We start from the raw sequence: 144,179 nt of genomic DNA, 5'->3' as shown, positions 1-144,179 counted from the left end.
TTGAACTGTCTAGTTTTTCCACCTCTTTTACCATGCCTTGACATAATTCTTGACTGACCATTGTTGCACAATATTATTTCTACATTTAAAAAGCTGAGAAGTTGGATCATAACCATTCAGAAATAGGTTGCATGCACCCCTGAGTAAATGTTTTGAGGAGATGGACCCAAACTAGATCCTTCAAGAGCCTGGTGGAGGACATTGCTTCCCCCTGGCTTTGTCTTGGATGTTGCAGCAACAATTACCTATACAGAGGAGATTGCTCTGCCTCACTGTTGTGTGAAGGACATCGCAGCTCATTTCGTTTACTCTAGAGGTTTCTCTCCCAAGAAACTGTGGTGACTTAATGGCCTCTTTCAGTCTAGAAACTTCTTGCATGAGTGTCCAGGACCCCCTTTTGATTTTCTTTTGTGTGACATTAGCATTTAAAAGGGAAAACACTGTCATAATGAAAAACACATTAATCACACAAATCCAAACTTTTTAGCCTAGTATGTGCTTCTCTGTTTTAGATATGGTTCTTGTTTTCACGGTTCTGGTTATTTGTCGGAACACTACACACTTGTTACGTACTTCTTCTAAATATGTACGGACGGTATAGTAAAAAAAAAGAAAATATCCTTGACACGAATCACATACAAACAATTATGTTAAGCATCTTAAAACCATGTGTAAATTTGTACATTCATGTAGCTTCTGTAATGACTGTGTAAACAAAATCAGTTGATTTCATGTGAAAGATTATGCTCATATTTTAATTTGCCTTAACATGTATAATGGAACAATGTGAGGTCATTAAGGATGCACAAACCTGAGACTCAATTTGCACATTTCTTTCATATTTGCAGGAGAAACTGGGTCTCGAGACATTTTCAGCAAAGTTCCCTAATTAATTCGCCTTTTCTGCAGAAAACCAATTGTTTGAATAACCAGTGTTGTTTATGCAGTGTCAGAGCCATTAAACAGGAAACTGGCTGAATAATAGAGTGATTTCACACTACCGGTTATTATTTACAAAAAAAAGTATGGAAAGATTACTTCTCACTGTGTGTATTTGATTAAAAAGAGGTGGACCGTCCATGTTTTGTTTTTATTGGTTGGGCTGAAAAAAGAAACAGATTCCATCTGTGTGTGTGTGTTTGTGTTTGTGTGTGTGTGTGTGTGTGTGTGTGTGTGTGTGTGTGTGTGTGTGTGTGTTAAATTGTTCCATAAACAGTAGATAAACAGCAGGACCACACAGTTAGAGCATGTTTAAGATTTAGAAACACTCCATTTAAATCTTCCATTTGTTCCCCTTTTTTGCAAATCTACCCATTACATATCTAAATCTCAATTATTTTCAGCCATGAACATGACATTCTGAAGCAAATGTATACATTTCTTTAAAAAGTTTTATACAAGTGCAGTTTAATGTAGTATTTTTTTATATAATGTAGCCAATTGTAGCTATTTATTACAGTTTTTTTTCTTTCCCTAAAATATCTTTTTGTATTGGTTTGTTTTTAGTGTTTCCATACACTAAATGTATGTAAATTATGTACATTTCTATACATAAACGCAATGGGTGTGACTTACATTTACATTTACATTTGTGGCATTTAGAAGACGCCCTTATCCAGAGCAACGTACAAAAGTGCTTTGAGTCTCTAGTAATGAATAAATCTACACTGGTACGCAAGATTACAAACTTAATATAAATATAACTCGAATTCTACAAACTTGGAAAGTGCTAATTTAGGTATTTCAGGAAGAGGTAGGTTTTCAGTCGTCGTTTGAAGATAGTCACGGACTCTGCTGTACGGACATCTAGGGGAAGTTCATTCCACCACCTCGGTGCCAGTACAGAGAAGAGCCTTGAAGTGTACTTACCTCTCATTCTGAGAGAAGGAGGTACCAATCGAGCAGTGCTGGAGGATCTCAGACAGCGTGGTGCAGTGCGAGATGTGATGAGGTCACTGAGGAAAGATGGTGCTGGTCCATTTTTGGCCTTGTGGGCAAGCATCAGTGTTTTGAATCTGATACGTGCAGCTACTGGAAGCCAGTGAAGGAAGCGCAGCAGTGGGGTGGTGTGGGAAAACTTGGGCTGATTGAACACAAGTCGTGCAGCTGCGTTTTGGATAATTTGCAGTGGACGAATAGCGTTCAGGGGAAGACCTGCCAGCAGAGAGTTGCAGTAGTCAAGTCTTGAAATGACAAGAGACTGAACTAGCATCTGGGCAGCCTGTATGGACAGAAATTGTCGAATCCTTCGGATGTTATAGAGAAGAAATCGACAAGAACGAGCAACATTAGCGACATGTGGGAAAAAAGACAGTTCATTGTCCATAGTTACCCCAAGGTTACGAGCAGTGGCTGAAGGGGAGAGCAGAGAGTCATGAAGTGTTATTTGGAGATCTTGACCTGGAGATGAATCACCTGGGATGATCAGCAGTTCTGTTTTGCTGGGGTTGAGTTTTAGTTGGTGAGCACTCATCCATAAAGATATGTCTGACAAGCATGCTGAGATCCGAGCGGAAGCTGTGGTGTCTGATGGAGGGAAAGAAAAGATGAGTTGAGCGTCATCTGCATAGCAGTGATAAGAAAACCCATGTGAGAATATGACTTCACCAATGGAGTGGGTATAGAGGGAGACTTAAAATAATATATGTTCAATCTTATTTGACAGAAAACCTCCAAAAAGATGAAATCTCCAATATAACTAGCAAAAATATTTGACCAGAGTCAACATAATTTAAGCTAGTTAAGATGTTTTGCTTTTCACCTATTAATGAGAAATAATAAACAAAATATTCCCGATTTATAATGTAATAATGTGTACAACTGCATGTACAGAGTTCCTCATAGTGTTTTCAAGTTCTTAATATTTGCACTGCTGTAAATGTCAAATTCCCCATCCGCAAGTGGTAAAGGTCAATATTTGTTTCTTTCCACTGAATCAATATCTCAAAGTTTTGATTAAATATAATCTTCGGTGCTGACAATAATAACAGTGGAAAGAAATCAGGTCTGAAGAATATAGACTAAGCAAACATTCTTGTTCTACAAACTCTCTCATTGTAGTGCAGTCACATCAAACTAATTTACCTTGCTGAAATCTAAAGAATAATAACATGTATGAAGGGAATAGGACAAGACAGTGTGGCATAGCCATGCGTACATTATGTGTAAAATACTTATCCAAAGCTATAGTTGTGGTTTCTGCTTTCCTAAACATTTTTTACAGATGTCAATCTGGATAAAGGCATCTGTCAAATGTCATGAAATGCAAAGGTAAAGAAAAAAGATCAAGCATTCAACATAAAAAGCCATAGCTGAAATATTATTAGGCTACATCTTTTGAAGTATGATGTTGGACAATAATAAAATGAAATTTCCCAAAGAGAATGTAGAGGGGATTTAATTAGTAAGATATGTGCTTTCAAATATATGATACATCTACTTTTACTTTTACTACTATTTACGAATAATAATAAAACTAATAAAAATAGACCAGGCTATGGCAGCACTGACCAACCTTAAGTTTTTTTCCATGAAGATAAAAGTCTATTACAAGCCCAGCTGGACATAGGTTTGTTTGATTTGGGATGGTAGACATTCCAAATTAGCATCACAGATGGGGACAGTCAAGGGCAGATGAGTCAAGAAATACTGAGCTGAGTTATATTCCAGTGAAACTTGCAATTTGCTAGTAAATTAAATGTGCTATTGTAGAATTGAAATTCAACAGTGCTGTGATATATGCACATATACTTCAAGCTTCAACACAAATCATGCATAAGACTAATTTTGTTGAAAAATGAGCGATAGTTCTAAAGTAAAATGTTTAAAAAGGTTAAAATAATAATGCTATTGAAAATTATAATAATAATCTAAGCAATGGTTTATTATGCTCTATGCATTTACTATCTTTTCCAAATGCTGGTCATGCTAATTCTCTTGTACGGATCACAGGGGTGGACTCTATTCAAACCAGTGCTCAACAAACTCAAGTTTTCCCAAATAAGATGAGTTGATGCTTTATTTTGTTGATTTCACAACAAGACCATCGAGACCTAATGCAACAACCAGCCAAAGAGATGACTTAATTGAGATGGCTGAGGTGGTTTAGGAACATCTGCTGAATGAATGTCGCCCAGGTACCATAACAGCTACTTTGGCAGCAACAATCAAGTGGACCAATATGTACAAAGAGCTGCGCCAAAGAAGACATGATCCAAGCAAATCAATGGAACTAAAAATAATTGACTCCATGTACCAAGGCTATTGCCTTGGATTGTAAAACATGGAAAAGATTCATTATTGACGTTTCAAATCCACAGCAGAGAATTGGGTGCAGAGAAAACCCTGCCGTGTCACCATTTAAGGGAGACTAGAGAAGAAAAAAGAGCATTTGCAGACTGTGCTACATCTAGCTTACTGAAATTACACTGAAGGTAACAACATATATACAGTGCAATTTAAAATTATTTATACCCCTTGAATATTTCCGCATTTTGTCACGTTATAATCACACACTTTAATGTATTTTATTGGGATTTTATGTGAGAGACCAACACAAAGTATCGCATAATTGTGAATTGGAAGGAAAATGACACATGGTGTTAAAGACTTTATGCAAATACAAATCTTAAAGTGTGGCGTGCATATGTATTCAGCCCCCTTTGATACCCCTAAATAAAATCCAGTGCAATCAACTGGCTTTAGTCTACCTGTGTGTACTTAAATCCCAGTATAATTTCAGCTGTTCTGTGAAGGCCTCAGAGGTTTGTTAGAAAATATTAGTGAGCAAACTGCATCATGAAGACTAAAGAACACACCAGACAGGTCAGGGATAAAGTTGTGGAGAGGTTTAAAGCAGAGTTAGGTTATAAAACTGCTAACTTACCAAGACATGGCCGTCCACAGGCCAGGCAAGGGGAGCATTGATTCAAGACCCAGCCAGAAGGCCCATGGTAACTCTGAAGTAGCTGCTCAAATCCACCGCTCAAGTGGGAGAGTCTGTCCACAGGACAACTATTGGTCGTGCACTCCATCAATCTGGCTATTATGGAAGAGGTGGCAAGAAGAAATCCATTGTTGACAAAAACAATAAAAAAAATCCCATTTAGATTAGATTAGATTCAACTTTATTGTCATTACACATGTACAAGTACAAGGCAACGAAATGCAGTTTAGGTCTAACCAGAGTGCAATAGCAGCAAGTGCAGGATATACAGTGTTTACATAAGTTACATGAATGTAATAAATTGGTATTATAGGAGTAATTTACAGATGTGTATGTACTATGAACATATTATACAGATTTCTATTACTATAAACTGAAATCTTGCAGTGTGCCACAAAAAATGTAGGGGACACAGCAAACATGTGGAAGAAGGTGTTGTGGTCAGATGATACCAAAATGTATCTTTTTGGCCTACATGCAAAACACTATGTGTGGCAAAAACCTAACACTGCACATCAGTCTAAACACACCAAAACACACACTGAAACATGGTGGTGGCAGCATCATGCTGTGGGGATGCTTTTCTTCAGCAGGGACAGGGAAGCTGGTCAGAGTAGATGGGAAGATGGATGGAGCTAAATACAGGGCAATCCTGGAAGAAAACCTATTAAAGGCTGCAAAAAAAATTAAGACTGAGGCAGAGGTTCACTTTCCAGCAGGACATTAACCCTAAACATACAGCCAGAGCTACAATGGAATGGATGAGATCAGAACATATTCATGTGTTAGAATAGCCCAGTCAAAGTCCAGACCTAAATTCTTTTGAGAATCTTTGGCAAGACTTAAAAACTGGAGCTCTTTGACAAAGAAGAATGGGCAAAAATTACAGTCTTTACATACCCAAAAAAGACTTGCAGCTGTAATTGCAGCTATATATATATATATATATATATATATATATATATATATATATATATATATATATATACAGTACAGACCAAAAGTACAGACCAAAAGTTTGGACACACCTTCTCAGTCAAAGAGTTTTCTTTATTTTCATGACTTTGAAAATTGTAGAGTCACACTGAAGCCATCAAAACTATGAATTAACACATGTGGAATTATATACATAACAAAAAAGTGTGAAACAACTGAAAATATGTCATATTGTAGGTTCTTCAAAGTAGCCACCTTTTGCTTAGATTACTGCTTTGCACACTCTTGGCATTCTCTTGATGCCTACTTTGAAGAACCTACAATATGACATATTTTCAGTTCACTTTTTTGTTATGTATATAATTCCACATGTGTTAATTCATAGTTTTGATGCCTTCAGTGTGAATTTACAATTTTCATAGGGCCATGTATTGCGAGATTTTGGGGAACAACCTCCTTCCCTCAGTTAGAGCTTTGAAGATGGGTCGAGGCTGGGTCTTATAACATGACAATGACCCAAAGCACACAGCCAGGATAACCAAGGAGTGGCTCTGTAAGAAGCATATCAAGGTTCTGGCATGGCCTAGCCAGTCTCCAGACCTAAACCCAATAGAGAATCTTTGGAGGGAGCTCAAACTCCAAGTTTCTCAGCGACAGGCCAGAAACCTGACTGATCTAGAGAAGATCTGTGTGGAGGAGTGGGCCAAAATCCCTCCTGCAGTGTGTGCAATCCTGGTGAAAAACTACAGGAAACGTTTGACCTCTGTAATTGCAAACAAAGGCTACTGTACCAAATATTAACATTGACTTTCTCAGGTGTTCAAATACTTATTTGCAACTGTATCATACAAATAAATAGTTAAAAAATCATACATTGTGTTTTTTTTTTTTTTTTAAGATTATGGTTTTTTTTTATTGGATAATATATATATATATATATATATATATATATATATATATATATATATATATATATATATATATATTCATATTCCGGAGGGGCATATCATTATGACATTATAACATTATGACACAGTGAAGTCTCTTCATCATAGCACCTTAGCACCTGTTAGTGGGTGGGATATATTAGGCAAGTGAACATTTATTCCTCAATGTTGATGTGTTAGAAGCAGAAAAATCAGTGGTCAGTATCTATCAAAAGTGGTCCAAGGAAGGAACAGTTGTGAACCAGCAACAGGGTCATGGGTGGCCAAGGCTCATTGATGTACATGGGGAGCGAAGGCTGGCCACAGACAAATTGCTGAAGATGTTAATGCTTTTAATGCTGGATAGTTCCCGATTGTTTTGGCAGCAAAAGGGGGACCAACACAATATTAGGCAGGAGGTCATAATTTTATGCCTATATGCCTTATATACAGTATAAAAACTCCTAGTTTTATTCTGAGTTTGGGATTTTGTATGGATGCACATTTCTGTGCTTGCTCTCCATTTGTCCTTGTGGGGATCTCTCCCAACAGCATGTGGCTATGACTGGCTAAAATGACATGACTGGCTAAAATGACCCTGATCAGCCTGTAGCCATTTGTTCATTTGTTTTGGTTGTTTGTCTGTCTCAGTTGTGTTCACACTTGGTCTTGTAATGACATTAAAACAAAAGCACAGAAAAGCTCACTCTCTCTCTCTCTCTCACACACACACACACACACACACACACACACACACACACACACACACACACACACACACACACACATTTGGGAGCTATGGCAGGTGGTGGGTGAGTGATTGATGGGAGACAAGTTCCCCTCAGGCTCCAGCTGTCACACATCTCTCGTTCTGATGATCATCCCAGCTTCAGCGCTTGTGTCCCCTTAGCTGCACCCCAGCCACACATGACACAGTGTGTGCTTGTCAGACAGCTAGAATAAATATTTATAACCAAAACATTCATGGGTTTTAGTACTTTAATTCATGTGATACGATAAAGCTTGGCATGCAGCTCATATAACATGCAGATATGAAATTGCAGGCTTACAGGCTAATATCATATCAATAATTTTAATATCAAAATCAATGAAACAATTACATTTATTTTGCAATTTACATTTGTTAAAATAAAAAACAAAAAACATGCAGAGGTTTATTTAGCAAGCCACATCTTTTCCTGAGAGTACTTAACAAGAGAGTATTATTTTGTCAATAAACTAAACTGGGCCAAGAGCTGCCTACTGTAACAGATAGAGACAATTTTACTGACCAGCTTTTCCTGCAGCGAATTGGAAAAACACTTATCATTTGCTCATAACTAATTTAGTCACCACTTGCTTGACTCAAAATCATATAATAACTTTAAATAATGGGATTCAACATTTTCATTTATTCTGTTATTGAAAACTCACAAGGAAGTCAATCGGACCTCAACTGTCAGGATCCTGAGGGTTGTGGTCAGAAAAGAGTACAAAAGGTATTCTCTTGTGGGTGGAATATATAATGCTAAAACAATGTATAGGTGGCTGGAGAGGTGATAAATCTTTTCGTTTATATGTGTAGGTAAAATAAAACCTATACTGGTATCTTAACAAAGAAAAACAAGCATGATAAAATTTCAGTAGAGACACAAAAACATCTGTGGATCTATCATTTTAGATCATTTTATACAAAGTGAATACAGCTTCATCTTTTTTCCTCTGGGTCTTTTATTTTAGTCTCAGTTTGTTTGTCTTCATAAACTTTGAATTAACTTTTTATTAAGTTGCTTATAGGCAAAGATGAGTTCTGCATCAAACGTTCCTGCGAGGTATTTTTGAATCAGTAACATAAATGATTGCTTCCATCGCTTTCCGCTTTGCGAGACTGCAATCAGTGGAAGGGAAATAAGCACTGTGGAAAATTCTCTAGCCCAGTATGATGTAGCCTCCTAGATGCCAGCTAGATGTTATCATAGCTGTTTTCCTCAGAGAGGACATATCTTTTTTAAAACAAAACTTCACTGGCTGACGCCCTTCTGGGGTGATGCTATTCAAAGGTTATATTACTGCATGCTGCATAATTCATTTTGCTTATCGGGTTATCTAATCCAGCAGTAGTTTCCGAAACGATGTCCTCGAATATCATCCATTTGCTGAGTTAGGAGACGAAACAGGAGCAAACACAAATTCACAAATTCCAGATTCAATGATGACCTCTATAGGGGTCCTACATGTCATCTCAATTACAAAAAGCTAGATGAGTGTTATGCTATCAATGAAAAAAAAGCTCTGGCCCCAAAACAGCGAGTTGTTGGAATAGGCGGTAATAAGAAGTCGATTCAGTCATAGAAAATAAGAACTAGCAAGTGGCTAGTATGCGACAATATTTATTTGTCAGTAAACATAGTAACTGAGTATTTAGCCCTTCTTGGTAGGTGATAGTAAAACATTGTGGAAAAACAACAACCATGATACAACACACGGAAGACAAAGAGTGCAGTGAAAGACGAGGCTATATGATTATGCTTATAAGTGCTATTTAACACTGCATGTGAATCGGTTGTAAATCATGTGTGATGACACCTTAGGGGGCAGTCGCTTTTTGGAAACATGTTCTCTGTTGAAAATCCTTACAATTATAATGTGTTATGTAACTTATGAATGTTAAAGCTTTTGTCCTAGTTAGCTTATGCAAATTAATTAGAAAACCATATAAGGCAAAGTATGTAAGTATGCGATCAAAATAATTAGATTTCATGTCAAATCAAATGTATATAAATGTATATACATTATGTATTTATACGGTATGCTGCTTTAGGATGATTGAATCAAATATATTATTCAATACCGTGGCAGGTGGTCAGGGCCAGCTAAGCCTTCTTTGCTGGCCTAAACACAATTAAAATCACTGACTTATGTTTTAATATATTTTTTCTTGATAAATAACTATGAAATTAATCCCAATAGTATATTCTCTTCATTTAATAGCTTTTTATCTTTTTTCTGTTGCGCTGCTTTGAGAGTGTATATTTATTTACTAGAAGGTATACAATAATGTCAGCATTTTTATGTCCTTTGATTGGGTGGTTAGAGAGTGCAATAGTCATAGCTCACAAACCGCACCTTTAGCAGACTGCACAAGTTAAAATATAATTGTGTAAAATATTCAAGTTAAAATGTATTCAAACCAATTACCTGCCTGTCTTTCCTCACCACATCCTTAAACCTCCTCCTTGGTCTTCCTCCATTCCTCCTTTATGGTGGCTCCATTCTCAGCATTCTCCTACTGTCTACCCGATGTCCCTCTTCTGAACATGTCCAAACCTTTTTAATCGCCCCTCTCTTACTTTGTCTCCAAAACGTCCTACATGCGCTGTCCCTCTAATAAATTTGTTTCTAATTCTGTCCATCCTCGTTACACACAATGAAAATCTCAACATCTTCAACGCTGCTACCTCTAGCTCCACCTCCTGTCTTTGACCATACAACATCGCAGGTCTCACCACAGTCCTATAAACTTTCCCTTTCACTCTTGCGAATACTCTTCAATCACAAATCCCTCCTGCCACTCTTCTCCACCCACTCCACCCTGCCTGCACTCTTTTTTTCACTTCTCTAACACACTCTCCATTACTTTGCACTGTTGACCCCAGGTACCTGAACTCCTCCACCTTCACCACCTCTTCTCCCTGCAACCACACCACTCCACTGCCCTCCCTCTCATTCACACACATGTACTCTGTCTTACTCCTCCTGACTTTTATTTCCCTTCTCTCCATCACATACCTCCATTCTCTTCTCAACCTGCTCCCCACTCTCACCACAAATCACAATATCATCTGCAAACATCACAGTCCATGACGAGACTCCTGTCTGACCTCGTCCAACAACCAGTCCATCACCAATGCATACAGAAAAGGGCACAGAGACACAGATCCTCGATGCAATCTCACCTCCACTTTGACCTATTCTGTCCTCAAACATGTCCTGCACCACCCTCACATACTTCTCTGCCACACCAGACTTCCTCATACAATACCAGCTCTCTTCACCTCCACTACACTCTTACTGTACTCTTCTTTCAGGATCACCGCTACACCATTTCTTTATCTGTCCACACCATGATAGAATAGTTTAAACCCACCTCCATTATTCCTGTTTTTACTCCCTTTCCACTTAATCTCTTGAACACACAACATATCTACCTTTCGCCTCTCCATAATATCAGCTACTTATTAAGAGTGGAATTGATTCAGGTATTACACCACTGAAGGCCTAGGTCTGAAATATATAACCTGCCATTAATACAATATCAAATACTGAAATACATGAACCAAGATAACATAAATCTATACATAACTATGTGGTTAATATGAAGAACAGCTTCACTGCACCTTGGCAATGGTTCAACAAAAGTTATTAGTTTGCACAAATTCACACAAATTTACACAAATTAGTTAAAGATGTTACCTTCACATGTAAAGAGGTAACAAAAGAGTAGTTAAATCTAATTAAATTCTATTTTAAATAGATTTTTATGAACCATATACACGTTTAAATTGTACACTTTGGAAAGAGTTTGAGAGTGCTGCCCAACAAACTTTCTTTCGGCTTCTCCCATCAGGGGTCGCCACAGCGGATCATCCGCATGTTTGATTTGGCACGTTTTTACGCTGGATGCCCTTCCTAACGCAACTGGCACTAAGAGTGGCTGGGGTTGGTTCCCTGACCGGGGATTGAACCCGGGCCGCAGCGGTGAAAGCGCTGCATCCTAACCACTAGACCACCAGGGGACCTAGAGTGCTCCCTAACACATCACTCAAAATCTCCCATAGGTGTTCAGCTCTGCTAAGATCTTATGACTTTGAAGGTCATTGCATGTGATTTGCATATTTTTTTATCCTCATCAAATTATTCAGTGTACATGATGCCTATCCTGGAAGATCCTAATAGAGTAGAAATTATACTACGAACACTTAGTTCTGATCCACTAATTTGATTGGTTGAGGAGCATTTCAATGGTACAGATATTCCTCTAACTGCAGAGGGACATTTGTCTGTGTATATCATACTGTTTATCTATGTTAACCACGTGCATCATCATCATTATCATCATCATCAGATATGGAAAACTGAGTAAGGCCTGAGCCTGCTGATTAATTATGATAACTTTGTATATTTTTGCAATTATTCTTCCTTCTAAGAGAAGTAAAGACAAACCATTACAGGTAAATGCCCACCACAGGATAACCAGTATTTCTATTCATTTGTTATCTACATTTCTATAAGTAAGTGATAAAATAAATCTTTTAATTGTTATTTGTACATTGTTTTTATCATGTTTATTTAAATTAATTAACAAATGAAAATGTTAACAAAAAAAAATGCCATAAACACATGTGCAATACATACATAACAACAAGCTTCATTCATTAAAATTTTATTACATTTTTGCAAACCAAAGCAACATTTTCACCAAATTTAAATGTTTAAAAAGTGCTGATTTTGGTTTGCACTCACTTATGTATGCATCACCCAATTATGAATGCTAAACCTGTATAATTTACCAGGCATAGCACAGCTGATTTATGATTCAGAAACATGATATGAAAATTATATGATGTTTTTTCATTCATTTTAATAAACACTGATTTTCTCATGTAAATACTCCTAGAATACATTTATAAATACATTCATAATTCAGTTTCAGACCTAATGTTTTTAAACACTTTTACTGAACCAAATTGTGTTTACTTATATAAAGAGTGTTTTTAAGAATGTTGCATTTTAATATTTCCAAATAATAGTTTAATCTTAGTATACTAAAACTTATGGTAGTATTCTATACTAGTACTAATTCCAAAAAAGTTTTGACGCTGTGTAAAATGCAGTCTTTACATATACAAATCCCAAATTCCAAATTCTAATTCTAATTCTATTTGTCACATTCATTACATTATTTGTTAAACATTCATACAGTAATACACAATGTAATACACATTAGTGTAATATAAATAAATGTAACACCATTACAATTTCTTACGCCATACAAAATAGATAATAAAAGCTACAGTAAATGTTTAAATGTTTAAATTCACTTGTTGCACATTTGCAAAGAGCATAAGGTATGAGTTATAATCAGATCTGCCCTCCACTCTCTGTGGTTCTTCTTCAGGGTCCTTGCGGCTGTCATGTCACACCCCTCAGCTCTTAATTAAATGCCTTTATTCACCACATTTCTCACACCAAGGCCTTGTGACAGTGAATGTCTCCCAAGGACACATCAGCCCAACCATGACAGGGCTGTGACCCCACCTTAGTTCCATACAGGCACTAATTAGGGCGCCTTCCCCTGGGTCATCGCCTTGGCACAGTAAGAGAGGGTGGTGATAGGAAATGCAGCCAGCTTTGCTGACCTTGCTCCCTGACAGCCAAAGGCGTTTTTAGACTGCTGTGTAATGCATTATCCAACACTGTTTCACACAATGTAAAAAATGTCTCGGTGCGTAACAATCCAATCCTGCCATGTGCACTTACAAAAAGACCCCCTGCAACATGTGGAACAGAAAAAAAAGCACTTCTGTTAGTATAGTTGTATTTGAGCTATCAAAGTTAACCATTATATGGGTATATAATTTTGATACTATTATTTTTTTTTAACTTATTTTAAGAAGAAGGAGGAGCATAGGGTGACATAAGAGTGGTGGAAGGTGCACACAGGTGGACTATATTATATGCAGGAGGTGTAACCTGGAAGAGATTGGAAACTGTAGGGTTTTGGGAATGTTGCGAAAGCCAAGGAAAAGGCATAAGAGGGTCTGTATGAGAAGTTGGACACTAAGGAAGGAGAAAAGGATTTGTACTAACTAGCCAGGCAGAGGGACTGAGCTGGGGAGGATGTGCTGCAAGTGATAGATGATAGATAGATAGATAGATAGATAGATAGATAGATAGATAGATAGATAGATAGATAGATAGATAGATAGATAGATAGATAGATAGATAGATAGATAGATAGATAGATAGATAGATAGACTATGTAGTATGTACATGTATTGTACAGAGGTTATATACAGTCTTTTGTTTGTGTTTGTTTTGTAGTGATTTAGCGTAGTGTAGAGTTCAGTAATGTGATGGTGGATGGAAAAAAGCTGTCCCTGAACCTGCTGGTTCTGGTGCGTAAGTTATAAAGGAACAATAAAGGATGGAGATGGAAATGTGTTAACTGGTGAGGAGAGGGTGTTAAGAAGATGGAGGGAGTATTTTGAGCAGCTGATGAATGAGGAAAATGAGAGAGAGAGAAGGTTGGATGATGCGGAGATGGTGAAGCAGGACGTGGGTAGGATTATTTAGGAGGAAGTGAGAGCTGCTATTAAGAGGATGAAGAGTGGAAAGTTGGTTGGAGCATACAGTGCCCTCCACAATTATTGGCACCCCTGTTTAAGATGTGGTCGTGGACTTCTAAAAATTCTCCTTTTTTTTAAAACAACATAGAACCCAAATGCAAAAAAAGAGAAAAATCCAACCTTTCATTTAAGTACATAACTTTGGTGGAAAAAAAAATCATACATTTAGAAAAAAAAAAACCTTGAAATCATGTGTCCCACAATTATTGGCACCCCTAACAATTCCTCTGAAAAATGTAATTGTTTTTTTTTTTTTTAATATATTTTTCTGTAGTTGCTAAGGTTGGTCAGGGTATCTAGGGACTTTTAATTAGTAATTCATGATTTCCTGTTTACCTGGGGTATAAATATGACGTGACACAGAGGCCTAATTCTCTTACCCATTTGTCAACATGGCAAAGACAAGAGAACACACCATTCAAGTAAGGCAGATGTGTGTCGACCTTCATAAGTCAGGCAATGGCTACAAGAAAATAGCCACTCGCCTTAACTTGCCGGTATCTACAGTCAGAGGAATCATTAAGAAGTTTAAAACAACTGGAACAGTGACAAACAAGGCTGGAAGAGGTCCCAAGTTTATCTTGCCACAACGCACAGTGAGGAGGATGGTAAGAGAAGTAAAAAAATTTCCCAAGCTCACCGTCACAGAATTGCATCAAAGAGTGGCATCTTGGGGTCACAGAGTCTCCAAAACAACCATCAGACGCTCTCTACATGCCAACAAGCTGTTTGGGAGGCATGCAAGGAAAAAGCCTTTTCTCACTAACACTCACAAACGTAAACGCCTGGAGTTTGCTAAGCGGTACTGGGACTTCAACTGGGATCGTGTGCTTTGGTCAGATGAGACTAAGATTGAGCTTTTTGGCAACAAACACTCTAAGTGGGTCTGGCGTAAAACAAAAGATGAGTATGCCGAAAAGCACCTCATGCCCACCGTGAAGTATGGTGGAGGATCTGTGATGCTGTGGGCCTGTTTCTCTTCAAAGGCCCTGGGAACCTTGTTAGGGTGCATGGCATTATGAACGCTTTGAAGTACCAGGATATTTTAAATAAAAACCTGATGGCCTCTGCCAGAAAGCTGAAGATGGGTCGTCATTGGGTCTTTCAGCAGGATAATGATCCAAAACATGTGGCAAAATCTACACAAAAGTGGTTCAGCAGTCACAAACTCAAGGTCCTCCCATGGCCATCTCAGTCCCCAGACCTCAACCCAATCGAAAACCTGTGGGGCGAGCTAAAGAGAAGAGTGCATAAGAGAGGACCCAGGACACTGGATGATCTAGAAAGATTGTGCAAAGAAGAATGGTCAAAAATCCCTCTCTCTGTGTTCTCCAATCTTGTGAAATGTTATAGGAGGAGATTAAGTGCTGTCTTGTTGGCAAAAGGAGGTTGTACAAAGTATTAACATCAGGGGTGCCAATAATTGTGGCACACATGATTTCAAGTTTTTTTTTTTCTTCTAAATGTGTGATTTTTTTACCACCAAAGTAATGTACTTAAATAAAAGGTTGGATTTTTCTCTTTTTTTGCATTTGCCAATAATTGTGGAGGGCACTGTATAATATACGAGTAGAAGCATGGAGATGTTTAGAAGAGATGGGAGTGGAGTTTTTAACCAGATTGTTTAACAAGATTCTGGAAGGTGAGAGAATGCCTGAGGAATAGAGAAGGAGTTTGCAGGTAACAAATTTTAAAAACAAGTGAGATGTGCAGACCTGCAGTAACTACAGTACAGGGGAATAAAGTTGATCAATTACACCATGAAGTTATGGGAAAGAGTAGTGGAAGCCAGGCTGAGGAAGAGGTGACCATCTGTGAGCAGCAGTATGGTTTTATGCCGAGGAAGAGTAACACAGATGCATTGTTTTCTTTGAGAATGTTGATGGAGAAGTATAGAGAAGATCAGAAGGAGTTGCATTGTGTGTTTGTGGATTTAACGAAAGCTTATGACAGGGTGCCAAGAGAGGAGTTGTGGTACTGTATGAGGAAGTCCGGTGTGTCTAAGAAGTATTTGAGGGTGGTGCAAGACATATGTTAGGACTGTATGACAGCAGTCACGTGTGCAGTAGGAATGACAGACTGGTTCAAGGTGGAGATGGGACTGCATCAAGAATCGGCTCTGAGCCCTTTCCTGTTTGCAGTGGTAATGGACAGGTTGACGGATAAGGTCAGACAGGAGTCTCCATGGACTATGATGTTTGCGGATGATCTTGTGATTTGTGGTGAGAGTAGGGAGCAGGTTCAGAAGAGCCCGGATAGGTGAATGAAAGTCAGTAGGAGTAAGACAGAGTACACATGTGTGTATGCATTGAAATGCAGGGAGAAGAAGTAGAGAATGTGGAGAAGTTTAAGTACAAAAGTAATGGAGAGTGTGTTAGAGAAGAGCCAAGGAGGAGGTTTATGGATGTGGTAAAGAAAAGACATGCAGGTAGTTGGTGTGAAAGAGGCAGATGTAGAAAACAGAGTGGTATGGAGATGAATGATCTGCTGTGGTGACCCCTAATGGGAGCAGCCAAAAGAAGATTTTTTTTTACACTGGTTTAATGTTTCAGTCTATAAAACATTTGTAGTTTGTTATAGTCTCGTCTCTCTTGCTATGATTAAACAAGGTAGTTAAATCTACATTGCCGGAAACTACAAAGCTGGAACATTAGATTGATGAAATCTGGAAGTAAATTTCATGTGTAGATTGTACTAAACACAAAAGACGAGCTTTAAAAGATCTCTATTTAGTACTGCATCTGTACAAAACAGTGTACAGACTTACATTTAGCATTTAGCCATTACATTTACATGGCATTTGGCAGATTTTTATACTTATTCCTAGCAATTTACAATTATTTAATTAATGAAACTAAGAAGTTGAGTGTTAAAAATCATGGTCAAGGGCCCAACAGTGGCAGCTTGGCACTTGCTACCACTTCCTCTATGCATCATCAACTTCAGTGTTCTATCATGATGCCTCTACAGAGCAGTGTGCAGTCTTCAATGATCTATAATGATGCCTTTACAGAGCAGTATATAGTCTTCAATGCTCTATAATGATGCCTCTACAGAGCAGTATACAGTCTTCAATGATCTATCATGATGCCTCTATAGAGCAGTGTACAGTCTTCAATGCTCTATCATGATGTCTCTGCAGAGTATTGAATAGTCTTTAATGCTCTATAATGATGCCTCTACAGAGCAGTGTACAGTCTTCAATGCTCTATCATGATGTCTTTACAGAGCAGTGTACTGTATAGCCTTCAATGTATATCATGACATTTCTGCAGAGCATGAAAGAAATGGTATTGTTCATTTTCCCTGCTTTGTGCAAGTTAAAAGAGAGACTACTAAAATGTCATGTTAGCAATGAGCCGCAGGCCATGCATTTCACTTCTCGGCCTTTAGTGGTGTCCTACCAACTCGAAATCTGATTGATTGAAGCAACAGTTTTAAGCAACATAAACTGTATGCTGCAAGCACTCGCACTGTTGAAGGCCTCAACATAGATTCCTTTGATGCTGATTGGATTGCAATATCAATGTAAACAGACACTACCAGCAACAACACACCAGAGAGAAAAGCTATGAAATGAAGAAAATCGACAATTAGGAATAACTAAATACAATTTCATGGCCAAAAATATATTAAAGCATAAGTCAGTGATTCTAGTTTAGACTAGCAGAGAAGACCCTGATGGCCTGCTACTGTTAGCAACTGTATATATGTATAGTAAATGTTCAAGAAGGGTGAAACATTTTTGCCGGTACATTTTTGAAAATATTTTATTGTCAGTGACCTTGGTGTGATAGTAATAGTAGAAATAGTAGTATACAGTGTATTCAAACATCTTGTGGCATTTCTTATGCAAATGCTTACTATTAAGCAAATATAATCCTTTATTGAACCTGTCAAGCATTTATTTGGTTAGAATATCAAAATAAATAAATATTCCAGAAACAGAGTAATAATGTTTCAGCTTAGAATGGCTGTCATTGTTCCAATTCATCCCAAAGGTGTTCAATAGGGTTGAGATCAGAGCTCTATAGCAGGCCACTCAAGATCTTTCATTCCAACCCTTGTAAACCATATCTTCATGGAGCTGGCTTTGTGCACAGGGGCATTGTCATGCTGGAACAGGTTTGTGTCTCCTAATTTTAAGTGGGAAAGTGGTAGTTTATTAGTTAAGGCATTGGACTATGGAATACAAAAGTTGTGAGTTCAAATCCCAGCGACACCAAGCTGCCAATTCCTGGGCCCCTGAGCAAGGCCCTTACTGCTCAGCTGTATGAATGAGATAAATGTAAGTTGCTCTGCATAAGGGAGTCTTGCTATAATACCATAAATATAAATGAAGGGAAAATCAGTGCTCTCTCATCCAAAGATGTTTAATGCAAGTGTGTGCTTTCATCTTTGTGGTAAGTTTGGAAAATAACTACTTTCATTTACAACACCTGAATGCTGAAAAAGTCTTATACTGTACCCTCTGCATGGTTTCATAAGATAAACCACTGCAATAATTCATATACAAATTCATATTCAAATTGTAATATAGAGCAGAAATGGGTTTAATGGCCTACACTAAAAACTGAAGTGGTTATGTTCGAGTGGGCTATGCACTCAAGCATTGTTCGCTATGAACAAGTTTGCAGCAGGTCAATGTGCAGGAATAAATTCTCCATGTACACTGACAGTGCTGCACCGTAATCACAGTAAAGCAGTAGCTATATTTAAATCCACAATGCACATTTAACTTTTCTGTTTTCTTCTTTTTTAGGTAAAAAAAGAATGATTTTTAAACTTATGTACAAGTTTGTTCTGCTTGTGTTCTGTACTAAAGGGCTGCTCTGTATAAGTGTTAAGTGGTAACTTTTATTAATACTCATGATGCTGTCTAATAGTTCATCTAGCATATATAGTGGATTTATTTGGGAAGCAGTATTCTTCTGATATACTGTATGCTAATGAATATTAAAGAATTCCATTTGAATGTCTAGTCACTCTTTCTGATCAAAACATATTAAACTAACAAGCTAATATTACAAACTAATGTAAATATAGTTTATTCATTTAGGAAACACATTTGTTTTGTTTTTTTATAGAAAGAGTGTTCTATGGCATACTGGTGGAGTTAACAAAAAAATAAAAAATAAATCAGGATCTCAACCACCTCTGATTTAAATCAGACAACATACAGGTATTATAAGCACAAGATACAAATTCAGGCAGCAGCATTGCATCACTGTCCTTATTCCAATCTTAAAACCTGTTAACAAAGAAATTGTGTTCAATTAAGATATTTTAAAATGTAAGTTTTGTAGAAAATTGCCATTACTAAGTACCAATCATTCTTAAATAAATGTTTTGCCAGATTAAATGTATTTTTATAAATACCACATTGCTTGCGGGTCCAGCTTTCTTAAAAAAAAATAAATAAAAATGTGCACAATGCATTGATGAATCATTAATCATAAAACATTAACATTATCCAACATTTGAATTCCACAGGACCCATGCTGTCCAACAGATAATTAATTTAGTTGAAATAGTACAGGCTAATCTTAGCCAGTGTCACATTATATATATATATATATATATATATATATATATATATATATATATATATATATATATATATATATATTTTTTTTTTTTTTTTTGTAATAAATGTAAGGCTTATCATAATTGCAATTTGTAGCAGCTTATACACAGTTTGTTATTTAGTCCTTGTAGCTCTAATGGAATTCAGAGCTCAAAGCAAATATTGATCTTGGGAGCTGGAGCGAGATGTACACCCACCCAGATTTATCCTCCAGGCACTCCTAGGGTTGAGGTTGCACAAGGCTTTTCAGACTCTTCAGACAAACACTTCAAGTTAAAATTTAGTTATATATATTTTTATATAAATATATATATAGGAGTATGAGAATGGAAACTCTCTGGCCTTTGTGCACTGTTTGAGAGATGAAGCACCCAGCTTGGTCATCTTAATATACTAAACAGCAAACACAGCACAACTTCTTCTGCAGGACTTCAGAGAGCATTGTGCGTTCCTGGCCCCCTCCCACCCTATGGGACCTTGTCTCTATGATTAGTCTCTTTGCAAGGAGCTATGGAGGAGGGTGGAGTGGATATGAAACGCTTTTTTGCTCATTCTGTGCATTAGAGCGGGTGGGTGAGGGTCACTGAAGAACCTAGACATATAGCCTCACTGCTTTACTTCCACTCAGCAGCCCACGCACTGAGTCAGAATCTAAATAAAACCAGCTAGAGTGTCTAAGGGAGGGGGGGAATCACTGCGTCACGACTCGAGCGGGTTCAAGTGGCCATTGTGGCTGCAAAGCCAAAAGTAAGTGAAAGAAATCAAGCAGATTTTCTCTACATCAAATATTGTCTTGCTAAATTTTTGTTCCCTCCTGTCTGCTACTTGAACTCATTTTGCTTTGTTGCTCAAGCATGTGCAAGCATGAGCTTAAGTTTTGAACATGCACTTCCAACTCCATGCCCTAAGCTTTAATATCTGCCGTACACATCTCTTGACATTTGTAGCTGTCAAGATAAGTGTTAATTACCATTTTCTGTCAGCCCCATGCTCCAGCCAGATGTGATTTAATTCAGCCCCTCCTGTATACAGCATCAGCAGCTAATCGAAGCTGTGAATCCCACTTTTTCTAATTCGGTTGTGTTAATTGAGGGAATATGGGCTTCCTGTAATAACAGGCTTGGAATCATGGGATTATAGCTTTATACAGACCTGAAAGGCCTTGTTTTCATGGCCCTAGATCCCACAGGGTTTGACACTTTTATTTTTGCATGTGTTCTTTCTAGAGCTGGGGTTTCATCACAGCTAAATGAAGTAATCATATAAAAAATATATTGCTTTTATTTCGCAAGTGCAGTAAGTGCAGATTTATCCAGGCCAGTTTTTGGTTTGTATGCACTTCATATTTTGCCCTGTTTCTCTCCCACCCACACCCACCTCTGTCTCTGTCTCTCTTTTTCCCTCTCTGTCACACACACACACACACACACACACACACACACACACACACACACATACTGTACACAATACTAATATTATTATTATTATTATTATTATTATTATTATTATTATTATTATTATTGTGTTTACAAAGCCTTCAGCTGACACCACTGATACTGAAAAAAATTCTGTAAACCCAACCTTAAACAGAGCCAATTAACAGAAGTATTATCATTTTTATTTTCTTCTAGCATTTAGCCTTTACAAATATATATTTATAAATAACACTCTGCTGCTTTTAATTCAGGAAGCTTCAGTTATGTAACTTTGACCCTGTAGCGGCAAAGAAAACCCACTAACAGAATTAATAGTTCAAATTAATTAGCAGAATTAATGCTTTCTTCCTAAACACAGCTTTCCTCTGCCCCTATGTCCTTAACCAACATGCTGAAAACACTGCATAATTTTGCTGTATAAATAAACTATTTGCTCATACAAAGGTTGAGCAAAGACAGATTAAAGTGTCCTTTTCTGAAAATGCAACACATCTCAGGTATATATATATGTAAAAAAAGACAAAACACAAAACAAATGAAAAGAATTATACATATATAAAATTACATATAGCCCAATCCCTATAGATAGAGATAGATAGATAGATAGATAGATAGATAGATAGATAGATAGATAGATAGATAGATAGATAGATAGATAGATAGATAGATAGATAGATAGATAGATAGATAGATAGATAGATAGATAGATAGATACTGACCATTTTAAACCAGGAACACCCCTCAAGAGCTGCAGTTTTTGAGATGTTATGACCCAGTCGTCTGGTCAAAATTGCTCAAATCTTTACGCTTGTCCATTTTTCCTGCTTCTAACACATCAACTTTGTGAACAAAATGTTCACTTGCTGCCTAATATTTCCCACCCAATAACAGGTGCCATGATGAAGAGATAATTTTTATTTTGTTTTACTGTGTTCTATATATGGATGAAATGACAATAAAAGTCACCTTTGATTTTCATTCAGCAGCCCACGCACTGAGTCAGAATCTAAATAAAACCAGCTAGAGTGTCTAAGGGAGGGGGGGAATCACTGCGTCACGACTCGAGCGGGTTCAAGTGGCCATTGTGGCTGCAAAGCCAAAAGTAAGTGAAAGAAATCAAGCAGATTTTCTCTACATCAAATATTGTCTTGCTAAATTTTTGTTCCCTCCTGTCTGCTACTTGAACTCATTTTGCTTTGTTGCTCAAGCATGTGCAAGCATGAGCTTAAGTTTTGAACATGCACTTCCAACTCCATGCCCTAAGCTTTAATATCTGCCGTACACATCTCTTGACATTTGTAGCTGTCAAGATAAGTGTTAATTACCATTTTCTGTCAGCCCCATGCTCCAGCCAGATGTGATTTAATTCAGCCCCTCCTGTATACAGCATCAGCAGCTAATCGAAGCTGTGAATCCCACTTTTTCTAATTCGGTTGTGTTAATTGAGGGAATATGGGCTTCCTGTAATAACAGGCTTGGAATCATGGGATTATAGCTTTATACAGACCTGAAAGGCCTTGTTTTCATGGCCCTAGATCCCACAGGGTTTGACACTTTTATTTTTGCATGTGTTCTTTCTAGAGCTGGGGTTTCATCACAGCTAAATGAAGTAATCATATAAAAAATATATTGCTTTTATTTCGCAAGTGCAGTAAGTGCAGATTTATCCAGGCCAGTTTTGGTTTGTATGCACTTCATATTTTGCCCTGTTTCTCTCCACCCACACCCACCTCTGTCTCTGTCTCTCTTTTTCCTCTCTGTCACACACACACACACACACACACACACACACACACACACACACACACATACTGTACACAATACTAATATTATTATTATTATTATTATTATTATTATTATTATTATTATTATTATTGTGTTTACAAAGCCTTCAGCTGACACCACTGATACTGAAAAAATTCTGTAAACCCAACCTTAAACAGAGCCAATTAACAGAAGTATTATCATTTTATTTTCTTCTAGCATTTAGCCTTTACAAATATATATTTATAAATAACACTCTGCTGCTTTTAATTCAGGAAGCTTCAGTTATGTAACTTTGACCCTGTAGCGGCAAAGAAAACCCACTAACAGAATTAATAGTTCAAATTAATTAGCAGAATTAATGCTTTCTTCCTAAACACAGCTTTCCTCTGCCCTATGTCCTTAACCAACATGCTGAAAACACTGCATAATTTTGCTGTATAAATAAACTATTTGCTCATACAAAGGTTGAGCAAAGACAGATTAAAGTGTCCTTTTCTGAAAATGCAACACATCTCAGGTATATATATATGTAAAAAAGACAAAACACAAAACAAATGAAAAGAATTATACATATATAAAATTACATATAGCCCAATCCCTATAGATAGATAGATAGATAGATAGATAGATAGATAGATAGATAGATAGATAGATAGATAGATAGATAGATAGATAGATAGATAGATAGATAGATAGATAGATAGATAGATAGATAGATAGATAGATAGATACTGACCATTTTAAACCAGGAACACCCCTCAAGAGCTGCAGTTTTTGAGATGTTATGACCCAGTCGTCTGGTCAAAATTGCTCAAATCTTTACGCTTGTCCATTTTTCCTGCTTCTAACACATCAACTTTGTGAACAAAATGTTCACTTGCTGCCTAATATTTCCCACCCAATAACAGGTGCCATGATGAAGAGATAATTTTTATTTTGTTTTACTGTGTTCTATATATGGATGAAATGACAATAAAAGTCACCTTTGATTTTTCATTCATGCAAAGAAATCTAAAGGCAATGACAATGAAAGACCAGGCATTGTTTCATTACATGGTGGGCAGTGATAGCAAGTGTAAATGTGCAGTTTTTGCATCCACTTCAGATTATTTACTGTTAATAAAAGACAGATTACTACCAGTAAAAACACTGAATGTCATGAAAAAGCAAGGCTGAGGCTGATTCCCATCCAGCCCTGACTGTAGATTCATTCAGTCATTTAAAGTCATCCATTAATAAGGGTGTCATGTCTGGTCATAACATGGAGTGAAACGCTGTCAGATTTTAACTTTATTTTGTCTAGCTTCATCCCATTTTGCTAAAAGATTTATTCAATAAAGGCCTCAGCAATGGCTGAGACGGTGTATTTGAAATGCAGTTCCTGTTGTAATGAACATGAACATAATTTCAATATATTCCCAAAAGTTTCATAATTATAGTATGTGGTTTTTGAGCATCGCATTCCGCATCGCATTTTAGTCTTAATTTGCTCTTATAATTCCCTTCACTCTTCTGGGAAGATTTTCATCTAGCTTTTGGAGTGTGTTTGTGGAGATTTGTGCTCATTCAGACACAAGGGTGTTAGTAAAGTCAGGTGTAGGTGAGGTGAGTAGGCCTGGAGTGCAGTCAGAATTCCAAATTCCCAAATTGTCGTATCTTTTAAGAGTCAGGGCTCATTAGCCAGAGATCTTCCACTCCAACAACAATTGTGTGCTTTTGTCCATATAGTGTAGATTATTCACACTGAAATATGTTTGCAGGAATAAATAAATAGAGCTTTCTTGGTTAGAAACACAAAACAAATCCGATGCCCACAATTTGCATTTTAGTGTGTCGTGTCATATACAAGCAATGTCAGTTATAATGCCTCACTGTTTTACTCTATGCCTTCCTATTTATTTTTATTCTTGTGCTACATATTTTATCACATATGCTTTAACATACTAGAATTCAGGCTGACACCTGCACTAAGAGGAATTCCTGAATACCTCACCCACCCTACACTTGGCGAGTAAAAGCTTCGAATGCTGAGGCTACATTTCTTTTCTCTCGCCAGACTGGCCGCTGTGCTGCTGTAGGCAATGCAGTTTATTGGTGGAACAGATGGCCTGATGAGATCATGGCATAGACAGTCTCCCAGCACCCAGCTCCATGTGTGTACAGCCTGAGGATACCCATGTGTCCGGCTTCTGCCTGCCTGTTTCCAAATATAAATTCTGTGAGTGCTCGCTTATACAAACACACACACATACATGAGTGATACATAAGATTGAGACATGATGGAGATGAATGTGTATAAACAAGAATCTTTCTCTTAGTCTATACTTCTACACTGCACAACAGCATATGTTTTTCTCTGTACTGTACAGTATATAACACAGAGGTTTGTTTGTATTTCATTCACTTTTTCTTTTTTTGTGCTTCTATTCTATTTGAGTTGCATTCTGTTAAACCCTGAACAAACTAAACAATCATACTGGCATTAACACGTTTCATTAAAAGATTTATTTCTTTTACACTGATGTCTCTATTTACATGGTGGTCAGAAGCCAGAATGTTTTTGTTCTTTCCAAATTGCAATGTTTAACGGTCAGAAAATAAATATGGGTGTTGTGCAGAATAAGAGTGATGTCATTTTTTTGTGCATAGACACACCTAACTGCAATATAAACTCAATACAGCTGTTTATAATAATGAATCCATTTTATCCAAGCTATGAGTTTTTATGTTGTTGCAGGAAAGAGCACTACTGCCATTTCAACCTGCATTTAGACGGATGTTCTGTAACCACTAGTTCAACGGTAAAAGACCTGGGTGTTATTTTAGACAGCGACTTGTCTTTCAAAAATCACATCAATCAGGTTACAAAAACAGCCTTCTTTCACCTTAGAAATATTTCTAAGCTAAGAAATATGTTGTCTATATCCGATGCAGAGAAGCTCGTCCATGCGTTTATGACCTCCAGAATAGACTACTGTAATGCGTTACTAGGTGGATGTCCTGCTTCATTAATAAACAAGCTTCAGTTAGTCAGAATGCAGCAGCCAGAGTTCTTACAAGGTCAAAAAATATGATCACATAACCCCGATCTTATCGTCCCTACATTGGCTTCCTGTTAAGTTTCGATAGACTACAAACTATTACTTCTCACTTATAAAGCACTAAATGGTTTGGCTCCGTGTATCTATCCAGTCTTTTAACACGCTACAATCCGCCACGCTCCTGAGATCTCAAAACTCTGGGCTTCTAGTAGTTCCTAGAATAGCAAAGTCCACTAAAGGTGGTAGAGCATTTTCACATTTAGCTCCTAAACTCTGGAATAGTCTTCCTGACGGTGTTCGGGGCTCAGACACACTCACCCAATTTAAGTGTAGATTAAAACGTATCTTTTAGCAAAGCCTACACATAACACACATCACATCATAACCTTGTGCTCCAGAACATCTGATCACATGCACATTATCAACTTGTGCTGTTAATATCATGAACAGCAGCTACGCTAATTCCTCTCCACTGCTTCTCTTTCTCTCCCCATCCCGAGGCATCCTGAGGTTGCTCCAGCTCAGTCACCTCCCACCTCGTGATGATTACGGACCTTTAAAGAAGTAGATGCCGAACTCACAAACATCCTGAACCATCTAGAGACGTACCAGTGCCATTTGGATCCCGCTACATGTGTGGAGTTTTGACATTGGACCTCCTGGAGTGTTTAAAGGCTCTGGCATGGAGAAGCTGATGCTGGATCTGTGGTGATCACAAATGCTGAGCTTATAAAACTCGGAGCTACTAACCATATAGACTGTTTAAGACTGCAGAAAGAACATTACTTATAATCTTATACTCCAGTAATCATGTTAGTTCTCACTCTCCAGTGTTCTGTATTGTTGAAAGATTTATGATCAAACTCTTGATGTCACCCAGATGAGGATGGGTTCCCCTTTTGAGTCTGGTTCCTCTCAAGGTTTCTTCCTCATAACATCTAAGGGAGTTTTTCCTTGCCACAGTCGCCACGGCTTGCTCATCAGGGACAAATGCACACCATTCACCATCACTGTTGATTTGTGTAAAGCTGCTTTGAGACAATGTCTGTTGTGAAAAGCGCTATACAAATAAACTTGACTTGACTTGACTTGACATAAAGCTCCAGGTTCCCTTAGGATTAAGCTCAGGTGTAAGGATTATGGCACCAGACTATGGTCCCCATCAGACAATGTATTTTTGTCTCATGATATCTGAATTACATTCCTGGCTAATAAGAACTTGCAATAAACTTCCATGAATATCCCATAGGCATAAATGTGAGTGTATAGTGACTTATGATACACCAGTTTCATATTCGATTTGTATTCCTACCCAGTATATTCCAACAATGAATAAATGGCATCTGTTCTGTCTCCTCATAGGCTAATCAAACATCATATCATTAAAACATTGAACCACAAGACTTTATGTACGTATCTTTAGAAACACCCCTATAAAAGCACCTACTAAAAAACATAAATACACAAGTTAGCATGCCAATAATTCTATTCTTAAAATAGTGATCAGAAATCTTTAATGAACCCTAATTGCTTCTTTTGTGAAAATCTGCTGCACAACACACATTCATTGATAATATATTACTTCTAACCAACCTCTTACAGACATGCCAAAAATATTCCTGTCGCAGCCACACACATATGATGTAAACAAATATCTTTTTTTTTACATTAAGGTGACAAATATAGGACACTAAGAATGTCTCAGCGCACCCGGCCATAACATACATACAAGCTGTTTGAACATTCTGTTCCATATTCACTGTTATGATAACCTTTAGTTATCTGGAAAGATTTTCTGCTAGATTTTGAAGCATGGCTGAGCAGATTTCTTCAGATTATCATTATTCCAATTCATTTCAGGCCACTCGAGGCCACTCAAGTTTTTCCTTTCAGTCTTGGCAAACCATGTCTTTATGGACCTCGCTTTGTGCACAAGGACACTCTAGACAATTGTGTGCTTCCAAGCTTGTGGCAACAGTTTGAGAAAGACCACATTTTTGTGAAATGACCAACTTACTGTTGGTTGTACAATTATTAATATTTTAAATATTCCTTTCATATTCCTTTCATGCTTTTCCACATATCGTTAGACCTGCACTTAATGGTATGTAAACCTCAACTGTGTTTTGATTTGTCTAAGTGAGCTAAACTCTCTTTTTTAAAGTTGATATTGCTCCTGGACTATACTAAACAAATATGTGTATTGCTGTAAAAAAAAAAAACAGTAAATCTCTGAAATCATGGATTTAGCAGACTTTTCAGGATACACAATTTAACATTTTTGTAGATCAGTACCCCAGGCAATATTTCTTATTAATGTAACCAGGGCGTTAAAACAATGGAGAAAAATTCAGGTAGTATTTTGTTGTTAATGAGTCAACACAGCTCTAAATGCATGGCGGAGGAGTCAGATTCAGCTAAACACTGTTTGATTGCCATTGCTAGTAGGATTGGTGAGCAAATTATCTCAGCATCTACTGAAGGATGAATAAAGTTTCTTTTCCAATGCTGGCTAGCGCTGCAAGAAAGTCTTGAAGCCTATGTTTATTAGACATGAAACTCCTGAACATGTTCTTGCAAGCAATGGTATATTGTGTTATTAAACTGATTCCGAATCTAAGACTAACCAGAGAGCTAAGAGAGAGAGAAAAAATAACTCAGAAAAAGAGATTAAACTAGTCATTGCAGAAAATAAAACTAAAATAATAAAAGACATCAACTCCCTAAAATTATTGCTGCACTTTATATGAAAGGTGGCATATTTTTACCATAACCTCCCTCAACGGCAAGAGCGCTGCTGCATTAGAAGGTGCAGATGCAGGGTGAACTTGTGGTGATGGCGGTATAGAGGACACAGAGGATACAAGAGAACCCGCTGATCCAGCACCCATGGATGAGCAGTGTGTGCTCGAGGGGCCTGACAACTCACTGGAGTTTAAAACACCAGTCACTAATGTGACACAGATGCACTTTTAGAGAAGCACGATGTTCAGTCAACAGTGAATATACTGATTCTGCAGATGACCTTAAGGAATGCAAAAAAAAAAAATCACACGATAGTGCTGTTGCTAAAGATGGCAACCTCAGGGGATATAATGGTTCTACACTGTTAAACAGCTAAATAACTTCCTATATATATAACAAAAACCAAAGCAGGCCAAACTGAGTTATACAAACTCAAGCTTTTTCAAATTAATTAGTTTTCATAGCAATGAAAAAGGTGACACTGAACGTGCTTGATCATCCCAAATACTTTTTTAGTGTGCCATCAAAGATAATTTGAAACATTGTGACTTTGTCTGTCTATCCCTCTTGCTCGTTCATTCTTCTTATTTTTTCCTCAGAAGAAGTCTGAGCTGCCACTCCTGACCTGTGCTCAGAAAGTGCTTCTTTGTGGACGGGTCTCTTAAATGCAATTGTTAATTAACCCTGCAGTTCTAACAGCTGGAGCATATTAACATATCAAATGAGAGCCCTCTGGGAAATAAAGTGAATACCAATTTAGTTCAGTGTTGATTACTAGGTCACTGTGGCCTGCCTTAATACATCAACAAGTTTCAAACAATTGCTGTTTTTCCCCTAGCAGGCATTTCATATTATGGAAATGTATTTCACTTCATTTGTTTCTTTTCATTTCTTCACGTTCCACATTAGCATGCCACAGTGAGTGCTGCTGCAGCGATTATGCTTTAACACACACCTTGATGTGAGACACATCAGAGTGTGATCTGTTTTTTCAACATTTTATTGTTTGAACTGTTGATTAAGTGAACAAATTCGGGCTGATTGAAAAGAGCAGATAATGAACACAGCGAAAGACGTGTGTGACATGCATCAAAGCTTCCCCCACAGTAATGCTTGTTATAGGTTTATGCATGAATTCTATAGGCAGCCTAATGAGCAAGGAAAATAGAGTGCTAAACCAAGACAAAGGTTAAAAAAAAAAAAAAAAAAAAAGGCTTCTTGAGTGTCTAAAAATAAAGGCAATTATTGCTGTGCAGAGTCAAGGACAGATACTCTATTACTATACTTTTAGAATTTTCTATTTATATGAACCCTGTTGAACAATCGTTCTAGAAATGTTCTACCATTTCAGTCACCTGTCAATTCCCACCAACCAGCTTGGTCCCGCCTACAAACCAAAGATGGTAAAGGCCAAGACATGTGAACCTAGCCAATCACATTTAAACTACTACTTACGCAGTCACAGAGATGATATCACAGAGTGGTGCTAAATGCTCTGAGAAAAGGACTATCTGCTCTTTTACATATCTGTAGAACTTGCAGATGCCCATGATTGGCTAGAGAGAGAAAGACTATGCCATCTCTCCCAATTAAAGAAAAATCTTGTGCCAAGCATTCACATTTTTCGGAATTCATACACAAGATCTAGACAATCAGGTAAATGCTTTTTCTTGTTCAAGCTCGGGGGCCACTACATCTGTTTAACTCTTCTGCAACCTTCCTGCCACTACACTTCTCTCAACCACTATCTATCAATTCACTCCTTTTCATTGCATCTTCATTTAAATGTTTCCATAAGGCCAGTATTTTCTTTTTTTATTCACATGCTAATATCTTGCCCTAGTTCAAGCTTAGTTTATTTTATTTTTCCTGGATATTTAGATGCATTAACGCAGATGTTCCAGGCCTTGATTGGTTTGCAACCTCGAAGACCAAGAGCATTTTGCTGGAAACTACCATATGCTTGCAAACCACAGAACATATGCCGGCATGTTATGAAGAAGAATATCAGCATCTGGGGTTATGAGTTTTCTGTGATAGCTTGCCGTTCCTTTCACAAAGTTGAGCCAGCCAACAATATTGGAGAAAAACACCTGTCCTGACAGTCTGTCTGGGGTTCCATTTGTCCCTCAGGAGAGAGAGGGGATTGACACCAGACATATATTGGAGTACTCATATTTATAAGGTTTGCAATGATAATTAACAATCATCTGGAAAGTTTATACAGCATATACAATATATACAATAATGGCTGTTCATGAAATTTAAATGTTAAAACATTCAGTTGCTTTGTATTACTATGAAAAAATGATTGAAACATAAAAACATACTGGGAAGACACTTTAGCTTTTAATTTTTACTCATGCTACATTTTACATGATTTGGAAACAGTGTAAATATAAAAGCTACATTTACGAAACTGCTAAATAATCAATTTAATTCAATTCAATTAATTTTTATTTGTATAGCGCTTTTTACAATTGACAATGTCTCAAAGCAGCTTTACACAGATAATGTTGTAAGAAGGAATCCACTTCAAACCATTTGTGATCAACAAGTTTGACATTTTGGATGCCAAAGTAGATGTCCCTTACATTCTGTGCATTTTTGCTTGCTAGCTCATTTGAACGCTAGTATATGATATGGTATCTGAATAGTTTTATATAGCTACAAAAAGGAAAAATATACAATAACACAATTAGATACAAACTTTCGACCATAGTGGAAAGACTGAGCCACTGAGACATGGGTTAAGACAAGATTCATTCATGAGGTTTCGCACATTATGATTTTTCACACACAGATCTAGGCCATGTGCAGGACAGATTTGACATAAATGCATGATAGGTGGTGTGGGAATGTGGCTATTTATTTCTATTCATCTACTTACCTCAGGGATTGAGAAGAGTTGCTAGTCAGGAGGCTATTTGCTACCTAGCTGCTGTTCACACACACACACACACACACACACACACACACACACACACACATTTACATGTAGAAAAGGTCATGGGATCCTTCAGCTTGTCAGAGATTGCAAATGGTTTAACGTCCGTATGCTGTATATTTGAGAGCGTGTTGCGCTCTCAAATATACATAATTTGTAGGTCAGTCAAAGGGCAGCAGATATTCTTCATTAAGTGACCTGTACGTGTACCTACTGAAACCAAATGTCCAGGTATTGAATGAACAAATTGTTCTTAAATTCATATCCAAACCTGCTTTTAGTGTAAGATTGTTTTTTTATTGAGTGTAATATGTGTTTTTCTTAGCCATAGACACAAAAAAAAGTTCTTGATCAGTGTCATTCACCTGTATCAGCTCGCTGTCAACACAGCCAGTTTACATTTAGTGACATCCAAAAAACTCTATAAAAAAATCTTACAGGAAGCCCAAAATAATAAATGGCACCTAATTCTTTTTTCTTTCATACGTACCCCATTTCATGTGTAAATGCTTTTTGCAAACAATTCATGAATACATTTATACAAATTCAATTTGAGGAACGAGGCCCAATATTTAGAGTTAATCATATCTAATAGTATTTAAGGCAGTTATAAGTACAAGCAGCCTATCTTCTTTCTAATTCAAACTAAATTCTGACATTAACATTCCTCTGCTGCAGTAAATCCTTTATAATAACCCAGGATTTTTTTTTATTATTAATTTTAAGTGATGCCAGCTCTTCTGATCTTAAGAGGATTATATGACTTGAAGTGAAGATGATTTTTGAATTTCAATTCTTACTCACTTTTTCCAATTAGCCTTTGCACTTAGAACATTTGGGATGAAACAAGGTGCTTATTATCTCCTTATCGCTGAGGATACACAACTTGGTGCCACTGTGAATGCTTTGATTTAGGCCAAGATGATCAGCCATTTTTTTCTGTATGCTTGGTTAAATTGAATTGGCTTATCTGGTTTATCAGGAATTCTCTAGGCCTTTGTTCAGCTTAGGAAAATAAATAAAAATATACATACATACATACATACATACATACATACATACATACAGTTGAAACCAGATATTTACATACACTTCATAAAAGAACACAAAAACTTTTTTTTCTTCACTGTCATACATTAAATCAGAGTAAAATTTTTCTGTTTTAAATCAATGAATATTAACATATTTTTGCATTTGTTAAATGTCAGAATCAAACAAGGAAGAATTTTTATGTATTTTTATTATCACTTTCATCAAAGTCAGAAGTATACATACACTAAGTTTATCGTGCCTTTAAACAAAAAAAAACCTCCAGATGATTCCATTCTTAGCTTAAGAAGCCTCTGATAGGTTAATTGATTCCATTTGAGTTAATTGGTGGCACACCTGTGGATGCATATAAAGGCACACCTCAAACACAGAGCCTCTTTCTTTGACATCATGGGAAAATCAAGAGAAATCCACCAAGACATCAGAAAAGAATTGTTGACCTCCACAAGTATGGCTCATCCTTAGGTGCAATTTCCAGATGCCTAAAGGTCCCACGTTCATCCGATCAGACAACAATATGCAAGTATAAAAAACATGGGAATGTACAACCATCATCCGCTCAAGAAGGAGACGGATTCTGAGTCCCAGAGAGGAACGTTTTTTGTTGCGAAATGTGCAAATCAACCCCAGGACAACAGCAAAATATCTTGTGAAGATGCTGGCTGAAACTGGTAAGACAGTGTCATTATCCACAGTAAAATGAATACTGTACAGCCATGAGTTGAAAGGTTACTCTGGGAGGAGAAAGCCATTACTTCAAACCCACCATAAAAAAGCCAGACTACAGTTTGCAACTGCACATGAAGGAAAAAATCTTAATTTCTGATGACGTGTCCTGTGGTCTGACGAAACAAATATTTATGTGTTCGGCCATAATGATAAACGGAATATTTGGAGGAAAAAGGGCGAAGCTTTGAAGCCTCAGAACACCATCCCAACTGTCAAGTATGGGGGTGGTAGTATAATGTTGTGGGGCTGCTTTGCTGCAGAAGGGACTTGTGCACTTTACAAAATAGATGGCATCATGAGAAAAGAAAATTATGTGGATATATTAAAGCAACATCTGAAGACATCAGCCAGGAAGTTAAAGCTTGGGTGCAAATGGGTCTTCCAAATGGACAATAACCCCAAGCATACCTCCAAATTTGTTACAAAGTGGCTTAAGTACAACAAAGTCAAGGTATTGGAGTGGCCATCACAAAGCCCTGATCTCAATCCCATAGAAAATTTGTGGGCGGCATTGAAAAGGCAAGTGCAAGCAAGAAGGCCTACAAACCTGACCTAGTTACACCAGTTCTGTCAAGAGGAGTGGGCCAAAATTTCAGCAAACTATTGTAGAAAGCTTGTGGAAGGATACCCAAAACGTTTGGCCCAAGTGAAACAGTTTCGGGGCAATTCCACCAAATACTAAGGAAGTGTATGTAGACTTCTGACTTTGATGAAAGTGATGATAAAAATACATAAAAAAACAAAAATTTCCCTCGCTCGATTCTGACATTTAACAAAAGCAAAAAATATGTTAATATTTACTGATTTAAAACAGAAAAAGTTTACTCTGATTTAATGTATGACAGTAAAGAAATAACATTTTTGTGTTCTTTTATGAAGTGTATGTAAATATCTGGTTTCAACTGTACATACATACATACATACATACATACATACAGTGTTGTGCTAGTAACTAAGAAATAGTAACTAGTTACAGTTACTAGTTACTTCATTCAAAAAGTAACTCAATTAATTTGTGAATTACTTACACCAAAAAGTAATGTGTTACTGTTAAAATTAACTTTTTTTAAGTTACTTTTTTAAAGAACATTCTTTAATGTTCCCATTAATGCCCTTTTATGCGTTATGGTCTATACAAACACAAAACTGACTTAAACACAAAGTAATTTTTAAACACTATTTTATTTAAGTCAGACCTGCACAAACTGAATACGCCCACGCCCACAGTGCGTCTTCTTCGTGTTTACAGTGGTTCTCATCCACCAATCCTACAATGCGTCGCTGCTGTAAACAAGTTAGACTGAAGGTTACACGTCAGCCAAAAATAATTCATTTTAAAAAGTAACGGACAACGCACTATACGGTAACGGAGTTACTTTATTTAAAAAGTAATGCGTTACAGTATTAGTTACTGTCAAAAGTAACTGCGTTCTAGTAACACGTTATTGCCCAACACTGCATAGATACATACTTATATACTGTACATACATGTAAATGTGCATACATGCACACTCTGTCTGGTCAAAAAAGGTCACTGGATTTAAAAAAGCGTATACTGAAAAGCCATTGATTGGACCATATTTCAGTAATTCATATGTTTCAGCTGCCAACAATCTTTTTTAACCCTAACTAATGCAATGTGTAAATCCCTCTTTTTGTAAACAACCAATTTTCCGGTGGATTTGGAAAATGTTACTGTATTTGGGAGGGCACAAATTATTGGCCTGCATCAAGCAAAGAAAATTACTAAAGAGATTGCTGAAATCACTGAAATCAAGACCTGGAATTATTATAAAGAACTTTTGAATTATGATTGGGGATCTTTAATATTCTTGCAAAAGTCAAGTCATGATAATTCAGATGTATGTTAAATAGTAAAATAAAAAGTGTTTCCACACAATGTAACAAGAATTTATAGGAGTGGGACTGAACAGCTGTGTGGCCACAAGAAAACCCCTTGTTAGTGAGGCTAATTGGAAAAGAAATGACTTCAGTTTCAAATCTCTTCAACCACACTCAAAGATCTAGAGGGACAACTTCCCAGAAGAGTGGAGCTTGTTATAATAGCAAAATATAGTGTTTTATATTTAGCTTGATTGTATGTTATTTGAAAGCAAGCGTATGACAAATTAGGAAAGAGGTGAAAGGCACAATCATAGAATCGTTGCTTACTATCAGTGTGTTGAATATTTCTTGTATTAAAATAATATTTTTATACTTTAAGTCAATTTCTTTCTCTTCACGTTTCCTTTTCTTTCATTTATTTAACTTTTAAATAAAGCCTGTTTTTTTTTTTAATGAGAATATATATTTTTTTTCGATTTCATTTAATTATAGGAGAGTATAACAGCAGGGCACTGTCATGAATTAGCGACACACTGCTAAGCCTGCCTCAGGAAGATATTTAAATTAAATGAACTCATTACTCTTCTTAGTTAGCCGTGTGTTTATTAGATCATATTTGACTTCACTTCTTTTATATTGTTTTAATATGCAGATCTACAGAAATGCTGAAAAATTATTTGGACAAACGATGTGATGGTAAAAATGTTGTTAGTGCTATAAGAACATACACATGCTTATGATACCTGTGCTTTTGACTAATTCTGCTCTGTGCAGTCAGTCAGTGAGTTTTAGGTTAATGAGCCACATGCTTATTATGGCCAACTAATCCCTGGCCATAAAATTCCCTGCTCTTTGAAGCTGACTCATTAAAATTCATTGGGTAAGCACTAATATTTCATTGTGTGGTTGGCATTTTTGTGCCGCTTTATCTGCATTTTATTACCCATTATTGCCATGTCCAATGTCATACCTCAAATTAATTTATAAAAGATAGCAGTATGATTGAATTTGCACAGAAGAATCATTTTTATTACTGGTTTTCTTTTTTTTTTTCCGTATTTCAGACAGAAATCTAACAACTCCTGATTAAATCTTAAGAGGTTTTTTGCATCTGCTGAACTGCATGCCAATGCAACAGCTGTTCTTGTTACACAGATATAGACGGAAATAAGCAAAGCAGTGTGGAATTAAACCTTCTAAATCACTCACACACACACACACACACACACACACACACACACACACGCACACACACACGCACACACGCACACACACACCATGTTTCAGTTAAAGCATTTGATTTATAGTGAAATAAGTGCTATGGATTGGGTGGAGTGTCTAGCAATGTTTAGTTGATTACCCACAAAACTTTGCACCACTTACATCATGCATACAGTTTTCTGTGCAAGGACACATGTCCTCACTAAAACAGAAGAGAGGTTCTTGTAAATTTCAGTAAGGAAATGGAAGTGCTTGAACTGGAACCTGGTGTTAAGTTATAAAAATAGAAGAGTTAATATGTTATTGAGCGAGCCTTTATCTGTTTCTCCTAAAAAAGGGCTTTGGTTGTAGCTTAAAGCTTTAAAAATCTGTAATTGTGAACCCTAAAACACTGGATAGAACATAAATACAAACTATTTAAAAATGTTTACATATTGTTTTATTAGGTTCAGTAAATTATATGGGTTAAAATGCCATTTGTTCTCCTTTATCCAAACAACCAAATATATGTAGTGGATTGTAGTGAAAAAATATTACATGCACCTCATGTCTTACATGTACACTTGTCCAGAGTCAATACTTGGAAGAGGCTCTCTATAAGGCTTTCTATATGGTTGGCAAACCTGTATTTGGAGATCTTCCCCCACTCCAATTTGCAGAACTCTACAAGCTGTTAAACATTCATTGTTTTTTTGCTAATTGAAAGCAAATTATTCAATACAGTTTGCAGAACTTGCCCGGATATGCCAAATCCACTTTGTTCCACTCCATAGTAGCTGTTTGTACTACTGAAATATGAATTCCAACATTTTGCAAACTTCACCAGACCCCTTTCTTTCCCAGAATCTATCCGTTCCCCCAATCCATCATCCTGCATCTGGACAGGTTCAGCAGTTCCTGCAGATCTTGACAACATTATGCTCCCACCACTATGCTTCACAGTTATGATGGTGTTTTATTCATTTATTGTGAAAAGTTCTTAATTTCAACTGACAATGAAATATTATGCAATGATAATGCAAGATCTTTGAGGTGTCTATTGGCAAACTTAAAACTGCACTCTAAACTACATGTAGATTTTTCACGACTTCTGGATAGTGCCATGAACGACACTCTTCACGACATACTGTTCTTTTTTTTATATATCAATCACCTGATGTGTACCATACATTTAAATTGTTTAAGGAGGTTTGTAGAGCCATGTTGCCTTTGTGTATATCTGCACTTGTAAACTGAATGTCAATAGTAAAAAGCTGTTTTTATTCAAACTATAAAGTCAGATGCTGTGATTACGCATTTAGGCATTGAAAAAGTTACTTTTTGACCTTGAAGGTAGTTGATACATGTAGATTTTTTGTATGTAGCCCTTATGTACTGCCATGTCAATCTAATCTGCCCAGGACCTTTAAAGTCAGTAATACTGGCCTTTTTACCTTAGTCTCTATTAGCAATTAGGTCTATTTCTTTAACCAATCAGATTGCAAATTCGGCTCACACGGCCCAGAATAGCGTCAGCATTTCTCCGTCCTCTGATTGGTTGGTCAGAGGGAAACTGTTACAGCCAAGTTCGACTAGCAAAACACGTCTGTAGTGCTCTGCACACATTAATACATCTGAGTTAGACTTTTTATGCTCACAATGGCTGATGGAGGAAAAGAAATTGATTTGGCTTCAGACATTCTTAAAAATACATACAATACTTTTTCAATAAAAGCTAGACATCGTGAGGAGAGGTCGGCCAACCCTGAAGCTAGCTAGCTTGTCTCAGCCCGGGAAAGGGTTTGCTCGCCACTTCCAGACACGTGAATTCGAGCGGTACCACTGGATTACAGCCTCTGAGGAGCGGTGCAAATTATAAGTATGCATCTTTGGTGAGTAGATTGTATTTTATTTAAATTTTTTATGTTTTTGTCCTGTTATTAGACAAACATTGATTCTGAACTGCACAGTTGTGGTTGTAGTTGAGAGGTTTGGAGCTTGCTTTAGTAAAATGGTATTCACCCTCAATATATGAAATGCCTCTCACTCTGTAATGCCACTCGTTGTTAAATCACATTTTTGTATAGTATTGTTGGTTTCCATAATTGCGACATGATAGTGGTGGTATTAAGAGGTGGATTAAGTCGATTAAGGCCCCACTGAAGGCCCAGGTACCAATTGCACAGCCCACCACTGCTGGAAGCATTCTTTCCAAAGTTAACAAAACTACCAAGTTAAAGTAAATGAAACCCATGCTCTGTGTGTGTGGTGGGTCACTAATTTTAGGCATTAAATGTTTTATTTATAATATATATTATTGTTTCTTACAAGCATTGTTAGATAGAAGAATTATCTGTTCATAGAATCAGACTAAAGTTAACCATGATAAAATTAAATATGTAAAAAAAAATAGACAAAAAGAACTAAATACAGAATTAGGCATAACTGTTGTACATTTGTTAAATAATAATATCATATTGAGAGATGTTAAATACCCTTTGTGACATTTAAAGAACCATGCTTTCTGTGTAAGATAACGTTATTCATTGTCTCCTTTGTCACCTTTTTCAGACACATAGAAGGTGCACATTTCAGTGTGACTGGTGTTTGTTAGTTTTGAAGTCTTTGTGATTAAGTAAAGGTAAATGAAAATTAGACAAAGATTGGTTTGTTTGATAATGATCCATTTTTTTTTCCTCTGGAGCTTACTAGTAGGGGAGGCCAACAGGCAAATAGGAATCCATATTTGTTCCACCCATAGGAGGAGAGTGTGGAGAATGTTATTTAAATGTTATTTTGGATGCATATCTTTGAAAATGCTCATTAGTTGTCTGGTTGAAAATAGAGCTTCTTAAAGAAGACACTAATGACAATGTTTATAAGATGATGTTGAAGATCATTTAATTCTCAAGAAAAGTTATGGCTAATGAGATTGTAACTGATAGTTACATAGTATTGTTATTGGTCCGTTTGTGGGGAGGAGCCTCATTTATAAAGAACCCTACTGTTTCCCAAGAGGGGAAAGAAAAACTGAGTGTGTTGGACTAGTAGCCAATTCTTTATTTGTCATAATATAAAGTGCTAATCATTTGTGTAAGTTTTCTCTTATTTTGTTTCATTTTGTACTTTGTTTTTTCCCTTCTATTTGAAACCATGTTGAATGATTCGTGCTCCACTGTTTAGTGCATGCTCTAAGAAGAAAAAATAAAGTAACCTCAAGAAATTTGATTTTTTGTGCTAATTTTATTTTATTTTTTTTTTATTTCATATTAAACATATAAGAAATCTTTAAGATATATTTTCGTAGCATATGGCAGTAAGGCAGCTATTAAAATGATTTAGTTTTGTTTATAAATATAAAAACTAATTTATACACCATGAAACTAAAAGAAAACTTGATTTTAAGACATTGCCAAATACAGATCTTACTCAGAAAAAATGAGAATGGCTTCTTTTTATTTCACAGATTGCATATTTTACTGTAAAACCATTGGATATTAGATGTGACAGCACCTTATAAAATATTCCAATTGCTATCTAGTTCAAATTAACATGTATTTGTAAACCTACAAACAGCGGTTTAAAGGATAAAATAGAAAGTCTGTTATGCTGTTGCATTTTACTGCCATTGTTTGACTTTGGCTAGAGACAAAAATCACAACAAAGACATTCTGTCTGATCATCGTTAACCTACAGTATGTTGAAGCATTTCTAATCATTTGTTAGTGGCCTCTTCTTAAATGTCCATGTTCCATATATGCAAAGGCCAACTGACAGATTTTGAGCATAAAAATTATATAAATCATATACTATAGCTTTTTACAGAAGAATGATGTTCTGTTTTTGTTTTTTTACTTATATAGACTTATAATGGTCCAACATTTTGTCTTGGTTTTTCCTTACATCTGTCTTTTATGTCTCATGTCCCAGACTTCACATAATCACTATGAAAAAATGTTCTATGTCATGTCACAATGAGATGTTTAACTGATATGAAACTACTCCCAAAACAATTCTCAAAATAACTGTCACAACATATTTTTTGAGGAATTGAAAACACAAGTGTAACGTGTTAATTCACTAAATCGTTTCAAACATGAACATTTATCAACCAATACTAATTTGCTAAAATTTTATTTACAAACAGAATATATGGGTGCAAATGTTTCTGTCTTCCTCCACCACTTTGATTGATTTCATTTTCTCCTGTATCTGACACATGCTAACATGGTAAGCTATGTCTATTGGCCTAATCTTTGAGATTTAAAGTCGATGCTCCAAGGCGTTTGGCTTTATGTAAAACATGACTCTATTAATCAATGCACAAAGTCATGCTTTTTAAGTTATGCTTGGTCGTTCATGTATCATGGCCTCCCTGAACACCTGAAGTGACATTTCTACTCATAGAATGGTCCCATTTATTAAAATCTAAACATAATTGCTTGATACCTTTCCCACTTCCTAATTATTCAAGTAGTTAAAGAGACGCATATGGTTTTCGATTCAGCTGCTTAAGTCTTAACAGATGGATGAGCTCACTTGATTGTATCTACTAAAACACCAGAGAGAAAATAAATTGTTTACCTTTATTTGTTAAACATTTTAACCTTGTGTTTCCTGGAAAAGTTTAACCAAGCAATTAATGCATTACTGCAATTCTTAGTTTCACTTATCACTCAGTAACCATTTATTCATGTCAAGATTTCAGTGGTTCAAGGCAGAAATACATCTTGATGATGAACTACAGCAGTGTATTACAGGGCACCAAGCACACACATTCACACCTATGGGCAATTAATCATTAACAATCCACTGGACTGAAAGGATCCGAAGCAATCCCAGACAGAGGCAGTGAGAACATGTAAAACTCCGCACAGACAGTAACCAAATTCTAGGTATGAGGAAAAAAACAGAAACCTTAGAGCTGGTTAATAAAGATACACAATGTGCTACCATGCAACCTGTACCGTTTAGGTTTTTGTTTCTTAGAAACTATAGATGGTTTGAATTGGTTTTGAAACATTAAATACCTTCACAGATGGAATAATAAACTATCAACATCTCAGTACAATATATAGTTTATAGCAGTGGTGGGGTGGGATGGGCATTTTATGCATAGGCTTTCCCTGGTGTCCTAACTAAATCAATCCACCTGTTAATACCATCATAATGACAACATGGTATAATGGTGTGCTTCATCACAGATAGGTATCTTATTCAGCTAGAATGAATTGTATTAGGCCAAGGCAAGCCCACCTAGCAGAAGCATAATTATTAACCTCTTCAAATTACCAAAATTCAGTTCACCCAATGTTTTCTGTGCATTTTTTTGCATTTATTTCATGCATTATGGTTTTCCTGGGGGATTTAAAAGTAAGGAAATTGTGTTTTTGTACTGGAAAGAAAACACAAAAGTATAAATGGTTAATAAAAAAGACTATTCAAAACAGTAAAACAGCTGTTTCGAAATGTTTTGGATGACCTTTCCTCATGGTGTCCAGCTTTTCTTAAAAAGTCTGTATTGTTTATCTGTGATCTATCTCCTCTGTCAACCAAAGTGGAATGAAAAAAAACAACTATTAAGTCTACACACATATACAGTACTTAAGCTTTGTGCAGTTTGCTACAGGTGCGGTTTACAAGCTTTGACTAGTCCGCTCTGACCATCCATTCAAAGGATGTGAAAATGCTGATGTTATTGTATGCCTTCTACAGTAGATGGACATTGGGACACCAACTTGAAATCTGAATGGTTAGAGCAACAGCTTCATTCTAATATATCCGAAACTACAGCTGCTGCACTGTTTTTGACCATGGAACATGTGATGGCTGAAATATTATTGAATGGAAACTTCAAAATAAAAATTCACTACTGGAAGCATCACAATTAAGAGAAAAGAAACCAGACTCAGAGGGGAAGAGGAAGAGAAGGATGTGGATTATTATGTGTCCTTATTGTTGTATAAAAGTTAAGGACACTGTGCATTTGGGGATTCTGCCAAGACTATGGCAGCATAACTAAAAGGGAGAACCAAAAGGTAACACAAACATGACAGATCTCTGGGATAAGAGACAACTCACCACACCACCTTAAGCAAACCTGAGTGAACGTGCGAGAGTGAGGGGACGACGGAAACAAATATCCCAGTTCACCGAATACTATACATCCATGATTCCTCCAGATCTGCTCATTTACCTAAAAAAAAATCTACTGATAAAAGACTTGATTAAATAAATATGTTTTCAACCTCGACTTGAACACTGAGACTGTGTCAGAGTCTTGAACACTGATTGGAAGGCTGTTCCATAACTGTGGCTTTATAAGAAAAAGATTTGCCCCTGCTGTAGTCTTTATTATTTGAGGTACCAACAAATACCAACATCTATGTAGGCATGGGGGAATCATATTGGTACAGAAGTTCACTCAGATACTGCGGTGCGAGACCATTAAGTGCTTTATACGTCAGTAGTAGAATTTTATAATCACTGGAGATTTAATTGGGAGCCAGTGTAGACTGATTATAAAACTGGTGATGTGGTCATATTTTCTAGCTCTAGTGAGGACTCTTTCTGCTAAATTCTGAACTAACTGAAGCTTATTTATGCATTTACTTTCACACCCAGACAGTAAAGCATTACAGAAGTCTACATGTTCTGCACCACCCTCACATACTTCTCTGTCTCATTTTCCTCATTCGTTACCTGCTCAAAATACTCCCACCATCTTCTCAACACACTTTCTTCACTAGTCAACACACTTTTATCTCCATCATTTATTGTTCTAATGTACAGCACATCCTCCTTCTTTAGTGTCCAACTTCTCATACAGCTCCTCATGTGCCTTTTCCTTCGCTTTAGCTACATGAATCTTCACCTGCTGCTGCATCTTTTTGTAGTTCTGCCCTAATTCTCATCACTTTGTTGATCCAAATTCTGTTCTCCCTATGCTTCCCTGCACTTTCTCATTCCACCACCACGATTTTTTGTCTTCCTTTCTATTTCCAGATGTCACACCAAGTACCTAGATGTCTCCCTAATCACTTTTGCAGTAGTTGCCAATTATCCAGCACCTCCTTACCAACACCGAGCCCCTGTCTGACCTCTTCCCTGAACCTCACACTACACTCTTCCTCCTTCAGTTTCCACCATCTAATTCTTTTTTCAGTTCTAACTCTCCTCCTCTTCTTCTTCAACTCCAAAACCATCCTACAGACCTCCATCCGATGCTGTCCAGCTACATTGTCCCCTGCCAACACCTTACAGTCTCCAATCTCTTTCAGTTTGCAACTCCTGAATAGAATGTAGTCCATCTGTGTGCACCTTCCTCCACTCTTATACCTCAATTCAAGTCAAGTTTATTTCTATAACGCTTTTCACAACAGACATTGTCTCAAAGCAGCTTTACACAATTTAAGAGTTAAGGTGAGCAATGTGTATTTATCCTTGATGAGCAGCCATGGCGACTATGGCAAGGAAAAACTCTCTTAGATGTTATGAGGAAGAAACCTTGAGTGGAACCAGACTCAAAAGGGAACCCATCCTTATTTAGATGATATCAAGTGTGGGTGTGAATAAAAATCTTTAATGTAAGATTATGAGTAATGTCCTTTCTACAGTCTTATACAGTCATTTGAGTTCATGGATCCAGGAGCTACTAAGCAGCTCATAAAATAGCTAAACGTTTGAGATCATTTTAAATCCAATCTCTACATGAAGGTCACCCTATGCTCCTCCTTCCTCTTAAAATAAGTATTTACCACTGCCATTGCAATCCTTTTAGAAAAAAAAAATCTACCACCATCTGCCCTTCCACATTCCTCTCCTTAAAGCCACAACCTACCTATCACCTCCTCATCACCTCTGTTCCCTTTACCAACATGCCCATTAAAGTCTGCTCCAATCACTACTCTTTCTTTTGTAGGTTCACCTTCTACCACTTTATCTAACTCACTCCAGAGTTTTTCCTTCTCCTCCATCTCACAATCCACTTGTGGAGCATAGGCACTGGTGACATTTATCATCACCCCTACAACTTCTAGCTTCATGTTCATCACCCTATCAGAAACTTTCTTCACCTCCACTACACTCTTACTGTACTCTTCCTTCAGAATCACCCCACACCATTTATTTTTCCATTCACACCATGATAGAACAGTTTAAACTCACCTCCAATGTTCCTGGCCTTACTCCTTTTCCATTTGGTCTCCTGAACACACAACATATCTACCATTCTCCTCTCCATCATACGGTGGAACCCCGTTGTACGAGCAACCTATTGTACGAGCAAATGGAGATACGAGCAACCTCGCTCGCAAAATTTTACCCTGTTTCACGAGCAAATTTCAAAGGCACGAGCAAACCCACGCTGCCAGTTCCCCGTTTTCGGCGGAGGGTCGCATCAGTCGCTTAGTTGATGACGTATCACTCAGTCGCTCTCGTTGTTCAGTGCAGCAAAAACATAACTGTGGCAGCGGGGGCGTGGCCGAGCGGCGGTTTGTGAATGGAGGGCGGGTCCGGGAGCAGATAGGCAGGGGATTGCCTCACCTGAAGTTAATGTGTTAAATTATGTTTATATTACGGTCATTTGCTGTGTATTTGCTGTGTATTTGTTTTTAAAAATAGGCTACAAATACTTTTTAAGTGCAGAAATAAGCGATCGGATGAGATCTCCGAACGGATTAAATCACTTTTACATTCATTCCTATGGGGAAAATCAGTTCGAACATACGAGCAAATGGACACACGAGCAATTTTCAAGAACGAATTATGCTCGTACAACGGGGTTCCACTGTATCAGCTAACTCTCTTCCTTTACCAGTCATAGTACCAACATTTGAAGTACCCACTCTAACCTTCACTCTCCTACACTTCTCCCTTTCCTGCCGTCTCTGTAGACATCTTCCTCCTCTTCTTCTCCTCCTTCAGCCAACAGAAGCCCAATATCCACCAATACCCTGTTGGCTAACAATACCTGTGGCGGTCGTTGGTAACCCAGGCGGTATGAAATTCTGATTTGTGAGTCGCATATTTTATTTGCACATGTTTTACGCTGGATGCCCTTCCTAACGCAACCCTCTCCATTTATCCGGGCTTGGGACCAAATGCACTGGCTTGTGCAACCCTAATGGCTGGGATAATAGAAAAAAATATATAAAAACACAAGTCAGTGATTCTGATAGTGTTTAAGCCAGCAGAAAAGACCTTACTTCCCCTGACGGATATAAATATATATATAAATATGTATTTTGTGTTAATGAATCTAATCTATCCAGTAACATTACCAGCTGAATATGAACAATGCTTTGTTTTGTGGAACAGACAGGCTGTGTAAAACATATAGTGCAATGCGACACATGCTCAGAAAAATTTCTCATGCTTTCAATGAATCTGCATGTCATAAGGTGCTTGGTTATCATAACATCAAATAACAATAATCTTAAATGATTAATTGTTTGGCTCTCAGCGGTCTTCTCTTAGGAGGGGTCAAACCTTAAGCCTGTTGGTCGCAAACAGCCTAATTAAATGCAATTAAGGGAGGGAATGAGGTACCGTGTCCTTGCAGTTTCTAGCGAGTTGAGCGGCCTCCACGCTTCACTGCTTTCAGCCCCTAAAGGCAAATAGCTAAGGTTAATGTTAGAAAAATCTTTTGCGATGCGCTGACCGAGGCCAGATTTCATGTGATCTGCATCGAGTGTATTTCATTAACCATAGGCATTTGTGTTGATTTTGTGCTGCTCAGCTTGATAGTGCAGTCAATATCTTTATGAAGTCAAAACAAGAAGGAAATGGGGCAGATTATTACATAAACTTAAGTAGATGCATTTGTTAGGAAGTGTTACAATTCTGCAATGCCCTACATTTAGTCTTTTTTGTCACTTTCCCTTTTGTGCAACTTGTACTATAATTGGACAATGTGTGCTCAGTCTATCTACTTTTAGTTTCTCGTCCAAAGCTCTATTGCGAAAAAAAAGGGATGATGCATGAAATTAGTTACATTGCATATTTTTAATCATAGCTCATGATTTGTTACAGATTTGTCAGTAAAGCAGGTTGCATGAACAAACCAAATTCCACACAATATGTCTTTGTAATGCAGGCTATGTGTGAACACCTGACATGGCAGTTACAGGCTGGAGTAATCTACAGTCTGGGCTAGGAGGAAATCAAAATTAGTGTCACTTTTTTATTTCATTGCACACTTTTCTTTTTGACAGTCTATTTTTTCCACAAAATTCCATGTAATCTGATGCTAAAAATGAAACTATTTTGTTCTTGTCTTGTTATAACTTGAAAAACAAAGGACCTTAGCCCTGCTGGGGCATTTAGGCCACCCAGATTAGTTCCATGCCAGAAAAAAAGCATGGCGGAATTTTTTTCTTTTTTATAATAATGTTGCATATTAATACTGTTGCATATACATTTAAGTACATGTTTTGCACAGTTACATAAAAAGTTTATATTAGACATGAATTTAAAAATAGTTGAAGCAACTGAAATTAAAACTATCACTCTGCCTTACTCTGCCCTTGAGAAGAGGTTACTCACAAATATACATAAAATAAAACATTAGAAATGCAATTTTCACTTTCTGGGCACTGGGATGATTGGAGGATATTGGATAGTTTGTATCTGTGCATAAGACATGACAGTTCAATTAACAGTTATTTCCTCCCTGAAGATTAAACCTGTCAATATTAGTTTTTGATGTTTGGTCGTTTTTATTTTTATTATTCCACATCGACATTTTGGCGGACATGTGTAGGCATACTTTGTCTAGTACACTCCTGGGTTAAAAAAAAGGGTCCATAATGTAAAGATATTAAGCTTGTAATTGTCTTTAAAGGCAAATGATTGCTTTAGGAGTTTTAGTAGGAATTAAACAAATTGATAAAGTAATGTAGTATAAGGGCAGTTTTTCCTTGTGATTCTTTAAAAGCTTAAGCCTTGTGGGTAAGCTTATTTGAGTGCAGCTTATTAAATAAAGAAAAGCCAGTGTTGTTTCATTCAGTGCTAAGCTTCAAACAGTTAATGAGGAGTGGAAAATGATGTGAACCCAAACATGCGTTGAACTTTACATCAAACATTTTAATTTACCTTTTCGACCAGGAGACTCTATACTGTAAGTGAATTTCCCTGTTTTTAGCTTTTCCACAAAGAGTTTACTGCAGCAAAAGTAATTGAACAAAAGGTGATACTGAAGGTTTTAGAAGTTTCTTTTTATTATTGTAATTTTTTTAGTGTACCCTAAATCCTTGTCCATGCAGTGGCAGAACAAAACTATTTATCATGAAACGCATTACTGACACACCTGCCATGTACAGCCATACTATGGAAAGTCACTCAAAAATAAACTGAACATTTCCATATTTGTACACGTATTAGTTGAAGGTTTAAGCTTATGGTGTGTTTTTAGAAGAGGAATAATGAATGTGTGACCTGGCAGGGGTCAAGAGCGATCCTCCCACTGCTGGCTCACACTCACATATACAAATAGAGTTTGAACAGGAGTAGGTTGCAACACCGGCCCTCAGAAAAAAATGGGCACGCATAAGGATTTGTGTGAGTTTGACATGAACCAAATTGTGATGGCTGGATGTTTGGGTCAGAGCATCTCTGAAACAGCAGCCCTTGTGGGATGTTCACAGTCTGCAGTGGTCAGTATCTATTTAAAGTGGTCCAAAGAAGGAACAGTTGCAGTGGTGAACCAGCAACAGGGTCATGTGAAGCCAAGGCTCATGGATGCACGTGGGGAGCGAGGGCTGGCCCTTGTGGTCCGATCCAACAGACCAGCTATTATAACTCAAATTGCTGAAGAAGTTAATGCTGATTCTGATAGAAAGGTGTCAGAATACAAAGTACATCGCAATTTCTGGTGTAGAGGGCTGCGTAGCCACAGACCTGTCAGGGTGCCAATGCTGACCCCTGCCCACTGCCGAAAGCACCAACAATGGGCATGTGAGCATCAGAACTGGACCACTGGGCAATGGAAGAAGGTGGCATCATCTAATAAATCACGTTTTCTTTATGTGGATGGCCAAGTGAGTGTGCGTTGTTTACTTGGGGAACACATGGCACCAGGATGCACTATGGGAAGAAAGTAAACCAGAGGCAGACTGATGCTATGGGCAATGTTTTGCTGGGAAACTTTAGGTCCAGCAATCCATATGTATGTTACTTTGGCACATATCACCCAACTTAGCATTGTTGCAGACTATGTACACCCTTTCATGGAAGTGGTTTTCCCTGATGGCTGTGGCCTCTTTCAGCAGGATAATGCAGAAGCCACAGTGTTGACTTGGCCTCCAAATTTCCCAGATCCATGTCCAATCCATGATGTCCCCACCACGCAACTTATAGGACTTAAAGGATCTGCTGCTAACATCTTGGTGCCAGACATCACAGCACACCTTTAGGGGTCTATTGGAGACCATGTCTCAACAGGACAGGGCTGTATTGGCAGCAAAAGTGGGACCAACACAATATTAGGCAGGTGGTCATAATGTTATCCTGATCGGTGTATTCACATTTTACCAAGCCTGTCATGTTTGTTCAGCATACTAACATTACATATTGTTAGAAAAATAAAATTGCTTAAAAACAACATATTGAAGTTTAAATTAACATTATATTAAGGCACGTTTAATTAAGAGGTGGAGTTGATTTCATTACAATTGCAATTCGATTTACTGGCACCAGGGGGCTCTGAAAAAATGACGCACTGCCACTTTAAGCCTGTGGGTATTTATTTTGTTATTCATCTTAAAGCATATTATACTGTATACATTCATTTGCCACTGTGGTGTCCATTACGAACATCGATACACATACATATACAATCATACCATAGCAGCAGCATTGAATCTTACAGATACAGGTCAAGAGCTTTAATTAACATTCAACATTCACATGAACCATCAGTACGGTGACTTGGTTGTTGGTGCCAGACAAGTTATTTTAAGTATTGTTTTCAGATCTAATTTCTGATACCCTGGGATTTAACTTGGACTGAACTTGTTTACTGTCTCTGGAGTGTACACAGAATGGTGTGAAAATCCACTGAGGAGCAGTTCAGTGGGTACAAGTACAATGTTGATGAGAAAGGTCAGAGGATAATGATCAGATTGGCTAAGTTAAAAGGAAGCCTTATGTAAGTCAAAGTGACCCATCAAACCAGGTATTAGCAGAAAAGTACTCTTCCACACAACAGAACAAACCTTTAGCTGGATAGACTGCAACAACAGATCACCAGGTTATATTAGGCTTGGTCTTTGTTACTGTTTGTCTGGGTTTCTCATTTTCTTTCCGTGTCTGTCCAGGTTTCCTGTGGTGTCTTTGGTTTTCACCAACATTACCGGTCGGAAATTGACTGGCATCCAATCTAGCATGTTGTCTCAGTGCCTAATATCCCCAAATTCTGTCCACCACAACTTTGAACAGGATACGGCAGTTAGATTGAAGAAAGAAACAAACAGCCACTGGAAATGTTAAGGATCAGAGATGCTGAAAACACCATATGTATGGAAATACTGTACAATAGTTGCTAAAGCATTAACTGAATGATTCCCTGAATAAGTGTAATATTTAGTACTTATGCAGGATTATTTTGTTTGTTGAGAAATTGGTAAAAAAAAAAAGTTGTTTTTTACATAGTCACAATAATTCAATTAATTTAAATTCAATTTATTTTTATTTGTATAGCGCTTTTAACAATACACATTGTCTCAAAGCAGCTTTACACAGATAATGTGGTGATAAAGAATAAACAAGATGTTCGTTATGTGTAAGTTTGTCCCTGATGACTGTGGGAAGGAAAAACTCCCCAAGATGGCATAAGGAAGAAACCTTGAGAGGAACCAGACTCAAGAGGGAACCCTTCCTCATCTGGGTGGCACCGAATGTCCGTTTATTACAGATAAACGATGTTAAGGTGTTCAGTGATGGTGATCAGATGCAAACTATAGTCCTGAGTCAGTGTAGCAGACTGTTGACATTAACTACAGTCCAAATCCAAATCCTCAAAGCTCCTGTTCTTACTCCATAATTTGATGGATCCCCAGGCCGTTGATGAGAAACATCCCCAGCTGCACAGAGTGGCCTCCAATCGAAGAACACACCATCTAGAGGTCGGCCGGGATGAAGTTGGCAGATCCGAGTAGAGAAAAGTGGTGCACAAACAGTAGTCACTGGAACCTTAGGAGCATGTTTAACTCAACCAAGAGAGAGAGAGAGAGAGAGAGAGAGAGAGAGAGAGAGAGAGAAGAGGGGTGACCGGAAGAGAAGGATATGGATTATTATGTAATCTTATTGTTGTATAAAAGTTAAGGACACTGTGCATTTGGGGACTCTGGTAAGACTCGGAGAGCCAGAAGGTTAAACAGACATGAGGGATCTCTGGGATAAAAGACAACCCACCACACCACCATCAACAAACCTGAGTGAACGTGTGAGAGTGAGGGGACTACAGCATGCAAATTTCCCAGTTTACCAAATTCTCTATATCCATGATCCCTCCAGATCTGCTCCTTTACCTGAGAAAAATCTACCAATAAAAGGCTTGACTAAATAAATATGTTTTTAGCCTCGGCTTAAACATTGAGACTGAAAAGCTGATTGGAAGGCTGTTCTATAACTGTGGGGCTTTATAAGAGAAAGATCTACCTCCTGCTGTAGTCTTCAGTATTTGAGGTACCAACAAACAGCCTGCATCTTTTGTTCTAAGTAGGTGTGGTGATTCACGGTGCGAGACCGTTAAGTGTTTTATATGTCAGTAGTAGTATTTTATAATCAATACGAGATTTAATGGGGAGCCATTGTAGACTGATAAAAGCAGGGGTGATGTGCTCATATTTTCTGGCTCTAGTAAAGACTCTTGCTACTGCATTCTGGACTAACTGAAGCTTATTTATGCACTTACTTGAACACCCAAACAGTAAAGCATTACAGTAGTCTAATCTTAATGTAACAAAAGCATGAACCTATTATTTCTGCATCTTGTAAAGACATCTCTTCTAATTTTAGTAATATTTCTAAGGTGAAAGAAGGCGATCCTGGTAATATTATTCACATGAGCCTCAAAGTAAAGACTAGAGCCAATAATTACACCAAGGTCTTTGACTGCCGTACACACTGAGACAGACAGCCCATCCAGAGATGCTATGTAATCAGAAAGTTTACTTCTAGCTGCATGTGGTCCTATAAAAAGTACTTCCGTCTTATCCGGGTTGAGAAGAAGAAAGTTATCAACCATCCACTGTCTAATGTCCTTTACACACTCCACAACATTTCTAAGCTGATCTCTCTCATCTGGCTTTGCTGAAATATACAGCTGTGTATCATCAGCATAGCAGTGGAAGCGAATACCATGTTTATGTATAATTTCACCCAGAGGCAGCATATATGAAGAGAAAAGCAGTGGACCTAATACAGATCCTTGCAGAACACCAAACTTTACCTCAGAGAGTGTGGAGAACTCACCATTTACATCAACAAACTGATAGCGATCAGTAAGGTAAAACCTAAGCCAAGAGAGAGCAGTTCCTTTATTCCAATAATATTCTCTAGTCTAGCAAGGAGGATATTATGATCAATTGTGTCAAAAGCTGCGCTGAGGTTGAGCAAGACAAAATAAGGAGACAGAACCCTGGTCAGAAGATAACAGGTCATTTATCACTTTAACTAGTGCTGTCTCTGTTCTATGATGAGGCCTAAATCCTGACTAACATCTAAAATTAATTATTCCAAAGTAGATGTGAGCATAACTGCTGTGATACAACCTTTTCTAAAATCTAGGATATAAAGCAGAGGTTTGATATTGGCCTGTAGTTGGACAGCTGTCAAGGGTCAAGGTCAGGTTTCCTAATTAGGGGGTTGATAACTGGCAGTTTGAAGGATTTAGGTACATAACCAGTGCTGATGCAACAGTTTATTATTTAATAATATTACACAATGAATTATTGTACATTGTATATTCTAGATAAAAATCAACAATTAGAAGAATTAAAATGCAAAACAAAACAACGCAAATAAAGCACACTGAGTGTACTGTAAATTCAGTTGTTCATGTTATGGCCTCTGTGCTGCTGTCAAAATGTAATGGCATGAGAAGAGACTTATAAAAAAGTAGGTTTTGATGTATAATGCCCGATAACAACTGAAAAACTCATTATAATATTGTGGTAAAGGTTTTTTGCAGTATAATAGGTTCTTTATAGCAGCTGCCAGAGCTCACTCAGCCTGCCATGTGTTTAATTTTATGGCATTACCAAATTGCATGCAATTTGTCTGTGATCTGCAGCTTGTTATCTATTGGCCATGAACATTTTTTACTCAGTGCACTTGACATATTTGAAGTGTTTGTAGTTTCTATAAATACCTATCATTTTTATAAAGACTGACACGGTACGACACAAATTCATGTTTTTTGATAACAGATCCAATGTCCAAACTGTCCTAGCTGTTGTTACACATGATTTCTTATTGTTTATTTGGCTTTATGGCATTTGTATACATCTACTTAGGGTTATGGTGTAGTTTTGGTAGCCAAAGAGAATTCTTCCCATTCACACATGCAGTGATTTACAACGACAAAACAACCAGAAACCATTCAACGTCGTGAGCGACAACTACAACGACAGGACAAAGTTGAAAAAAGATTTTGCTTTATCCAAATACGAAGCCAATTCATGCAGCGACTACCTAAGGGAGTAAAGAAAGCAGAGCACACATGATCCGTCTCCTGATTTGCCGTCAAAGGTGGACTGCTAGTTGTGTCACTCACTGAAAAATGTACGAACGCGTGCTGGCGATTTCACTTGTGTACTTGTGTTCCTTAAAGCTACTTTCAAATATGGTCCCCAGTCTTTGACCTAACCAACAGGCGTTCCACACACTGATTGCCACATTCACCAGTGGGTGGCGCAACTAGTGTTCAACTTTTTTTATAACAAATCGGATCATGTGCACCCTTATATGCGTAACATTGTTGCGTCACTGGGTATTCGGTCAAAAATAGTCACTGTCAGGCAGTCACACCGAAATGAATGTCAGTTAATGAAAATGCTTGAAAATTAAACTCAGATTGTTTGCAGCTTAATTATTTTTATTGTATAGTTTTAACAGCCATTATCGTTTAGCATACTTTAATTGGTCTCGGTTAAAGTGTGATCATCTCCGCGGTGACTCGGTTTCCAAAATCACAGTCGGCGTGGGACAGCAACCAGAGTATTAAAACTGCTCGGCTTGCTTTTACTCTCTATGAGCCGCGCGCGCGCGCGCGTGTGTGTGTGTGTGTGTGTCCGTCCGCCCTCGCGCGCGCGCGAGTGAATGAGAGTAAGTGGGTGTCGCTGTGTGCTCGCTTCGAGCGCTACACAATGATCACACCAGACAAGGAAGCCGTAGAAGACGGCGCGGTTCAGCGGAAGAACAATCAGTCTGTATCAAGTCCCGTTTTTTTCTTTCCCCTTTTTTTTTTAGCGCTCGCTCCGCGGTTTCCGGTTGGATCAGGCGTGTTGGCAGACACAAGGCTCTCGGTGGAGAATAATGTGCCAGCGATCGGCGTGTGCGCGACGCTCGGGTCCCGTTGATCCGCGGAGGGCGCGAGTACCGAGCCAAATCCGCTGCCCCGAAGCCCCCGCTGTGTGAGACATGGTGACAGATGCACATCGCGGGAAGGACCATGGCTGAACGGGCCAGCAAATTCGTACTGATCGTCGTTGGCTCCGTGTTCTTCATGCTCATCCTGTACCAGTACGTTGCGCCCGGCGCGATCAACTTCGGCTCGCCGGCGCATGGCTACCTCGCAGAGGAAGACATGACAATCTTTCCCACGCCGGATCCTCACTATGTAAAAAAGTACTACTTCCCGGTAAGGGACTTGGAGCGCAGCGTGGACTTCGAGATCAAGGGCGAAGACGTGATCGTGTTCCTGCACATCCAGAAGACCGGCGGCACCACTTTCGGACGGCACCTGGTGCAAAACGTGCGGCTCGAGGTACCGTGTGATTGCAGGCCGGGCCAGAAAAAGTGCACTTGCTACCGACCGAACCGCAAGGAGACGTGGCTCTTTTCGCGCTTTTCCACCGGCTGGAGCTGCGGCTTGCACGCCGACTGGACCGAGCTGACCAACTGCGTGCCCGGAGTCCTCAACAGGAAGGAGAGCAAGACAAAGAAACTGAGGTGAGGGTCTCTAGTGCATTTAAATCCCCCGAGTGCTCTTACTTGACACCATGCCTCGGTTTCGGCTTTTGTCTGGTTATTTTGGAAGTCTCGCATAACATTGGTTTATTTACTGCTCTGGATCACAACCGTGCAGTTTAAGATCCCTTTAAAGATCGTAGGATCATAAATTCTACTGGGAATCTGTAGATCTAGAGGGGAAAAGTACTTATACTGGACATTCGTATACAAAGATATCTCAAGGTTCCTTTTTGCACACATCTCACTTGGTCTTCTCCATGCCATGCACACCAAACAAAAAAGTGCCTTTCTTGCACTGAGGAATACTTCCATGCTAAAGAATATCAATTTAACCAGCACAGAAGATCTAATGGTTTAGAACATAAAAAAAACCCATTAAACCCATTGCCACCTGGTTTCCATTACACAGTGTGTATGTGTACATCATTAAACCATTATAATCAAAACATTGTAGAAACTTGGAATGACGCCCTAATTGTCCCTACTGGTGTCCACTGGATACCAACTTGTGATCGAGGTGTTGCCTGAGGTGTTTTATTGGCCCTTAATGGTAGACATAACATGCCATCAACAGAATAAAGTGGAGACTCAAACGGACCATTAGAGTTTTCATTGTATCCTTTAAAACCATTACAAATTCAAGGAGGGGTTTTTTCCCCCAGTGTTGTGCCTGAAAATGGTTTACGATATATACATTAGACTAAATTGCTATTCTGATTAAAGATTTAAAGGCATATTATGTACAAATTTAATCTACAACATTCCTGCTGAAGGTTGGAAAGATGTGTTCTGCTTCCTTAATGTCTGCACTTTTTATAATGGTTTTATTTATGCTAGAATACATTTACAATCTTTTGCATGCCACACAAAGTTTTTTGTAGGAGTGGCAAAGTAAAGAATATGGTAGTCTGCTGGTTTCAACCCCTAACACCACCAGATTTTTTTTTCCAGATGTAGCACCATCGATCTGTAGAACTCTTGATTACTGTTCTGAGGACAAGAGCTTACTGGGAATTCTGAATAATGGTTGTTTCTCTAATGTTCTAATATTGTGTCATTGAGTCTTTTCCTGTTCCCATTCCTTCAAAATGACTGCAAACTGAGTTTGAAGGAGGTCTGATGCCATTGTATGATTTGTGAAAAAGCACAAGGAAGACAGTGTTAAATTCAAGAAACCACACTTCAGCCTTGTTCTGTTTCTTGGAAATTAAATGCAGTTGAAAAAAAATATAACCACACGCATAGCCAGCGTATAGTAACAAATGCAGGAAACAGAAATGTACTGTATATCTTGGTTTCAATTTGACTCACATACTTGTTGTGATTTGTGTTTTAAACACCAGCTGGCAAGAACAACACAATCTCAAGGCATGTTTGTGGCGTTTAATGGTTAGTGGTTAAGAAACTGCTCTTCTGTAGGCCTGAGTAGACGACCTTTAACATGCTTCTTCAGAGAAACAAACTGAGGATACCTGTAGTTTGCTGAATCTTTAAAAGTTTACACCTATTCTAGGAAATGCTGATACAGTAAAACAGCTCATTGTAATTAAGAATTCTGACTGGTTTTTGTAATGCTTTAATGGCATGTCCTGTTGTGATTCATTTCTATGGAATATCCGAATTCAGGGGGAAAGAAAAGATTTCCTGTTATGAGCTTCCCGAAATATGGCAATAATCCTGGTTTATGATTTTACATGAGGTAAAATAGCAACCCAGGCATCCTGAGGAAAAAAACAAAAACAGGAAGATGTTACATTTCCAGACTCTCCTCAGCTTGGAGTGTTTCATGACAGAATTGAGCCAAATTGTGTTTGCCAACAGAAGAAAGTTCTTCGTTGCTCATTAACACCTCGGAGTGCTTATTCTTGCATGGGATGCACATCATGTTTCAAACAGCTGGAGTCATTGGTTAGGAAAATGAGGTTTGTTGTCACACATGAAAAAAAGAAAACCTGTATTTGTGTGTTTTTAATTGTTTTCAGTGGTATTTTGGTGTAGGAAAAAACAAAAGACTTTCAGTGTAGGAGACAAAGCTGATAGAAAGTGGGAATTTCACAGATGGTTAAGTTCAATCACAAGGATGAGCAAGGTCTCAAAATCAGATCAAGTGGTTTAAATCTGAACAGCGCTGGTTGAATTCATCGGTTATACAACATAAATATAATCAGGGCTACGTGGCAAACTTGAGCAAGAGTAAAACTTTGGTCAGACGTGCACCTGTCATGGTTTCCAGATGCGTTTCTTGTATTTTGGCAGAAGACTGTTAAACATTTTGTGTACAGACATGACACTTTCAGTGGAAGAAATATAACTTTTTCCTTGTGTAGCACAAACAGCCACTGTTTTTTCTCCTAAATCTTCCAGTGAAACATTACATTCTTAATAAAAGCACTTTGGTGGTTGGCTTATTAATGGTCCTTTGGCTCTGGTGTGAATGAGTGTTGGATTAATCTCCTGCTCTTTAATGGGTTTTATGGGAGAGGCAGAAGCTCATTATGATCATCATGGTGTGTGCAGTAAGGATTACGGGCATGTCCCGGGGGTAATGTCGCAGTAATATACATTACACACACACACGCACACTCGGTGTGGCTTAACCAGAAGATTGAGGACTGAGATTAGCATCCCGGAATAAGGTGGATCATGGTGGTGGCAGTGGTGCTGGCTCTGGATTTTAAGTTATTAAGTTGCAGTGTTTATATACTCATATTCAGTGCTCATGTTGTAGTATTAGATGCATAACTGAGTGAGTTCATTCAAAATTTAATCTTAACTCTAACTGCAATTTATATCATCAGCTAAACACAACTGTTGGAATACAATTGTTTTTTGTTGTTGTTTTTTACAATATGTATATCATTGTTTTTTGTTTTCTAGTTATATGAAAACCAAAACCAAGCATTCATGAAGCAGCAAATATTTGAAAGTGAAAGTTTCTGTTCATGTAACCAGGGAAGAACCTCGGCATCCTTCTCTCACAATGATCCTATTGTTGTTCTTAAGGCCTCTAACCACATGAATCTTAGCTTTAGGCCTCCCCTCTGAGTGTTTGCTGTGATTTTACAAGGTGAGTCACTTATTATCACTTCGAAGCAGCTTTTATTGCCCCCATTAAACACACAGGCGTTGATTTCTCTAACGCTAACCCATAGCCACTAGCAGCAGATTGTGCACAAACATCTGTGTGCTAGGCTAAGCAGCTGCTTGGCTAAATAATTACACAGTAAATAGCATTATTCCTTTCCCACTTTAATGCTTTAAGGGTGTTCTGGGTGACTAGAATGCAACAAGGCTTTTCCCATGTATCTGGTTTCTAAAAAAGATGTGGTTGTTGGTAAAACATCTGAATTTTTCTACAGTGAAACTGATTTAGACATTAGTGCTCTTGGGCTGACTTGCCCTTTGGATGTCTTCAGGAAAACATCGAAACTCCAGTTGAGTCATTATTGCGCTGAAGACACATAATGAAGACCCTGAGAAAGCAAAAAATACACAGTAAACACAGAGTTTGCATTCAATTTGAATTCAGGCTGTTTGTATTTTTTACTTTACCTCAGTATATCTCAGTAAATTTAGCTATGATTGATAGATAGATAGATAGATAGATAGATAGATAGATAGATAGATAGATAGATAGATAGATAGATAGCCATATAGATATATAGATATTTATTCTTGTATGTATGCAGTACTTGATTATCCTCACGCAAACTAAACCCACAATTCAGGCTTGTGCTTATCAAATATCTTAGATGAGGAATATTGATTTAGGATCATCTTCCAAAATAATGTGAGGGACAGATTGGAAACAAAATCTACAGCAGCAAAAAAGGATTCAGCTTTCCCCTTAAAAAATTGTTGTGGTACAGTATGTTTCCCAAATGAAAAAAAAAAAAAATTCATGGCACATCATACAATGTTAGCATAGATGACTTTATCTAGGAGTAGCAAATGGGTGCCAAGGATATTGTAATAGCAAAATCAGATTTTTTACCAGGGTGCTACAATGCCCAAATGTATGCCAATGTATATTAAACACTTGGAAAGATATGCAGATATACAGCTGAGCAGTCGAGAGTCAAGGGCCCAGCAGTGGATACTTGGTGGTTCTTTAATCAGAAGAACCCCTGAGCTACAACCTCGCTAAATGCAAACTCTCCTTTGAGCCGGATTTGAAGCAGTGATCTAAGGATTGCCATTTTAGCATCTACAGTCTTTCACATCTCCAACTGCGCTTTAGAAGGCATCAAATAGGTTCTTAGAAACCGGAGCTGAAGGAGTGTTTGAGGTAGAGCGGGCCTAAACTGACAGATAGTGTCTCAAGATGATGGCGGCATGCTTACTTGGCATGATGTACAGTACTTAAGGTGAGAGGAAGCTTAGCAGCTATAAACATTCATCATTCCCAGACCAGCCTTGTTTTCTTCTCCGCTTGAATTTAAGCAACAGCTGTTACACAGAAACCAGAAAGACCTTTGTCTTGATAATGCTAATATTGGAAAACATAAAGGAACAGCTTTACCTCTGTATGTTATAAAGCCCTATGGTGACCTCTTACAAAACGGAAATAAATGACCATCTCCTACTGCTTCACCATATCAACAATGTTAAGCAATATGCCATACAAGTCGTTACTGTGGAAACGATCATTTATTAAAATGAGTGCAGTAGCTGGAGCTACGGTCGGAGCTTATATAACAAAAATAGCACTCAAGGGACCATGCTGAAATGCGGATAAAAATGATCCACACCAGAGTGGCATTATACGCATAGTAGATTAATTTCTTACAACCTTATTACCTAAAATGTGCTATTCCACTTAAACATTGCGATTTACCAACAATTACGCTTTTACCGTATTAATTAATCAATATTATGCAAGCAGACATACAGTCAAACTGAATATCGGGATATCTAGCACAATGTAGCCAAATGTTCAGTATATCTTTGCTTTGCTAGTTGTAATATATCCGAAATAACCTACATTCCCTTTATTGAACGTTAGCATGCTACCTAGCTTACATTGTTTTATACAGTTTTGTTAAAGGTTCTTTCATTGAAATTGGTTTCTCTTCAATTTTATTTGTTCCAGCTTTTAGAATCAAGTTAAACTTTATTTTCATGACTTTCAAATTTCTGTTTTGCAATGTCAATGTGTTGCTAACGCTACTGTAGTAAACGCTGCGACCTGAGTGGAACATTGTGGAGAAATATCCCAGTGTGGTTATACGAAATATTAGCATTCTTGGAAATGCCTACTCATGCCACATTAAAGCTAATGAGAGAAATAAACACAGATTGTTGTCTTACTCAGAAACAAGGAAGTTCTCTCCTCAGGATTTTCCCGTGTCAGAAACCGTACTGCTGGTTAGAAGCACCTTCTAAAGGTAAAGGTGCTTCATAGTTGTCACATGTACATTACAGCATAGTGAAATTGTTTTTTCGCATATACCACAGATGTTAGGAAGCTGGGCTCAGAGCACAGGGTCAGCCATGATACAACGCCCCTGGAGCACAGAGGGTTAAGGGCCTTGCTCAGGGGCTCAAAAGTGGCAGTTTGGCGATACTGGGGCTTGAACCCTCTTAAGCACTAAACTACCACTCCTCCCACTCAGACTTATATAATCTGTTCATTATTTGTCTTAGATGTGCAAAAAGTTGTTTCTTTTAACCAAAAAAAAAGATAATCTACATTTTTCCATACAGTCAGACTCAAGAATACAACAGAGTTATTGCATAAGTACTAAATAAAGTTCAATCAAGCATGAAGGACACTGGAACTTTCAGTTCACCTTCACTGGAGAGGAGGCTGGCAAATGGGGCATGTGCATTATTAAAACGGGGCAGTATAAAAGTTCGGAGGCTGATTATGAAAGGAAGGTTAGGAGAGCACTGGGATCAGGGGTTATAGATAGCCTCTCGATGGGTTTGAATGCTCTTTGCCCCACTGGTGTAATTCTGGAGAAAGGTGCATCCTGGTGGTAATAATAGCAGAGCTGGCTCCAGGATGTGATTTAGTAGGAAGCCTGAGGACAGGCCAGCCTGAGCAGGCACAGAGCTTGCTAAGCCCTTAACTGCCTGTCTGCTGAGACAAATGAGGAGCAAGTTCTCTTTAGCTATACCTCACTTTTACTTCCTCTCTCTCTCTCTCTCTCTCTCTCTCTCTCTCTCTCTCTCCCTCCCGCTCTCATTCTCTCTCTTCCTTCCCATCACCTCAACACCTCCCAGGATCATTACATGAACACTCACCTCTTTTCAAGCTTTAAAAATCATTTGGATGTTTTATTGGAATGAAATCACGAGTACTGCTGTATTTCCAGCATTCACTATTTTTACATTTTGTACTACTCACAAAGTGTAACTGGGCAGGGAAATGATGAGAGGCGAAGAAATGAATCATTTTGAGGAGCAGTTTGCACTTTCAACAAATCAGAATGTGTAAGATTTTTAATTTGCTACACTTAATTCATTAAGACTCAAATAGTCATTGCATGACAGTAATTGGGCCATTTTCACTGTAATCTTGCTGATTCGGTCTGGCAGCCGAGTGCAAACTAGACCTCTACAAATGCCTTACTTGTATCACACTATAGCTGTGTCCCAGAAAAAAAATAATCTCATTTGTTAGGAACAAGAGTCTGAGCGTTGGCCTAATTTGTGAAAATTGCCAATTTTGCCAGCCTTAACAGGGGTGGACATGTCATATTTCTTTTAGCTAGCAAACAGGGGTGACTAGGTTAACAATGCTGTTAGCTAACACGCGAAAGCAAGGCCTGTAATGAGGTGCATTAATACAGATTAAGGGAAGTACAACCCTAATAAGATTATTATTCTTATTAATTAAAAAAAGTAGTTTTTGTTTGTAACCTCAACAAAAAGTCAAAAAGTTGTTGGCAAATGTTTATCAACTGTGGAAAATCTTCATAATATTAAAAGCTAGCTAGCATTGTTATCTTCTCATCCAAATTAATTGAGATTTTGTTTTGCAAAAGCCAATAAGAAGTAGACTTTTTCCTCCTTCGTGTTAAACCTTCTGAAAATTTGGAATATTGTAGATATGCTTGTCTCAGCCAATAGGGTTTCTTTTATTCTTTGTGCTTTATTCTTTTCTTGCTCAGTACAGTAAGGATGGCTAGTTTGTGTGTGCAGGTTAAAAAGCAGGTGCATATCACTCTCCGCAAGTCATTCACACAAACCATGTTCATAGCCAGGAGTGCTCAGATATTGAAGTAGACTTTCAGCTCTGTCATGGTGCTGGGACCAAACAGCAATAGGTGTGGCACCTGAAGAATAGCGGCTGTGTGTGTGTATGTGTGCATCTCTCTGGTTGGCTATGGATAGCCCTTTGTGTGCTAATCCAATCAGATCAGTGGGGATTAAAACCGCTTGACACCAAAGCAGTCTATGGAGTTTATGCAAATCCCTTCAGTGCTTGTGGTGGTGCTGTACTGTACTGGATCATGGAAGCAGGAGAAAGAGCAAACACAGTAGCAGGGTGAGAACACCCATTTAATATTGCTATAGCACTGCCAGTGCTTGCTTTATTGCTTAATAAAATCTGTTATACAAAATGAACCGGAAAAAAAGCATCTATAAACTGCATAATATTGTGTTTGTGCCACCAATAAATAATGCTCTGACCCTTTGAATCATGAACTCCAGAAGACCTCTGAAGGTTCTGTTTGCTGTGGTATTGGCCTTGGTACACCGAGACGTTAGCAGGAGATAATTAAAGTCTTAAAAGGTGGGGCCTGTCTAGATCGGACTTGATTGTCTAGCACATCCCACAGATATTTTAATCAAATTAAAATCTGTTTGATTTGAAGATCAACTCATTGAACTCATTGTCAGGATCCTCAAACCATTCCTGAACAAGTGTTGCAGTGTGTCGGCGGTGCATTATCCTGCTGGAAGATGCCTTTAACATTAGGGAATACCATTGGGGTGTACATGATCAGAACCATGATTTGGTGTAACTATTGTATACTGGGAAGCTCTTACAAGACCTTCCATTTAATAGATAATCTGGTTGACTAGCTATCAACAGTTCAAATCTTGTCAAAGTCAGTTACCAATTTTCTGCATCCAACACACAATCTTTGAAAACTGACTGAAACTTGCTGCTAATGTATCCCACCTTTTGACAGATATCAGTGTAACGAGATAATTAATGTTATTCACGTTATCTAAAAGTGGTTCTAATAGTATCACTGATCTGGGAACATTTCAGAATATTACACAGGACCAAGTTATGACTTGTAAATCTTTAACTGTATGAACTTGTAGTATTAAAAAGATTTTGGGTAAGAAAATAGCTTTTTTAATTAAAATTATTTCGATGATGGTTTAAATGTGTTTTTTTAGGACAGTATGCGCACTCGACCAAACAACCCTTCTAAACACAGCATTTTTATTTCGGAGGCCTCCCACTCTCCGTAATTGCTCCATGGTCATTTGTGTCCCTATGAGGAGTGTCTGTGATTTGTAGTTTCTTTCTTTCCTAGTTTGATAACAATCACGAAAGCAGCAGACAAAACATTACAGAGGGGAAAATTTCAAATTTACCACTTCACTTTTTTTTCCTTCTTCTTCTTCTTTGCAAAATATCCCAGTGTGACATCTAACTATCTTCTTTGTCACGGTTCTTTTTTCTTTTTCCTGCCACCACTGTTGTTGTTCTTTTTTTATTTTGTGTTCAGGGGTCTGTCCACATACTGTAATTGATGCCTTATTGATTCCTACATTCTATCACCTGAAAATACGTATTTTAAAGCTGTTTAGAGGAATCAAGAACTGATGAGAGGGGGGAATTTTGGACACACAGGCACTTCTTATGTGTTGTCTATAATGTTACTATGCGGTAAAAGTGCTTTAATTCTCCCCCTTATCCTAGCGACCTAAACTTATTTATACAACCGAGAAGTTTAGGGGTTAGGGTCCTTGCTCAAGGGATCATCAGTGGCAGCTTGGTGTGGATGGAATGTGCACTTATGACCTTCTGATCCTAAGTCCAACATCTCCACTTACCACTTATCACCTCCCCATAATTCTTTCCCACATATGGCTTAGAAATAGTCCTAAAATGTCATCATTACAAATCACATGTGAAAGTACAACTATGTGCAGAATATGTAATGGCACACTAGTGCATATTACAACTTACAAAAATTCAGTGGTGCATAATGTTCTAAAAAAAATATGCAGTTTTTAATTTCACACTACCAGATAAATTCATGTGAAAATGAAAGTGCCCCCTCTTTGAATTTCTATGGTTTTAAGTGTCAGGACCTAAAAAATAATCTGGTCATTATGTTTGGAAAAACTAAGCACACACTTACTTCTTCCATAGGATTAAAGTGGCTAAGTAGCAGTCAGGTGCTGGTTATCAAATTCCCTTGATAAATTGATCTTCAGCAAGTGTGACCACTTCTATAAAAGCCAAAGTTTGAGCAGTTTGCTAGTCTGGAGCATTCAGCTATTTGTTAACACAATGCTAAGCAGGAAAGGCATTAATGATTTTGGAGTACAATTTATATCTACTAATCAAACTGGGAGGGTTATAAGGCCATTTCCAAACAATCTAAAGCTCATCATTCAACAATGAAATAAGTTGGAAAGCATTCAAGACAGTCACCGATATTTTCAGGAATGGATATTCCAGCAAAGTCATTCGAAGGTCAGACCTGATTCCTAAAATCTTAAGCACACCAGTAAATCTACAACAGCATGTCTGAAGTAGAAAAGAATCAAAGTATTGCAATGGACCAGTCAAAATCCAGAACTCAACCCATATGAAATGCTACGGCAGGACCTTAAGAAAGCTGTGCGTAAATAAATGCCCGCGAAACTGAATGAACTAAAGAAGCGTTATTTAGAATAGTTGGTACTGGTAAAGTCATATGGAACACAATTACTTTGTTATCGCTACTAAAGCTGGTTCTACAAGCTACTTAATTGTAAGGTGTACTTGGGTTTTCCAACCATGGTTTTTCCATTTTGGCTTAATCTTTGTAAAATAAATAATGACATTGTGTAATATGTCATCTCTAGTTGTTCATCTGAGGTACCTAATTTTAAGACCTGATAAGGACCAGAGGATTATTATGTCCTGATACATAAAACCAAAGAATTCAACGGTGGTGCACTTCCTTTTACACTTGACTGTATATACTGTACTCCGCCTAAGAAAAACTTTTGCTTTTCTCTGTTTTTTTCTCTTTTTTTAAGGAATGTTAAGTAGAAGAGTTCGAAAAAATCGAACACTTGAACAAATAAGGATATAATTGACAGCTTGGATTCCTCATCATCGGTAATGAAGAACCCACAGCTGCGCATACTGACTTGAAACTAAACCCAGTCTTCCTGCTCTCCGGCTGGTCATGGGAAAAATGGGCTATCCAGAGATCAGATTGATTTCTGGAAAGACCAAATTACAGAGTGATGACTGATTAAGCAGTAGACAGGCTTGTATTGAAGCTTGCTATGTGCTTGTGTGCGTGTATTCACATCAGAATGTTTTTTTTTTTTTTTTATCTAGTTGAGAACTAAACCTCTGCAAAAAACGATGGGGAATTTTCCTGAAGTTTCCCAAGAGGAAAGTTTTTTTTTTCTGTATTTACAAAAAATTATAAATTTTATTAATATACATACATTAAAAGAGCTAAAAGCTAAAAGATTTAGATGTGTGAGAGAGAGAGAGAGAGAGAGAGAGAGAGAGAGAGAGAATGAATGCTTTTCTGCTTTTGTCTCGCACTTAAATACAAAGATGCCCATCTCAGCGAAGCAGACTAATAATAGATTAGAAGCCTATCATGGTGATCTCAGGCAATCTGTCACCTCCTCCTCCACTGGAGGCAACAAGAAAGCCTGCTGCAGAAATTAACACCAGGCTATCAGTGGCAGGCCTCTAAATAAAATTTAAGTGAAGAGAATCATGGTCAGGTACACTTTACACGTACATGACTGGATTGCATTAAGGTTGCTGAATGTTTGGTCATCAAATATATTAGTCTATTCTAACAAAATGAATAATAAAAAAATGAGGTATATATACAGGGCTGGAAATTAGCAGAGTGCTTCTCGATGCTAGAGATTGTCTCTATTCTGACTTTGTTGTGTGCCAGTGATTGATGTCATTGCTGGTTATTGATGACATTCGGTGCCACCCAGGTGAAATTGGGTTCTCTTTTGAGTCTGGTTTCTCTCTTCCTCATACCATCTCAGGCAGTTTATCCTTGGAGTCGCCACTGGCTTATTCCATAGGGATAAACTTCTAAGGGTAAACAATCTTATACCCAGTAAACTTATACGTTTCAACTTTCATCACAATCACAAATGCATATAAATAGCATAGCAACAGAGAAATTGTCCATGATGTAGAAGAACAGCATCTGAAATTATGGCCAAAACAGCTAAGTTTGTAAACATTGTGGGTAAAATGCCAATCCTACCGTGCCTACCACTGACTGATGATAGTAGTACATGTAAACACATGAGTTGTATTTTGGAACTGTAGATAAGCATAACTGTACGCCTAATACTATACTAAATCAAATAATATTTAGATGTGTGGGGCATCCTCAAGCATAAGGTAGAGAAGCACCATGTCTAACATCCAGCAGCCCTGAGATGTCATTATGAAGGAGTGGAAGAGAATCCCAGCAACAACCTGTGCAGCTCTGGTGAATTCCGTACCCAGGAGGATTATGGCAGTACTAGATAACAATGATGCTCACACAAAATATTGACATTTTGGACACAGCTTTGACATGGTCACTTAGGGTGTACTCACTTTTGCTGCCGGTTATTTTGACAATAACGGCTGTATGTTGAGTTATTTTCAGAGGACGGGAAAATCTATACTGCAATACAAGCTGCACATACGTTACTCTACAATATGTCCAGGCTTTATTTCTATAGTATTGTCCCTTGAGAAGATATAATAAAACGGTTTCTGAAATATGAGGGTGTACTCACTTTTGTAAAATACTGTTTCATCTAAAATAATCATCAGTACATAAATGTAATATTTGGTGTAGGTTGTGTGGCCTTTTCCTGTGTTTGCTGAAGTTGCTGTAGGATGATGAAGGAAAGGTCTATGGCAAGCGACTTGTGGAATCACAGTCATGGGACATGAGGTTTAAGTACCAGTGAAGTAGGAACTCTACAGTAAAAGTAGCAGTAATTCACAGAAATTCATTTAAACCTAAATTTTGAGGGAAAGAAATTAAAGGTGAGGCACCCATCTAATCATAACGTGTAACTAACCGTGTCAGTTGCATTCAGTGCAGAAATGGTAAGCAGGCTATCATTTTTTCCAGAACCTCTATTAAAACTTTAGAGGACAAGCTTATACTGTTTTCCTTTGACAAAGAGAGTTTCTTCTTGCTATACCACCAATTGGTGGTTACATTTGTTGAATGCAGTCAACCATAGCATTGAAATAGATTTTTGCTTTTCTGTGTAATTTTCACTCAAATCTTAATGAATCCCATTTATCCAGCATGATGTGCAGATCGTGTACTGTTTCAGGTTGAAGGTGAGAAAAGAATGCCTTCTAAAAGGTGATTTCTATGTATTTCTGTGTTAATATTTTACATAGTAGCTCTGCTTTGTGATGCAGAAAAGGGGATTGTGGGCATAAAGGAGAGACAACATCAAAATTGATTGCATTTGGCAGACACCGTTATGCAGCTGGGGTTCAAAGGGCAGCTGGTATTTTATCTTCCAATCCGTAGAACCATTTCTTAACCACCAAGTTACCACCATATGTTGGACAATTGCTAATGGATCGTCATGGAGTTGTTTTGTTGTGTACACTGAAGCAGTTTAATGAGATGCTCTGGCATGTATTTCACGTGTTTAATCAAACTCTGATGAATGTCTTTTTAATTAGAGTAATTCTATTCAAAGCCTCTGAATTGCTAACAATAATGGGTTTGTTTTATTTTTTTCATCGTTGTATCCAGAGCTTTCGTCTTTTTTTTCTATAAAAAAAAGCCCCTGCTCTGAAACTGCTTTCTAAAAGAGTAGGCCGTTAAAACCACATATCAGATTGAGATAGGAGCAGATAAATGAGCTGTAAATCCCCCCGATTTAACCGTTTTGCGAATTTCTTAACCTTTTGCGATATGATCAAACTGTCACACTAAACTGTGAGTATAAATAGACATTGAGTTTTCCCCCCATGTACTCATGTTTATAGTCTTTGACATATTCACATTAAGGTCTGTCTAAATAGCTATTATGCGGTAAACGTTGTATAATTATAAATATATACAATATGCGTCTGTCTGTCTGTCTGTCTGTCTGTCTGTCTGTCTGTCTGTCTGTCTGTCTGTCTGTCTGTCTGTCTGTCTATCTATCTATCTATCTATCTATCTATCTATCTATCTATCTATCTATCTATCTATCTATCTATCTATCTATCTATCTATCTATCTATCTATCTATCTATCTCAGCTAGTTCTAGTACATTAGTAGGGCCAGTTTACTTCTACACGATTGGGCACTTTCTCTTTCTTTAATGGGACTTTTAAGACATAAAGGTACAGTGTACGTGATGCGAACCGTAGCACATTAATAAAAACTAAAGCATCCTGCAATCAGTTACGTTGAATGCGTTTTACACAAAAGCCTCATACTGCTGAACACGGACAGATTAATACACTTGCTGAAATGCTTTCAGAGAGAAATCACATGGCTTATAATTATTCATACAAGTGAAACACTGAACACTGAACTTGCATTGTTATTTATTTATTTATTTTCCTTTTGTTCATTGTGTAATTCTTCAATTCCTGGCCGCTTCACGACACAGTATCTCCATGCTATCTGCGAGTGCGAATACTTTCGGTCCTGACGTGCTCATCGAGACGCTCACACAGGAGTATAAATCAGCCCTAATGAGTCTGACAGATGTGAGTGAATGCAGACATTAAAAATCGTCCTGTCTCATCTCTGTGGAGATTTAATGCCATATTTGATTATTAGCTTTTGTAACGTGTCTTACTTGAAAGTAGATGTGATGCCAAAGCATTGGATGGTAGCGCAGATATACTCGGTCACTTATAGAAATCGCATTCCAGCGTTGACCCGGCGCCGGTTTTCAACGTTTTGAACGTCAGGAATGGCTGTTGAGCCGTTTCCCAAACAGCAGGAACTCGAGTTGTCTACAATTTACTCTGCTGCCACTTAGTTGCATGCGACTTTCTTGGTGGCAGCTTAATGACTTCAACCTGCCGAAGGGACGGTATATAAACGAGATGGCCAGAAAGACTCCAATAGTATTAGAAAAGACAATCCAAATGGAGGCAGGAAAAAGAAGCAAGGAGAAAAATAAAACTCCCCTAAACGCCCAAGCTGAGTTGAAGGTTAGGACATCTGACAGGCATGCAGCATTTTCTATGTCTCCATTCTTCCAGAGATGGATGCAAGACACGAGTGGGAGTAGGCAGACACAAGATTGATGTAGATTCCAGTGGTGAAATTATTATCCATGTATGGTACTATTTATATCACCACTGCTGCTGTTGTGCACAAAGAAGTACATATGTCGAGCTTGCCAGAGGCTAGTTTACACTCCAGCGAGTGCAGTTTTATTAAGGCCTATCATGAGAGTGCATGAAGTTCTGTTGAAATACACAAAGGGACAGTATGGCTAGAGCTGCTTGAGGGATGTTGATGGATTCAGTAATCTTTCTGCTTGTTTTAAAAAAGTTTTTTTTTTTAATTTTTAATTTAATTTCAGTCAAGCCACTGATAGGGTGATGGGATTTTCCTAAGAGTCAACCATTTCAGCCAGATGCAGTCATTTTCTTATCAGGCCACATTCAATTCCAACACCTGTGCATGAACTCTCTGTAAATGCTCGTACCAGTGATCGATTACTTTCTTAAATTGTTTTTTCCTCTCTTTACATTCTATTCATTTTATCTCTATTTGAACTGAACTATATGAGGAGGTGGGGTATTTACAATTAGCGTTTTTTCCGATTCTGAATATGTCAGACTGCACTTTGAGCATTTATGCATCTAAAATAATCTTGACAAAATTGTACCATGTATAATATGACCAGAAGCAAATGATCTGTCTTGTAGGCTATTCTCAGCAATCATTACACAGTACCTACTGATGCAAGAGTGTTTTTACTTGGGGAAGAGATAGCACCAAGATGCACTATAGGAAGAAGGTAAAACAATAGATGCACTGTAATGCTCTGGGCAATGCTTCTCAGGGAAACGTGTCCTGGTATTCATGTGGATTTTCCATCCACACACACCACGTACTAGGGGTGTAACGGTACACAGAATTCACGGTTCTGTACGGATTTTTAGTCACGGTTTGATTCAGTTTCGGTACAGTTAGCGTGAAGAAATGCAAAACCGCAAAAAAAAAGCGCGATTTATTATTATTCACATTTGTGATCAACATTTGAACAGTTTACATTTTTAAAACACATTTAAATTAAATGCCTGATTGGTTAAATAATATATAAAATAATATTTTATAACAAATAATAATTTTTATTATATTGGTTAATTTGGGTAATCAATTAAATTGGCACAAATTAAATTGATTAAATAAAAATAATTAAATGGGAAAATTTAATTAAATGGTTTACATTTGTTCGACCTCATTTGGGTAATATGTGTGTGTGTGTGTGTGTGTGTGTGTTTTTACATTTGATATAAAATTTTCTAAAGATATGATCTACTTAACTGTTCTACTTATTTCAGCATACTTTAACAAATGTCTTCATCCCTTCCATCCTTCATTCGTTTACTCCCTTGATATGCGTAACTGTCCAGATTTTCTCCTTTTAAAAAGAAAATTTTGAAGATAGACATAAAACAATTAAGAATCTATAGCGGCAGCATTAGCCGCAATCCGCTAGCGCTAAAGATTATTTAGCGTTTTCATGCATGCGCAAAACAAATCTTATTTCCGGTACCGAGCGAGTAGCCACAATGACACCGCGCTAAACTTTAGTTGCTTTTTGTTTTTAATTATATATATATATATATATATATATATATATATATATAACATTAGACCAATGAAATTTGGAAATTTTGGAAACGAAAAAACGCACCTCACCTGTGTTCTGAGCTGCGCGGCTTCGGAAGAATAAACGTTTTTTTTTAAACTCACGATGATGCCAAAAGATAAACTCCCGAGAGAAATAAACAGCATTATGGGTTAGTCGAACAAACTTAGAATCAGCATCAGAAAATAATAAGGACATATTCCTCGTCTTGAACACACGCAGTAATACTGGAAAAATGCTGTGACAGGCTATTCCCAAAATACCGCTATGCTCCTAAAAGAAGCGCAACATATTTCACCCGTTACACCGTGTGTAACGTGTCTTTCGTTAAAGCCTGTGTAAAGTTCATTAGTGTAGACACCTGCGACTTATAGACAGGTACGGCTTATTTATGTTAAAAATAAAAATATTTGTAAAATATGTGTGCGGCTTATATATGGGTGCGCTTTATAGTCCGGAAGTTACGGTACATATATATATATATATATATATATATATATATATATATATATATATATATATATATATATATATATATATATATATATATACAGGAGTGCAGAATTATTAGGCAAATGAGTATTTTGACCACATCATCCTCGTTATGCATGTTGTCTTACTCCAAGCTGTATAGGCTGGAAAGCCTACTACCAATTAAGCATATTAGGTGATGTGCATCTCTGTAATGAGAAGGGTGTGGTCTAATGACATCAACACCCTATATCAGGTGTGCATAATTATTAGGCAACTTCCTTTCCTTTGGCAAAATGGGTCAAAAGAAGGACTTGACAGGCTCAGAAAAGTCAAAAATAGTGAGATATATTGCAGAGGATGCAGCAGTCTTAAAATAGCCAAGCTTCTGAGCGTGATCATCGAACAATCAAGCGTTTCATTCAAAATAGTCGACAGGGTCGCAAGAAGCGTGTGGAAAAACCAAGGCGCAAAATAACTGCCCGTGAACTGAGAAAAGTCAAGCGTGCAGCTGCCAAGATGCCACTTGCCACCAGTTTGGCCATATTTCAGAGCTGCAACATCACTGGAGTGCCCAAAAGCACAAGGTGTGCAATACTCAGAGACATGGCCAAGGTAAGAAAGGCAGAAAGTCGACCACCACTGAACAAGACACACAAGCTGAAACGTCAAGACTGGGCCAAGAAATATCTCAAGACTGATTTTCTAAGGTTTTATGGACTGATGAAATGAGAGTGAGTCTTGATGGGCCAGATGGATGGGCCCGTGGCTGGATTGGTAAAGGGCAGAGCTCCAGTCCGACTCAGGCGCCAGCAAGGTGGAGGTGGAGTACTGGTTTGGGCTGGTATCATCAAAGATGAGCTTGTGGGGCCTTTTCGGGTTGAGGATGAGTCAAGCTGAACTCCCAGTCCTACTGCCAGTTTCTGGAAGACACCTTCTTCAAGCAGTGGTACAGGAAGAAGTCTGCATCCTTCAAGAAAAACATGATTTTCATGCAGGACAATGCTCCATCACACCGTCCAAGTACTCCACAGCGTGGCTGGCAAGAAAGGGTATAAAGAAGAAAATCTAATGATATGGCCTCCTTGTTCACCTGATCTGAACCCCATTGAGAACCTGTGGTCCATCATCAAATGTGCGATTTACAAGGAGGAAAACAGTACACCTCTCTGAACAGTGTCTGGGAGGCTGTGGTTGCTGCTGCACGCAATGTTGATGGTGAACAGATCAAAACACTGACAGAATCCATGGATGGCAGGCTTTTGAGTGTCCTTGCAAAGAAAGGTGGCTATATTGGTCACTGATTTGTTTTGTTTGGTTTTGAATGTCAGAAATGTATATTTGTGAATGTTGAGATGTTATATTGGTTTCACTGGTAAAAATAAATAATTGAAATGGGTATGAATTTGTTTTTTGTTAAGTTGCCTAATAATTATGCACAGTAATAGTCACCTGCACACACAGATATCCCCTAAAATAGCTAAAACTAAAACTACTTCCAAAAATATTCAGCTTTGATATTAATGAGTTTTTGTGTTCATTGAGAACATGGTTGTTGTTCAAATTAATCCTCAAATAAAATTAATCCTCAAAATACAACTTGCCTAATAATTCTGCACTCCTGTATATATATATATATATATATATATATATATATATATATATATATATATATATATATATATATATATATATATATATATATATATATATATATATATATATATATATATATATATATATATATATATAATATATATAATATACCTATATACCACTGGCATTGTTGTGTATGGTTTCAAGTTTAATAAAAAATAAATAAAATCTAATATAAAAATAAAAAATATTGGTATGAATACGTGTACCGTTACACTGGTACCACCTACCTAAACCTTCTTGCTCATAAGTACACCCCTTCCTGGCAATAGTATTCTATAATCAAAATGCTTTTACAGAAGTGCTTCAGGAATGGTTTTAGAAACATGACAAAGAGTTTAAGGTGTGGCCTTCAAATTCCCCAGAACTTAATCAACGGATATGTTTTTCTGCGACTACAATGTGTACATTGTGAAGACAGCTGCAAAGATGGCAGTTATTCAGAGATCGTTTATACAGTGCAAATCAGCTATAAATGCTACAGAAAAACTTACTTAATCTTACTTTACGTACTTTAGTCTGGGTACTCGACTGGTTTCTGTGGAATATCATTGTGATTTGAGGTTTACACCGTTTTTAAAATCTTGTTTGTGACATTATAATGGGAAAACGTGAATCATTTGATAGAGAATGATCACAAGCATGGAAAGTAACCGAGCGGAGGAGGTAGCATAGTAGTTAAGGCATTGAATTAGAAGGTCATAAGTTCAAATTTTAGCTCCACCAGTGTGCCCCTTCCTGGGCCCCTGAGCAAGGCCCATAACACTTTTGCTGCTCAATTGTACAAATGAGATCAATGTAAATCTCTCTGGATAAGGGCGGCTGCCAAACGCGGTAAATGTTAACGAGCAAAGTATTCACAGTACCAAAACGATCTCGTTTTGAAACCATAACCCCCAGCGTGCCAGCAGATCATCTCATGCTCCCGTAGTGGATGCTTGTGCGGTGTGAGCGGTTCAGCCTGCTAGCATGTTGCAGGTGACTGAGATTTTTAAGTCCGCTTGTAATTCTTGCCGATGAATCTTGCAGCATGAGTACATTTTTGACAAGCAGCAAGAACAGTAATGAGCAGCGGCCAAGAGGAAATCATGAATTTATTTCCGTCGTCAATCTATTTGTGTGGGACCAGGGGCATTGTAATATTGTTTCTATAATACTGCTTCGAACATGAACCCTACAATTTATTCGGGATATAACTCCCAAATGGTCATTGGGAACACAGTAGTAATAATAATAATAATAAGACAAAAAATTTATGTGTGTAGAACAAAAACCCCTAACAAAATCATATATATTTTTTTTTATTTCTTGTTTCTGTACTGAAAAAGTGCAAAAATATCCACTATATCCATTTTATTCTTGACAAAATCGCATGATTGACAGCCTTTGCACTTGCTTTCATTAAAAAGTCGACTGTGGGCCAAGAGTGTTTAGTCTTGGCTCTCCAGGTGAAGGATTGCGTAGTTTGCCATCAGTTGTATAGCCTGTGCATGGCTGCATCCAACCGATCACGAGCAATGAAAGTTGTGTGGTGTGAACAGTTCAGCAGCTTTAGAGGCTTGGAAAGTACTGTCCACTATAATTTTCCACATCGCTTACCTTGTTAAGATGACTGCTTTTCATTAGATATAAAATTGAAGGTGACAGCAAAGAGTGGGAACTATGCAAATCTCCTATCCCTCCTCGCATAGGCAAAATCACAAGACCTGGAATAGGATGAGATTCAGTATGTTACTCACTTGTCTAGACTGAAACGTTTCGCTGCATGCTGCATTATTCAGTCGTTTTGATTGAAATAACTTCAAGCAGCAGACAATGGCACATGGCCAACGGCCTCTTGAGCTGCGATTTGATGTAGTGCTTTTCGTAATAAAGCTTTTTAAAATAGAATACCATATGGTACAATTCCCTTCTCTACCCAAACTCTAAAGAGATTGATGTTTTATTTTAATGAAGTCTTCTATACCAAGGGTGTCAAAACTGAAATTCATTAAACCAGGTCATTTAATAGCGGGGTTTTGAAGAAAATTAAAGCTGCGAAGAGATCTTGAGGCTTGTTTTTAAAATTTTATGAGCGTGCTGTAAAAACGAGCTTGGAATAACAGCATTATAATAACACAATGTAGGGAAAGCTTTAAAAGAGATGTTTCGTACAACACAATATATTGTTTGTTGGTTGCCAATAGAAACTGGTTACTATTGCGTTTAATGTTGACGATTCCCACTGCTAAATATAAAGTGAAGCGGAGGACAGTCACAGAAAGTATTCAGAATGCTAATTTGGTAATTAAATGAAATGTAAATGCGCAATGTAGAGGATTCAGTTTTTTTCCCTATTCTATAGACTAGCAGCCCAGAGTCCTCCTTTTTTCCTATACTTGTGCATGGGTTTTCTTCAGACCCAGCATAGACTGTGAGGAAAGCTTCTGCTTCCTTCTAGAATATCTCATCAGTGAGAAGAGATGACATCAATTGCTGATCTTTAGACAAGGATAAGATGTTGCAGGAAATAAACAATTCCTAGATTTGGGAGGGACAGTGGATTAGGAGAAGGACAGAAATGCTGTGTTTCTTACCCTGTACTGTTTAAAAAGCCTAAATAGGATATGTAATTGAACTAGGCGATTTGCCCTTACTTTTAAAGGCAACAGGATAATGGTGTATACATCCATGATATTGGGGCATGTAGCGTTTATTAAGGCATTATAACGGCAATACAGTTTAGAATAAAAAAGGAAAAAATTGTCTTTTACACACAAGGTTTTGGCATGTGCGTTTCAAGAGCGTCACTGGAAGACGACAAGTGATCAAGAAGACCTTCGAGGAGCTCAACCCCTGAAAATGTCGAAACTATTCGGCAACTTGTGCATGATGATCGTCGGAGAACGCTCCACGTGATTTCATGATTTCCCGAAGACAAAGACCCAGCTCAAAGGTAGCCGTTTTGACACGCGAATCACAGGAAGCATTCCAAAGGGGACTATATAGAAGGTGATGGCGTTAAAGCGTCGCTAAATAAAGTACTTTTTTGTGGACAGAGTTAGTCTCGAAACGTTTTGATATCGCCCCGTATATGGTTAACCTGGAAAATAAAGAGTTATTAGACTACTGACTAATGAAATCTTTGATGTCATTGAAGCTTACTTTATGTATGAAGTGTTATATGCAGTAATATAAACGGTGTAATATGTAGTGAAGTTTTCCAATAAGAGACAATTTGCAGTTCATAAAAGTGAGCTTGAATAGTTATCATTAGTTCTTATAATAGTAATGCGTTTACACTTTTGATATCGAGTTAAATCGCTAGCTCGTTCGAACTGCGACGTAATTGGTGGGAGATCGGGTCGGTGGCTCAGAACAGAAGTGGGTCAGGGTCGAGTGGGGAAAAAAACGGATCACGGTGTATATCACTGCTCAGTTGCTCAAGGCCGAGTCACTGTTTGCTTGGGTTGGGGTGGCTGGGCTGTGAACCATGCCAACCGGTCGACAAGCGTGATAATTGAATTGTGGAAAATGCAAATGTTGGACGGTTACTATGCCTGCCAAGAGATGTATTCGGGCCATTTCACAGTGGGGCTCAGCACGGGGATGTCGATTAATTAAATATATCTTTTTTTCACTCCATAAGTAATGTGAGAAGAGATTCTGGAAGATGATTTCCTCCTATGGAGATTTAGCTCTTTTTGGTCTCTTAAATAAAAATTATTATTTTCCTTTTAGAACTTCATAAGCATCGCAGTGCAGTATTTAGCACATTAAACCAAGCAGAAGCTATGGGAGTGAAAGTATGGTTTGCTGTATTATAATGTATGGTGGATGGGCCTTAAGTCATGGACGAAAAACAAACACTACCTCCTGCTGATTTTGTTCGTCCCCCACTGAATGAGAATCCGCTCAGGCTGACAGGAAGCTAAGCGGAGAACCCCAGGCACAGGGTGTGAAATATGTCTCTCAAAGAACTACACTCTGTCGGTTAGCGCTGCCTTTCTAATTACGACGGAGTTTAGGGAGTGGTTTGGGGGTATGTTATTCTTCAGATAATTTATTTACCAGGTCTTGATTCTTTTTTATTTTTTCATGTTTTTTACTCCTCTTTTCTTAGGAAAAGATCTAGACCACAAAGAGATAGCAGCTGATGCTCCCGTAGTACAAGTTTCAGGACAATGAGAAAAAAAAAATGCTGAAAATGATTTTCCGTCTGTTTTGGATATCAGATGCACAAATCATCGGAGAGATCAAATTTCATTCTCCTGTGTGCACTGCGTTATTTTCCTTCCCTAAAACTGCCATGAGAGTCGGTGATTTTCAGCCTTCCCTCTTCTGGGCTGTTGCGTGCTGCAGGCCCTGCACTTCGGTCTCCTGTCAGCTTGTTCCTCATTCAGCAGCCGGTGTGTGTGAGTCGATGAGGGCGTCTGATAAAAAAGAACAAGACTCAGCCTGCTGGGAAACACCCCCGCATATGATTCACCTAGATCCTCTTAATCAAAGGTCATCTCTCACTCAGGAATAAAACCAGGTCCTGCACTTCTCGTATTTCTATTCATCGCCTTTCCTTTTACCCTTTGTCATCATTTTTTTTCTTTTTTCTTTCTTTCTTTCTTTCTTTCTCTTGTCTCTGTTTGCTTGTGTCAGATGTAATTCCTCAATCTATTGAGCCCCAAATAGAATATATGAGCTCTCATGGTAGGTTGTGAAGCATAACTCCATAATTGAGTGTCATGTTCAAGCTCTCTGTCATTTCGGATTGATGTTGCTGTGTCGGGTTGAATGCCAATGGGGCACGGAATCCAATTATTCAACAGGGACAGCAGCAAAATGTGACACGGATTGTCCCATGCTGGAGTGTATGAACTGAGTGAATTTTTTATCATCAGAATTGGAAGTGTGTGTGTGTGGACACTACTGTTTATAATATTAATATTTTTAACCCACTGATAAAATGTTGTATATTACACTTTTGAAAAGCCTTCCAATAAACACACTCCACATGTTCCCATATCCTATATTCCAGAACATACAACGAATAATTGAATAGACGGATAACTCCTGTGAATTTCAAACTCACAAGAATGTGAGGAGGAGTAGGATCTCGAACCTCAGTGTTCCCCTGAACTGGACGAGGGATGTACACATTGAAGAATGTTCTAACTACTCTCTCAATTCCAGAGCCACAAATATACAACCAACATAATTAGAAAGGTACTAGGGCCCACACATAGGCTGGAGGTACATACGAGTGACAGGATGTCTGCCCCTGAGATGCTGGTTTGTGTCTCGGTCAAAATGCAGTTATTTTTGAAAGAATTAATCTGAAAAGTGTGCTCTTTATGGGAAAACAGTGGAATCACATCGATGTTGCTGATTTCCTTGCTTATTTGGGGATGATTATTCTCTCTGGGGTCTCGTTACTTTGTGCTGTAAAATTCTTTTAATCCATTTCATAGAGCTGTCTGATGTAACAAAGCCAGTGCCATTTATTTGTGCCCCCTCCTGTTTTTTTTTTTTTATTTTAATTTTTTTTTTTAAAGTAAGCATGGACATTTCTTATGAATACAGTCATCCCTTGATAATTGGGAATTCGTGGCTCTGAAAATTCGCTGGTTCTCATTTGAAACCTAACTAACAGCAAGTTGGGGATTCTCTTAAAATCCGCGGGAATCCGCAGCGGGACCGAATGTTTAGGAATGTTAAGAATAACATTTTAAACTAACACATTTCATAACAATTTTTAAAACTCATTATTGTATTAAAGTGACTATGTTTAGATGAATTCACTAAGGTACCATAGGGGCGTCCAAAATTTGCAGATTTTCGGAACTCGTGTAGAGGGGGTCTTAGAACGTAACCCGGGGGACCACTGTATTGTATTATGGATACTGATGAAACAGTACATTTAAATATGTAATTAAATTAACCAATAAATGAACAGTTATAGCATTATTAAGGTTACATTTCTTTCTCTTGTGCAGCGTTTAGATGCTTGTGTCTGTTTCCCGCTGGTGCAGTTTGCTTGGCCAGATGAGAACATAAATAGTTGTGTTTGAGTTTGGACCAAAACAACATGCCCCTAGAGCATCTGTGTGAGGTATTCTCGGACCGCTTCCAACCCGAACACTTGCATGCTTCGATTGCAGAAGGAATGCGATTTGACCCTGCATTGACATGAAGGGTGTGTTGCATAATTTGAGTTGGAGGCAACATTTTAGGGGATGAGCTGCTAAACTGAGTAGAAAAAAAAAAACCCAAAGTGCTGCAGGAACGCCATGCGTTTAATGTGAAAATGAATACTCTAGCCAGACAAGACCGATATCTTATACTTGTGATGTGGATGCGCATTACAGTAGAAACTCTGTGAAAAGAGAATATTAATCATAGACTCGTTTGACAGAATTATTGAATTTACCTGGCACAGTAGTTCACCACATATTATTATTCTACATTAATCTTGCACTTTTTAGCTGTCTCTAATTCCAGGCAACCCAAAACATGGGACCGTGTAGCACACTAGAGCTTTTCCTCACCTTTAGAAAATGTTTGATTAGTCCATGCTTGCTCTTGTACTGTAGGAGGTTGCTTTCTTTGAGGCCTGTAAGGACTTTCACACCTTTTTTTGGGCTGAGATGAAAAAAAGAGCATCTCTGCTACTGTGTCACAGGATTTGAAAAACAAAGAGTAATAAATTCCTCTCAGTGAAGCACAAACTGCTCTAAAATATCTATTTCTGTGTTTGTAATTGGACGTGGGGAACTCGCCTTTTATCATGAACACAATTTTCTTGATTTCAAAAATTACTACAAGTATTTTTCATTCCTAAAATGCCTCGTATCTTGGCGGACTACAACGTACAAATAAAGGATCAGTGGTCTGCTAATGGAGACATATGGTGTTTTGGTTTGGTCTGTGGGTTTAAAGCAGGTCTCGGCAGCTGCCGTTCCTCATGGCTTAAAGTTTGCTTTTCACGCTTCTTCAGAGCTATCTATCCAGAGCTGTTCTGTGTGAAACAGGTGGGCCTTGTCCGCAGTTCCCATTCTGTGTGAATGTTTGTGTGTGCCTTTGCATATGTGTGTAAAAAAAGCTGCATACTTCAGTAGAGGTTGTAGAGGTCAGGTCTTTATGCTAGGAAAACAGCGGAAACGATTAATGATTTATTGAGGCAGTAATCACCTTATGTGTCAGGGTGCTGCTGCCCAGATGGTCCTGCTGTTAAGGGGTGCGAATTACACATTGGAGCCAAAATCTTTTGTTCTTTTTCTCTCTATGTAAATGCATGTATATCGCCATGTATGTATTTTCACGTTTCATGTTCCATACATGTTGTCGTTTCAGGCTTAGCTCTGTGTGTGTGTGTGTGTGTGTGTGTGTGTGTGTGTGTGTGTGTGTGTGTGTGTGTGTGTGTTTCTGAAAGAAGGCAGCTGTACTTCAGCGTTATTGGGGTTATCATACCCCACTAGTCTCTGAGTGAAGGCTTTAACCTTGCTCTGGGTGGTGGCCAGTGGAAAGCCCCATAAGCTCTAAAGCCTTCAGATTCTACTCCTGTTGAAAAGTTATAAGCATGAAGCACTGGTTTGAACGAGGAGAAAGTCAATGTGGACTGTAGCACGTTGTCATGCTTGTTAGTGGATATGAAAAGAAAGGCTTTTGTACTTTTTTTTTTTTTTTCCTTTCATTTAAAAGGAACAGGATGTTCATGACTATGACCTATACAAGCAAGAAATGCATTGTGCACAGCTCAAATCTCTAAATAGAGTTATTCTTTAATGCGTCACCACGATCATTTCATGGCCGTAAATTAGAATACGACCTTGAAGTGGTTATGTTTTGCGTTGCATTTCAAGTTGACCAATATCATGGACTTTGAATAGATTTATTTGCTTCTTGGAGAAGAAATGCCTAATTCTCAATCCATTTGTCTTTAAACCTTCTTTAATCTTTGTCTAGTGCCTGATCTAGAGTCCTGCTTTTAGCTAAATAATTAATATAAATATCTAAACTGGTCAGCCATATTCGTAAAACCAACCTGCCTAATATAATGTAGGGTCCCATTGTGCTGCCAAAACAGTCCTGACCCATTGATGTATGGACTCCAGAAACATTCTTGAAGTGAGCTGTGGTATCTGGCACCGAGGTTTTAACAGCAAATCCTTTAAATCCGGTATGTTACCAGGTTCCTCCACAGGCTCTGACTTGTTTGTTCAACACATCCCACAGATACTTGATCAGATTGTGATCTGGGGAATTTGAAGGCTAAGTCAACATTTTGAACTCATTATGTTCTTCAAACCATCCCTGAATATTTTTCCTGTGGAGTGGCAGGGGGCATTATTTTTCTGAAAGTGCCCAATTCCAATAAGGAATGTGGTTGCCTTAAAATCAGATAAAGCCATTCATGATTCTTTTGTGCTCAAATGGCCATTGTAGATGCTTTCAGAAGTTGGCAGGGGTTATCATGGAAACAGACTACCTCGGTTGTTCAAAACGTTCCGCAGAATTACTGCCATTTCCCCTTTTGGCTGTCGACTGTAAGTGACGTTACTTCCCAATATAAACACGCCCAATAATCTAGTCCCATCCCCTGACACTTGATTGACAGTTTTCCGTTATAGGCATCGGAAATTCAAATGCCACAATTTATGCATCCACATATGGAAAACGCATTCGCAAAAACGATTTCAGTTCTTTTTGATAAAAAGTCCGGAATATCTTTCCATACGTGCCACTTTAAAGAAATGATCGTTAATTCGTCATCCGTCAGTAGTTTAAAAGTTTTGATCTGTTTGGTTTGTTGATGTGAGCTTTTTTTCATCTCTGCTGCTACAGTTAAAATACTTCACTAAGAGCACTCACATTGCAGGGTCTGAATCCAAATCACGGTCAGCCAGTTTGTGATCCCTGCTGCGAGGGGCTTTTCTTGACCTTTCTGTTCAGAAATAAAACGTATAAGCAAGCCACGCATCTCTTGTGCTTGTCTCGCCTGTTTTACGTCTGAAGCTTAGAAACCCGACCCTGTTTCATCAATGCGCTATCATGTTATACTAAACACATTCACCTCTTTTGTTCAGGCCGACACTCCGTCATTGTGCACTCCAGGTTAAATAGACTGAGCTTTGCTAACTGAGCTTCGCCTCCCCGTTCTGCACAGTTGAATTCACAATGGACTGCCCCAGAGCTCACGACCCTATTGCCACCATTCACATGCTAATGTGTTTAAACGCAGCCTGGGAGCACATGCTAATTTGCTACTCCTCCTCCTCCTCCTCCTACCATCCAAAGAAGATGGTGTATCGATTGCTAATGGCTGATGTGCGGTATAAAGAAATGGGGAAAGTTTTTAAACAACGTGACCTAAGAGGATTTTTATCTCCATTCAGAACCCTTGTGGGTATTTATGGCAAGGAGTCGAAAGGAAATTATTGGCTGTGAGCTTTGTGTCGACTGTTTGTTCAATCGAACCGAGTTTGAAAAAAAAAGGAATGTTACAACGTCACAGGCAGGAGCAGAACTGCTGTGCTAATTTGGTGTTTGTGAACGGCAGAGCTAATTCAGAACATTCCTGTTGCTCGTCTGTACAAGTGTGTACAGTGAGTGAGTGAGGGTGTGTGTACGCATGTGTGTAAATGTATAACTTATATGTTGCTTCCCTGCTGCACTAGTAAAATCTAGGCTGTGCTAAATGCAGCATTCAATACTCTTTTTGGCTCTGTCTCAGAGTGGACTTTTCTAATTATATGGTTGGTCATCCTCACCTACCAGTAAGGCTGTAATTATGCTCGACCAGTTTTGCTCAGCAGCTGTTTGTGGTTTTGTGGCATGGCCTGCCCAGATTAGAAGTGTTATCACCAGGCTGGCTTTAACTGCCATACACAAAATATGATCCAGGGTTTTAGCGTTGAACTACATTGTGTTGTTGGATTCTTCTGCACGATTACAGTTCATGTCTTTTTCTAATGTTCATGTGGAAGACACACAGGCCAAGAGCGACGGAGTATTCAGACCAACACGATAAGCCGTGCTGCCCAGTCTGAATCATCTGAACTCTCAATTTACATCACTGGAAAAAAAAAAAGCCAATAACCAATAATCCAGTAACTTCGCTCCTAGCTGTAATCTTCGCTGTTGAGCTTTTACTTTTCCAGGTTTGTGTATGTAATTAACTATGCAGGTAGCACTTATGTCAACACTAGAAAGTAAAACTGAAAAATTGTGAGCAAGGTCTAACCATTTGGCTAGCATCACATTTGTTCTTTGTTCGTCTAGCTGCACTACAGGGAGCACATTTCCAGCTTTTCAGAATGAAAACTTAAAATCTATAGGATTGTACCTTCTTGGAGGCTGTAGAAAGTCATTTTTTAATTGCATTGTGACTTGCTTAACATTGGGACGACTAAAGCAACAACAAAAAAAAAAAAGCATCCCTTATTTTACGCTAAAGCATAACAAATTAGACGTAATTTTAGAGATGAACCTAAATTTGAAAATGATGATCGACTGCAAGGTATCGATTCATTAACTAGGTAAGGTTAACCAGCTTTATATATAGGTGAAGGCCGACTTTGGCCGACAAAAGATATGGCTAACCAGTTTACCTTCTCATTCTACCAGAATGACATCTGGCTTCCATTTATTCATCTTCATCTCCTTTTACTAAAAAAAAAAAAACTCCCAGACCCGTCAACTCAGAGGTCAGTAAAAGTCTGCATGCTGGCCTGAATGGCTGCAGTGGGTCTGGAGGTTAAAGGTCAGGAGAAGTCCTCTGTTCCAAAAGGGGTTTAAATTGTTGATGGAGCAGCAGACCCTTTTAGGCTGATTAAATTACTGTTCCAGGAAGACTAAGCGGGTTCTAAGAGGGAGCATCCCGCTGAGCGTGGCAGGAGGGTCCATTAGGGCAAGAGCAGGTCAACTCTTAAACCTCTGAGGTATCATTCTGGATCTTGTTTCATCCTGTTAATGAGGGATCCTGTTGGAAATGACGCTTTTTTGTTTAGGCTTTATTTATTTATTTATTTATTGCTATTGTAGAGGTTTTGGTTGGTACTAGTGATGTTTGTGTGAGTTGTTTTCCCCAAGCCTTCAATGCTCTCTGATGAGCTTTGCTGTTTAAAGACATTAGGTTGATTGATGCTCTTTCCTTATTGGCGTCGTTTGGTTGGTGCTCTCTTTCACGGACGCATGTTTTTAATCTAACAGAAAGCTTCTTGCAGATAGCCATTCTTCATCCTGCCACACGGCTGGAAGTCACTTTTGGAGTGAGTGTGTGGAGTGGGGGACCATATGGTTCAATGATCCAAGAGCCACTGGTTCGCCACCTGTTAAAAGTCCCCGGTCGGAGTCAATAGAGAGGAAAAATGTGTTGATGAAATCCAACAGGTGCCCCTAATGTCTCTTTAGACCCTTTAAACCGAATATTTACATTCATTTCTAAGGTCTGACATTCCGGGCATGTACTGCTGATCACAGGAATAACAATGTTGGTGATTTTCTCTGATCCCTCTTTGAAGTAAAGGTTATGTGCATCTGATTGCCTGTGGTGTTCAGATTATTCTCTGCAGAATCCCTTTGGCATGAGGGCCAGAAAGGTAATTTGACTACGAAGAGTACGGTAGAAAGACCACAGCGCTCACCACTCTACACCACCACCCGCTCATAACTCCATCCTGATTGGAGTGCATATACAGAGAGAAAGGGGGAAAAAAAAATGGAAAAGATTTAGCGTGACCTTATCATTGGTTACTATTTCTGCTACTGTTAGCTCTCCTATTTCTTCCTTTTAAATTTTTTTCCTTCCTCGCTGTCTTTCATTTTATCTCTCCCTGTCTCTCTGATTGCTTTGCCTCACATATCATTATCTACTCCTAAAACTCTGGGAATCATTGGAAAGCATCCTTTTACAGCCAGCAGCAAATGAACCCTTTTCTACTGGGCAAAGTCAAAACTAAGAATGTTTAAATTTTTTTTTTTGCAAGTTACACACCGTTATTTTTTTGTTCTCTCATAGAAATTGGGTTTTTTTATTTTTTTTTTACATATAAAAATGGGCATTACTTTCTACAATGAAAGGCTCTGAGACAAACAACTGAGCTGTTCCAGTTTGGTAAAGCTGTGTGTGTGTGTGTGTGTGTGTGTACAAAGTACAATATCATATAGTGATGTTTGATGTGAGCTACACATTGACATGCACCAATAACAGAGGAAAAGAGTATCGTACACACATCATAGAATTGTCACCGAAATGCATTACACTGGCGCATCAAGTTTCAATACGTTAAGGCCAATTAACACCAGACATGTCATGTCAAGCCTCACTTTAGTATCACGTCTGATTCCATTTAAACAAAATTTTCAATGCATGTCAGCTGTGACAGAAATGCATTAGTGCATCAAACTCAAAACTGCCTGTTGTACTGCCATTGTTCTTTTCCTCCTCTCTTTTTTTTCTTTACTTCATTTGCAATCAAGCGCATAGCATAAAATTAAACATCCCATCCAGTCCAAAACCATACTTCAGGTAGTTTTACAAACTGTATATATTTTTAGACACTGATTTTAATCCTAATCTGAAGAAACTCCAGTGAATCTGTAGCTGTATAACAGCACAATGTTTGTACCCTGACTCTCCTTAATGGACGATAATGGAGTAGCAAAAATAAACCATATAATCGCAAATATTTTTGCCTGTCCTTTGTCTCATGAAATTTGTAAATAAAGGGTTTGGTTATCTTTGTTATTTTTAATGATTTTGCTGCCAAAAACATTGTATATTAGCCTAAAAAAAGATCCTTCCTCCTATTGTTATCCACTGGGCAGTTAAAACAATTAGAAGGAAAACGTCTGCATTTGTCCTGTTAACAGCCTCCAGTGTTGGGTGTAATGTGTTTCTAAGTACCGCTTTAAACGATTTCTACTTTGAGAATGGAAAAAAGGGGCATTTCTTTAATTGTTCAGTAATTTAATTACTGTTACTTATGAATTACATGTCTTGCATACAATAACACAACATTGTCTTGTAAAATCCTTCTATTTTAACGCTGCATCTTTCAATTAGTTAACTGTAGTTTAAAGATAGTTGTGAAGTCGCTCAGGTTCAAGGATGTGAGAAGAAACAAATATCTTATTTTGTTGATTCCTGGGACATATATACAAGAACATTATGGTTAAATATAAGTTATGTCCTGGGCAAAACAACACATCTGTACAATGAAGCAGGGTTTAAGGGCCTTTCAAAAGGGCCCAATAGTTGTAGGCATTGGGATTCAAATCAATCAAGACCACTGACCTACTGTACCAGTGTCTTCTGCCTGTAGCACATACAGATGTGTAGCTGAGACAGGTGATGTGGACTGCCTGAGATTTGGCTTTAATGTTCACACAGCATTTCTGGCATGAATTCATTGTTGGTTTAATGAAGCCTTGTCTTATAACATGGTGTATGATTTATTTTTATTGTTCTTTTAAATAGAAAAAAATATTTATAGCTAAATATTAATGTTTTTTTTTTGTTTTTTTTTATAAGTAGATTTTAACCTAATGCATTTCAGTAACATTAGATCAGTATATTGTACCGAACTGTTTCAATACATCAGAGGCTCTCAGAGGGTGAAACATAGCACCGTCAAAAGAGTCGCATTCTGAAAGATGATCTGAAGACAATGCCTAGCGCATTAGCACTATGTTGTAACAGGGATATTTAACCCAAGGCTATTGTGGCGTACAGAATGTAGCAGTAATGATCTAAAAACACGTTCATTTGAGACCAGTTTAACCGAAAGGACTTGCAGATCATTATGGTTACACAAGGCCTTGGGCATTATTAGTACATTTTAGGTAATGTTGCTGCTCTGGAAGAACACTGTGCTGGTCCCATGTTCTACCCTATGCTGAATTAATTACACTTTAAAGGCATGAATTGTCTCTGTATGTCTGGGCAAGGGGAGAGTTAGATCATTCGGGAACATTTACAAATAATGCTTTTCATTTATTCAAGCTGAGACCGGTCAAGTCTGACTGCGAGCTATGTGAAAAACGTGATTAGCAGATAACATTCGATGCTGATTCAGCAGTCCCTGTTTGTTTTGTCTACAACAGGTTAATAAATCACACGCAGGTTGGTTCATACACTCACATTTCCAACATTGCTTCGATGAATATGATTAACCATAATTAACCTAGGGTCCTGGATTATGTACAAACCAACACCTTTTAATATTGCCTCTGGCTGATCCCTCAAAGATGTAGAAGATAATGCAGTTAGGTTTATTTTCACACGGTCATGAACTGAATGAATCCCAGCAGAAGCTGTAAGGATGAATTTCCTTTAGGAGATGAAAAATGGCTGAACATTATTGTGATGCGCATGCCATTTTGAATACATCTGCACATTTCTGCATATAAAATCAATTTCCGACACATTTTATTAACTTGTTTTTCTCTTTTTCTTTTATTTCCATGTTTCTTCTGTTGGTCCACTTTCACCCAAAGGTAAGAAAACCTTTTTTTTCTCTTCCTTCCCCCTCATGTGCTTTTTCCAGGAGCACTTTGTTTTGCTTTGGCCACATGAACCTTCAGCTTCTCTTGAATCACACTGTGATTGAAGCATGCCCTCAGGAGGCCAGCGCTCTTCTGCTTGAGTGCCATGAGAGCCATGGGATCATATTGTCTCCATCTGATTAAAGCCCAATTTGAACTAGGGCTATTTTGATCTGGGGAGCAGACAAGGGATAACAAATATGCCTCGCATGTTTAAATGAAGACGAACAATGCAGCGGTAGCGAGGCTGTAGCGTTTGTTAGTGTTCAGTGTGTTATGCTACTGTAGTTCTTAACCTTGACCACTGGAGAATATTGAGACTCCTCGGTCAGAGTCTGGATATCACGCTGCCTTCAAAAACATGACCTCTTCACTTGCTGCTCAGTAGAACTGTATCTTATCACATCATCCATGATGTATTGGTACAATTCTTCCCTGTGATAAGAATTCATCATTCCACACTATAGTTGATGACATGCACTTTTACAAAAGAAAAATATTTGTGCAATATTTTCCTTTTTTTTTATTCTTCCAAGGTTAGATGAATCCTGTGAGAATTAGCGTTGCCTGCTGTTGTTTTTAAGCCTGCTTCATTAGTATAGTTTAGCTTGTGATGATTGAGAAGTACTTTTTTTGGATCCATTTTTGCGTTCACACAGCTCTTGAAGGTTGTATTTTCACCTTGTTGGTTATACAGTTACAACAAAAATAGCATGGAATATTGTGATTATAGGTTTAATTCTAAACCACCCATGCTAGGTCTGGGTGAAGACTTCATGACGAAAAGCGTGAGGCAGCATGCCGCTGTAGGGTTTATTGTGTTGGTAATATTCATAAAAATACAAAACAAAACATCAATACGATTGGAAAAAGTCAGCGAGTTCTTGCGTTAAATGCCATAGTCTATTCAACGCAATTGCTATTTTTTTGTTAGAGAGTGAGGCTACTTTGTTGTATTTTCCTACAGGATTTTCCTCACGTCAGTGGTATTTTGCTAAATTTAACGTCAAGCCTCTCAACAGTGGTGGTTTGTACCATTCTGTGTAAAACGTAGAAAACGTACTTGTCTCATGAAATCAGAAGTTCCTGAAATACTAAATCTATGCACCCTAAAAAGTGTTGGGGAACCTGAAAACACACAAAGTACAGTGTGGGACATTGGTGCTACAAAAAAATGATTCTAGTTAGTTATACAGGTGAAATTACAGCCTTCAGGGTCTTTAGTTGACATGAGAAAGCTGCTATGTTGCACTGCTTAATGGAAGCTAATTAGAGATCTTTTCCTGACAAGCTGGACATTTACTTGTACACCTTAAAAAATGGTACTTGAAAAATCTTCATCCTAATTCAGGACCAATGACCAGTTTTTTTATGACGCTGATCTTTTAGACCAGGAACGGGTTTTTAAGGCTACAAGAGAACGAGTCAAAATGGATACAGAGGTATGCTAGGAGATCATCTGTTCTTAACAGTCCAGCCCATGAGTCTGCAAGTTCTCTTTATTCCAATCTTCTAAGGCTGCATTTTGAAGCAGCTGAGGTGATTTTTGGTTTTCTGAGTTCCCTTTTTTTTTCCCCTTCTGAGTTATACTCCTTTGGGGGAGAGTACTTTGTGTGGCAGCTGGGAGCTCCTTGGGGAGGTCTTTTGAGCGACTGCTGTGTGTGAATGGCGAAGGCAGTGGTATGTCTAGTGTGAATGAAATATTCATCTTTTCGAGAATAAAACGAGTGCCCTGGTGCACAGGTGCCGACTAATTTCTGAAAGTCTGCCTTTCCTTTTCACTTCTGTCTCTAAATTTGAGTTCCGTTTTTTCCATTTCCTTTGACCCTTTGTTTTCTTGGCTGTGGGCCACCAGTGAAGAAGGCAGTGTTATTTTGTTTTGCTACACTTTGCTTTCTTTGTTGGTTCTTTATCCATGTCTTGATTGGTAGATGTAGCTTCTTTTGTGTACTGACAATTGTTTTGTTGTATACCCCTGCATTACACACTCACTAGCCAACCCCCTCTCGTTTTACCCTAATGAAGTGCTTCCATGCTGTGTGTGTGTGTGTGTGTGTGTGTGTGTGTGTGTGTGTGTGTGTGTGTGTGTGTGTGTGTGTGTGTGTGTGTGTGTGTGTCTATGGTTCTGATTTAAAATGTGCTTGGGGGGCAGACCGGAACAAGGCTCCATGTGTTCTTAATTACAAAACTATGTCATGCAAAGCAGTATGGAATGAAGGTTACCTCATGTTATGTTCATAGCGCTGAAGTTTGGCTCCGGCGTCTTGTTTTGATGAAACACTTTACTTAATTAAGAAAGTTTTAGTGCACAACACTTTCCTCCATTGTGCATCATGAAACTGTCTGAAGCCGAGTCAACTGTCGCGCGTAACGCCGGGCTAATTTTAGCCTACAATTTACTGCTCACTCAACTCATTAATGCTCTTTATAATCGCTTAATGAGAACAAGGTAACGGAAGCCAAACACAAAAACAAGCAGTGCATAGGGACCAGGACCACGAACCAGTGATAAATATCACTACAGAGTATTCCATTCCATTTCATTCCATTTGAACCAGTTATGCAGCTTTTAGAGTAATGAAAGTGATGGGGATTGGTGGAAGTATGTTTGGCATTACAGCATGTGGAGAGGCGGAGGGAGAGAATCTGGAAGATGGAGGCCAGGGGGAGTAGGGGCGTGGCAATGCACTCATAAAAAGGGTTTTAACGGTAGATTAGTGAACTCTTATGCCGTCCCAGTGTGAGAGAGACGCAGGAAGGAGTCGTAAAAAAGAGCAGCCATTATACTGCAAGGTTCAGGCCCTGGCTAATCTCACAGGAGTGCTCTTCTCTCTGTATGACCGTTCTCATTTCAGTAATGGAGATTATAGCAGCACAGCCAGGACACTTCGGCCTTGATTTAACATTCATCTTTCTATATAGCTTCTTTTATTTAAGACTGAGCCGTGCACAATGGGTTGGGGTTATGTTACTTGATCAAGTTGAATTAAAGATGGCTAGTCTATAGCAAAAAAGACTTAGTAATCAGTCATTGTGTTCGGTTGAATCTGGACATTTAATCCCACATTTAATCTGCAGTGGACATTTCAATCTGAGATTCTGATTTGTAATTGAACTATCTGTTGAAAGCATAAACAAATGTTTTGGGTGAAAATGCCAGTAAAGTGAAATCTGAACATGATAAATACATTTTGGCAATAAACTAAATATTAATGCATTCATTCATTAATTCTGCTGAAGCAGTTCAGCTCTTTTAAAACAGATGGAAGAAACAAGCTTTTGATCGAGATTGGGAATTTGTAGTTTACCGGTGACCTGTTTGACTCGTCACATTTTTTCCGCGAGCCCCTGTACTTTCCCATGACTGATAAAATTCTTTCCTTTTTATTTATGCAAATGGTTTTATTTATCACACCAGGAAATGCAGCTTATATCAGAAAAATACACTGAATGCAATTTCAATCCACTGCATTCTTTTTTGTCACTTCATTTTAGATTTTAGACCAAGATTCTCGGACTGCTGTTTTTAACAGTGTTCGCCAGCTTGTGTTTGCTTGACACACGTTCATAGTGGAAGCAGAAAAGCACCTTTAGCCTACAGATTTGCACAGATTAACAGTGGGCCTGTCCTGGCCTGACCTCCGAAAGCATGGCTGTTTAGTATTGTTGGTTTAATGACACATGACAGTTGATTTATTCAAAATTAGTAAAGGTTCACATAAAAAAAAACAACTGTGTTTATATGGAAGTTGATGACTCATGATTAAGCAGAAAAGGGAGCGACAGGAAGCACTTTAGAATATTAAAACACATGTATAACATTTTTGGACAATACCTCAAAATCTTTAAAAATAATCAAATGTAGCTACAAGTTTTGCGTTTAGGTTTTGTTTCGTGTATTTTAGTTTCAGTCGAGGTTGTTTGATGTCCCGTATAACAGTATTACATTGTAAGCATAGTCTTTTCGCTGTGTGTACATCACAGAAGCGCTAACTTGTCGGAATGTAGCACTCCATTCCTTCAGCAAGACAACAGTGGCACGGATCTTTGAAGTCACAGTTGAACTTCGTCTAACTCCCTGACCTTTTTGTGAGAGGAAACACTCCTGCAATCATCACTCTGAATGTCTGGCAACCCGCCCGAGTGTATCTACCGTTCATAAATCTTTCAAGTGCCATATGTCTTCATCATGTAGCCACACACTGCTGTCTTGCCTGCCAGATCATATGGAATGTGTGTGCATTGGGGTTGATGTTTGAGACACACACTAGACTTAACTTAAATAATCATTGCTGAAACCAAAGCTTGAAGACTCAAAAATTGGTACTATCCAACGGATATATCTGAAATTATTCATAGGGCTAGATTTCTTATTCAAATAAAATATATATATATATAATTCTTAACATCTCCAACATCTCATTGCATAGAGCGATTGTAAATAATTGTTTGTATTGTATTTAATTAAAGGAGTGAATTTACAGCTCATTATAGATTTATAGTCTCACACAGGTTTGTGAGGCGTAACCTGAATTTTGCACCGTGGTAAAATCTAATTGGGTGCCAAATGTTGGCAGAACCGCAATGGCAGTGTGCTTCTCAGAGCATGTCATAACTGACCTTTGTCTTGTTGATCTATTCCAAAGTCTATTTAACTTCTATACAGGTGCATCTCATTGAATTAGAATGTCATTAAAAAGTTAATTTATTTTAGCAATTAATACAAAAAGTGAAACTCGTATATTATATAGATTCAAAACACACAGACTGATATATTTCAAGTGTTTATTTCTTTTAAATTTTGTTTAATATTGGAGACTTGTGGTTACACACTCTAATCAGCTAATTAAATCCAAACACCTACAAAGGTTTCCTGAGCCTTTAAATGGTGTCTCAGTCTGGTTCAGGCTACACAATCATGGGGGAAGACTGCTGACTTGACAGTTGTACAGAAGATGCTCATTGAAACCCTGCACATGGAGGGTAAGTCACAAGGTCATCGCTAAAGAAGCTGCTGTTTACAGAGTGCTGTATCCAAGCACATTAATGAAAAGTTGAATGGAAGGAAAAATGTGGTAAATAAAAGGTGAAATGAAGCCTATTCAAGAATTTGGGAAGATTCACAAAGAGTGGATTGAAGCTGTAGTCAGTTCTTAAAGAGCCACCACACAGACGTATCTGTGGGCTACATCTGATGCATTTTTGTGTCTTACCTGGGCAAAGGACAAAAAGGACTGGTCTGTTGCTCAATGGGCCAAAGTCGTCTTTTCAGATGAAAGGAAAGATAATTTTGCATTTTATTTGGAAAAATCAAGGTTCCAGAGTCTGGTAGAAGGAAGGAGAGGCACAGAATCCAAGTTGCTTGAGGTCCAGTGTAAAGTTTGCACAGTCAGTGGTGGTTTGGGGAGTCATGTCATCTGCTGGTGTTGGTCCACTGTGTTTTATCAGGTCCAAGGTCAGCACAGCTGTTTACCAGGAAGTTTTAGAGCACTTCATGCCTCCCTCTGCTAACCAGCTTTATGAAGATGCTGATTTCATTTTCCAGCAGGAATTGGCACCTACCCACACTGCCAAAAGCACCAAAAGTTTGTTAAATGACCATGGTGATGGTGTGCTTGACTGGCCAGCAAACTCGCCAGACCTGAACCCCATAAAGAATCTATGGTCTATTGTCAAGAAGAAAATGAGAAACAAAAGACCAAAAAAATGCAGATAAGCTGAAGGCCACTGTGAAGGAAACCTGGGCTTCCATACCACCTCAGCAGTGCCACAGACTGATCACCTCCATGCCATGCCTAATTGAGAAATTTCAGAAAAACGATAATGGGGAAAAAAATAACACTAACACTGCTAACAATGAGAGTAAATTAACTACTGTACAAGTAAATAAACATACACTGCCTGTCCAAAAAACAAGTCACCATCTGGATTTATTTAGAGCCTCCAATTAGATAATTACTGGATGGATGATTGTTTCACCTGGCAACAAGTTATTTATCCCTTAAAGATGCAGTGAGTAGCTTCTAATTTCATAAACAACCATGTCGGAAAACACTCTCTGTGGTCGTGGAAAAGATGTTAATCTGTTTCAGAGGGTTCAAATTATTGGCATCTATCAAGCAAAGAATGAATGAATAACTTCATTGTCATTGCAAGCAGAGCAAACAACAAAATTCTTTAAGCACCTCTTTGGTGTAGAAACACAAAAAACATATCAATATAATAAAGACAAGACAAGGGTATCTTAAAGTGCAAGAATGTTAGAGCAGCTTATAAACTGGTAAGTGTGCATGATTTAGAAAGAAAACATCTAAGGAGATTGCTGAAACTACTAAAATTGGGTTAAGAACTGTCCAACACATTATTAAAAACTAGAAGGATAGTGGGAAACCATCAAGAAATTGCGAATGATCGTGATTGGCAATCACTTAAATTACTTTGCTGAAACCAAATCATAAAAAACAGTTAGAGCATTTCCACACGCACAGTGCGAAGGTAACTCAGGGAATTGCGACTAAACAGCTGTGTAGCCTGAAGAAAACCACTTATCAGTGAGGCTAATCGGAACAAAAGAAAATAAATTTGCTAGGAAGCATAAAGATTGGACTCTGGAGCAATGGAAGGAGGTCATGTGGTCTGATGAGTCCAGATTTACCCTTTTCCAGAGTGATTGGCGCATCAGGGAAAGAAGAGACGTGGATGAACTGAAGGACCCATCATGCCTAGTGCCTACTGTACAAGCTTGTGGGGGCAGCGCTATGATCTGGGGTTGCTGCAGTTGGTCAGCTCTTGGTTCAGCAACGTTATGTGCCCAAAAAATGCTGACCACCTGAATATACTAAATGACCAGGTTGGATTTCCTCCAATGGATTTCTTCTTCCCTGATGGCAGGGGCATATTCCAAGGTAACAATGCCAGGATTCATCAGGCTTAAATTGTGAAAGAGTGGTTCAGGAAGCATGAGAGGTCATTTTCACACATAAATTGGCCACCAAAGAGTCTAGACCTTAATCCCATTGAGAATCTTTGGCATGTGCTGGAGAAGACTTTGTGCTGACTCTCCCATCATCAATACACGATCTTGGTGAAAAATTACTGCAACTCTGGACAGGAATACATGTTGCGTCATTGCAGAAGCTTATCGACACGATGCCACGCCGAATGCGTGCTGTAATCAAAACTAAAGGCGGTCCGACGAAATATCAGTGTGGCGTATTTTTTTTTTGGAAAAATTCGGATAGTGTAATAGTGTTGCCTGTTTAATTGTACAGTGAAATTTTTTTTTTTTTCTAACGAGCTTCCACACTCAAGTTATCCATATGGGATATGTGTGTCATTAGTTAAACAGCTCTGCTCTTCAGAAACTTTGTGTCACAGTGTTGTTTTCTTTATTGAATGTTCATTGCTACTAAGACAAGCATTAGGGCTGAGTAATGAGGACTAGCATAGAAATAGGAAAGCAAAAATATTATATTGTGGCTGCACAATGCATAAGGAAATTCGAAAAATTCTATGATGAATCCGATATATTATCACTTTGCATGTTTATTTCTTGACTCATGTATTTGGTACAATTTATTGAAACACCTAGAAAAACCCTAAACTGTTTTACAAGTGGCCTTTTTTTGCCTGTGCATTCTGCAGTCTTCTCTGATATCAGTATACTATTATAACTCCTGTAATGATGCAGCCACCCGATATTGATGCTTTTTTCATGCTGCACCTTAGAGATGTACATTTTGTGCGGTTCTGTGGGCCCCAATAAAAAAGATGGCTAGACAAATAAAGGCCATTTTAATTAAGAAATGGAGTTTGGTGATGCTGGCCAACAGCATCTTCCACACTCAACTTTTATAGTTTATAGCACAAATATATTACATTTTTATTCAAACAGAACCAAATGATTGGATACAATGAAAACGGAGAGAGTGGGTGAATATGGTCATTCTTTTTTTACAGGAGTGGTTGTTATTGGTTAAGAAAATAATTCTGCAGGAGTGGGTTGGATGTGTCAAACCTGTTGCAGGAGTGGGTAGGATTGGTCAAACCTTTTGCAAGTGCAAGTAGAATTGGTGAAATTCTCTGCCAGAGTAGGTGGAATTATGAAAACTTTTTTTTTTCTTTCCAGAAGTGGGTGAAATTGGTGAAACTTTCAGGTGTCGGATAGTAGAAGTGGCCAGGATTGGGAATTTTTATAATTGTGGTGGATGGGATGGATTAAATATTCAGTGAAGATGGATGGGATTGTTAAAACGTGTGAGAGAGAGAGAGAGAGAGAGAGAGAGAGAGAGAGAGATTCTTTTTACAGGTAGAACGTAGTTCAAATCTAAGTTTTATGTCCAGCTTAAAGAATTTCTCTTAAATTTTAGAAAATTTCTGACATTTCCGCATTTCGAGGGAAGAATGAATGAAGTATGGAAGGAATTAAGTAATTTGTTAAAGTATGCTGAAATAAGTAGAACAGTTATGTATAACATATCTTTAGAAAATTAAGTATTAAATGTAAAAAAACACACACACACAACCAAATGCAGTCTAGCAAATGTAAACTATTGAATAAAAATGTTCTTAATTAATTTCATTTAATTCAATTTGTGCAAATTTAATCAATGTAATTAAAGTGTATTGCATTATTTGATTGATTCTATTTGATAGTTTTTTTATATTTCTTTATTTTAACCAAGCAAACATTGTATTTAGAATTGTTTTAAAAAATGTAAACTGTTCAAATGTTGATCACAAATGTTAATTAAACAAAAAAACTGGGTTAATAAAAAACAAGCAATTTAAGGTTTTGCAATTCTTCCCACTAACTGTGCCAAAATTAACCCAAACCGTGACTTAAAAACCAAGGCGCGTACAGAACCGTGAATTTTGTGTACTGTTACACCCCTAGGATGGATGGATAGATAGATAGGTAGATAGATAGAGAACAGGTACACAGCATTTAAATTAAGTTTACCATCTACAAGATATGCAAATAGTAGCAATGTGCAGAAGCTGTAGCGCAAGTACGCTAAGTGTGTGTGTGTGTGTGTGTGTGTGTGTGTGTGTGTGTGTGTGTGTATATATATATATATATATATAATATACTATACGTTATATTGCCAAAAGTATTGGGCTTTACTGCTATATGTGTTTCTTTTCCAAACGGTTAACAAAAAGCTGGAGGCACTCAATTGTACTGGACGTCTTTAGCTGCGATATAATAAAATTATGCACTCACTTGAACTTGGAAACCCAAACCTGTTCCAGCCTGGCAATGCTCCCTGTGCACAAAGTGAGCTCCTTGAAGATCTGGTTTACATGCTTTAGAGAGAGAGAGATATATATATATATATATATATATATATATATATATATATATATATATATATATATATATATATATGTATATGTATATGTATGTATGTGTGTTTGTGTATATGTGTGTGTGTGTGTGTGCCATTTAAAGGTGTAAATGAAATTTGTACATTTATATGTACATTTGTACAAAAGTTCAGAGATGATTCAGAATGTACAGAGTGAAGCACAACTGCAGGAAGTGTGGGAACTGGTCAAATGTTCCTGCGAGAGTGAACAGTATATCAGGATTATTTTAGATTTGAATCAGTTTTAATAGATTTGAGTTTATATATGTATCTCTTTGTAAAGCCCTTTTACCAATGGACATTGTCCTAAAGCAGCACAATCTCCTCTTTGTCTTCAATTCATCTCTGTTTTCTCTTTATTATACTCAATCTAAATCCACACGTCTTGTCATAGAGGTGTGTTTTGTAGATGTACTGACTGAATCATTTACTAGGGGCAGTCAGCCTCTTTTTACCCCATCCATCAGTCGAATCAAGTCTGACCAGAAGATATTGGGGTGATGGATCATTCTCAGCACAGCGGTGACACTTACTGTACATGGTAGTGTGTGGGGGTGTGGGTGTGTCATGCTGGTATGAGTGTGTCGGGTTTTTTAAACACCTCAATATTACTCGTGTTAAAAAAAAAATCTCCACAATACAAAAACACTTAGCTGATATAATTCTCACAGTCAGAATTCGACAGCGATTACCGATTAGAAAAGCAATAATTCTGCAGGGTGGAATGTGTAAATAGTACATAAGCAATGCATCTTTAAAACTCCACCGCTTCTTAAAACTGAGTTTAGTAGCACATCAGCAAATGTTCCTCAAATCAAAAAATGTATTCCTATAAAGTGAGTCTAGGTACAGATTTACCAGAGCAGAGGAAATATGCATGTGTGTGTGCTCTACATAGTATTTGGTCTCCTGCTGTGTGCAGCAGGCTTGTATGATACACCAGCAGACAGGACTGCCAGGTAGGATTATTGCAGTTGAGTGTGTGCTGAGGCGTAAAGCTGTAGGTTGGCACTGCCTTGTTGGTTTACTGGAGCTAAATAGATGATGCCAGTGGGGCTGGATCGACTGTGGCACATGCCCACCCTCAGGTTGTTCTGGACCTTACACACATACTATAGCAAATTCTCTTGGTTCTCGGCTCTTCTCAGGATCAGCATGGTCTAGAAGAACCTTCATTCTCCAAATGAAGTTCATTAATCGTACATTTGCAGTCTGTTAAGCCCCTCAGGGTTTTCTTTCCCCAGAAATAATGTCTTACATCCTGTCTGCGTCTGGGCTTATTATTGCATTGCATTGCATTCCATTCCTTAGAAAGGCCTACTGTAGATGCATCGTCTTTACTTTTTATTCAGTGTGTTTTCTGACATAATAGTGATGCTTAATCCTGTTTTATTGAAGCAGATTAGAAAGCTATCGTAAATAAACACTTAAATAAGTTAAGAGCGCACAGTGTGCACAGCTTATTGGGTCTAGATAATCCACGCTCTGTGTGATTTATGGATTTTTGCTGCTTTAGTAAATAATGGGATGCCAGACACATGAACACGGCTTTACGCTTGAGCCTCCATCAACGCTGTTAAAATGTTTCCAAAATCTAATCATGTGCTTCAAAGGCAGATTCTGTCACATTTTTCTTGGGTAGGATTTATGAAGGGGAAAAAAAAGGTTTTTAAAGGCAATTTAATTATTGGTAAATTCTGTTTCGACCAAATGTTGGTCTTTTTTTTTCTTTTTCTTCTCATCTTCCTTTTATTTCTTTCCCCTTCCCACTCAGTTTGTCTTCCTTCTCAACCCCTGCATACCTCTATCTGTTATTCCCAACCCTGCCTTTTTTTTTCCCCCTGTACTCTACTTTACAGTACATGAGCCTGCTGTGATTCATGGACTCGTCCCCCTGTTTGTCTCTGTTTCTTCTCATAAGTCAGCATACACACGGTCAGAACCTGATTCATTGGTTCGAGGCCATTTTTGCCGTGTTGTTGAATTGATTTGTGAATGAATGAGTACAAATGAATGCACATGTATCGAGTGTGTGGCAAGGCTTTACACACCAGTGGGAGTCTGATCTCCACAGCGCTCTCACATGCACTAACTGCTGTTAATCTTTCTCGTGTGTGTGTGTGTGTGTGTGTGTGTGTGTGTGTGTGTGTGTGTGTGTGTGTGTGTGTGTGTGTGTGTGTGTGTGTGTGATTTGCTAGTTGTCTCAACTTTGTGAAAGCGGCATATCAGTGATGCTCCCTTCAATTTCACAACCCTTACAGCTCCCGATTGTGCCTCATTAAAGCACCCGCATACACACGCACAAACATTAGCTGTGGAAGGTAATTGTGTCAAAGCTACACAGGGAGGTAATGCTGAAAAATGGGGACATTAGCATTGGAGACGGAGTGGGGGAATGAAGGAAAGGGAGAAAAGAGAGGCGAGTGAGGGGTTTCGATTTGATATAAAGCACAGGCTTCCTCAGTCTCATTAACTCAGTTCAGCAAAGGCAGCGTGTCAACTCGGGTTCAGTGAATACTCCACCACACGCTTCATATCACTTCTCATAACACCAACCCTCCCACCAACACTGTCTGCCCTCGCTAACCCCAAACATCCCCATCCTGCAAGCCCTAGCCTCTTTGATCAGTGCATTTTGGTTCAAAACTCTGGTAGTCCTCCTTTATAATTTTTACTTCCGTCCTGAGGTGTCATGATATGGCAAGGGTGGACGAAATATCTAGACAATATCTAGACAACCAGTCAAGTAAAAACTCCAATGTGCATTCCAGTCCTATGTAGCTGATGCAGTTTAACTTAAAATACTTAACAAGCTAATTCTGAGCATTAGTCTAGACTGTGGAAAATAATCCATTAGTTGAATCGAGGACAGCGGACAAGTTTATATAGTTATCATCTCTATCCTCTTAGTGGTTAAGGCATTCGACTTTGGCTTTAGAAGGTCGTGAGTTTAAATCTCAGCCACACCAAGTTGCTACTTCTGGGCCCCTAAGCAAGGCCCTTAATCCCATATCTGATCAGTTGTATGAATGTGATAAATGTCGCTTTGGATAAGGGCATCTGCGAAATGCCATAAAAATGTAAATATGCTCTTTAAAACTGGTTATTGGCTTTATTTTTACTCCGTTAAAAAGTCCACTTTGATAACATAATTGGATTTTTTTTTTTTTTTTTTTTTTTTATGATTTTCATGCTAGAGTTTTTAGATGTTTTCCAAAGAATTCTCTTCTTCACTGATAAGCCTGGAAATGCTCACATCCCTAATCGGCGCATGCCAAAAATCATAAGACGTGCATCATTTCTATCAGGCATTTATTGAATTTCCGTCTTCCAGCAATGTAGAGGAAAGGTCGAGTTTTTAAAATGGACAAGCGAGATTGAGTTGTTGCTGCGGGTAACCCAAGACCCTGTTTTTTTTTTTTGTTTTTTTTTGTTTTTTTTTAAAGGTTTAAGTTTACTGGGTCACATGACTAAAAATACTTCATAAATGTTATACTTCTCTGTTTTCCCAGTCCACACTTCAACATGAAAACTGTATTTTCAAATGCATCCACTTAGGAGAGCGCTTTCGAAAGAGCTTAGTTTTGCGATGGACAGAATTGGCGTTTTAGTGTGGACATGGAGAAAAAGATGCATTTTTATATTTATCCATGTTATTGTGAACAAAGCTGAAGTGTTTGTACATGATATGATTGAAGTTGGGCGAGCTTTAGTGTTTGTGCTGCACTGTATTGTTTTTTTGTTCATTTTGCTCACTATTTCCACATCCCTACATCTCCCTGATTGTTTGATTAACATGTCTAGGTTAGAAGGTGGCCAAAATCTACTAAGGGTTTTGTTTGTTTCAATGTCTATCAACTGATTAGTTTTCTTTTTATTAGGAAGTTTTCATTTTTCTTGCTGCTGGAAATGGGGACGTAAAAAGAAAAAAGAATACCGTTGACTGTTAAATCAACAACATGCTGAAACTCCACTGTGACCAAAATATTTTTTTTCCAATTAAGGAAATTTGCTTTTGCTGACATATAATGAGCTCGTGATTTATTATTTTTTTTTGTTTATTTATTTTAAATGAATTTTGGTCAACCTCTAGATTTACACAGGTTCCGCAATATCTATCTCAATTTTAGTTGTTAATATATATATATATATATATATATATATATATATATATATATATATATATATATATATATATATATATATGTGTATGTATGTATATGTATATATATGTATGTATGTATGTATATCTATGTACCGTAATTTCCGGACTATAAAGCACACCCATATATAAGCCACACCCACTGAATTTGACAAATATTTTTATTTTTTACATAAATAGATGTACAGACTAATGTGCTTTACACAGGCTTTAACAAAAAACACGTTACACATGGTGTAACGGGTGAAATATGTTCCGCTTCTTTTAAGAGCAGAGCGGCATTTGGGGAATAGCCTGCCACTGTATTTTTTCGCTATTACTGCATGTGTGAAGACTGAGGAATATGTCCTTATTATTTTCTGATGCTCATTTCTAAGTTTCTTTGACTAACCCGTAACGCTGTTGCCAAGAAAAATAAAAAAGCACGAGTTTTGGAAACCTGTCTGTGCTTATATGATTTTTGTTGTAACTGGAGTTAGCGAGCTCTCCCATGACCCTGATACAACGCGTTACAACGGCTTGTATCTAAACAGTAGCCTACCAAGTAAGTCATTGTTCACTGTCTTCCTCCTTCATTTCACAACTATTTCTCTCGAGAGTTTATCTTTTGGCATTGTCGTGCGTTTAAAAAAAAAATTTTTTCTCCGGATGCCGTGCAGCTCAGAACACAGGTGAGGTGCGTTTTTTCGTTTCGTTTGGAAATTTCATTGGTCTAATGTTATGGGGTTCAGTTAGGGGTGTAATGGTACTTAAAATGTACTGTTTGGTACATACCTTGGTTTTCATGACTTCACAGTTGGTTACATTTTGGTACAGTTAGATGGAAGAAATGCAAAAAATGTAATTGCTTGTAATTTTTTTGTTCATGCAGTTTATTATTATTAACATTTGTGAGCATCAACAGTTAATTTTTTTTAAACATATTGATTAAACAAACAATTGATTAAATCCACACTACTTAAATTGATGAAATAAAATTTAATAAATGGAAAAATGTCATTAAATATTTTACATTTGTTAGACTCTATTTGGTAATATAGATGTGTATGTAATTGTGTGTGTGTTTTACATTTAATATTTAATTCTAAAGATATGTTTTTACTTATTTCAGCATACTTTAACAAATGTCTTCATACCTTTATTCATTCACTCGATATGCAGAATTGTCAGGATTTTCTCCTTTTAAGAGTATTTCCAGTACGGAGTGAATAACCACAGTGACACTGCGCTAACTATGGCATTGTTGTGTATGCTTTCAAGTTTATAATAAATAAATAAATAAATAAATTAAAGAGACACTGTGCTCAAAGTGCGAGACAGAGACTAAACTTGCGGTCCACCAATTGTAACATTTTTGAATAACTCAAATTTTAACAATGTTCCGCACGTAAAAATGATTGCATTCCATACACATACACACCGAACTGAAAGCCCTCTACTGAAATGGTTCAGTACCAATACATGTATGATTTCACCCCTAATTTATATATGGACAAACAGATCTATCCATAGAATAAGATGAAAGTAAAATTAAAGTAAGAAAAATAGATTTTCTTAATGCGCTTTTGGCATTGTGGTAGTGAAAATGACGGATTGCAGGGCGGGAGAATCTGCAAGAGTGATACGGAAAAACAGAGCTCATGTGTTGAATTGAATTTGATGATCAAATTGAATAAACTTGATTTATAACTCTGAAAGGGGGTCAGTTTGTTGCTGGCAAAAGGGTAGAAATAACAAGCATCAATTTAACTTATACACCACATAACATTACATCAAATTAGCATCAGAATGTATCAGTCTTCTGTGATAGTATCTTGTCTGGGATTTGGCTTCGACTTTGGAATGATTGATGGTTGCAGTAAAGGCTTTCGGAATAATTACGATTGCTGTTTGTCTTTGTGAGAGACTGTGTGTGTGTGTGTGTGTGTGTGTGTGTGTGTGTGTGTGTGTGTGTGTGTGAGAGAAAGAGAGAGATAGAATTCACATTCATACAACTACATATAGATTTCCTTTGGGATTTATAAAATGGCTTATATTGGATATGAGTCTAAAGGTTTCTAGAACCTTCTCTCACTCCTAATCGGTACAAAACACACAAAAAAACCCCCACAGTGACAGATGGCATGGCAGTGATGGCTGCAGGTAAATAAATAGATAACAGCTCATTCCATCTCTCCACCTTTTACTGCATTAATCACTCACAAACGCTGATCATTTATTGCGGATGAGTGAAGCATTCCTAATATTAAATGAATGTCTGCTAGACTGCTTTAATTGGAGAATAAAGAGGATTTTTTTTCTCTCTCTCGGATGATGAATGCTGATGCTCCTTTTATAAGCACCATTAAAGACTTTACGCCTCCTATGTTCACGTACAAGAAATATTGCAGGACATAACGTTTACTGTTTGTTTCGAGATATTTCAAGTGCTTCCAGAACGTTCTTCTGAAATGCATTTTGGAATGATTGTTTCTTTGTGTATTTTTTTGTTTATCTGTAGTTCAGTACATATTCGTTAATTGTTAGAAAGGTACAATTTGTATCTTGTATAAATAATTTTTTTTTAGGCTTGTCATGATAATTTCAGAATAGCCGCAGGAAGCTGCTTTGAAATATTATGATGGAATAATTATTATTAATTTTGTATTAAAGTATTAAAGATTTAAGGTTTTAATTTTTTTCCTCAGATTTTTTTCTCATTGGACTATAAAAAAAAAATGTATTAATAAAAAAATTAAAAAATAAATAAACCCTCTTAACAGTTTTCAGAAGTGATGTTCGTTTCATAGACCAATTAAATGACCCATTTCTTAAAGGAGAAAATCCCCACTTCAGAGAACTCTAGCAAATTCCTATGAACTAAGATATAAGACATGCTCAGACATGCTGTTACGGAAAAAGAACCAGTAATAAGGCAATGTGATCTGAGGTGATTAATTTCTATTCCAGAGTTAATTCTTGTATTTTTTTTTTTATTCCTCATATACTGCAGAGTCTTTTTCCAAGATTTCCCCATTTGCTGGTATAATAATTTCCACTCTTCCTCCACTGGGAAGATACATTTCGCAGTGAGGTGGTCGAGATTTGTGATCATTCAACCATAAGGGTGTTAGTGAAGGCAGGTACTAATGTGGCTGAGGAGGCCTTGGGTGCAATAGGGTGCAAAAGTGTTCAATAGGGTTGAGTTCAGTTTAAATCTCACCGTATCAAGTCTTTTAATATGTTAATGATGACGTGAGAGAAAAAATTGTGCTATTGTCAAATTCCAGACCGAATCTCTGGAATCTGAACCCTGTAATGCGGTGAAATGTGTTCTTTATTTCAGTATTATTGATTTGTTTGTTTATTATTTAGCTCTGACTCTTTGTTTGCTTAGCCGTGTGCCTGCACCGAATTCTGTCACAAATTTTTCTGTCCAGTGAATCAAAGGATTGACCTGAATTTCCAGGATTTCCATTTCCCTCACACTTTTCAACAAAGGTTTAACTTTTTTTGGTCGGCTTTGATATTGGAATAGAAAACAAACCAAAAGCATCGGTTTTGCTATGATTCGGTGTCGGGAAATGGACTAGGAAGTGACAAGGCTCTCTAAGTGAGTGATAAAGCGACACCCTTTCTATAAAGCCGGCGGCTCAGAGTTCTTTCCTTTCTGTGTATTTCGACGCAGTCATCTATAACACACACTCAGGGAGGCTGTTTGAGCTGTTGAAGCATGAATGACTAGTGTGTGTGTGTGTGTGTGTGTGTGTGTGTGTGTGTGTGTGTGAGAGAAAGAAACAGTATTTGGGTATTTTAGAGTGTGTGTGGCTATGTGAAAGAGTATTTGAATATTTCTGTGTGTCTGTCTGAAAGTGTATATTTGTGTATGTGCGTGTGTGAATATTTTTTTACAATTATTTGGATATTTGTGTGTTTCTGTGTGTTTTTGTGTGTGTGAGTGCGTTGTCTGAAAGATGATTACTTGTGTACATTTTGTGTGTGCATATTTACGTGTGGTGTGTGTGTGCATTTGTCTAAAAGAGTATTTGAATATTTTCAATATGTATGTTTGCGTTTTGTGTGTTTCTCTGTGTGTGTGTGTGTGTGTGTGTGTATGTGTGTAAAAGTTTTGCGTGTTTCTGTGTGAGTTTGTGTGCGCACATTTGTGAGCGTGTTTGTGTCTGTCTGAAAGAGTCAATTTGTGTGTGTGTGTGTGTGTGTGTGTGTGTGTGTGAGAAAGAAATAACATTTGGGTATTTTTGTGAGTGTAAGTGGAATAAACTATGTTCTCACCAAACAATGAGGATTTTGTAGGCTCCAGGTCGACTTCCCTGTCTGGAATAAGGCACGTACTAAAAATAAATGAATAATGAATAAATAATTTCAGTGAACTTTCTCATTTATTTAATGGCTTTGATTTGTCTTCAGGTAGCTTTTTAATGTAATGCCTGCTCTTTGTTCAGATTCATTTGCTCTCTTTCAGGATTTATCTTTTTTTGCATAGGCAATTCTGTTCATTTTGCACTTTTAGGCAGAAATGCCAAATCATATTTATTAAGGCAAATGTGTAAACTGGATCCACTCCAATATTTTATACACACTCTGCATTCTGCCGGTTCTTTTAACATAAATATACAATATTGGTCACTGTGGGATTGTGAAGGCAGGAACATTTGGACACGGTGTTGGGATGCTGGTAAATCACCACACCTCATCTCTGCATCTCTCTCTCTCTCTCTCTCTCTTTCTCTCACTTTCTTTCTCTCTCTACCACACATTTCTGTCTCCAGGCTCAGCATGTCCTGATAACGCACTTTGCCCTTATTCAGACCCGGCTTATCGCTTGAGCCGAAGAAGTAACCAGCTTAATACAACAAGCTCCAATATGTGGGAGGCAACTACCATATGTGTATGTTGGTGTGTGTGTGTGTGTGTGTGTGTGTTTTTCTTTGTACATATCTGTGACAGTCTGTCAGTGTACACCTTTGTCTCTACATGAGCTAATTAGAGTGTGTGCAGCACTTCACATGCTGTGTGTGTTTACATCATGATGCTCGTGCGTTGTGCTTTGGGCAGAGAGAGAGAGAGAGAGAGAGAGAGAGAGAGATGCTAGAACCTGGCCTCTCACACCTACGCTATATATATTTAATGGTTAAGAAAAACAGGAACAAAGGTGTACATTTTCTGCCTTAAGCCTTTTGAATGTCTTTTTATGCGTTTTTTTGTGCAAAATGGTATGCAGGTCATTTGAGGTTAGGAAAGAAATTTATTTTATAAATGTATTTGCCTTTACTATTATAAATTCTTTAAGCTTTGAACAATTTATTTTGTCTTTTGTCCCAAGAAATATTACTACATGTACATAGCACAATTTTCATCAGGGGGTTTAGGCTTGGGATGGTTGGCTATAGCGTTGGGAATTGCTAATTGATTTATGAAATTAATTTAATTATTGCAAACCCTTCTGTCTGGAGCTTTAAAACGGACAAAAATAAACTGTGTGTATCTCATGATTTGATAATGAGCTTAGTTACAGCTAATAACAATTAGTTGAATAAAAAATAGGTTTATTTACAGGCCCAACTATTTTTGCAAACATCTGTAACTATTATTTTGCTCACAGTGAACCCTCGATAATTCACAATCCACAGCGGGACCAAATGTTCGGGAACGTTAAGAGTAACGTTTGAAACTGTTTCCCCAAAAAAAGTTCCTCAAATTTTTGGAAAACACATAATTGTATTAAGCTGAAATAATGTCTAGATGAATTCAATAAGGTACCATAGGGGCTGCGGGGGTGTGCGTCCAAATTTCGCTAACGTGCTGCTACTGTAGAGCAAGACCTTGTTAAAGTGTATTGTGTATACATTATGTAGTTATAGCACAGATAGCGGAACTCGCGGGGATTGCTTTTTTAAGACCGCGCTTTCCGCTATCTTTGCTATAACTACATAATGTATACACAACACACTTTAACAAGGTCTTGCTCTACAGTAGCAGCACGTTAGCGCATTACCTGTAAACATGGTTGTGTATTTTGGGCTTCTTGCACATTATTCACTTTGCTAACACTTTTTTGTATTAGTACAAATAATGGTTTTGCAGAAAATGGTTGATGTTCAGGGAGGAGTTTGTTAAAAGGTTATTTTATTTTTTATATGCATGTTTTATCAACTTAGGCTCCAAGAGGGGCCAGCAAGAGCGATATTTTCTTCTTATACAACATTGGAGAGTAAGTCAGTCTCGTAGTTTATCTCTTTGCTGTTCTTTATCGTTGCCTTTTCTGTCAGGTTGTTTAGATTTGGTAATTTGTTGTACCTCGAATGCTAATAACTGTTGCATCACTTACGTTCAGCACTCGCTCGTTTCAGAAATGCCTCAACGTGAATGAAATTACAGCTAAAAAGGCATTTTTTTTGTGTGTCAGCCTAAAAAAAAAAACAAAAGGCAAAACTTGTGTGTAATACAGATGTTTTACTTTGTATTTTTCTGTTTTATATCAGTATATCTATATAACAGGATAATGATTGTTTGAACTTGCAATGGATTTTTACAATCCTAGCGCATGCACACACACATATACAAAAAAGGGAGGAGCGGCCTGAAAGAAACTCATTTATTAATTCATAACTCCATTAATTATCACTGAGACACCGGAGTCAAATCTGCCGTTAATGGCTTCGGATAAGGACAAAAGAAACACACCGTGACCAGAGGCATGGACACGCACACACATGGACGTGTGCGTACCCTGAGGACCTTTTCCCATTGATCTTTAGTCTAGACCAGCGTCTGCACCCCACAGTGACGTGATCCAAGGCCAGCGTGGGTGATCCAGACCTGAACATGAGGCGCACTAATGAGCTGCATTCAGATCCGTTGTGGGAGGCTGCTTGAGGCCAAAAGCACCTTCGTTTACTGATTAGTAGATAACGATCTTTGAGACAGGGAACCCGACAGTGTTGATGGGTGGGGGGGGACTGGGTCTGCTCGTTCTTTTTTTTCTTCCTGAGGTCTCTATTACACACCTACTCACCTGTGCACAGGAGAGAAGGACAGAAGTAGAATGAAGTTAATGAGTAGTTCATTACCATATAGTATCAAGGTCACTTGAAATATTCAGGCTTCCTGTTTAGACTTTGTTTCTTAAGAGAGAGAGGGAGAGAGGGAGGGAGGCAGGGAGTATATGTGTTTAAAAGCTTTCAACCAGCATAGTGTTGATGCACGAGGTTCTGGAAATTATTTTACACCCTATCATTTTCCACTAAAGTTTGTCAGTTTGTTTACAAATTTATATTACATCTTATGTTGTGTGTATGTATGTATGTGTATATATATATTCCTTATATTTGATGTAAAGGTACATAAAGTTACTCTGTTAACTAAAATTCTACATTCAGAAATGATGATGACAGAGGAAAAGAGAGAGAGAGAGAGAGAGAGAGAGAGAGAGAGAGAGATGATTTATTTTCTTTTTTTTTTTTTAAAGAGGAAAAAAGCAAGGTAAAAAAACAATAACCTCAATCTTGGTGTCCCTTGTTATTAGCTCTCACAGTAAAAGCTCGACAGGAACCAGAACAGGATTTAGAAGAGCAACATGCCAGCATTCTCTTACTCAAGCATGTGAATTTGATTTGTAAAGCTTATTCAAAACAATGTTTTTTGCTCCCTATGCTTTCCACTGCTATACACACACACTCGGCTCTCTCCATCTCCATTACACACACACACACACACACACACACACACACACACACACACACACACACACACACACACACACACAGTTTCTGAAAGCAACTAGAATCAAGTTATATTTTTGCAGCGTGTTTTAGAAGTGGCTCATGTCGGAAGAACGTATCTTAAATAATGAAACTAGGGTTGTCGAGACAATTCTACTCAAATAATCTTTTTAGTTAATATTTATATATTCAAATATGCTCGTGCAGAGAAATGAGTTGAAGATGGTGGATTTTTGTAGTTAGTTTCTGGGGTTTTGTAACAAATGTGAAATAATATTCAACATGTACTTGAATGCTAAGTATTAGAAGAAAGCATAGAATGTTCATAAGCAACTGATATAAAACACACACACACACACACACACACATACACACACACAATGATTTCCTGCTACATTGCCACTTTATAGGGCTTATACATGGATCTATGCTTTTTTACTTCAAAAAGCAGCATATAATGTACATATAAATTTGAGGGTAAACACACACACACACACACACACACACACACACACACACACACAACCAGAGAGGAAGACAGACTGTTAATAGGTTTTTGAATTCTAAAGGTGGACAGCCACAACACACTGTCATGAGGTGAGGAAATTATACTAATATTGGCAAAGAGAGAGAGTGAGTGAGAGACAGAGGAGAGAAAGAAAAAAAAAGTGAAAGCGCAATCGAAGGATGAGCTCTCCAGAGTTTTTCATTCTGCAGTAAGCAAATTAACACATCAAACTCTTTTCTACTGATAAGGTGCTGGCTAGCAAACCAACAAACAAGTTTTAAAGTGAAACCACGTTTTACTTAAACATAAACACTGTGTAAATGTAAATGATTTTACTAGCTAGAATTTTATTTTAAATGTGAGGAAATTTTATTCTATAAAGTCAAATTGGTCAGTGTTTACATGTTGGCTATATATATATATATATATATATATATATATATATATATATATATATATATATATATATATATATATATATATATACACACCTGCACACATCAACAGTTTGTTTTTGTTTTTGTTTTTAACAACAAAAATGAAAGCAGCGAGCATGAAACCAGAAATTCCTGTATTATGATGACTCAAGTAAAGAAAACATGCTGTTACACATAACATTGGTACTGAGTGGCTCACTAAATAATTTTTTTTTTCTTTTTTACAGTTGAGGTTCTAAGTTTACAAATGCCTTGCAAATCTTCTCTTTGCTCACCTGCAATATGTTAAAAATACAAATAAAATAAGGGTTTTTTCCTTTTGTTTCCTGATGAAGCAGTACAACTATTTCATTATATGTTAGATATTGGGCAGAAGTGATTCCTGAAGTAAAGAGTAATTTTAATAAAAAAAAATCACTGTGGCAAATTTTTTGCTTCGATGCTTTGTTTAGTCCCTTTAACTACACCCGGAGCACTGTTTCCCCATGGACCATTATTATTGACGCACCGCCTGCTAAACTCTGGACCTCTCTGGGGTCTCATTTAGAAACGTGGCGCACGGACAAAATAGGGCTGGAAACGTGCGCACGGCACTTTCCACGCAAAGGTTGCGTGCGATATCGGTGTGTCGCCAATTCCCCTTCTCGCCTTCTGTGTTTCCACGTTGTGTGTACGCAGGTTTCAGCGTTTACTTACAGGTGCGCACTTTCTCCAGTCAAGTTGGTTTTTTTATAAATCACAACCTTTGCGTGAAAATTGGCGTAGACATGAAACGAGGCTGAAAACATGTGGAGATAAATTAGACCCCTGGACAGGTAACACAGAATAGGCTGCAGAAGGAGGGAGGGAAAACAACGAGGGGCGAGGAGAAGATTCAGGCCAAAGAACACAAAAGAAAAATTTCCAAAGTTTGGGATCATTTCAAATTAAAACAACATGAAGAAAACATTGCGTTTCAAGTCATTTGAAATAGATTTTTATATTTGTATTTGGTTTTTTTTTTATTTATATATTTAAATTTGCATTTTGATGTAATATAGAAATTAAATGCACTAAACGGGTTTTGATTTCACAGATTATAATTTTTGCAATAGAAAAAGGAAACAAATTTCTTTAAGATTTCATTTTAAGAGACCCGTCTTATTTGCTCTTGTATATTTAGTATTGCTCTTTAATGAAAAAAGTACTTCTTATATTGATTAACCGATAGACAAATCGATACAATACTCGATTTCTGAAACATTTTAGTAATAGATATTTCCATTTAAAAAACAACACACAGTAATGATCGAATTGATGCGAATTAACCAGTTTTAAAGTTAAAGTGAAGAGGAGAGAAGAATTTTTTTATTTATTTCTTTTCTTAACATTTGCTGTTCGACTTTACTATAAACCCTTTCCTTGTTTATCCTGAGTGCTTAAACTGGGCATTCTTTTAAAAATAATCCTTTAAGAACTGCAAATTATTTAATATTAAAATATTTTCTGCATATTGGATCCCTTCCAAAAGCAGCTATCTACAATTTTTGAGATTCACCTCGATGATTGAGGGATTCATGCTTCCTTAAGAATGATTAATATAACCCCGTTAAGACGGGGTGTAACTTTTGATTTTAATACCAAATTATTATATTTTTTCATTATGTTTTGCCTGTCAGATGCTTTATTATATGTAATATAGCATCTGACAGGCAATACATAATGAATAATAATGCTATATTACATGTTTATATGTTTCCTAGTGGATAAAATAACAATTTATATTGATCATCTGGTTCAAAAAGTTTATACCCCCAGGCTCTTAATATACCATGTTGCCCTCTTAAGAAATAAATGACATTTTTCACTGTTTTGTAGTAGTTTATAGTTGTATGTTTTTTTTTTTTTTCTTTATAGGATAAATTATGTAGAGGGTCTACTATACAGGTATTACTATAACTATTGTTATTAGATTTTGTGCATTACATACAGTTGCGTTTAATTTTTGCTTGACTTTTTAAAATTTGGTTTGTTTTTGTTTAATAATGTAGTTCATAAAAATCAACACATTTTAAATATTTAATATAAAACGATTTCTTTACATTTACATACATACTGCAGAGGCCAAGCTGAAATTGTACCAGAGCACTTTTTAAGTGTTAAGCACGTGTTCCCGGATAAAATAATAGTTGTCCTGTACAGATTTAGTTGTCAGGAGTACAGATTGGACAGACAAACATGTTTTGGCCATGCCATCTCATGAATGTTTTCTTCAACCCCATTATGATGCATGTAAGATAGGCGAGTACATGACCAACGCTGTGTCGGGACACACGTGCCACAGCCACGTGCAAAATATTAAAGCGAATGTCTCGTGGTGAAAGAGCAAGCCGAGAGCCGCCTGTGCTTTTCACTTCATTAGCCTTAAAATCGAGAGGGAGGCTTGCAGGGGTGCTGAGTGCAACTGGCTGTGAGTACACCTGTCAGCACGTCGTCATGGCAACCTCATTAGTGAGCCAAATGGATCAAGGCAGGGGTTAAAGATGCTAAAGCAAAAGGGGACTGACAATTGAGAGACAAAAAAAAAAAAGAATTGAGCATGATTTCTGAAAAAGAAGGAATGATTGAATTATGGAAGTGAGGGGAAAACTGTGTGTAGAGAGAAAGAGAGACGGAAATTGAAAAGGCCCAAAAGAAAAGGTTGTGAGAAAAAAAATTATAAACACACAAAAAAGAAAAAAAAAGAAATGCTGTTTGATTTTGTATTGTAATCTCCTTTGTTCCTGTGTTTTGATGAATTTGTTTGATGTAAACATTTTTTGAGGCAGAAAAGGTAATTGAACAATTTCCTTAGCAAAAACGTCTGATATAAAAATCACATTTATCAAGTATTTCCTATTATACATTACACTAAACCCAATATACGATAACTACGCCCATTTCCTGACATTACTCACTTCAAGCTTGTTATAGACTTGTTCAATTTGTCAGATGATTTTTCTAGAAATAAAAGATTTCAAGCTTGAAATGAGAAATGTGTTGAAACAGATTTAATAATCTCATGTTTTGGTTTATTGTAATCTACAAATAATTACTTGGAATAGAAGGAAATGCATTTTCATAATCACCATTACTTTTTTTTTTTTTAAGTTCATAGTTAAGACGTGTTTTTTTTATTTCTTTTTATGACATTCCTCATCCATTAGAAGTCTGTAGGTGTGTACCGCTACTTAGACGAGTAGACAAGTCTTAGACAAGTGCCAACAAAAAACGCTCAGGTGCCCCCTCACAATGTTCAACTGTCAGGTTTCGGTTGACTCTGTTCTCACGACAGCTCTTAGATTCCTGTATTTGGTGTACAGGAGTGAAACCCAGTGTCGTCTTTACCTTTTCTTTTCAGAAGCTCAAACTCATCCAGCCATTTTCCTCTGATCTTACCTATTAACAAGGCAGTCCACAGAACTGTAACTCGCTTAATGTCTTACACAAATACTCAAATCAGCCCTTCCTGTATCAAAGGCTATAAAAAACCCTTATGTATTCTTTGTGCTGTTGCCACATGATTGATTAATTAAATAACTGAAAAAATGTGAAGGTGTTCTTTTTAAAATGGAGAGTAGGAGTGAATGTATATTTCAGTTAATCTAATAAACCACAGTAAATCATTTAACAAGGACATCACCAACCAATGAGCAAAGGCAAATAAAACAGAAGTTGTGTCTGGCAGCATAGGCAACAGATGATTACTGATATTGTTGCTGTTTCTTTTTATCGACAGCTGAAACTCAAGGATCAATAACACATTTATTCCGTACATGCTCTGACAAATCTGAAGATTTTGTTTATAGCCTCTGTTTTCTGCTCTCGGGAAAAAATGTTTTCCTTCCCATGCCTCCGTCATTGGGTGTCAGCTTTTCCCCAGTCAAAGCAAACGCAGCAAACTCCCTCATTGTTTTGTCTGGTGTCTGCCAAAACCGCACTCTGAACATTAATGCGTGATTTATAATGATTAAAAAGAATTGTGTTAAAAAAACATTAGCTGTAGCAGTAGCTGTTTTGCATTTTTCTTCCTGCAAATGTTATCTCGACATCCGTTTCACGTGTAATCTCTTGCAATAATTTTAGATGATGCATAATCAGTGTGGAGCTGCAGCGCGATCCTTCATTCGTTCCCTTATTTCCATGCGCAAGCTTGAAGCTATTCGACGCCGCGTTCCGAATGTTTTTGTTTTTTTGTTTTTTGCTAAATTTAGCACTGCAATTAGACAATTACTGGTTTTACGGTATTCTTTTGACTATAAAAACGATATTATCGTATATTATATTAATCTATGCATTAGCAGTTTTGTAATTTTTTTATACATTGATTCTCAATGTTCTATAGCCCAAGTATTTATTTATTTATTTAAATCGATCAATTTATTATATATTTATTATTTTGCACTTCCCATTGTAATTATCTGATTTGCCTGTTCAAAACACCCAAGGCTCGACGTTTCTAAATTACACCTACTAATATATAATGATAGATGAGATTGATTTGAACTTTATACAAATCTCTGATATTTATAGATCCGTTTAAGATCAATTCACACATATAGCCCCTCACAGTAATAAAAACGACCAGACATTATACATTTTTATATAGAGCTGATAATATGAGAACAGCGACTGTTGGTGTAAGTGTCCGGCAATGACTCAAAGTAACTTCCCAGCTTTGAAATACGAGTGGTTTTTTTGGTAGCTGGTCAGACCTGGATTGTTAAGCAGAATTAAATGCAGTAGGTTTCATTTTTCAATCCAAGTTGTAATAATTTAAATGCCTTTAGAATTTAAATGATGCCCTCTTTAAATTGTTTTTTGTTCTGTCCCCACAAAAGTTGAGGATGATTTAGAACACCAATAAAAAAATGGGAAGGATATTACAATATATTAAAATGATGAGCCCAATATTTATCAGTGTATTTTGCTCATGAAATAAATGTGCTGAGAGGGGGGTCCATGAAAGGTTTTTTTTTTTTTTTTTTTTTTGTATAAAAGGATGAGAATCCTTGCTTTATTGAAAAACAACCGTGCCATAGTATAACCAAAAAGGGGTTCTTCAGTTTGATGTATGTATCTAATCATACACGAGGGCAAAAAGAAAAATGTTACAAATAAAATGTAAATTACAAAAAAAAAATAATAATTTGAAAGGAAAAAAAGGAACTGAAAAGAGGGGAAATATATTTACCTGCTTTTTGAAAAGAAGGGTCTTTGTCTTGTTTAGGCCATTGGCATTACCCTGTACTAAGCACCATATATATATATATATATATATAGGGGTGCTGTACACTGTGAATATATTTACTTTGTTTGTAAAGTGGGGAGGAGCATCTGTGTGTGTGTGTGTGTGTGTGTGTGTGTGTGTGTATATATGGCTGTCAGATTGCTGTATCTATTAAGAGATATCATCTTTTGAATATTATGTGGGTTCATGCAAAACGGATCGGTCTGGAGCAAATTGTCCTGCGTCTTTATCAACACTGTTAATGAAATTCTTCTGTTATCGCCAAGTCTGATAATAACCTGCAGTGGAAATTGTGCCACCATTATGTTTGCTTAGAACCAAAAAAATACGTCTGTCTTAGTTCTTATACGACACTGCTTTTTCTGTCCATTTTTTCTCATGTCTTTGAAGAGCAGTATAAGGATTTAACTGAATGCAGCCCAGGCACAGTAAGACATGAAAGTGGAAGTATGAGGGAATGGGGTTGTAGCCCTCAGGCATTCAGAGGGGTGTTTGTGCTGCTGCTATTACTACTAAGCATGTGCACACACACACACACACCTGTCACACATCACTCTGTCACTATTTTATAGGTGGCAATATCTCCCTGACAAACAGAACCATGACTAAAGAGACAACTCACCCTGTTTAATGGACAAGTGGTCTTTATTTCTTTTGAGAAATTATAATTTTCTTCTATTTGCACTTGCTTTTTTATCCATTTTATATATTCTCTTGATCGTTTTTATGATTTTCATTCATCAAAAATGCATTTTTTCATTCATCAAACAGCATATTTTCCCCCCAAAACATTGCTAATGACATTAACAGAATGAATCATTAATGGCAAGGAGTGCTTTTCTTTTTTTTTTTGTTATTGGACTGAAGTGAAAAAAAATATATGAATCTTTTCTTTTCTTCCCCAAAAAGAATCCAATCCACACTGAGACTTCACAGCACAATTACTTTCTATTGACCTCACTTGACCATCACAGTAGAGACTACACTATATGATTAATGTTTTTCTCCCTTCGTTCCTCCATTATTGGATAGGCCTTCTGAGATACTGTAATTGTTTACAGTTTCTTCTTTGTCAGAATTGCTTGCAGCCTTGCAGAGGGACCTGGCCTTGTTCTTGTCGCTTTCTTCTAATGTAAAAAGATGTTTTGAATGCTACATGCAACATTTTCAATTGTGATGTATAAAAAAATAAAACTAATATAATAATCCTACACCGACTGTCCATTGTGCATGCCCTGTCCTTCAGAAAGTCTTGGGAGCAATTGGAGGAGAGACAGAATTGTCTAGGTCTCTGCTTTATGCCCCCTTCGCCCGTCCGTGATGAAGAAATCTGCCGAGGTCGGAGGTCGCAAATGCTCGCCTCGAGGGAGAGGATCTTATTATCTTGTGGATTTATGAAGGGTGTTATTATTCCTGCCTGAGCGTTTCTGCAGGCTTCTCTTAACACCCCGCTCACCTGGGAGCAGTCGCTCATTAATAAGCATGAAGAAATCGTGCCTGTCTCTGTGAGGACACAACATGTGCTGTCTTTATTAAAACAGGCTCCAACCTTCTCCTGTGGTCTGATCCGTCTGATCCTTGTAGTTGAATGATCTTCTATCTTTACTCTATTTAAAATATAAATAAATTAAAAATCTAATTTATATTAGGAAGCTTCACAGCAGTCTGGAATATCCGAAGTTTGCTGCATTTGCGAAATCTTATCTCACTGTTACAGCTGGATGTGAAGAAACCATGTCTTTTCAGTGTGTACAAGGTTTATATTTCCTCCCCTCACTGCCCACACAGAACATGGCTTCTGTTTGTTCTTTGTGTCGAGTATCATAGGACCCAGACAAAACAAATTGTAAGATTTTTCCAAACGACAGTAGGAGTAAAATGTCTCCAAATCCAGTGGTATTCAAATTAAATTTGTGACTGGAAAGCTACATAAAATGGTGACAACTTGTAAGTGATTGAATCATGGATATAAATAAGCTGATGTGTAGTGGTTTTGTTTTGTTTTCACTTTAATTTACGACTTTTGTCTAGAGGCATAGAGACTGAACAACGGATGTCTATTTTGAATGTGACTTAGGAAGAACAAAAACATGAGTCTTTTTCCACTTCTTTTGGAAAAATTCATTTTTTTGTTGGATATTCTCTCTTAAAAAAACGCCTCTTCTCTCATCGAAAATCTAAAGATGTGTGATGTAATAAGCCACAAATGTGTATATATATCACAAAAGTAAATACACCCCTCACATTTCAGCAACAATAATCATTTTTGTTGCCAAATATTTTTACAAAAATGGTTGTATGTTTTATTTTCAGCATTTAGATTTAATTTGATTTTTTTTCCAATAAATATCAAAGTCATTGACCTACAGGCATCTTTTTTTTATAAATGTTTTAATCATTTAACTTTGCTTTTTTGGACTCCTGGCACCGATATCTGTCATCATCAAAATTCTAACTTGAGAACCCCAGATGACCTCATTTGTGTTCACTTCGGAGTCTATTGTTCAATCTTTTATCTGCTCAAATGCAGTATTTTTTTTTTTTTTTTTTCAGTTCAGTTGCTGGAAATACTTTCAAACTAAACTTTCTCCTACAATAGCCATTGTGAATATGGCTGGGGATCTCCAGCTGACCTGTTAACTCCTGCCTGAGAACAACAGAAATTAAACATCAATCTTCTTAAGTAAAAGCCCCAGATAATGTTGTCCTTTTTTAATGCACACCTTTGCTTCTCAGGCCGAGTAGCTTGGGAACAAACTGCCAGATAAAGAAGAAAAAGTAAAGGGATAAAGAGACTTCAGCAACAGGGCTATAAATGATCTTCACAGGCCTGAATCTCACAATGCACCGGTCTGTTTCACACCCAGAATATGCAGCACAGAAGGAAGTAAGCAGCATGTGTGTATGATTTTATTCAGCTGCTTTGATTAGATGAGATTTCTCCACTTTGCACGTCTCCAGGGAGTGTGCTGAATACCAGGAGAGTTTCCAGTTTAGCACCTTCTCTGTAGTGGTACACCTGCCACCACAAAAACGGCACAGTTTGCCTGAAGGTCTGCTGCTCAATTATTATCCCTGACACTGATGCAGAACACCTGGGTAAAATAAGGATGTACCCTTCTACCTCAATTATGTTCTTATGCAGTCATTTATTTGCCATGTGATATGTAAGAAATAAAACACGACAGAGCATGCTGTTCCTGGAAATGAATAAACAGTGTGGCTAATTATTTTCTAATAACATCATTATTATATCAGTATTTAAATCCTCATGCCAATTTGATGATGACCACATTTATTTTTAAAACCTAGTTAATAAATGTCACATTACACGTTTTATCCATTTATCGTTACTTTTAAGCTTGTTGAGCAACTACAAACTACAAACTTAATTCCTGTTATCACATCCATTTTGGCACAAATAAGTAGTTATGTCCTTCGTAACCTTAAGACTAAAATATCAAGAAATCACAAAGCACTTTGTCCTGAAGTCTTTATCATAGCAGAAATCTCTGTTATACTTTTACCTCAGATTTTCATTAAATACAAACACTACAGACTTATTTTTACCACCACCAACGATATACTTTTTACTATCCTAACAGTAATGCATCAGAATGAGCACTTTAATGTAAATGTATGAATTATCTTGAGGATAATAAATCAACATGACCTGATCTAATCAAATAAAAGAGTTATATTGAACCTTCTGTTCAGTAGTTGACATGGGTTTACCATTGACCTTCTCGTCTTTGTCTTTTTGTACACATGCCACTTATAGGAATTCGAAAAACCTTTTTATTTGCTCTGAAACTAGCAAGAATTAAACAGTTACATGAAGTTACATCGTATGAAAGCCGTTCAATTTGATTTTTTTTTATCTTTAAGCCTTGTGAGTAAACCTGCGGGCAACTGTTTACAGACAAAAGAGTCAGTGTCATTCCAGTCAGTGTTGATGATGATTCATTATCCCTGGGACTTTCTGCCACTCCTGGGCCCCTGAGTTGTATGAGTGAGATAAATGTAAGTTGCTCTGGATAAGGGCGTTCCTGGCCTTGGCATTCGCCAAATGCCATAAATGTGAATGTGATTATGAGCTTTAAACAGTTGATGGGTAGCTGAAAAATGTGGTGAACCCAAAATGTGTTGAATTTCACATTGAACATTTTTAGTTATCATGATTTTGCCTTTGCATTCTAAAAGAAAGAAGCAAATTTTTCCCCTTTCAAACATTTTCCCAAGTATAGCATTTCACAAATATAACAAAATAGAGGAACAGAAGAGTCTCAGGAGTGCATTAGTTTAGTTCTTGCTCATTTTTTTTTTCTGATCAATGGTTTGTTGATCATTGAAAGCTTTATATTCTGCTATTTTGGGCTTAACTTATTTTTCTGCTTTGGAGTGTGGACAATTGTTTAAGCCCACAATTAAACCTGGGAATTATGAGGCCTCTGTGCTGTCTTGTTTGTTTACTAAAGCCATTCATTTTTATTAAAGAAATCAAGCCACTTGAATTTTACCATGTGGAGTAATTGTTAAAAATGCCTAATTTTTGACCAAAATTAAACTAAATTTGTTAGAGCTTTGGGGCTTATTTGCCTTTGTCTATGGAGTGTATGAATGTGGGATTATATTTGGCAGAACAGGGGAGAGACAAGAAAGGAAGGAAGGAAGAAAGGAAGGAAGGAAAGCAAAGGCGTGGTGTGAAACAGGAAAGGACAAAGGAGAAAAGGGCGATCCTGGGATAATGAGCTGTCCTCTTTTGGTCTCTCTCTGTGTGGCCTTGTGCTCTCACCTGTGCAGTGTGTGCTCCATCTGGTCTAGAGAATTGGAAGGCCCTTATCCTGAAAACACTTCTAAGGAGCCATGATTTATTGGAACGAATCGCAGAGCCAAAGTCAAACAGCAGAAAGGATCCAGCCTGCCTTTATCTCACCATGGCTTTCCTTCAGCAAGCACCTCATCTCATTTCATGCCTTTCTCTCATTCTTTCTCTTCACTTTTCTGTGGCTGTCTCTCATTCTGAACACACATAATCATTTTCTTTGATTCTCCTTTTCACCTTCTAAGAAAAAAAGCAACAACAATAAATAGTATCCGTCTTTTTTAGTCTGGATCTTCTGGTGTCAGGAAGAGGCACAGCTTTAATCTTTCCCAATAGATAAAATATTCCCGGTATCTTTGGTTTACTTGGTGTTACCAAACTCCCAGCCCTTGCTTTTTTTTTGTTCACTTTCCGTGGTGCTCGTTGGAAATCAGCTCCACTCGTCTGTAAATTGCATGTCTGGTGTAGTGTGCGGTAAAGGGATCTATCCAGCAGAGCCAGAGAGCACGGAGATCGAATGGCTTGCCTTCGAGTGTTAATTACCTCTGACCTCAATGGCATGACTTACTTTTGAGGATTATCTGGACACTTGGCAACCTTTTCCAGTGTCATTAACTCTTTTATTAAAGGGTTGCACTAAAAACATAACCCAATTTCCCGAATGTGTAGAAAGCGTGAATACAGTGAATATTTTGTTTTTTCTTTTTTCTTTTTTTTAACTTTTGTTTCTTAAAGTGATTAATGACACAAGGGGTAAATGGCCCTCGGCTCAGCTTAGTGTAGCATCCTATTAAATGATGTTCTGGAATGCAAATCATTATAAGGACTGTGTTCCATATTATTTTTGCTCAAACAATACAGCAAGCAAAGTGCTCCGCCTGTGCAATTATGAACAATTCTCTTTTGCCACTTTGACCCAGTCATGCCAAGAGCAGACCTAACAGACATCCATTCACATGTTTTGAAATATGTTTTTACATGCTGGTAATTATGATCATTATAATACTAGCACCTTTGCACTGCAATATGTCAGTGGCTTGTCACATGAGCTGTGTACTGGTTCAACATGAATTTCCACTAAAACATGTTTAAACAAATGGCCAAACTCATAAAGACATTCGATTGTGGCTCATCTCATTTAACTCATGTCACTGAGCTAAAGCCTAAAATTAGAACTGCACAATTAATTGGCATTATTTTGCCTTTAGATTGTTGATGGGAGAAACAGTGCAAACATGATGCTTATTGAACACCAGACATTCTTTTGATTTCCTTAACCACCTCCTCTTCAACCACCTCGTACACAAATTATTGAACTGAATATTTTATCCTTAACGAATATAATGCAATAATTAGGCATTTACTGTATATAAAGAATGCAATACAAGAACCACATGTTGTATTACCTTTTAAGTAGGTACAGTAAACTTCTTAACAAGACAAAATCAGTTTTAGGACTAGATTAAGGAAAGTTCCCTAGTGGTCTAGTGTTTAGAATGCGGCGCTCTCACCGCTGAGGCCCGGGTTCGATCCCCGGTCAGGGAACCAACCCCAGCCACTCTTAGTGCTGGTCCCAAGCCCGGATAAATGGGTAGGGTTTCGTTAGGAAGGGCATCCAGCGTAAAAACATGTGCCCAATCAAACATTTAGATGATCTGCTGTGGCGACCCCTAACAGGAGAAGCCGAAAGAAAGAAAGATTAAGGAAAGTAGGGAAATGCAGACCAGACATGGAATATAGGAGCAAAAACAAAAAACAAGTGAGTACATTTGTAAGAAGTTTGGTTAGGCATCTGATTTTAAACTAAGCAAGTGCTTGATCTACCAGTAGAGACAGGGTTCTGTTTGTCGGTTTTTTTTTTTTTTTTTGGTTTTCATTGAGAATGATAACAACAACTTGTGTCAAAAGTAGAAAATCTTTTACATGAATTTCAGATTTGTTCTTTTTTTTTCTTTCAAGGATATTGTAGGTCTGCTTTTTCCTTCAATGACGGTATGCACTATCGGGTACGGGCTCGACAGCACTGTGTAAAACTCAATGATCCTTGTCCGATCAAATCCATCATTGTGTCATTTGAACATGGGCTGTAAAGGAAGACTAATCTTACCCTTTGTACAAACATAGTCAGTGTCACAGATTGGCATACGTTTAAATGGTGATTAAAAACTGTTATATAGACAATGCAGGTTTCCATTTTTGTTTGATTTAGCATTTTCCGACTTCTAAAATCTTTAAGTCCAGTTCCCAGAATTTCAGTTTAGGGTCTCAGGCTATTGGGCTGAATATTTTCAGCAGAATATTTGTGACATTTATCAGATAATTCAGAGAATATTTTTGACATTTATCAGATAATTCAGAGACTTTTCTGATAAATGTCAAAAATATTCTGCTTCAAAAAATGGGCATTAAATAATTTTTTTAAAATTATGTAGTAGTATTAGTTATTAGAAATTCTGGAAATGAATGTTTACCTGAATGTTTTTTTGGTATTTAGTGCATTTTAAAAATAATCTAACTACTCAATCAATCAAACAAACAAATCGTTCGATGCAGCCCTACTGGCAACTCCATTTAGACCATGCTCATAAAAATGCATTGTGGTCCTAATGGATTTTTAAATTAGAGAAAGCGTTGCGTTCTTTTTGCCTGGCCTTGGTCGTGCAGACAAAAAGACTCAGCCTCCTCTCTACTTGAGACTAGGAGTGGAACTTTTGAAGACATTCAAGAAGATTTTCTCAGCATCACACACACATTCTGCAGCCCTGAGCAGTAGAGAGCCGGGCTGAAAGATGGTGTCTTTGTGTTCAGCACTGTGCAGAGGAGCAAGCGGCACCTTATTCTTTGTACGCTCGCAAATGTGATTCGGGATGTTCAAAGGCTGTTTGGCAGCGGGAATGCGAGGCCAGGATGCAGTAGAAGGCTGAGGGAACCCTGTGGCAGCTGGCTCGCTTTCTCCACCCCCAAACACATGAATAATGTTCCAGTGCTCCACTTTTCCAATTTAAACTCAGCATAAAGAAATTATACTGAAATTGGGACGCATAATTGTGCAAACAAATAAAAGATGCACGATCTGTATATGCGAATGTGTGTGGGTGCATGGCTTTTTTTCTTTCTTTCTATCCTCTTTCATTTTTTTCGACCTTTTTGTCCCATTATTTTTTTCACACATTTTGAGATTGTACATGACCAAGCTGTGAAGCAAAATGTGCATTCTCTACAGCTGCTTCTTTCCGGCTCTGTCAAAAAGCGTGACTTGTCAAAATCCAAGCGGTTCTCTTTCTCGGCATGGCCTGCGTGTTCTGTAAATATATAGAAAACACACAATTTGTATTTAGAGCTAAAAGCAGATTGTGTTTCATGCTTCTGGGTTCCCCCTTAAGCTCCTTCTCTGCTTAAAGCTGCCCCCACCATAACATCAGTTTCTATTAGATAATCTACCTTTTTTTTTTTTTTTTTAATTACATTTTTTTTTAGAAAATCTACAAAACCATGTTTCGCGCTTAAGACATGACAAAAGACGGCTATTATACGTGTTAATTTTATAATGTTGTCCTAAATAAACATAAAATAGTGTTGTAGGTGGTGTTGTGTAAAAGATGTTTGAATTGTAAGACTAATATGTAGGTGACATGTAGGTGGATTTAGACCTATAGGATTTACGAGATTGCAACCTATTAATCTTTAATACACTCACACACACTCGCACATGCAAAACATTGTAGGATAATAATGTTGCCACACATGGCCATGAGCCGAATTTGATGTACAGGCATGCTGTGTTTTTATCATTATTGTATCGGAAATTGCAGCTGAAGTCGCTGGGTTTGTGTGTGTGTTTTGTGTGTGTGTGTGTGTGTGTTTTGTGTTTGACTGCATTGAGATTTCAGTCTTTACTCTGACTTAGTCTGACTGTGGTGTCAGTCTCTATGCAGATCTCTTCAGGGCCAAGTTCTAGGTTTGCTTCATTAATTAGCCCAACAGCCATGTGTTATTAGTATTGACCGGCGCTTTACAGAGTGGGCCGGCAAGCCATTACCTTTTTATTGGATAGAACAGGATCTTCTAATCCGCTGGGGCATGTGCATGAGTTTAATCGCCGTGGAAACGGGGAGCGGCGTTATTAAAAAGCCAGCTCAGCTGACTTCTGACTGCGACCGCTCCAGTTTGCTAATCATAATGGGCTCAGGGAGCTGCTCTGACCATAGTAAAGATCATTCAGGCTGATAGAGATGGATCCGTTTTAAAAGAGAGGCATTAAAAGGAAGAGAGCAATTGAGAAGCGATAGATTAGAGATGTGAAAGTAGAAAACCGGATAAGGAAGGCAAAACAGATTTTCTCAGTGCTTACATGTGATTCTCTTTTAGTATGCGGTATCTGTGTGTGTACAGGGAGAAGCTGTAATATAATGAGGTTGCATTCTCTGAGTCGGGTTACTTTTCTGCAACTCGTGTCTGCTATGACAGCTGTGGATTGTTGCTCTTGGTTTCCTCACTTCTTCCTCTTAGTTTTTTTTTTTTTTTTCCTCAACTACACCTATTGTCAAAGTCGTTATTTAGAGCTCTACTTCCTCTCACTTTCGCTGTCGCCCTCATCTTATGCATGTAGACTTTCCCTTGTCTTGTCCTCTCGTATTCTCGCGCCTACATCTGATCTAATTCGCTCCCAGATTATGTAAATTAATTGGGTATGGTAACCAAATGTGCAATTATCACTCTAAACACAGTCAACTCTTACTTCACTCTTCCGCACAAAGCGGTTCTTATGTGTACTCTGCCCCCATGTGCCTGCTCAGAGTAATACCATGCAATGCTGGGAATTTTCCATGCACTAGATGCACTTACTGTTCCCACTTTAATGAAGCAGCAAACCTTTTTTTTTTTTTTCCCTGATGATTAAACTGGGACACATTGTCAAGTCTTGAAAACATATATATCCCAGTCACAAACTGTTTAACCTACTTCCATCAAGGAGGAGATACAGGAACATACGCACCAGAACCAGCATGTTCAAGGACAGCTTTTTTCCATCCACCATCACCCTACTGAACTCTACACTACACCATTAGATCACTGTATAAACACTGTGTATAACTTCTGTACAGTTGTATATACAATGTACATATTACATATTGTATTTTTTATACCCCTTATTCTCTTCACATATTGTGCATTACATACATCTATTTTATTCATGTGTACCTATATATGTGTGTATATATATATATATGTGTGTATATATATATATATATATATATATATATATATATATATATATATATATATATATATATATATATATATAATGTATATACACACACACACACGCACACACATTACTGTACATCCTGACCCTTATGTATTTGCACAACTATCTCTATATCTATCTATCTATCTATCTATCTATCTATCTATCTATCTATCTATCTATCTATCTATCTATATATATATATATGGTGGTGTTGGTGGTGGTTCTAGTGGTTTTGCACTCGATCCGATTTTGCCTTACCCGTGTTTTTCGCACTTTACACTTAATTTCTGAATCTTTGTAAATACAGATCTGGTTTTCATCACACACAGTAGACAGATGTTAATTTGTTTCAGCTCCGTGCCGCTTGCACACATTGTACAGTTGCGTGGGCAGTTAGGTCTAGTGTGTATTCTAAATAGTGCAAAAATGCTAAATATTAACTACAGTAGGCTGGAAGTTTGTGATTGCCATGTTTGATGGTCCATGGCCATCTGACCAGAAGTTTGCCATCTTTTCTATAAACACTAGTTACTAGTTATCTTCTGAGTGATCCTGGAAGAAAAAACACATCCTGCACTGTTACATTTTTAATACTGATATATATTTACTGATTTTATGGATCCCCAAACTCATGAATTCACCAGTTCATGGTTTAAGACCAGCAAGATCTGCATATGCTGGAACTGTAGAAAACAGCAAACATTGCATTCACAAACCTACTAACCAGCACTGGCACCTTGTCAGTGGACTGTACGAGTTTCTCAGCCTGATATGCTACCTACTGTGTGTGCCAGTCCACCTGCGATTGTTCTGCACCATTAAATAGCAGCCATGTGGTGATGTTCTACTGCATATGCCTAATCAGTCTTTTGCGAAGGCTGGAAGCTTGCATTTTTATTACTGAGTTGCTTTTTAAATAACGTTCTAGTCACTTTGTGGCTGTTGGTGTTTAGCTGACACTCTTTTGATCATTAAGTCCCAATGCTCCTGCTTAAGAAAATAACTGTATTTGATACCTAGTGTACTGTTATGCTGTAATGCATGGTTCCCCATAGCTTTTTTATCATTTTCTTGGTTTTTATGCACTTCCTGAGATACCTTATTAAATAAAGGGTTGCTGTGCAGTAGATGGTGCTTTTCCTCTGCCTCGGTCTTGTCGAGTTGATAATAGGCAGGGATGGAGAGATGTCACCTTGCAAACACTAGCTAATAACTCAGTCTGTCTGTCCTAGTGGGGTTTGGAACAGGCTAGGATATCTTTTATTACTCCTTCCTTCATAAAGAACTGTAGTTTGCTATCTATCTATCTGTCTGTCTGTCTGTCTGTCTGTCTGTCTCTCTCTCTCTGTCTCTCTGTCTCTCTGTCTGTCTGTCTGTTTGCTTCCATCTATCTATCTATCTATCTATCTATCTATCTATCTATCTATCTATCTATCTATCTATCTATCTATCTATCTAAATAACTATATGAACACAAATAAAATGGGATCTATGTGTGTATATAGAAGCATAACTAGACACATACTGTATTTATATCTGTAGCATGTATAAAAGAATGGGCTCTTGTTCTGGAATACCGCTATCCAAAATATTTAGTTTTTTCTGCTAAAACACAACTAATCATACAGCTAACAATCGAATAAACAAGCTAACTAGAGTTTTCTAACTTCAGCGTGTGTATTAGCACAGTGAAAGCACTGTTCTGTTAGAGATAAGTGTATGATTACTCTTTAATTTTGTGAGGCCCATTGGGCATGTCAGTTTGTTTTTTGAGCAAATGATCTATTTGTTTATTCTATACCTTGGGAGCAGTAAAGTCCCCTAGCGAGTGTGTTTTAGATGCAAGTGGGTATATGTGTGTGTCAGCAAGGTCAAAGTCAGCCTTCCAGCCTCACTGCACTACAGGTAACTCTGATTACACTTAGACTCAGGAATTCTTTCTACCCCCACCTCTCTCTCTCTCTCTGTCTCTCTCTCTCTCTCGATGTCGATGATGATGATGTATCAAGATGTGGATCTCTGAGAGTGCAATGGGGACAAACAGGAAGTGAAGTGATGGACAAAATGAAGCTGCCTGGGTCTTTAGGGCTCATGTTGAGGCCATGACTGCACATTTATGGCTTCGATTTATGGGTGATTCCATGATTGCAGTGCCATTTAGCCCTTGGGAAAAATAACACAGTAACCTTTTTCCAAAAGTTTTTCAACAGTGACTAGAAGAAAAGTTAACATTTAAAAAAAGTGTATTCACTCGTTACGGCTGCATTACGGTGTTATACACTATACAGAATGTGATTAATTATGCGGTCATTTATTTATGCTAATTGCATGAGGACATTTAAATGATTTACTTCCAAGGGTTATTTACAATTCATTTAACTTGGGTTGTTGTACTTGGGTATAATTTGGGTTGTACATTCTAATGAACCTTCTCAACAAATTCACAATATCGTTCATATATATTATAATGCTGGATAAAAAACAAGGAAGGAAGCTGTACAGAGATTCTTCAGTGGGTTATCAAGGATGATCATTTGCATCACCAATGCATTCCACACCATCACACTGCTGCCTCAAGCTTGAACGATTCCTTCCCGAATAATGTAGCGCTTGTTTCTTGCATCTCTTGCATCAAATTCTGCTCCTTTGGTTTACATGATGTAATAGAAGCCTGGCTTTGCTCAACCAGACATATTTCTCAACAATCCTGTGGCTTCCTGTCTCCCTGACATTTGGTTCCTGCTTCCAATGAAGATGCCATTCTTGTTCAGCACTGGCACTCAACATTCTTATCAATATTGTATTGACTTCCTGTCATCCTGGTGTCCATCTCCTGGGTCCAATCACAGTTGTTTAAGACATTTTGTTCTCATTTAGTCTTAAGGACTGTTTCTAGGATGTCTGTTGCATGATTTGTATAAATCTCTTCTGATCAGCAAGTTTTCGACTAATTCCATTCTTGTTAATCTTTTGAAATGGCTGTTAAATTTGGTGTGATGGTCTGAAACTTCCACAAATACTTTTAGGTATAATGCCATGTTTGTCACTCACTTTTTTCTAATACAATCTCCAGTTGATCACCAGCTAATACTTGACTGGTATTGATATTTGATTTTATTGACGTTCTGCGCTTGTAGTTTTACCATCTAGGGATAACAATGGGTGTCGCTGTACATATAAGGAATAAAGAAAGACAGTAGTTAAGCTGTCAAATGATACCTTAAAGCCTGAAAGATCCCCGGTTGCCAGATTTGACCAAAGAGTGCTAGTAAGTAGGGATTTTAGTTTGATTGATTATGTGCAGTCATAGCCTGGAGCACTGAGCTCCTGGAGGAAGGTGTTGGTGTTGCTTCACTTCTTTCATCTGTCTCTTCTAGTTTTTGAATCCTTTTATTTTCTGTCACCTGGTGACATAGTGTTAGAAAGAAGTTATGATACGAAAGGATATTAATGATCTTCCAATTTAAATTTCCCTTCTTGGGTAGGCAAAGGGAGAAATAAAAATCTAATGAAGCAATCCTTTTAGATGCATTATAATTTGCTGTATTCGCTTTTGCTTTGTAGCTGACGCAATATTTCTGTTCTGTTTTCCAGGAAGTTCTACTATATCACACTTCTTCGGGATCCGGTGTCAAGGTATCTGAGCGAGTGGCGCCATGTGCAACGAGGAGCCACGTGGAAGACTTCGCTGCACATGTGTGACGGACGCACGCCGACACCCGAGGAGCTTCCCACTTGTTACGATGGCGCAGACTGGTCAGGCTGCACCCTCCAGCAGTTCATGGAGTGTCCCTACAACCTGGCCAACAACCGTCAAGTGCGCATGCTGGCCGATCTGAGTCTGGTAGGTTGCTACAACGCGTCCACGCTGCCCGAGAAGCAGCGCGCGCGTCTCTTACTCGAGTCCGCTAAGAAGAACCTGCGTGACATGGCCTTCTACGGGCTCACCGAGTTTCAGCGCAAAACGCAATACCTTTTTGAGCGCACCTTCCGTCTCCGCTTCATCCGGCCGTTTGTGCAGTACAACAGCACTCGTGCAGCCGGCGTTGACCTGGAGGATGGCATCATAAGCCGCATCGAAGAGCTCAATGATCTCGACATGCAGCTCTATGACTACGCAAAAGACCTGTTCCTTCAGCGGTACCAGTACACACACATATTGGAGAGGCGGGAACAAAGAATGATGCTCCGAAATCGAGGCTCTTACTACAGCCAGGTACGGGAGGAGGGTGCAGGCGGAGAGGGCACAGCTCGGTTGCCCACTGAGGACTACATGAACCAGATTGTTAGTGGATGGTAGCCCAGGAGATCTCTCTTTAAAAACAAAGAGAGACATGAAGACATATAATGGGTGGAGAATCCCTCTTTTCTCCTACCTATGGAGAAACAAAAGGGTTATCAGCAGTTGACTTTTTTTTTTTTCTTTTTTTTTCTCTGCCAGGAATCCTTCAAGAATAAGATGCGAAGATAGTGAGTGGTGGCCATGGCCTTTTTCCAAGAGAAGGGATCATTATGGGCACTTTCACTCTCTTTTCCCCAGGGATCCTTAAAGAGAGAGGTGCATAATGAGAAAACTGAGAAATGGTGGGTGAAGGAAAAATTTCTGTTTCAGCTCCTCTAGAAAGATGGGATCATTATGGACCCTTGGTTTCGTTCCTACCAGAAATCTTTAAAAAGACAGAACCGTGCAGAGGCAGAGAAATGGCAAAGATCATGAGTAGAGGAGTCATCTCTTTCTCATCTCTTAGACATACCGCACATTGCAAGCTCTTTGTCGTTCCTAAATGAAAAAGGTGTAGTTTGGGTCAGACCTACAAAGGATGTTAGTTATTGAGGAGACCAGGTGTTGAGTGCACCTTTCCGGATGGGTTGAGCACATATCCCTGTCCCCTCCATAAGACCCAGACCTAAATTGGAAATGCTTAATACAATTCAACCAGTAAAGCGTTGCATCAGCGAGCTGCAACACAATTCTAAAAATCTTAGTTTTGTATAAGAATGAAAGAAAAAATAATAATAATGCGAATAAAAATCACTTGTCTTAGGAAAGTCATCCAAATATTCGGGATATTCAGAATGTTTTATATTCTGTGTATAAATCTAAAGGGTTTTTTTCCCTCTTTTTTTTTTTGGTTTGGTTTCGGAAAACTGAAATGCAGAGGCTGGAAATGAGATTATTACTAACAGACGCTGTGACTGAGTTTGTTTTAAGAGAGATAAATGTTAATATATAATACAGACATGGCCTTGGGTTTTCCAGCATATGTTTCTACCATTGTATGTGCTGACTGTGTAAGTGCCCAGCCTCTCTGCCTACGACATTTTATTCATCAGTTAAACAGAGACGTTCTTGGTGAGACATGTTCGCTCCAGGAGCAAATAAGTTCACGTCATGGCTCCATCTACAATCTCGACAGCGTCTAAGAATAGTACAAGAAACTAGGTCACATGACAACACCACTGTACTTTTTTTTTCATTTTGGGAAAAGCATGAAGTTTTGCTTTAAACCTGCACAAATGTGTGACTGAAAATGTGTGTGTGTGGGGGTGTGTGTGTGTGTGTCCGACATCTAATTGTGTCCATGTGTGCATGTACGTATGCGTGCGTGCTGATGGCTTTGTTTGTTTCGGTTAAATGGAAGTGCATTCATCATGAACAATCCAATTTCTCAGTCCCTGCACTTTCATTTTAGCATAAAGACTCCACACTACGTTCCCTCTCACATTCCATGCATTCAAATTGAATTAGACGTAAGCAGATACCGAGGTGGATGGATCCCATGCAGAAACATGACAAAGCCAGAGGTGACACTTCATAATCGTCCCTGTCAATCCCCAATGAAAGCGTTCTTACCCTAAGTAATAAGAGAGTGTGGAAATACGCTGTGTGTGCGTGTGTGTGCGTGTGTGTGGTTCTATATTTGTGTGAGCGAGCATTTTAATATGAGGCATTTTAAATATGACTCCCGTTTGTTTTCCATTCATATTCTATATTGTTGTACTGTATTAGTACTTCTGTTATGCTGAATTGATCTTAAAGTTACCAATAAAGACATTTTCTTTTTTTTTTTTTTAAACTAAACTCTTCTTCATTCTTTCAAGCTCATTTTATGACCTGCACCTTTGATCGCTTTGTAAGAACATCATGATTGCATTGTATTTGATGCCGTGTTCCTTCTGGCAAGATCGTCTTTTGGTCTTTTGTGTCTAATCCTTAGTAAGTGCATGATGAATTTAAATGAACATTATTTTGGTTTATATTAAATCGAACAAAGCAAATCCGAGAGCATACGATATATCCTCTGGGAATGAACGATGGATTTTCAGGAAAGGAAAATTAAAAAAAACAGAATTAATGATCGAATTAACGTTGATGTTATACTACTCCATTCATTATTCTTATTATAATCCGTATTTATATTTCAGTTATCCATCCATTTGACACCTCTAGACGGTTTAATTGCTGCTTGTTTTTAATGCATCGTGTTGAATCAGAGGGATCATGGAAACTCCTCCACAGCTCTCACTGTTCATTAAGCCACAGATGTGTTTACTTGATAACTAAAGACTTGGGAGCACTGGGAGCTATCTAAGTGTTCCTGTGTTGGAAAAGAAGACGGGGAGGAAAAAAGGCATGAGAGATGAAAGAGAGGGAGAGAGAGTAGATGATGGTAGAGATGTCATGATGATGAGAGGAAAACGACGAAGGTTCGCAGATGGCAATGAGTGAAGTGAAGCCCCGGGTAAGCACTCCAACAGCCTGGAGTCTTGTTATACCCAGACACACACACACACACACACACACACACACCACACTCTCTCTTGCTCTCAAACAATGCTGCAGAGGTATTGTGGGAAATAATAAAAAAAAAGTTATATAATTGGCTTCTTTTCATTTCGTCTTTTCCTACATGCCCACTTCGAATGGCTTCTTGAGAACTGAACCTAAACCTTACTTATACTCAAACTCTCGTTTGAGTGGAGTCTTATATTTTTAATACAAATGTACTTAAAAGAAAGAAAAAAAAAACATGTTGCTCAGCCTTTTCCCCTTCGTTGTTATATAGTTATTTTCAGGTTTTCTTTTTTTTTTTCCCCCATTCAGCATTTTCCCTGTAGTTCATTTGACAGAACTCTGTCTGGAATCTAGTCCAGGAAACAAGATGAGCTAATACAGTGCTTCAATAGCTGTTTTTTCTATAGTCTGTACATATGGCAGGGAAGGGTGTTGAAGACTGTTGACAGTCAATTCTGCTATAAAAGACGTCAGTATCAGATCCTTTAATCTCTTTAAGATGTAAAGTGGGATCTCCATGGATTAGACTTGTTTGTCCAACACATTCCAGAGATGCGTAATCTCTTTTGAAATCTGGGGAATTTAGAGGGTAAGTCAACACCTTGAACTCTTTGTCATGTCCCTGAACCATTTTTGCAGTAAAGCAGAGAGTATTATAGAGTCCATTGCTCACCCCTAATTGCCATTAGGGAATACTGTTGCAAATGAAAGGGTGCACTTATTCTGCAACAATGTTAAGGAACTATGTGTCAAAGTAACATCCAGACGAATGCTAGGACCTAAAGATTTCCAGTCGCATATTGGCCAGAGAATCACACTGCCTCTGCTGGCTTGGCTTTACCCCGTTGTGCATTCTGGTGCCATCTTCTTTCCAGGTTAGTGCCACACATGCACCCATGTGTCTACATAATGTAAAAGACTACCTTGCATTTCTCCACGCTCCAGTTCTAATGCCTTTTTGCTATAATAACTCTTCTGTGGGATCGGACCAAATATTTCCAAAGTTATCTAAGAAAACAATGCCAATTGTCCCCCATATAGAGGAAGGACCAGACTGAGCTTGTAGAAAAAGGTCGGATTGCCCTATGTGGCTGTGAACGCTTAACTTTTAATTGTAACCGAATAATAAATAAATTAAACCAAATATATGTAATAATTCCTAGAATTACATGCTTATATTTACTCCAGATATTTACTGCACAGCACCTAGCAAGTATTAAATTCTCATCTCCTTCCCAATATGCTAATTTCCAGTGAGAGGAGACAGACAGATGGGAGCGAGAAGCTGTTTTCCCTTCATGCACAGTATTTCTGTAGATTCTGTATTGTTCTTGGTTATTGCTACTATTATTATTATTGTAATTATGAATAACACTACTTTCAGACTAATAAATATAAATGATAGATTAGGGTCCCCCCATCTCTTGCTTAAAATTATTACTGTCTAAGATAAAAACTTAAACTGGATATGCTTAATGCATTAACAGCTGTCACACCAGTGTCTTTAAGCATTAATGAAATGAGTTATCAACTCGTTCCATCAACCGAGCTGGTGTTAAACATGAATAACGCAACGCAAGGTTCGCTTCCTCTGTCCAAAATCACAATGTACGTGTATTGAAAAAAATGAACTATGTTGCTGTAATCGTACTTTATATTTTCTTTCTTTCTTTTCCTGCAAAAGTGTATCGAATCAGCCATTATCAATACAATACTTTCCTGAATCAGATCAGTCAACCATCTTTTTTTTTTCTTTACTTTTTGGTGAAATGTTTGTCTTTTTAAAAAAAAAAAATATATATATATATATATATATATATATATATATATATATATATATATATATATATATATATATATAAAATTAATATGCACTTAAACTTCAACTAAAGAGTTTTTGTGTGTGTCGATTAAGGAAGAGACTGCGCTTGTAGAAATTGTCTGGATTACCATATATGGCTGAGAATGCTTAACTTTTAATTGTACAGAATAATAAATAAATTAAACCATAAAGTTCAATAATTCCATTAATTACATGCTTTACTGCAGATATTTGAGCGAAAGTGGGTCACATGACTTTGGCCAGTATTTTAAGCCATACTGTAAAATGCAGTGATGTTGCCTATAAAAAACGTAACATTGCACGTTAAATCTAATAGTTGCCAGATTTCTTTTTCCCCTCAGCTCATTGTGCAACTACTTATTCTGTAGTTAACCATGGAAACAGTCAGACATTGCATTTACTAGGAGCAGAAAGGCACTGCTAAATAAAATCAACTCAAATCCATGTCATATTTTTTGTTTAATGCGTTTACAGTTTCATCTCCATTATAGTCACCTCAGACTGTTTAGTACTGACCTCTGCTTATGGTTTTTTCTGATCAAATCAATAGATTTGCTCAGCTCAATATATCCAATATGCATTATATGAGAAACCTTTTCGGATCATTCAGAATGTGGGGAATGAATAAATAATTTATAACATGATATATAAAATATGAAAATGTGATAAAACATGATTTATACAATTATAAATCACGATTTTTATGTTGAGGTAAATTTTAGTTAAACAATGTTAGTTTTATGGTTGAATAAGAAGCAAAAAAATAACTTGAATTTTTGGCAACAGAAGATAATGAAGAATGTCAGAAGATAATGGTGGTGGAAGAATGAAAGATGTTGGTCACTTGCAACAACTAAAATAACAGTGATACCAAGTACAAATGTGTTTTACAGTTGCTCAATGAACCAACTCAATTTTTTGGTTTTGGCTTTAACAATGAAACTGTGAGGGCTTGTGACTTGATTTCACTACCAGATGCTTGAATGGCAAGGAGACGTGTCAGTCTTGGTCTTCTCTATATCAGCAAATAAAAACATCATCAAAACCAATACATTATAAAACAGAGATTACTAATAAATAGTATCTAAAAAGTTTTATTGATTGAAGATGATCTGCATGTCCAGATTTCATTAGATGAAATCGGAATAGTATAAATGTTTTTTAAGGAAAATGCAGTTTCAATGAAAACCTGATTATTAAAAACACAATTATAAGAAACAAAGCAAGATAAAAGAAGTATGTTATAAAAAATTGTAAAGGAAAAAATATTTTTAAAGTCAACCTTGAAAACATTTATTGTCTGTGTGTAAAGTGCATTTCCATTGCTTGTTTTAATCACCTCTTGTCTCCTGAGTGTTAATTATCTGTGAATGTGTTGCCTTGCTCTGTATGAGGGTTTTAAACATTTTCCTTTTTTTTAATTTAACCAAACACTTTGCTTCTATATATATATATATATATATATATATATATATATATATATATATATATATATATATATATATATATATATATAAATAATATGAAATGTGATTAAACACAAAAACTGTTTCATTGTTAGCTCCAATCTAACCATCACATTGAGACCCTGAAGTGCATATGCACACTAATGCTTTAGTTGCATTAGTCCTATGAGAAGAAGAACCCCAGAGCCTGCTGTGAAAATCTCTCAGGGACTCTGAACAAGAATCCTTTGTCACAGGTCTCCATCTGTCTTTTCTCAGAATACAGATGGAAAGGCAGTTTTTTTCTTTTATCCGTTAGCAGCTCTCCTGCTTAACCATAATGATGTAGATGGACAGCTGCTTGGAGACAGGTCTTAAGGGAACATATAGTTGTTACTCAGGAGGTTTTATGCCCTCTTCCTTAATCTAACCTAAGCACTAACAACAATGGCTTTATTTGCTCAGAGCTGCAGTAGACTCACAGCCTAGATTCCCAAATACTGGAAACACACTTAGGGGACACAGGTAATCAATGCAAAATTATGCACAGAAACTAACCCCAACCTCTAAATTAAAACAGGGAGTTGACAAGTGCACCCGGAAAGTATTCGCAGCACTCCACTTTTCCCCCTATTTTATTTTGTTACAGCCTTATTCCAAAATGGATTCAATTCATTTTTTGTCCTCAAAATTCTTCCAAAAATACCCCATAATGACAATTTGAAAGAAGTTAGTTTGAAAGCTTTGCAAATGTATTACACAAAAAAAAAAAAACGAAAAACAATCACATGTATATAAGTATTCACAGCCGTTGCCATGACATTCAAAATTTATTTCAGGTGCATCCTGTTTCCACTTATCCTCCTAGAGATGTTTCCAGAACTTGATTGCAGTCCACCTGTGGCAAATTTAGTTGATTGGACATGATTTGGAAAGGCACACACCTGTCTATATAAACTCCCACAGTTAACAGTGCATGTCAGAGCACAAACTGAACAATGAAGTCTGAGGAATTGTCTTTGGACCTCCAAAACAGGATTGTATTGAGGAACAGATCTGGGAAAGGGGATAGAAAAAATTGGAATGTCCTAATAAACACAGTGGCCTCTATTATCCATAAAGGAAGAAGTTTGGAACCACCAGGACTCTTCCTAGTGCGGGTCACCTGGTCAAAATGAGCGATCATGTGAAGAAAGTCCATAGTCAGGCAGGTGACCAAAAACCCGATGGAGAGGAGGGGAACACAGAGGAGAACCTTTCCAAAAGAACAATCATCTCCGCAGCATCCACCAATCAGGCCTGTATGGTAAAGTGGCGAGATGGAAGCCTCCGTAAAAGGCACATGACAGCCCACCAGGAGTTTGCGAAAAGGCACCTGAAGTACTCTTAGACCATGAGAACTTAAGATTGAACACTTTGGCCTAAATGCCAAGCGTCCTGTCTGAAGGAAACCAGGCACTGCTTATCACCTGGCCAATACCATTCATACAGTGAAGCATGTTGGTGGCAGCATCATGCTGTGGGGAGGTTCTTCAGGGGCTGCAGCAGGAACTGAGTTCTGAACTAGTCAGGATTGAGAAAAAGATGAATGCAACACTTTAGAGAACTTCTTAATGAGCTTCAGAGCACTCTGGGCCTCAGACTGGGGTGACAATTCCTCTTCCAACAGGATAACGACCCTAGGCACATGTGAGTGGCTAAGGGACGACTCTGTGAATGTCCTTGAGTGGCCCAGCCAGAGCCCAGACTTGAACCTGATTGAACATCTCTGGAGATATCTGAAAACGGCTGTGCACCGACGCTCACCATCCAACCTGATGGAGCTTCAATGGTTCTGCATAGAAGAATGGAAGAAACCGCCCAAAAATAGGTGTGCCAAGCTTGTAGCATCATACTCAAAAAGACTTCTGACTGTAATTGGTGCCAAAGGTGCTTTTTATTTAAAAAAATATATAAAGTTTTGAGGAAAATATTAAATCTTATTCATTTTGGAACAAGGCTGTAACATAAAAATACATGGGGAAAAGTGACATGCTGGGAATACTTCCCGGATGCTCTGTATCAACATAGCATATGTCTCCTTCTCTAAACTGTCTTACTTTCTTTACATTAACACTATTTAAACTTTGTTTAAAGTGTTACAAAGAATGACATACACTTCTTGTCTGTCAGAAGCATTACACAGAATTAGAAATGCGCTATGTCTAAAATCAACCGTTTCAGATGCTAGTAAATATACAAGACTAAATGTAAATGGTGAAGTTCAAAGATTTTAAGTGAAAAGTACAGAGAATAGCTACTGTGTATATGTTTAGCTTCTTTAAATCAATGTGACTGTATTTAGCTTGTCATATCCCAAATGTGTCCATTACAAAGGACAAAAAAATCATATCAGCTCTATGTCCTGATTTCAGTGGCGCCAGTGCAGATTAAATTGAATTACTACAGGGAATGGTGTGTCGCATATACGGTGATAATCAGATCCTGGCTTTGTTTCAAAGACTTCTGAGAAACACAAGCTATTTCACCTCTCATAAGCATCCCTGGTGATTTTTTTGTGATTCCTCTTGTTTCCAGTCATTAGCTTAACTGAATTTCACCAAATATGATACCATGCAGATGCATCTGTGAATGTTTAAGAACGCTGCCCCAACACACTTTTGGAGACATTTTCTCAGATATAAGGCATTAATACTTGTTCCAGCACAAAATAATTAGCACCAGAATGTCAGGAACTTTAACATTATATGAGAAGATAATTTGGACTTTTATGTTCCCCTTTGTCTTTAACAGCAGGTAGCATTGTGGCGCACTGCTCCAGGGTTTATTCTTGAGCTTGGCTTACTTTCTACATGTTTTTCATGTTTTCTCGATGTGCTCATGTAGGTTTCTTCCATGTTCTCCGGGTTTCCTCTCACTGTCCACAAACATGTACAGCTGTACTAAAACTGCCCTTAGGTGAGAATAAGTGTGTGAATATCTGTGAATGGTGTCCTATGATGGACTGGTATCCTATGCATCCTGGATAGGTTCCAGATCCATGCCACACTGAACAAAATTGAACAATTACAGGTTATAAAAATACTAAAATAGTACAAAATCTTAAAAAAATAAAAAAAGATTTAATAAAATAAATAAGAAAATGAATATAATTAAATGCAGAGGATAAAATACAAACACTAAATTTATATAAAACAAATTAAAGTGCATAAGAATAAAGTATTATAATGAGAGGAGGTGCACAAATGTACAAATCAATTGGAAAATGCTCTTTTATTTAATGGATAATACAATCATTATTTTAATGTTTTGAAATTAGTTAAAACATGTACTTTTAATTAAAAAAAGTTTCCAGTTTTTAATTTTTGTTTTTAATCATGCATTTATCTTGACTGTTTAATGTAAAGTGTTGTCCAATGAATAAATCTCAGGTATTGTGCTATGGAATAGACATTTAATTAAGAACAATGTTGTCTTTAATTCAACAATTCACAATTAAACAAATTCTAATTAGAGGAAAGAAAAAGAACTATAAAATCTGCTCTTATGACTTTTTAATTACAGGTATATGGAATATTTAAATTGTGCTTTTTCTAGCAATATTAAATAACCTGCATTTAACTATCACTTGATTTGAAGTGAAGTGAGCCTTCTGTATTATCTTGTATGCTGCACCAGGAAAATAAAAGCTAAATATTTCATGGCTGGCATAACTATACACTTTCACCCAACTTGATCTGATTATAGTAGCTATGACTATCCTTAAATAACACTGCTCCTACATCAGGAAATAGTGTGTCTGAAACTTGACAGTGTTCATTGCTATAAAAGGGGTTTTCGTGATATTTGGAACACACTCTGACACACTGTAATACCTACTACATTGTTTGAGTCTAATATCTGTCTCTCCTCATCCTCCTTGACCTGTCTGCTGCCACTGTCACTGCGAATCACGAGATCATCATTTCCACTCTTGCTGATTTGGGGATTGGAAGCTACGCTCTGACCTTGTTCTCATCATACTTACAGGATCGATGCAACCGCGTAGGTTGAAGAGGTTAAAATTCCATCACCTCACAGCCTTACTATTGGATTCCCTTGTTGTGTTTTAGGGGATAGGAATGTGATATCGGAGAAAATGCTCACATCAGTGAATTCAAACTGATTAGCTATTTACGTGTACTGATAACTTTAATAGGAACACTTGTGCTTGTGTATGAAGTTTTCATGCAGATACAGATCAAGTTTCATTTAATATTCATCTAAAACAAAATGATGGAAAAATTGGGATCTTTGTGTCTTGTTTGGCATGGTTGTTGGTGCTAGATGTGATTGTTTGGGTATTTCAGAAATTGTGAAAAAAAAAAAAAAAAGTCTGCAGGCTGAAACACCTTGTTGTTAGAGATCAGAGAAGAATGACCAAATGACAAAGCTGACAGGACGCCTTCTTCTTCTTCTTTCGGCTGCTCCCCTTAGGGGTCGCCACAGCGGATCATCCGTCTCCATACCCCCCTGTCCTCTACATCTGCCTCTTTCACACCAACTACCTGCATGTCTTTCCTTACCACATCCATGAACCTCCTCCTTGGCCTTCCTCTTTTCCTCCCTCCTGGTGGCTCCATCCTCAGCATTCTTTTACTGATATTTCCCATGCCCCTCCTTTACACAAACCATCTCAATCCCGCCTCCCTCACCTTGTCTCCAAAATGTCCTACATGCGCTGTCCCTCTAATAAACTCATTTCCAATACTGTCCATCTTCATTACTCCCAACGAAAACCTTAACATCTTTAACTCTGCTACTTCCAGCTCCACCTCCTGTCTTTTAGTCAATGCCAATGTCTCTAAACCATACAACAGCGCAGGTCTCACCACAGTCCTATAAACTTTCCCTTTCACAAAGACCCTTCTATCACAAAGAGTAACTAAAATAAGCAACAAGCAAAATAAACAACCTTGGTGACCAGAAAAGCATCTCAGAATGCACAACACATCAACTCGTGGGTTACAACAGCAAAAGACCATATCAGGTTCCACTCCTGTTGGCCAAAAGCATAAAGAGGAGCGCATCATGAGCAGATTTTTTTTTTTCAAACCGGGAAGTTGATGACTGGAAAAAATACCTTATTGTCAAATGTGAAGTTCAGGTGAGTTTGTGTCTATAAAAGCCTTAAATCCCCTTAATGTGAACCTAATGTGGGCTTTATGTTTAGCCATTATGTTGTTATGCTGTTATGCGGTTTCTCATCCACCTCGAGGTTCAATATTGTGTGCATGCTGAGATGCATTTCTGCTCACCATGGTTGTAAAGAGCAATAATCTGAGTTACTATATTCATCTTGACATCTACTTTGGCGCTGTTTACATATTTCCTGTTTTATCAACGTGAGCTTTCCAACCACATAAATGTCACTCTAACAATGTTTTATTTCACTATTCTGTGTAAACATCATTGCAAAGAATAAAGTAACAAAATTCACACATTTCCATTGTAATATTTCATGTGAACATTACCTGAAGCACTACATACACAGGATTGGATCATTATATAACTGTACAGGTGTTCCTAATCCATTAGTATGTAAGATTTAACATCATAAGATCAAACATTCATGGAACTAACAAACATCACACCTCGAGGTGGATGGGTTACAACTGCACGACTGCTACAGGACCACATCAGGTTCAGACCATGACACTGAGGCTTTCATGGAGACAGATTTACCTGAACTGCACATTTGAAAATAAGACAAAAAAACTGTATGTGGCCTTAATGAAGAAGATGAGACATGGAGACACATACATACACATACACAATAAGGTGATCTTTGCTCTTCCCACAGGATGAACTTTTTATGATCTTACTGCACAGCACCAACAAGAAACGCTCATGGATATAAAAGAGAAAGGGATGCAAGTTCTGTTTCCTAGGGAATAAACACTTCTCCTTGTGTATGGAACGATGTACAGTGTTGTGTAATGAGACGCTTCTTGTCTCATGCGCATCTTAATGCAATTCCATCCAATATTTTTTTTTATCAGTTTCTCCATCAGTTCTGTAGGTGTATAATATGTTTAAATGAATGAATTTCACTTATTGAATTCTCAGGTACCCAATCTTTCTTTTTTTTAGGTATAATAAATATTCAGTATTCAGGAATAATTAAGTATTTATTGGTAGACATGTTTTCACAAAATATTAGACAAGCAATTACCTTGCATACTTAATGGACCAATATTAATGCACTACATCTGAGCAAACAGATGTAAAGTGACAAAAAAAGTCCAGTATTGAGAAAATGAAAACCTCAATGTACAGAACTAGAGTTTTATAAAGGTGTTAGTGATCTAAATGTGTGCTTTCCCCAATATTGTTTATTAGTGCACTTTATTACTGAACTGATATTTTAGAATAAATAACATTAACATTTCAAATAGATTAGAGCCTACCCTTACTGCTCCTGTTCCTGTGTTTTAGAGAAGAAATTCTTTTTCATACCACAGAAAACATATAATTAGTTCTATTTGCAAATTTATCATAGGTTTTGTGGGTTTTCTCTTTGTTATGCAAATGACAAACAACTTTCGTTCTCTTTTCCACCACTGACCTCTCAAGTCTTTCAGAAGATATCAGATGGACTTTAACATCCAGCAACTTCAGTGTCATCACATAAAGTGCTGGAACAAGCTTTAATCTCTGCTCAGATATTTTACCTCCACTATAACTTTCTAAAAAAAATCTGACTTTCTTCTAAAAAGATGCAGAGGTTATCAGACTGGTGTAAAGCCAACAACCTTTCTCTGACCATAGACAAAACAAAAAATACATAGATAAAACTCTGAACATAGACAAAACAAATACCTTGGTGTTCACCTAGCAGAGAACCTCACCTGGTCCCTCAAAACCAACTCCATAACAAGGAAAGCCCAGCATCGTCTCAACTCTTTCAAAAAGCTCAGGAAGGCACAGCTTCCACCCCACATCCTCACAATCTTCTACAGAGGCACCATAGAAAGCATCCAGAACAGCATCCAGAACAGCTGAGTCACCATTTCAGATAGCAAGATCCTGCAGCGGATAGTGAGGACGACTGAGAAGATAATCTCTCTTCCTTCCATCAAGGACATTTACACCAAACGCTGCATCCGTAAGGCCACCAGCATTGTGGCTGATCTCACACACACCCTCACACACACACACACACACACACACACACACACACACACACTCTTCACTCTTCTGCCCGCTGCTTTTTTGCACACTTCAGTTGAACTAAAAGTTTACATCTAGCCAAATGTCTACATATTCAGTATTTTATTTTTATTTGTTTTTACGGACAATCCATTTTTAACCTTCTGTACTGTACTGGTTGGCGCTACTGTGTTACTGTTTTTCCTTGTCTCATGTCTCTTGCGTCCTCCCCAACTTAGTTGTTAATTCTGAGTTATGTGTTGTTCTGTGTTCCTTGTGTACACTTATGTTAATTTATGTTGTTTGATGTAGTACCTTGGTCCTGGGGAAACGTTTCGTTTCACTCTGTACTGAACTGTATATGGTTGGAATGACAATAAAGCCTACTTGGTGTCACTTGACTTGAGTGTGGTTATTGTTGTCTCTTAATGCTAACGATTAGTATTATTGTCTCTAGTGCTCTCAGAGTCTTGTGCATGATGTTAAAAATTGAAGAAAGAACAAGTAGCTGACCTCTGCCCAATGCGTGACGTGTGAGTTGTAAGTACTCCAGGGAAATACTCTGGTGTTACTGTGTGCGCAACACTAGAGGGCGGTATAGTATTACAAAATCAGAGTTGGAAGCATTTTCTGAATGTTGTTTTGCTTCCTTGTTTAAAATACATTTTCGGGGCATTGATTTTATGATTATGATTATTATTATTATTATTATTATTATTATTATTATTATACATTTGTTTGACTATTAAAACAGTAATAGATTTTCTCTCAATGCATATCTGCACCTGTGACTTTTTGACTTGTGTATATACAAATAACATGCGTATAAAGAAGCACATCACTTTTTGTGAACGTTTTCTCATTAATTGTTCTGGTGTAAAAAGGTATTTACACTAGCAGTAACGACAGACAAATAATACATGATAGACGTTTGAAAATCCCATCAAATGTACAAAGTTTAAATAAAAAAATGAAGTGAATTGTTTCAATTATACAAGTGTCCACCAGAGGCCACTATTGATTTAAAAAATAAAGAACAGTTAAAAGTTTGGATTTTTGTCATTCGTAGTAAACCTTTATACAAATTGTTTCTTTTAACTGTAAGAAAGTAGTCATAAAATACCTTGGATAATGTTGGATATTGGTTTTTACTACTTTAACAAAAGTAAAAAACAAACAAACACAAATTATACCCCTTCAGGTGATAACTCTTTCAGCTCATACATCGATACCAGGAAAACATAAGCACAGCAAACTAACCTCAATCTGACACTGCTTAGAAAATGAGTAATGGTGATATCCGTTACATTGTAAGATGTAATTTTATTGTTCCACCCTTTCCCCCCTAAGCTTCCATTTACATTTTAGATCAACAAGATGGTATCAAAAGTTTCTAAACGAATGGTGCTACCGGGTGCTATTCTGACCACGTCTGGGATTTCATCAAGTTAGAACAAAGAGCAAATTAAAAATTCTGTGTGAAACTGGGCAAATCTGCCACAGAGACGTTTGACATTTGACATATGGCAATGCAGCATTGAGTCGTTCGAGGTGTTTTGAGTGGCGCATGCACTTCAAAAGCAGAAGAACATCACTGGAAGATGACGAGAGATCAAGAAGACAATCCTGAAAATGTCTAAACCATTGGGCAACTTGTTCATGATGATCGTCAAAAGACAATCCATATGATCTCACTTCAGCACCCACCCTACTTGCCAGATTTGGCTCCTGCGGATTTCGACCTCTTTCTCGAAGATGAAGATCCAGGTCAAAGGTTGCCCTCTTGGCACCATTGTGGAGATCCAGCGCGAATCACAGAATGTGTTTGACACGCTTAAAAAACGACTTTCAGGACATATTCCAAAAGTGGCAGGAACACTGAAAGTGCTGGATTGCTGTGCAAGGGG

At 37.7% G+C, this 144,179-nt stretch overlaps 1 protein-coding gene and 1 non-coding gene across 2 annotated transcripts; one reads left to right on the top strand and one right to left on the bottom strand.

The window, feature by feature from the left end:
- Window positions 1-11,531: 11,531 nt before the first annotated feature.
- trnae-uuc lies at window positions 11,532-11,604 on the bottom strand. The gene has a single exon. It is a non-coding gene; the product is annotated as a tRNA-Glu (tRNA).
- A 41,803-nt stretch (window positions 11,605-53,407) lies between these two features.
- Window positions 53,408-131,335, top strand: hs6st1b (heparan sulfate 6-O-sulfotransferase 1b). The gene is made up of 2 exons (XM_046833992.1): window positions 53,408-54,737; window positions 128,592-131,335. Exons 1-2 carry the CDS (start codon window positions 54,217-54,219, stop codon window positions 129,295-129,297), a joined length of 1,227 nt encoding a protein of 408 aa, XP_046689948.1. The 5' UTR covers window positions 53,408-54,216; the 3' UTR covers window positions 129,298-131,335.
- The last annotated feature ends 12,844 nt before the right edge of the window (window positions 131,336-144,179 follow it).

Source organism: Silurus meridionalis, chromosome 21, assembly GCF_014805685.1.
Source record: "Silurus meridionalis isolate SWU-2019-XX chromosome 21, ASM1480568v1, whole genome shotgun sequence".
Taxonomy (NCBI): Eukaryota; Metazoa; Chordata; class Actinopteri; order Siluriformes; family Siluridae; genus Silurus; species Silurus meridionalis.
Note: the sequence above shows the minus strand (reverse complement) of the source record. Positions and strands in the feature narration are given on the sequence as shown.

Bases quoted from the DNA above. Each gene is read 5' to 3' on its own strand.
- hs6st1b (XM_046833992.1), top strand. From the start codon at position 54,217: ATGCACATCGCGGGAAGGACCATGGCTGAACGGGCCAGCAAATTCGTA. The intron at 54,738-128,591 runs GTGAGGGTCTCT...TCTGTTTTCCAG, and splicing joins AGCAAGACAAAGAAACTGAG to GAAGTTCTACTATATCACAC.